This window comes from Callithrix jacchus, chromosome 10, assembly GCF_049354715.1.
Source record: "Callithrix jacchus isolate 240 chromosome 10, calJac240_pri, whole genome shotgun sequence".
In the NCBI taxonomy this organism is placed as follows: Eukaryota; Metazoa; Chordata; class Mammalia; order Primates; family Cebidae; genus Callithrix; species Callithrix jacchus.
In genome coordinates this window covers 46,587,311-46,730,332 of record NC_133511.1, presented here as the reverse complement: position 1 = coordinate 46,730,332, position 143,022 = coordinate 46,587,311, and the positions used below count along the sequence as shown (strand labels likewise).

The window sequence follows — 143,022 nt, the reverse complement described above, 5'->3', positions numbered from 1 at the left end:
AACCAAACTGTGCCCTGACCACCTTGGGCACATGTTGTCAGGACCTCCTGAGGCTGTGTCACAGGGGCGTGTCCTCAACCTTGGCAGAATAAACTTTCTGAATTAATTGAGACCTGTGGCAGACATGTCAGGTTCACCCCTTTAGGACTCATTCAGTTATTACCCATTTCCTCTGAGAACGTTTCACTTACCCTCCCTTGGGCCTCAGCTCCCACAGCCGCCTGTGATTACAGCTGTGCGGTAATTAGTTGTTTACTTTTCTGACAGCCTCCCCAGACTCCAAGAGGGAGAAATTTCATCTTACTCATTTTCATGTCTCTCAAACTTAGCACAGTGCCTGGCATGCATTCTGTGCTTAGTTAACGTGTGGAATGAACTGAGTAAACTGCCCATAGCTACACAGTTAGCTCCCGTTTCCATTAGGTCTGTTTGGCCTCAAAGCCTTATCACCAAAGCTTTTATTCAAGACTTTTTATTAAGTAGACATAGTATTCAGAACATTGTTTCAGAAAAAAAAAAAGTGGGGGAGAAGAAAACTCATTATCCAAGTTTAAATTGATGTTAGAGGTCAAGGGGAATCTCCTGGCATTCTCCAAGAAAAGACATTGACTGATATGTTGCCGGTGAGCATGAAGGTTAGTGCCGCAGCACTATGTAGAATGTATTAGCTGTTCGTAAATACTGGAGTAATTCTGTCTCCTTTCCAATCCTTCTGTGACCCACGGGGTCACTAGGAGCAGAGATAATAGCATCTTCGACTGCCTTTCCGCAGAGTATGACTTCGGAGTATCTAGAAGAATACCCAGCTGAAGAATTTAATTTTGTCCCCCAAAGTAAAAACTAAACAAATAACTTTAATTTTCAAGCTTTGGCAAGGTATTCCAAGTATCCAACTGGTAGCCTTTAATTGATAGATGGCCAAAATTAACACTTTCTTTTTTCACTAAGGCGGAACTGGAAAAGAAACATTTTAAAGAGATTGACAAAACTCTGAATAATAATATATTATTCTACTTTCATTATGGGCAAGAGCATTTTAGTGGACCATATTGTAATCATAAAAATGTTTCATTTCATCAATATGGATTTAGACTATAGTGTGTGTGTGTGTGTGTGTGTGTGTGTGTGTGGTGTATTGTGAGGGTGTTCCAATGAACTAATAGCTATACCGAAGATCACCAAGAAGAGTGAGGAGGCCTATATGCACTTCATCCCAGCTAAAAGATCATGAAGGAAATAGTTAAAGCCCATCCTACACTATTCCGCTAAAATCTGGACTGCAGTGGATAGAGGCATACCTGATAAATATTGCATGTACAGATCCAGATCATTGCAAAAAAGCAATCATCATGATAAAGTGAGTCACATGGATTTTTTTGTTTCCCAGTATATATAGAAGATATGTTTATACTACACCGTACTCTTGTGTAATTGTGTAATATCATTATGCCTATAAAAACAATGTGCATACCTTAATTATAAAATACTTTATTGCTAAAAAGTGCTAAGGATCATCTGAGCCATCAGTGAGTTGTAATCTTTTTTCTGGTAGAGGGTCTTGCCTGGATGTTGCTGGCTGCTGACTGATCAGGGTGGTAGTTGCTGAAGGTTGGGGAGGCTGTGGCAATTTCTTAACATACAATGATATTTGCCACATCAATTGATCTTCCTTTCATGAAAGATTTCTCTGTAACATGTGATGCTGTTAGATAGCCCTGTACCCACAGTGGCAGTGCTTTCCAAATTCAGTGAATTCTCTCAAATCCTGCCACTGCTTTAGCAACTAAGTTTACATAATATTCTAAATCCTTTGTTGTCATTTCAACAGCGTTCACAGCATCTTCACCAAGGATAGATTCTATTTCAATAAACTACTTTCTTTATCTATAAAAAACAATTTCTGGCCAGGTGCCGTGGCTCACACCTGTAATCCCAGCACTTTGGGAAGCCAAGGTGGGCACATCACGACATCAAGAGATCAAGGCCATCCTGGCCAACATGGTGAAACTCTGTCTCTACTAAAAATACAAAAATTAGCTGGGCATGGTGGTACGTGCCTGCAGTCCCAGCTTATTGGGAGGCTGAGGCAAGTGAATCGCTTGAACCAGGGAGGCAGAGGTTGCAGGGAGCTGAGATTGTGCCACTGCACTCTAGCCTTATGACAGAGCGAGACTCCATCTCAAAAAATAAATAAATAAAAAGCAGCAATTCTTCATCAGGTCAAGTTTCATCACGAGAGGGCCGCAATCCAGTCACATCTTCGGGCTCCACTTTTAACTCTAGTTTTCTTGCTATTTCCATCACGTGTGCAGTTACTTCCTGCAGTAAAGTCTTGAGCCCCTCCAAATCATTCATGGGGATCTGGGTTATCAGTAAAATAATTTTACTTATTTATTTATCGTATTCCTTTTTCGGGACAGGATCTCGTTCTGTTTCCCGGGCTGGAGTGCCATGGTGCAGTCATGGCTCACTGCAGTGCTGACCTTTCAGACTCAAGTGATCCTTTCACCTCAGCTTCCTGAGTAGTTGGGACTACAGGTGCAACATCACACACCTGGCTAATTATTGCATTTTTCTTTTCTAGAGACAGGTTCTCACCATGTTGCTCAGGCTGGTCTTGAGCTCCTGAGCTAAAGCAATCCTCCTGTCTTAGCCTCCAAAAGTGCGGGGATTACAGGAGTGAGCCACCATGCGCCACCAGTAAAATAATTTGTAAAAAAGTCATCTATGAAGTTTGGAATCAACTTCTTCCTAAGTCCTATTAATGTTAATATTTCGACCTCCTCCTATGAACCATGAATATTCTGAATGGAGAATCGTTTCCAGAAAGTTTTCAATCTATTTTGCCCCAATCCATCAGAGGAATCACTATCTATGGCAGCTATATAGCCTTTCAAATGTATTTCTGAAATGATAAACTTAAATGTTAAAATTACTCTTTGATCCATGGATATTGTGTTAGCAAGCATGAAAACAACATTAATCTTCTTGTACATCTTCATTAGAGCTCTTGGGTGACTGGGCGCATTATCAATAAGCACTAATATTTTGAAAAGAATCTTTTTCTCTGAGCAGTAGGTATCATCAACACTGAACTTAAAATATTCAGTAAACCGTGCTGTACACAAATATGTTGTCACCAGGGTTTATTGTTCCATTTATAGAGCACAGACAGTTGATTTAGCATAATTCTTAAGGGCCCTAGGATTTCTAGAATGATAAATGAGCACTGGCTTCGACTTAGAGTCCCCAGGTGCATTAGCCCCCTAACAAGAGAGTCAGCCTGTCCTTTGAGAGGCGTTGACATCCTTTCTAGCTAAGAAAGTTCTAGGAGGCATCTTCTTTCAATGGAGAGGTGTTTCATCTACATTGAAAATTTGTTGATGGCATAGGAAAGAGAAACAATGCTGACTATTAGTGACTCCTGGGTTTTGGAAATCTGTGCTATTCATAGGATGTAGAGGTTGACCTTGAGTCTGTGAAAAGAAAATAAATCTTGGGACCCCAAAATCACTCAGCCAAAGGGAAAAGTCAAGTTGGGAACTGCGGGCAAACCTACCTCACATTCTATTCTTAAATAAGATAGCTACAAAGATTAAAAAGCTACACACCTCCATCACATTTTGCCTACAAGGAAATGACTCATGGACAAAGGACAGGCAGAACTAAAAGTCATCCTTGTGCTCATGTGAGACAAATTCATCTCTGATTGCTACCTTTGCCCTATTTCACTAAGCCAGACTAAGGCCCCTCTGGCAAATTAATCTAACCTAGAGAGGGGGTCCTGGGAACCCCAACTTGAAGATCTTTGGTCAGAAGGTTCCCAAGGCCTGGAGTTGTGATTTGTGGGAAGGGGGGGCAGTCCTATGGGACTAAGCCCTTAACATAGGGTTTTCGAGGCTGTCTCCCAGGTGGATCACATCAGGATTGAACTGGAGGATACTCAGTAGGTGTCCACTGCAAAATTAATATCTTGTTTAAGTATGTGAGGAAAAACCCCCATATATTTGGTCACAGGGGTCTTCTGTATTGATTGTTGTTGGCAGTGTGAGAGCAGAGGAAAACACTTTGAGTTTGAGTATGTTTCTTATCAGAAGTAGCCACTAGCCATAGGTGGATATGGAGCACTTAAAATGTGGCTAGTATGACTGAGAAACCAAAATTTTCAACTTAATGTTTATTACTTTAAATTTAAATTTAAATAACCACATGTGGCTAGTGGCTGCCATATTGGTTAGCACAGGATTCTAGATTATCAAGTCAGGCCAACTTGAATTTAAATCCCAACTCCACATGACCTCACTTCTCTGAGCCCCAGTACCCTAAAATGGACATAACAAGATTTACTTCTAACTATACCAAAATGGAAGTTTCTGGAAGAAATAACATCACCCAACACTGAGAACTGTCTCTCTTTCAGGAGAGAGAATCTGATTTGCTATGTTCAGCCACTGCTTTCCCCACCCCATGCCCCCAATTCCTGGTGCAATCTACGTTGACATCAGAAATGGCCTCACCACAGTGGAAACGTGGCCACACAGCAGGGAGAAAGGGAAGACGTGGCTGATACTGATTTATCCTTAAGTAACGTCTCCCACATTCTTTATATTTTAGGAGTCCTTGTAAGCTGTCTTAAATGTTTCTGGAAAAAGATGGAGAGAGGGAGGAGGTGGCAGGAGAGGCTAGGGATCTCAAGGAGCAAGGATCCAATTATCAAACAAACATTTCTCGAGTACTTGTAGCACAAAACTATGTAAGACGCGATTATAATATAGTAAGCCCAAAGAAACTTTAGCCTCAGTGTCAACTTTGGCTCAAGTTGTCAACACCTGCTCTTCAGCTTTTAGATTCTCAGGCCTGTGTGATGAAAGCCAGTGTTAAGAGCAATGACCCAGACACTCCAAGAGCTTCCATCACCACTGAAACATGAACTTACATGTTTCTGGAACTGTCTGAGGACAGGAAAATAGCCTTGCTTATTTGGGAATATTTTCAACAAGATATGGACAAAAGAGGCCTCATAGCTAATTTTAAGTTAATCTTTATCTTTCAGTAAACAGAACACTCCATTCCCCATTAAAGCCCTTACTGTAAATAATTTGTGTCAGCGAGAGTCGATAAGTAAAAAGAGATCAGAGAGAAAACAAACAACCCTGGAGAAGTATCATTTGGTGGTAGACGATCTGATAATTTCTGGCTTACATGATCTGCATGTACCTGCAAAACTTTGCAAAAGACATGTCAAACACAAAACTAAGGGAAACACGAAACCAAGTCTACTATTTTTACATATGTGAGTGAGGAATGTTAGGAAAATTCTAGAGGGGCCACTGCAGAGTAATTATAATGATAGTTAACACAGCAGGCACCACTGTTAGGCAATTAATATATAGTAATTTATTTAAATAAGACACAAATACATATATATGTATATACATATATATATACACACACACATATATGTGTATGTGTCTTGTTTGTAATTCTGAAATGTAGAGATTATCATCACTCCCACTTTACAGATGAGAAAATCGAGTCAATGAGTGAATAAAGCCTTTGGTTTACATGACCCTATCTGTTTTTAAGAAATTTCTGGTGGCCTAATAAGTCAATGTCTAAAGACCCAAATATAAAGTTGAAAATAAATTAACATTCATTCGTTGTCCAGACACCCAACTCAGATAGTTCTGGCTCATAAATGGATTTTGGAGGGTCCAAATTAGTCATCCATCCAAGCAGGTGTTAATTCTGCAAGTTTTAGAATTGGGGGTGTCTCTATGAAATCTACAATTTAGAGTAGCACCAATCTTCACCCCAGATCATGCATAAAGGTGACAACCACTTATAAAAGTCACTAAGGAGTCCAACTCTTCAACTCTTGAGTTCAATTCTGGAACTCAGCCAAGAGGCTTTTTAGCTCAAGCACAGACGTAGTGGGATGGCATAATCGCATTGAGTCAAGATCAAATTTGACAACAGAGAAGTCATCTATTAAAGAAAATCATTCAAAGAGCACACAGAATTGCTTGTTAAAAGTGATCCTAAGCCATGATACAAATATTGATGTTTATTAACATTTTTATTATAGCCATTTTAAATGGATAGCTTAACAGACTAATCATTTATCTGTTCTGTGGGCCCCTAACTTGTTTCTAATGAGTTTGTCTTATAAAATTACTGAAATCAGACCATGTTGTAAAAGCTGGGGCTGAGCAGCCCCATGTGGGCTTCTGAGCAAAATCAACAGTGAACATATACTGTGTTATCAGAAAGGGACAGTGCCATGTAGAATGGCAGAAGGAATGAAGTCACCATTGGCAAGAATATAAAATTAGGTAGTTTTGGAACAAGAGGAGAGGAAAAAGCATTTACATCTTCTGTTTTGCAGTCACCCACTCTGCAGACAGAGTAGGTGACACTGTCCTCTGCATTCCTTTTTCTTTCTAGTTTTACTTTTCCTCCTCTTGACCCTATAGGACTGTTCTCCAGGCTCTTTTAACAGAATAAAACATCCTTTCTATTCCTCTGCCCACTAACCTCTGGGAATAGATGCACTTCTCTCCTCCTCCTTTCTCCTCACCACACTGCATCTGTCTATTTCACCATTCTCCTGCTTCATTATGATCTGGGCCACAAGAGGAGACAGGCAATGTCTCTGGTGGAAGAGCAGGTGGGCAGGGCTCTCCCACCAGAAACCAAGAGAGCTTGGCTGCTGCCAGCCCCCACCTGCACATGCTGTGTGTTCTTGCCTATCCATGTTCCCGTTCTGGATGCTCCAGTGCTCAGTATACTCCCCTTGGGATCAGCTGGCAGGATCATCATCAGACCAGCTGTCACAGTCACAGAAGTTCTCAAGTAGTATAAAAGGGAACATTTAAAGTTAGATTTTAATGAATGCATAAAGGACAATGGGATATTCTGAAAAGAGGTTTTGGAGACTAGAACATTTAAAATACAGTTAAAAATAAAAGAAACTAGTTACAGTGGTTGCTTCTTGGGAGAGGGACCCGAAAATTAGGACAGAGTGGAAGGATGGCTTCTTTTTAATTGTACTTATTCCTTTTGAAGGTTTTAGATTTTGTATCATGTGTATGTTTTTTTAATTAGGCTTTAATAGACTTCGGGGGTCATCTAGTTGACAATGAGATGTAAGGCATGATTTTTTTAAAAAACAGAATCCCTGATAACTGCTCATCTGCCTGAAGTCCTCTCAGATGCAGGCAACTCATTCACCCAGTCCCCATGTTTGCCCAGAGAATTGGCACAGGGATGGGCGGCGGGTGGAACTTGTACTCTCCATGCTGTGTCCAACTCATTTCTCACGCACCTTCATATAAAAACTACTCCTTCAATGCTTTGCCCTCCAGTATTTCACACTTAATAGTATCTACATTTATTGAGTTTTAACTAAATATATAGCATTGCTAAATGCTCTAAATACATAGTCTAATTTACTCCCATTCATAGATGTGAAAACTGAGACTAAGAGAAGTTAAGTGATTCAATGGCTGCTGTGTCCTAACCCTAAGATTCAAATCCAGGTGTGTCCAAAACCTACATTCTTAATGCCAACACAATACTACCTTTCCTTCCACTCTCTGTTGCTTGCTTCTGTAACCTCCTGTCACCCCTACATCCACTCAAGAGCTTTCCATTGGACATGGAATTTGTATCCTCTCCTTACCTCACTGTCATCCTAGGGTTAGGAAAGTGATTAGGGTGTCCTGTCTAATCGTCTTTGTGAAGAAAAAAAGAAAGAGAAAAGGAAGAGTGGAAAAAGGAGAAAATATGAGTGTGCAACAAGGGAGAAAAAAGAAATAGAAAGAAGGCTGAGGGAAAATAAGAAAATGCAACAGCACCTGGATAACTTTTAGAGAAGTCCTTTCTATGAGTTTGAGAATTCACACGGAAACTCTGAAAGGATGGTAAAGAAGGGCAAGTAGGAAAGGTAGAGGAAGCAGAATTAAAGCTATCAGGAAAAAAATAACCGTCAGGAACATCCAAACATTACCTCTTTCTTACTCTCTATCACCACCTCCTCCCCCAACACACACACACACACACACACACACACACACACACACACACACACACTCACACAGAGTAAAGCCCTGATTCCATTGTAGAGGATTCTGCTTCTCTTCTTCTCTTCTTCCTAGTACCTTGTACTTTGGCTTTTCATTTCATCTTTTTTTTTTTTGAGATGCAGTCTCAGTTCTTTGCCCACGCTAGAGTGCAGTGGCACAATCTCAGCTCACTGCAACCTCTGCCTCTAAGGTTCAAGCAATTCTCCTGCCTCAGCCTCCCTAGTAGCTGGGATTATAGGCACCTGCCACCATGCCTCGCTAATTTTTGTATTTTTAGTAGAGATGGGGTTTCACCATTTGGCTGGTTTCCTAAAACATAAGTTCTAATCTTGTGGCTCATGTTAGTCCTACAAAGGCAATCTAGTCCCCAAGCAAGAAGGAAGTCTCCTTTGGGAAAGAGCTGTTACTGTCTTTGTTTGAACTATGAGGTATAAGCAAAGTTTCTCCCAAAGTTAGTTCAGCCTATGCCCAGGAATAAACAAGGACAGCTTGAAGATTAAAAGAAAGATGGAGTCACTGTCAATCTTTCACTGTCTGTCATAATTTTGCAAAGTTGGTTTCACTGGGATCAGGGAAGCTCAGGAGGACAGAGGGAGAAAGAGACATGTCTAGTCCTCTTGGGCTGCCATAAAAAATTGCCATAGACTGGGTGGCTTAAGCAATACATACTCCTTTCTCACAGTCCTGAAGGCTGGGAAGTCAAAGATAAGACACTAGCAGATTGGGTATCTGCTGAGAACCTGCTTCTCGGTTTGTGGATGGTGGCCTTCTCGTTCTGTGTTCACATGGCAGAGAGCAGAGAGAGGAAGGAAGTTTCCTGGTGTCTCTTGTTCCAAGGGCATTAACCTAACTCACGAGAGCTCTACCTTCATGATTTTATCTAACCCTAATTAACCCCCAAAGGCTCTATCTTCCAATACTATGACACTGGGAGTTAGGATTTTAACATACACATTTGGAGGGAAGAGGGGAGACACAAACATTCAGTCCATAGCTGAACTTTTTTTTTTTGGAGACAAAGTCTGCTCTGTTGCCCAGGATGGGGTGCGGTGGTGAAATCTCAGCTCACTGCAACCTCTGCCTCCTGAGCTCAAGCCATTCTCCTGCCTCAGTTTCCCAAGTAGCTGGGACTACAGGCAAGTGCCACCATGCCTGGCTAGTTTTTGTACTTTAGTAGAGACAGAGTTTCACCATGTTGGCCAAGCTGGTCTCAAACTCCTGACCTCAAGTGATCTGCCTGCCTAGGCCTCCCAAAGTGCTGGCTTTACAGGCATGAGCCACCATGCCCAGCAGGACTTCTTTTTAATTCAAAATTTACAAAGCAATTCTAGAACTAAAAAAGTTAATTATCTCTCTTCCCCTACTCTCTGGCTAATCTATGGCCTGAAAATTAATAACAATTATTGTCCTCCTCTCAGTTATCCCAATAAGCCATCCTACAGTGGAAAAAAAAACCACCAAACTACAGTGAGAGTTTGTGTACTGGGAACAAATAAGTAGAGAGCTCGTGTTTAGTTTCAGCTCCAAAGTGCTTGCCATACCCTTAGGAAGGGACATGGGCGAGCCCTCACACATTCACAGATACGCGCACACACACACACACACACACACACACACACATAAAAGTGGGAAAATTATCTAGGTAAGCAGACATCTTTGTATCTCTTAAGTTTCCTACAGCATGTGTCCTGAGCAGAAAAGATGTTTCAAGTTCAGACAGGGAACTGATTTAAACAGTTTTCTGAACAAGGCAAAACTCAAACTGTCAGGAAGATTCATTTTACTTTTCTTATTTTCTCTCAGCTTTCTTTCTATTTCTCTTTTTTCTTCCTTCTTACATACTCGAATTATCTTCTTTTTCTACTCCTCCTTTTTTTCTTCTTCACAAATGTGATTAGACAGGATAGCCGAAAAATGTTGTTCTGACTGTATCACTGTGTTTGTGGAATTGGAAAAATAAACGCCATACCTCGTTAGAAGACGGTTAGCCTAGGGAAAAAAAATCCAAGTAAGAGGCATGGGAGCAGAAGATTTGAAGTTCTCAGAGAGCTCTTGGCTCATAGGAAGATGCCACTTATGGGGTGGCTTAAGCAATAAAGATTCATTTCTCATGGTTCTGAGTTCTGAATCTCTCAGCTCATAGGGAGATGAGAAGAGCTGCCTCTTCGGGGAATGGTTTTACTTAAATAGCTGAGTTGATAGTAACAGGTATTCAAATATTTTTACTGACATTTGCACCATAGCATGGGGCCAAGCCTGTGCCGCAGTTCCCAGTAAATATTATCTCATTAGCATATTTTGGCAGAACATAAACGCAAGAGCTAAAACATTATGTCACTGGCTCCCAAGCCACCGTGAACCTTTTTGTCAGAGTAACAAGCACTTGAATAATTTTTAGAGATGTCCTTTCTAAGAGTTTGAGCATCCAAATGGAAACCCCAGGGGGATGGTAAAGAACCCTAAATTAGACATCAAGCAAAACAGACAACACCTACTGTGTGCCACACCTGTGCTGAGCAAGCTTGCAAATTCTGCCCTGGAAGCTTTGAAGTCGGCTGATGAGCTTTTGTCTTTACTTTTTAGTAAAGAAAAAAACAATACACTGGGATAAATGCAACAATAAAATTGAGAATATGTATGAAAGAATGTACCCTTCTTTGATGAGCAGAAACCTAGAAAGCTACAACCTGTAGCCTCCTACACTTCATTCTGCCCTAACCAGCTGCATTCTCTTCTCACCTCTTGGCTGCCTTCTGTGGCCCTGGGCCCACCGAAATGCTGACATGACTCCTGCCAAGACAGCTTCGTAACAAAGAGTCTTCACCTCTGAGAACTCCCAGTCTGCTGCTGACTCTGGTAGCCAGTAGCCCTTTGTAGTTCCCCATGCTCCTCACTTTTAGCTATTTCAGACCAGAAATGCCCATTTACATCTTAGCCCTTATCTAGACTTTTGGACACCTGACTTCTGTCTGTTCCTGTCCACTAATATCTCACTCTCACAGGTCCTTGGCATCCCCACATCTGGTAATCTGCCTCATGACTGGACCCCAGTGCTTCCTACTTTCCCATCCCTCTCCTTGGCCTAGTAGAGTCCTAATCTATATCTTGTTGGGTAGAAGGTGAAGACCCAGTATTCTTGCCCCAGTTAAGTGAGTTACCTTATAATAATAAAATGATGGAAAATAGTAGAATTTCCTCTTGCTATGATTTGTCATCCTTGTCTAGGTGAAATTACCCAATCAGTCCCTGTGATGTGGTTTGGCTCTGTGTCCCCACCCAAATCTCATCTCGAATTTTAGCTCCCATGAGTCCCATGTGCTGTGGGAGGGACCCAGTGGGAGATAACTGAATCGTGGGGTAGTTTCCCCATACTGTTCTCACACAGTAGTGAATAAGTCTCACAAGATCTAATTATTTTATAAGGGGTTTTCCCGTTCTCTTGGCTTTCATTTTCTCTTGTCTGCTGCCATGTAAGACGTGCCTTTTGCCTTCCACCATGATTGTGAGGCCTCCCCAGCCACATGGAACTGTGAGTCCATTAAACCTCTTTTCCTTTATAAATTACCCAATCTTGGGTCTTTGTTAGCAGCATGAAAATGGACTAATACACTTTATAAGGTTTGGAATCTAGAAAGAGGTCTCTATAGCCTTAAGAGACCAACCAAGTGGTCACCACCATATCAGAGTTGTTCTCTTCCTCCTCTTAGTTATAAAATGAATTAGGAAGTCAGCAAGTATAATCACTACCTTCGAGAGCTCCAAAAAGTATGGCCGCTAAACCTTTTAATTGTTCAGAAAATGGTGATGGACTGGGTATAGTAAGGTCTGGTTCCTTGTGTGGCTCAAGTCCACATGAGGAAGGAGCAAGGGAGAGCTCACCAAGAGGACCGCCATACCAACTGCCTTCTCTCTCTTTCTCCCAATCTGTACACCAGATGTGAAAATACTGCTTCTACTTTGCAATAGGGTGTTGAGGAAATATTGTGGGTCTCCCCATTGCACTAGAAACCCCTAGGATGGAGGTAGCAACTTGCTTATCTATATACCCCTATGCATAGGTCAGTGTCTGGCACATAGTAACAGCATGATTAATGCTTAGTGAGCAAATGAATAGGTCTGTGTTTCACTCCATTTTGAATCTACCAATTAAATATTCTTTCAGTTAATACTTCTTTAATTGAATTCAGTTATTAACAGAGATTAGGAGGTGTTTTCTGAAATGTCGGCTTAGGAGACCCAAAATGTTTAATTAAAGTACCAAGACTGCTTCTCTTTAGGCAGCACATAGTCTTTGGGAAAAAAAAATTAATTCAGATCCAACCTAATTTAGATTGTAAGGATTCCTTTCTTAAGGTTGGTGTCATTGAACTGCGACCTTCAGAGATTAGTCTGGCATTTTGAATTTGGAGTCTCAGGTTCAACTAAGGTTCAGAGCGATCCAGTGAATGGAATTGACTAATAATCTTTCATTTGGACAAATTTCAAAATTCATGTAAAAATTATATGGTGTTTTCTTCAAACAAGGCAGGAATACTAATGGAAAAGAAGATCAAGCGTCTCTCTCTCTCTCTCTCTCTCTCTCTCTCTCTCTCTCTCTCTCTCTCAGGAGTAATTCTGAAGCACTTAATTGGAATCTTGAATAACAATGATGACTTGGATATGGCTTTTGGAACAGAGACAGTGCCTAAGAATTGCTTCACCTGAACCTAAAATGCATCCGCATATCTACTACCTCAGACAGTTTTGCATATGTGCATGGGATCTACTGAAGAGTAGTGGAGCCAGGACCCAATCCAATGGGAAATCTGTTCTATTTTCCTCAAAATACTAATGCATTCTCCCAGAGTTATACTAATGCATAATTTCCAGGGAGTTAATAAGGCATTCTCTAAACCTCTTAATGATCTCCCAGTCATAAGGTCACTCTCTACACTGTTTGGTCTAAATTATCACATCATCTTGCCAAGACGTGGCTGCTTCCTAGTGCAGACTGGCTCGGGGTGGAACTGGAAAGATGTCGTGTTTGTGTTCATGGCCCAATTCGATGTTCTGCATCTTCCCCTACCCACTCTGTGCCATGTCCCAAGGCCGAGTCACTCTTCAGAAACCTTAGGCCCACAGAAGATAGTTCTTCCCTTCTCTCTGCTTTCAGGAAAAGCTTGACATGTGAGTTCACATGATTGAGTTTTCTGTTCTAAAACGTGTTCTTGTGGAATGAAAGTCTTTGTTCTCTCTAACTCGGAGTGGAGGGATGGAAAGAGATGTGTGTAGGTTGTGTGTACATGCATATATACATATCTACATGGCTAAGGATGCCCTTGTCCCATACCCTTCAAGCTCAACAAGTATACTCTAAGCACTTTGCAAAGATAAAACCTTGTAGGGCAGTGACCTTCAACCTTTGCTATACATTAGAATCACGGGGAGGCTTTTGAAACATAGCAATGCCTGGGCCTTACTCCAGCCCAGGTAACCAGACTCTTAGTCAAGGTTTAGAACCACTAGCACAACGGAACATACCTGAGTGTTAGCATTAGCAGATGTGGGTTCAAATCTTAGCCCTGATATTTACAAATGGCACAAACAAGGTGGTGATACTAATTGCACTGCAGTGTAGAGCAGTAAAATGATCAGCAGGGCACATTTCTCATAGCAGAGGCTCAGTAATTTTGGTTCCTTTTCCCCAGTCTGTCAAACATTTGAGCTAGGTGCCAGAAATTACTCACAGAAAACACCAAGTACCATGTCAATATCTGGCCCTACAAACAGATACTTACTTTTAAACAAACAAAAAATATTCACTAAAACTTCTTCCGAAGTAGTGATTTCTCACCTCTGGATATACATCAGAATCACTCTCAAAGGAAAGAAAGAAAGAAAGAAAGAGAGAGAGAGAGAGAGAGAAAGAGAGAAAGAAAGAAAGAGAGAAAGAGAGAAAGAGAGAAAGAAAGAAAGAAAGAAAGAAAGAAAGAAAGAAAGAAAGAAAGAAAGAAAGGAGAAACAATCCAGATGGATATTGGCTCCACCCCAAACATTCTGATTTAATTTAAGTGACCTGAAACAGGACCTGGGCATCAATATTTTAAAAAGCTTCTAATGTGGGTCCAGGATTGAAAAAATACTATTCTAGATCAAGGATACACACACTATTGTGGAAAAAAAAACAACAATAAATAAGTGTTCAAAAGATGGGTTTGCCTCCAGCTCTGCCACTGACAATATGACCTTAGACATATCACATAAATTCTCCAGAACTGAAAATGGAGATAATAGTGTTTGGTTTAAAGAATAGTCGTGAGGTTGAAAAGAGATAACATAAGTGAAAGTGCTTTTTTAACCACAAAGCACTGCACAATTCTAGCTCTTATCATTCTGGAGATGATGATGTCTTGGGTTAGCTGCCTGATTAGTCCACAATCCTTTCGAGATTGTCCAGTACCTAGGGCTAGAAAGGAGGGTTTGGATATGGGAATATATAAGGACTTGTTAACTGTCACATGACTTTGACCACTTTCTCCAAATGGCAAAAAAGAAGATGAATTGGGGAAGTTTTCCAAAAGATACTATGATTTCTCCCTCTCCCTCAGTGTTCAGATCCTCATCGCAGGCTGTAGCCAGGTGTCATTCCAGGATTTCTTTAAACAGTGGTTCTCAAAGTTTGCTGCATCATTTGGGAATCTAGGAGAAATCAGAATCTCAGGCCCCACCTCAGATTTGCCGATTTAGAATCTGCATTTTGTTTTTCATTTTTCTTTTTTTTTGAGACAGAGTCTCACTCTGTTGCCCAGACTGGAGTACAGTGGCACTATCTTGGCTCACCGTAACTCTACCTATTGGAGTCAAGCAATTCTCATGCCTCAGCCTCCCAAGTAGCTGGGATTACAGGCATGCACCACCACACCCTGCTAAATACTTTTGTATGTTTAGTAGAGACAACATTTTGCCATGTTGGCCAGGCTGGTCTGGAAACCCGGACCTCAAGTGATCTACCCGCCTTGGCCTCCGAAAGTCCTGAGATTACAGGTGTGAGCCACAGTGCCGGGCCTAGAATCTGAATTTTAACCTTGATTTCTCAGAGGTAATTCCAAAGCCCATTAAAGTTTGAGACGCCCTGTCTGACAAAATCATCTCATCAAAGCCTCCTAAACCAATATAGCAGTTCCTTTAACCGAGACTCAGCCATAAGCCATTACAGGACTAGGTCAGGACCACACAGTTAGTTACTGACACACTGATGAGTCCCACAGGCCCCAGATCTGCTGGTTCCAAGAGCAGAGCACTTTCTACCTCACAACATTGGCCCTGATATAGGGTTGTTTGGGTTTTGTTTAAATAATCATTAAGGACGGTGTCTATAATTTATTTTACATCTTCTGCACCAAGCAGCTTCTTGGGGATTATTCTTGACAGATTAACTGCAAACAGAAGTAAAAGGGAAAAGTTGTAAGAGACACCCATCCAGAAAATGAAGATGATGAAAAAAATTCTATGGTTAAGGACCTTCACAAGAAAGCTGGAGAAAGGCTTTAATCTATGGATTTCTCGTAACCCTGGAAACTGGCACCTCTGTAGCACTGGGATAAAAATCCTCAAAGGACTGGGATGAAGATTAGTAACATAATTGGATAGAAGGCAGACAGAACCCTTTGAGAAGTAAATCAATACTCACACAGATGCAGAATATCAATATAGGAACCTTCCCCCACCAGGTGATGCCCTGTGGCAAAACACTGTGGCCATGTCCCAGGTCTACCAAACATCAGTGGCTCTGACTGATGGTGTGGACCCATCATCTTGCACTTTTGCCTGCCTGATCCAAACTCTAAGCCCAATGGTCCAGGCTGTGCCCGAGGCTGAAGGATCAGCACTACATAAAGAAAAATCGTTGGATTAGATGTGGAGAAACTAATTAGCTGTGTGTGACCTTAGGCAAATCACTTAATCTGTCCGTTTTCACATCGATAAAATGGAAAATAATAAACCGGCACTGTCTCCATCATAGACTTTTTGAGTATTAACTAGGTTAATCCATGCAAAAGTGCCTGGGAAATCATGAAGGCTGATGATAAATTATAACTAGTGTTACAATGACTAGTTTTTTCCTGACTGTGCAAGCATAGACACCCGAGACCTAGATTCACAACTATCTTGCTCAAAAGTGGTACAGGGGCTGGGCACAGTGGCTCACACCTGTAATCCCAGCACTTTGGGACGCCTAGGCTGGCAGATCACTTGAGGTCAGGAGTTCAAGACCAGCCTGGTCAACATGGCAAAATCCCATCTCTACTAAAATAAAAAAATTAGCCAGGCGTGGTGGCAGGTGCCTATAATCTCAGCTACTCAGGAGGCTGACGTATGAGAATAGCTTGAACCTGGGAAGCCGAGGTTGCAGTGAGCCAAGCTTGTGCCACTGCACTCTAGCCTGGGGGATATTGCATGACACTGTCTCAAAAAAAAAAAAAAAGGAAAAAAGAAACAAAGAAAGGAAAGGAAAGGAGGAGAAAGGAAAGGAGAGGAGGGGAGGGGAGGGGAAGGGAGGGGAGGGGAGGGGAGGGGAGGGGAGGGGAGGGGAGGGGAGGGGAGGGGAGAGGAGAGGAGAGGAGAGGAGAGGAGAGGAGAGGAGAGGAGAGGAGAGGAGAGGAGAGGAGAGGAGAGGAGAGGAGTACAGTACAGTACTATGCAGAAGCCATCAGCAGCTGGGCTGATGATTTGTTTGTCAATCTGGGTGCTCAGAAATACAGGTTATTTAGAAGAGACAAGGAATAAACCAGGGAAGGCCCCCTAACAAAACAGCTCCCCTACTGGCAAGCTGCATTGCCTCATATTCCACCGTTATGGCAGTATTTGCTTAGTTGAAGCACTGTCCTTAGGAAGATTTTAAATGCAAATTTTCCTAGGAAAAGTAACATATTGACTGGTTACCAGTCATTTATACTATATTTCGAGTATTCTACTCACAGATGCCTCAGACAGTGCTCTTAAACCAGGAAATTAAATGGTAATTTCAATAGTGGAAAAAGAAGATTTGGGAGACTGAGACAGGCCTTGAGAGGCAAATTTGGGTAGGGTGTTGCAGTGGAATGCAAGAGGGCAAAGGAGGTACAGTTTCCAAACTTGTGAGATGAACACTAAATAAAGGAGTGGTAGAGACTGCTGAGGCAAACTCACTCATACTTTTTCTCAAGGTCTAAAAGGGGAAAGAATTAGAACTTGTGCACCTTTGCCTAAGCCAAGTTCCTGTTTGCACTGATTCTTTGTCTTTTCCTCTAGGTAGCAGAGTTTGCTTGATATTGCTCCAAGTAATAGAAAAACAAAGCTAATTTAACATTCTTGATTAGTTCTCCTCATTTATCATCATTGATCCCAGACAAGTAGCCATCTGCAGGGCTCTCTTAATTGTACTATTTTTTAAATCAAAAGTCCTTCAAAGTGGGTTGGAAGGCTTTTGTCCAATATAAATTACCTATTTTAAGAAAGAAATACTTGAGATCCAGAAATGATCTTCTTAAGGCCATAGACATGGGAAATGTTCTAGAACCCTCACTGGTATAACATGCTGCCTCAACTTCCCCAGGGTGATCAGTGATCAGGGTGGAGAGCAGAAACAAGGCAGTGAGGTTCAGCAGACACAAGATGGACAGCTCACTACTCAGATGAACCCTAACAAGTTCTGTTCCCAAAGTCTGCAGATTTGTGAACCTTTAAGCCAGCCAGCTCATCCATGTCCCAGCTAGCACTGATCAGGGAACATAAACTGCCCGGGGTGTCCATGCCGTCCCACTTCATCCCACCCTTGCTCTGAATCTCTGTGTTCCCCAGTTGTGGAGGATTCTAGCCTTACTGCTCTTCCCTTTCATTTCTGGCCCTACTCTCATGCATTGTACTTGATCCCTAAATTTAGATCCCAAATGTGTTCCTCAAAACCCTTGAATGATTGCAGCAAGTTGGATTTACTTGCCGCCAAATATTCTGATTCTCCTTTCTGTGAGGATTATAGAAGCTAGAAGCCTTCCTTGTTGAACTCCAGAATAGCTAAGGCTCACATGGCCAATAATAAGTGAAAAGTGCCACTAAGAACCAGAGCATGGTTTGCTATCTCTTTTCCCCAGGTCTCAATGACAGGGAATACTTCAGGAAGAGACTGGCCCATCAGCGTGGACTCAGCACAGAGATGTGGAACGCAGTTGCAGCTGGTCCATGCTGGAAACAGGAGTGAGAAATAAACATTTGTTGTTATAAACATTGAGATTTAGGAGTTATTGTAGCGTAACTGATTCATACATCCTTGAATTCCTACCACATACGGCAACTTCAGACACACAGACTGCCAGGTTTGATGCCAGCCCCAACACTGAATCTTCAGAGAGGAAGGACAGGCCCATCAGTCAGGGAAAAGCTTTGTAATTTTTGATGATTTCAGCACCTCGGTAGTGGTATGTCATGTTCTAAGACCCTTGATTTCATCTTTCTGAATTAAAACCTTTAACAAAATCTCATCTCAGAATCTGTAATCCTATGTGATACTGGGGTCACCTTTGAGTAAACTAAGCATTATCATATGTGAAGCTGGGGTGGACTCTCACTACGTGGATCTCTTTCAGACCTTATAAAAGGAAATCAACCACTTGGCCTTACCCAGGCCATCCATTTACTCGTTTAGTAAATTACCATAGTCGATCCAATACTACAAAATTGAATTTCCAAAAACCCAGCTGTAATCATTAGCGATGTTACTTTTCTATGTCAAATTTTCTTCATGTATGGATTTTCACTTCTTCTTTTTATTGCCTTCTCAACCATGGAAATAAGGTTGCAAGGTCGGAAGAATGCTGCTCTAGAGTCTGACAAGGTAGGTTTAATTATACCACATTCCCCCCTTGTAATGGTGGGCATGTTTTTAACCCTCCTGGGGCTTCCTCTCCTCATCTGCAAGTCTGGGATGACTACTCAGAGACTGCCATTTGTTGTGGGACGTGCCTGGCAGAGAGTAAGTACGCATTCCAAAACTGCTGGCTGCTCACTATGTCATGTATTCCAAGCCCTGGATTTCTTCCTTATTGATAACAGATAAATTCCAGGGAGATCTATTTTCAGGCATCACTGCCCTCATTAAGCTAATGTGTTAAAATTGTGTACATGTGTGTTTTTCCTCCTGATCCTACCCTAGTGCTCCAGGGTGAACATGGTATCTTGAGGGTGGAGATTGTGATATACTCCCATTTGCCACTTAAGTATCTACCAAATGGCCTGGAGTGTATTAAATGTTTTATATATATATATACACACACACACATATATATGGAGATATATATATATATATATATACACAAATGAGTGGACTCAAAATGGTGAGTCTTAGCAAGTAATTTACCACTATTGATCCTTTCCACTTTTTTTTTTTTAGACAGAATCTCACTCTTTGCCCCCAGGCTGGAGTGCAGTGGTGCAATCTCAGCTTATTGCAACCTTCACCTCCTGAGTTTAAGTGATTCTCATGCTTCAGCCTCCTGAGTAACTGGGATTACAGGCATGTGCCACCATGCCCAGCTAGTTTTTGTATTTTCAGCACAGATGAGGTTTCACCATGTTGGCCAGGCTGGTCTGGAACTCCTGATGTCAAGTGATCTGACCATCTTGGCCTCCCAACATGCTGGGATTACAGGTGTGAACCACCGCACCTAGCCGTCATTCTATTTCTTTCACTTCAGTTCTTCTCCTGTTTGTACATCCTCGTGGCAAGCATCAGATGAAGGGAATGGGAATGTGTGTATGTGTGTGCATGCATGGGAGTGTGTGTGTGTGTGTGTGTGTGTGTGTGTGTGTGTACAGAGCACCGAGGTCTTCAGAAGAAGAGTATTATGTCAAACAAAACATGTTTTTAAAATGTATTTTGTTGAAATAAAATTGAAGAGAAGAGATCCTGCACTTCTGTGTCCAGTTATCATTCATCCCTTTTTAACTCTGTCATGCCCTGAGGGGTTCAGCACTGAACAGACCCATTCTGCTGTGCAGGCTGATTTTTATTGTGTTCAGCGTGTACACAATTTATTAGCAGGAGTTATAGCCACCCAGCGATTTAAATTATACATGAAATCTAATAAAAATTTTAAAAGGTAACCAACATCCCTGCCTGTGTTGAGTTTTGGAAAGTGTGAATAATAACAAGCTTTTGGGTTTATTCTCGAACAGATCCTGGGTCTTTACCTTACCTGGTCTCCTCCACACTTCCTTCCAAAGCTTGAGATTGGCTCCAGAGGTGCCTAGGGGATCTCATTCCAGGACTTGGCAAAAAAAAAAAACCTTTATTACTGTCAGTCCAGCTCTCATTTTGAGGTGCTTAAAATATAGGGTAGTTCTCTCCCCAAGAGCACTTTCAGTAAATATAACAAAGTGCCAGTGCTTTGCGAATTGTGTTCTGTGGTCACCTCACTCGAAGTCCCTGAGATGGAGGGGTTAAAGTGATGATTTATGGGTTCTGCTTCAGATGGGTTAGATCAGAATTTCAGGGAGAAAGTTTAGGAATCAATATTGTTAATAGGCTCCCTAGGTAAATCTTCTTTATAGTAGATTTTGAGAATCACTGGTATATTTGTTAAGAACATGGGTTCTAGAATCAGGTGGAGCCAAGTTTGAATTCTTACTAGCAGATTACTTAACTTCCCTAGACCTCAACACCCAGGCATCTGAAAAATTACTTTGTAATGTGTTGGAAAGAAAAAATGAAATGTGATTATGCATGTAAAGCAGTGCTTCGCAAACTCCATGTGCATAGAAATCACCTGGGGATCTTGGTAAAATGCACATTTGGATGCAGTGGATGTGAGTTGGGGCCTGAGAGTCTTCTTGTAGCAAGCTCCCTAGTAAAGCCAATGCTGCTGGTCCTCTGTTCACACTTTGAGTAATTAGCAGGCCTTCAGTGAGTTTTTAATAATTACTAGCTCTTCCACTATTCAGCTTGGTGAGGATGGAAAGAGAGAGTACAGTGATTTTTATAAAACCTTCATCACCATTAGAATCACATGTGGTGCTTTAAAAAATGCAAATGCCAAGCCAGATGTGAGGGCACATCTGAGGTGGGAGGATCACTTAAACCCAGAAGCTCAAGACCAGGCTGGGCAACATAGCAAGACCCCATCTCTTAAAAACATTTAAATTTAAAAAATGCAGATGCCTGGACGCCTGTCTCTGAAGATGCTGATTTGGTATCTTCACAGTGGAGCCCAGGAACCTATGTTTTTAAAGTGCTACAAGTGATCCAGGATGGTGAACCAATAGATCTAAATAATAAGTATCTTCAGTGAAACTTATTTTGTAGCCACTGAGAGAGTGTCCAAATGTCCCCCTGGCACAAACTCTTATTCACCATGATGCCAGTCTAAAACACACTCTTTGAGTCATGGCCATCCAAAGAGGAGATAAAAAATTTTGGCCTTAGACCCCAGGCTGCTCTGGAGCCTCTAGCAATTCTGGGGCCAGTCTCCATTGTCCTTCTATCCTTTACTGTGCAAAGAAAGAACAGAGTATAAGAGATAAGCATCATGGGAGATCCAGCTCCATCACTTACTAGCTATGGGATCTTGGGCATGAATTTAACTTCCTGTTTCTCAGGTACCTCATCTATAAAATGGGAATGATATCAAACTCACCTACCTCATAAACACATTGTGAGAGCAAAATGAATATCCTATAACCTTGCTGCTCAAAGTGTGGTCTGTGAACCATCAGTATCCACATTGCCTGAGAGCTTGCTTGATATGCCAAACGTCAGATCCACTGAATATGAATCTGCATTTTAATAAGAGACCCTCCCCACAGTGATTCCTATGCAAAGTTTGCAAAACACTGCTTTATGGTATTAAAAAATATGAGGAAGTGTTATAAGATAAACCAGTCCTTGTTCTTTAAGGTCTCAGAGTCTCATTAAAAAGGAGCAAGCTTTACATTGCATGTGAAAAATCAGAGAGGGCTACAGAGCCCACAAAATCAAGTGCTAAACAGTGTCCATACTTTTCCAGAAAACAGAGCAATTTAACAATAGCAGCAACCACATTATTTGATCATCTTTCTAGGTCTGATTATAATCATCAGTGCTCTCCAAATGTTCTCACAATCAAGAAACAAATAAAGAATGATAATACATATACATCGAAGTGGAATTAAAGGATGTCATTGTTCAAAACCAGAGTTAATTTTTTTGGGCACAGCTTCTGAACTTCCTGGCAAATCACCTGGGCATTGGTGACAATGCAGATTCTGAGATAAGGACTGAGATTCTGCATTTCTAACAAACTCCAAGAAGATGTCCATGCTGCTAGTCCACAAATAGTACTTTGAGGAGTAAGAGTTGGGGATTCAGGCCACCCAGGGCCCACACCAGCAGCCATATTTACCAGGAATAAATATGTCAGTATACCTTAACCCATCTGTGGACAATGGATGGAAAGCACTACCCTAACTCATCCCATTTATGCTGGGACCAGAAAGTGTTGTTTCTGCACCTGAGGACATCTTTAGTGCCTGATATACAGGGAGATGAGGGAGAGACAGCTGCCTTAGTGGTGCTTATGTATAGCACCACTTAGTGGTGATATATGTCAGCCAATACTGCTGAGGAAAGAAGGGAAATAGCTGTTGGATATATGGTTCTGTAGCCCGAGAAGCCTGTCAATGTAAACTTTTCTGTTTTTCCAGAGCTGTGTAGTTGTGTTCATATGTGTCTCTCCTCAGAGCAGAACCTTGTGAATGCACAGTTTCCAGGAGCTACACGATGTTTTCCTTCTGGCACCTGCTTTACACATAGACGTTTAGCAACCGTGTCAGCTCACCCTTCCCTGAACACCCCAAGTAATTGGCTTCATGTCACTTTGCCTTGGTATAGCATTCTTACTCCCCAGATTCATGGGACTATATGTTTGATGGGGCAAGTAATGCTGTACTACTTCCTTCTACCTGAACTCATGTTATGAAACTTTATCAAGACATTTATCTCCAAGGAAAGAATATGCTTAATAAACATTACCAAGAAAGCCTGAGCAGGCTCCATATTTAAATATTCATTCCATAACTATGTTCTTTTTGAAGAAATCAAAAACTACAAGGGAAAAATGAATAATAATTTTACATTTAAAATTACCCTTCTTTTTGGCAAAAACAACAAAAATAAGATAAAAAGACAAATGTTAAACTGAAAATAAAAAAGACAATTTAAGCAAAGATTTAATACAGAAAGAACAAGTTAGTACAAGAAATGATTGCAATAAGAAAGTGGACAAAGAATATAATCTGGAATTCACATAAATTATATATATATATAAATGGTCAAGAAATATATAGAGAAAAACATTCAAATAATCCCAAAATGTAAATTAAAAGAAAATATTTGCCTATCGGATTACAAAAGATGAAAAACTATTGACAAAGTTGACAGGTTTTGTCAATACTTTTTCATCTTTAGTAATCCGATAGGCAAATATTTTGGGTTGGGCCAATGGTACTCTGTTGATAGGAACATAAATGGTCGAAGTGCCAAATATGTCTTTAATATTCATACCCTTGGTGTCAGTAATCTCACTCCTAAAAATCTATCCTAAAAACATAATTACACTAGAAGATAACTATTCATTATTTCATCCAACAGACATTTATTGAGCTCTTACAAGGCATTAGATTAGGAGTTAGGGATATTCTTTACTGGGCCAAGAACAAAATAAGCAAATGTCTCTGCCTTCAAGAAGCATTCATTATAGTCAAGGGAGACAAATGACAAAAAGTGTGTGTGTGTGGTCGGGGGCTGTGTGTGTGGGTGGGTGGGTAGGTAGTAGTGACGGTGATGGTGGTGAGAATGGTCAGAGTGAGAGAAGATGGAATATGCTGCTCCTACATATTAGGGTGATTAGAAAAGCCCTCTCTTATAAGGACACATTTGAGAAGAGACTTGAAGGAACCAGGGAAACAAGGCATAGAGATACCCATGAAGAGATGATTCCAAGTGAGGGAAGAGCAGGTGCAGAGGTGGGAGCATGTTGGTGTGTGGAAGGATCAGCAAGGAGGCCGCTGAGGCTGGAGCAGAGTGAGAGAGGGTGGAAACTGAAGCAGGGTGGGTGGGGCTGAGGGACGGTGCTCTGAGATCACGCAGGGCATTGTCACCCATAGTAAGACCAGTGAGGGTTTACTTTCAATGAGGCGGGCAGAACTGGAGAGCCGTGAGCAGAGCAGTGATGAGCTATGACTTGGATTTGTAAAGACTTACCTTTTTTTTTTTTTTTTGAGATGGAGTTTCGCTCTTGTTACCCAGGCTGGAGTGCAATGGCGCGATCTCGGCTCACCGCAACCTCCGCCTCCTGGGTTCAGGCAATTCTCCTGCCTCAGCCTCCTGAGTAGCTGGGATTACAGGCATGCGCCACCATGCCCAGCTAATTTTTTGTATTTTTAGTAGAGACGGGGTTTCACCATGTTGACCAAAATGGTCTCGATTTGCTGACCTCGTGATCCACCCGCCTCGGCCTCCCAAAGTGCTGGGATTACAGGCTTGAGCCACTGCGCCAGGCCCTGAATTTGTAAAGACTCTCTGGCTTCTTAGTAAACAGTAAAGCCACTTGGGAAGCCACGATAATACAGGTAAGATACAATGGGGAAGAAGACAGTGGCGGTGGCTGAAAGTGTTTGAGTTCATTGCCAGGCATGGTGGCCCACACCTGTAATCCCAGCACTTTGGGAGGCTGAGGCTAGTGGATCACAAGGTCAAGAAATGGAGACCATCCTGGCCAACATGGTGAAACCGCATCTCTACTAAAAATACAAAATTTAGCTGGGTGTGGTGGTGCACGCCTGTAGTCCTAGCTACTTGGGAGGCTGAGGCAGGAGAATCACTTGAACCCAGGAAGTGGAGAGTGCAGTGAGCCGAGATTGTGTCACTGCACTCCAGCCTGGGTGACAGAGCAAGACTCCGTCTCAAAAAAAAAAAAAAAAAAAAATGGTTGAGTCCTAGATACATTTTGAAGATAGAGCCATCAGGATTTCCTCATGATACAGATGTGAGTTGTGAAAGGAAGGAGTCAAGGATGAGTCTGAGATGCAGCTGGGTAGTATTATATGTATTGAGATGGGGCTGCCCAAGGAAGAGAATTTGGGTGAGGTAGACTCAGAAAAATGAAAAGCTTTCAACGTGTCAAGTTTGAGAAGTGTCTTAGATGTCTAAGCAGAGATGTTAGGCAAGCAATTGGGCTATGAATCTGGAGTTCAGGGAAAGGTCTAGGCTGGAGATATATATGTGGTAGTAGAGGCTGGGATTTAGTTCTGAGTCCAGAAGAGATCACCTAAGGAACGAATGCAGTTAAGAAAGAGAAACGTTCTGAGAATGGAACCCCAGATTGTCCAAGATTTGGAGGTCAGGAAGATGAGAAGAAACAAGCAAAAGGGAGTGAAGAGCAGTAGCGGATAAAATAGGAGAGCCTCCTAGAGAGTGCAGTCCTGGAAGGCAAATGAAGAATTCCAACAAGTAATGATCAAAGTGTCAAGTGCTGTTCACAGGTCAAGGAAGATGAAGTTGGAGGACAGACTGAGGGCTTGATGACATGGGGGTCATGGTGACCTTGGCAAGAACTATACATGGAGGAATGTGGACAAAACCTGAGGGAGTGGGTTCAGGAGAAGCAAGAAAAGATGATGCACAGCTGGAAAGAATCAACAACTATTTCAGGTGCTCCAGGTGTCTAAGTAAATAAGAAAACAGGCTGGAGTTGGAGGTGGAGTGAAATCAAAAAGGTTTTGTTTTTGTTTTGTGGTCTGTTTTTTTTTTAGACGTCGTCTGGTTCTCTGGCCCAGGCTGGAGTACAGTGATGTGACCTCAGCTCACTGCAACCTCCAACTCCTGGGTTCAAGTGATTCTCCTGCCTCAGCCTCCTGAGTATCTGGAATTACAGGTGCCCACCACCATGCCCGGCTGATTTTTGTGTTTTTTTTTTTAGTAGAGACGGGATTTCACCATGTTGGTCAGGCTGGTCTCAACTCCTGGCCTCAAGTGATTTGCTCACCTCAGCCTCCCAAAGTGCAGGGATTACAGGTGTGAGCCACCGTGCCCGGCCCAAAGAAAAATTTTCTTAAAGAGATGGGATCTATTATCTCATATTTGTTTGAAAAAGAAATAGTATGGCAGAGAGAGGAAAAATGGCAAAGGAATATCAAGGACAACTGTTTGATTAAGAGAGATAGGATGGGACTCAATAAATAAAAGAGGAGATACCTTGGAAAGAAGCAAACACAAAGAATTTATTATACAATTGTTTACAGTGGTAAAAACCTGAAAATTAATAAAAAGTTTATCAGTATGTACTGGGTAAGTAATTTAAGGGGTCTGAGTACAATAGAACAAAACAATCATTAAAATTGTTAGTGAAGATCCTATATTTATGTACATGGTAATACATGCACAATAAAAAGCAAAATGGAACGAAACAAAACAAAAGCCAGCATAGTCAGATCCTGACTTAAAACGATTAAAAGTGCTTTATCTACATAAGATTTGAAGATAGACTCTGCTTTCTTCTTTACGATGTTCTGCTTGCTTTCAAGCAATGTATTTAACTTTTACAAGCCTGTTCCTTCACCTGTAAAATAATGATTTGAAAAATCTGCCTCAGAAGGCTATTGTGTGGATCAAGGCAGACAATGTAGGTAAAGTGCCTAGCGCAGTGTCTGGCACTTAACAGGTACTGAATACCAGGCTGTTGCTACCTGAGTGTGCTACCCTCATATACTAACATTTCGAGAAGATGACTGTGGGGGACCCTGCTCTTACCAGTAGCAATGGTGCTGCCTTTGATTTTTCCTATTTCTGGTGATGCTGGTCTCCTCTTGTCTGATGCAGAGGAATTTGTGAGAATAGGAAAAGAAATTTGTTTTCTCACTCGCCCACAGATATTCCAAAATTTGGCTAATCCTCCCCCTAGTGGCAGACATCAAATTTTCTGTCACTTTTTTTTTCAACTGGAGTTGCAAGAAAATGCCCATGAAGGATTCAATGTGAAGTATTTGCTGCATCTCCTACTACTGGTCTTGTCACTACCATGTAAAGGCAGGACAGTGCTTACACTGGCCCACGGCTTGCTTCCTTATGTTAAGGCTTGAATGTCTATCTTAAAATGCAAACATGCGTCTAGGAGAAGTCCAGCTGGATCCTTTAGCCTGAATTAGCTAGCCTGAGGGATGAGACACAGAATAGATGAGGGTCAGGAGAGGCCAGGAGAGGCTAGCCATAAAGGTGAGTCATCAAGGAGGCCTGTGGCTATCTCAGGGGTGAGAAGCAGAAGGCACAGGTGCCAAACATGCTTCCTCTGCTCTCACAAAAAATCATAATTGTGTATCTAGGAGTCATACCTTAGGACAGAGATGGATGTCATAAAACTGGAACATAGCATTTTTTTGAGACAGGGTCTCAAAAAGTTGGAGTACAGTGGTGTGATCACAGCTCACTGTAGTCTCTACTTCCTGGGCTCCAGTGATCCTCCCATCTCAACCTCTGGAGTAATTGGGACCACAGGCACATGCCACCACACCCAGTAATTTTTTTTTTTTTTTTAGTAGAGATAAGGTTTCACTACGTTGCCCAGGCTGGTCTCAAACTCCTGAGCTCAAGTGATCTGCCTGCCTTGGCCTCCCAATGTGCTGGGATTACAGGTGAGCCACTGGGCCTGGCCTGGAACATATTGTCCTTAAAGGAAAGGAATGCAAAACTTCCTTGCCCAAAAGGTGACCCTTTTTAACATGTTAGTATGCATTTGTGCTGGCAAAAGGGCCCTAAGATTTTTGAGTCAAAAGACCAGGGATTGAGTGCTCCTCTTGTGGTTGACAAGATGAGCAATAACAAGCAAGCCATTAAGGCTTTCTGAGTGTGAGTCTTTTCATCCACAGAATGGGCATGATGGTGACAATTCTGCTGTCAGTGATGTGTTTATGATTTTGTTTGTTATTTAGGTCTTCCTGAGAATGGCATGCTGTAACGGGCGTTGAAGGTGAAAGAGGGACATTTACTGAAAAGATACACTCCTCCTTTGACCTGGGCCTAGTGGCTTGATGACATGAGAGTAAACTGTGAAGTTTAGCTCTTTAGCAAAGCTGAGGAGAGAACGTGCAGGATGCAGAGATCCCTATCAGAGAGCTTGGGGGAAATCTCAAAAGTGAAATCCCAGTAGTGAAGTCTTAGGAGCAAAGATGGGAGGAGAGAGAAAAAGAAAGTGTGGGGAGGAGGCAAGGGCAGAATAGAAGCTTGAAACTTAATAAGTATTACTGGAGATGAGATTTCAACTCACAGAAGTAGGATAAGGGCTTTATCTAACAGAGAAATGTCAACATGAACCCAAATGTGGAACCCACAGAGATGGTCTGAGAGAGATGAAACATGCTGGAGGGGCCTTCGGTAGCTCCAGAAAAGGTAGTTCTGTAATGGGTGGTGCATGACTAAAATGGTGATAAGACCATATGCAACTGACCTGACTACAAAATTGGGTCGAGTGCCATTCAATAGGCAAGTCAAGTAAAAGAGGGTACACTAGGCACACTCTTCTAGCCAAAGTTTAATCACAGCAGACAAACTAGCCAACAAATTAAAGCCCAGAAGTTTGTTTTGTTTTGTTTGTTTGCTAGATCATACTGTAATAACCAGAACACGGATCTGAAAAAGTCTATTACTTGTGAGTATACACCTTCTTTCATTTGTTCATTAGGTATTTACTGAGGACTACCTATTGTCCTAGCCCCACAGAGATGCGGTTTCCTTCAAGGTAGAAGGTGTGATTAAAGTTTAGCAGAGAAAGTTTAGGATACAGACAGATCACAGCTAGCTAAAAGAGAAACACATATAGCATAGAGCACTGTTCACACAAGAACTCAGCAAATATTTATTGAGTGATGTTTTGGCTCTGCATCCCCACCCAAATCTCAACTCGAATTGTAATCCCCCATGTCAAGGGAGGGTCCTGTAATCCCCATGTGCCAAAGGAGGGACTGGATCATGGGGGTGGTTTTCCCCAAGCTGTGCTCATGATAGTGAGTGAGTTACCACGAGATCAGATGGTTTTATAAGTGTTTGGAAGTTCCTCCTTCGTGCTTCTCTCTCTCTTCTGCCGCCAGGTAAGACTTGCCTGCTTTCCCTTCCACCATAAGTTTCCTGCGGCATCCCCAACCATGCAGAACTGTGAATCAATTAAACCTCTTTTCTCTATAAATTACCCGGTCTTGGGTATTTCTTTAGAGCAGTGCGAAAAAAGGAATAATACATTGAGTGATTGGGGTAGAGTCAAATACAGTGGGATGAGCAGAAAGGAATGGGAAGAGTATGGACTTTACTGTTAGAAATGTCTGAGTAAAAACCCCAGCTCTGTCCCTTGAGCCATGTAATACCAGGCAACTTACGGGCTCAGCAAAATGGTAGACATTAGAATTCATAAGACTACATTAGCCTTGAAAGATGGGTAGGTTTTAGATTTGTGGAACTAAAGGGAAGGGCATTTATATCTCACTACTTATCAGTGCATACTTAGCTTGATGCTCTCAGAAATCATCCTTTTCATCTAGAAGCTCACATTATAAGCCAGCAGCACAGCAGGCATGCTAGGAAGGTGCAGGCAATGCTTGGAGTCACACAACAATAATTTCACACTAATAAGAAGCAAAGATTCCCACCTACTTTGCCCATGCAAAATATTATGATTTTATACTGCGAAGTCCTGAGTTGGGAGTTATATGAACAAATGGAGTTGTCTCAAGTACTTCAGAATCCTTGCAGTAGCTTCAAGAAGAAATGTTAGGAGTTAACTGTGTTCTCCAGGAAACTCTATGTTGAAATCTCAGGCCCCAACACCTCTGCATGTGACTTTGTATGGAAATGGGATCAATGCAGATGTAATTAGTCAATGAGACTATACTAGAGTGGGCCCCTAACCCAATATGACTGGTGTCCTTAGAAAAAGGAAGATTTGGACACACACAGAGACACACGCGTGCACACACACACACACACACACAGAGAATGCCATCTGAAGCTGATGGCAGAGATTGGGATGATGCATCTACAAGTCAAGGAACTACCAGAAGCTAGGAGTCTTAGAACAGACCCTTCCCTAACATCTTCAGAGGGAATATGGTCCTGCCAAGAGACACTTTAATCTCATACTTCTAGCCTCCAGAACTGTAAGACAATAAATATCTGTTGCTTAAGTCACTCAGTTTGTGGGACTTTGTTATGGCAGCCATAGCAAACTATTAAATGAAGTCTTTATGGTTTTTAAGAAAGGAGAGAGAGAATATTTGAGGTAAAAATAAGATACACTGCCCGAGGAGGGAAAAGCAAAAACACAAGGAGCCAGCTGAAGAGAACTGTTCCCAGAGATGAGTGTCTGATACCGGAGCAGATGTGTAGGTAATACTGAATGGAAGGAAGTTGATCAGACAAAATTTCCTTTGAACAATACATCATAGTGACTCTAACAGATAAGATCTGTGCATAAGAGACTGATATTGAGGGGTCCCCTATAATACAATCAGAAAACTAAGCTTGTGGTTAGGAAATATCACCAATTCACCTGTTGGTTCCAAAATGTCTGGTATAGCATAGAGTTTATTTACCTCACATAGGGCTTTGCATAGAACAGTGTTTCTCAAACTTAAATGTGTGTACAAACTGCCTACAGATCTAGTTAAAACACAGATTCTGACTCAGCAGAGTCTGCATTCCTAACAAGCTCCCAGGTGATGCCAGTTCTGCTGGTCCTTGGGCCACCCTTTGGGTAGCAAGGGTGTGGATTACAGTTGTGTTCACAGGCAAATGAAAATAATTTTGGACAAAGAGAATGCTAAGTAAACAGAACTGATTGATGTTCTTGTTCTCTATAAGCTGGATCAGTTCAACTGAGTCAGTAATAAAGAAATAGTGGTGTGGCAGCGACCCACTCTGAGTCTGGACTGGTGGCCAAATCATAGGAGAATCTTTTATAGCTATTTATATGTTTCTATGTAGGATATTTACAAATTTTCTATTTGATCTTTACAATGCAAAATTTTAAAATGTAATCTTTATAACTTCTCTGTAAGATAGGATAGATATTAATATTTCTGGTACACACTTAGCCTAATAAATATTTGGTATTTTTAACCCTATTTTATACATAGAGATTGAGCTTCAGAGGTTAACTGTTGGTCAAACAGATGTTCAAACACACATCTTCAAAACTCTTACCACCCTACCCAAGCCCCCTCCTATGTACCTTTTTGTGTTTGATATGATTTCCTTTTTATCTAGACTTCTCTGTCTCTTTAAGCATGAAACTCAAACCTTACACACTTATGTCTTAACAGGATTAGTATTTTTGTACACATCCTATTAGCAATGTGCCAAGAAAGATTTTAATTTCCCTATTCTCTCTTATTTCTTACTGTCTTTAAGCAAGTGGCTCAATTCCTTGGCTTGAGTGTCACACTCAATTCCTTGGCTTAACCCTACTCCATACCTTTAAAAAATATTTACAGCTTTTAAAAGTTTTTCTCAGCCCATCTTTCCTCCCCTGCCTGGCACTCTTAATCTCACTCCTGGTAGCAGCTCTAACTTATTCTATGAAGACACTGCCATTTGTTAAGCTCCTGTGATGTGTATGTTAGGGAGAAAGAGGGCATTTAGCAGGTGGTCAGATGGAAGTTCTTTGAGTACTCTTGTTCTTGCAGAGATCTTTTTTTCTGGCTTTTATACATAAGAATTATTGAGGGTTCCTCCCAACTTCAATGTCATTTTCTTATATTGGATGTAGATAAAGATGAAACAGTGAAATCCTTGCCATCAAAACTGTTCCAACCCTAAATGACTTTAGTTGCATTTTGAAGAGTGGCAGCATTACACAGAAACCGGTGACACCAATGTCATTACTGCTGAGGACAATTCTTCCTCTTGATCAATAGTTATTGATGTTCATTCCCAAAGGGTTAACAACACTAGAAACTAAATATACATAACTCTTTGTAGGCCTAAACTCTACAAAAAGACTGAATTAAAAATCAGACCAGTCTGGTCATAGTGGCTTAGGTCTGCAATCACAGCACTTTGGGAGGCCAAGGTGGGAGGATCACTTGAGTCCACAAGTTTGAAACTAACGTGGGTAACAAAGCAACAGCCCATCTCTACAAAAAAAAAAAAAAAAAAATCAAACCCAAAACATCAATAAACACATTTAAAGAGAGTTTGGGGATTCCCCCCCCGCCCCCCATCTCTGGTAGTCTAAAATGAATGTATTAAAATAAAAGCAAAAAAAAAGATAACATTTATTGCACATGTTGTGCCAGGAATTGTTTTAAGAGCTTTAAACCTCACAAGAACCTTTTGAGTACTTTTACTACATCTCTTTAAGAGATGAGAAAACTGACTTTTAAAGAAATCCAGTAACTAGCTCAAAGTCACAGAGTTAGCCAGAAATTTAAATCCAAGTAGAAGAACTCTATATAAGATTTTTATTTTTCAGACAGAGTCCCACTCTGTTGCCCAAACTGTGCTACAGCGGCACAATCACAGCTCACTGCAGCCTTGACCTCCTGAGCTCAAACTATCCTCCCTCCTGAGTTTCCCAAGTAGCTGGGACTACAGGTGCACATCACCATACCTGGCTAATTTTAAAATATTTTTGTAGAGATTGAGTCTCCCTATGTTGCCCAGGTTGGTCTCAAATTCCTGGGCTCAAGAAATCCTCCTGCCTCAGCCTTACAAAGTGCTGGTATTATAGGTGTGAGCCACTGCGCTCAGCCAAGATCTTAAACATTATTCTATACTATCTCCCAAGACATGAGATTTGTTTGTCTATGAGAATTTAAATAAAAATCTACAGCCCTTTTTAATTTGCAAAAAATAGAAATTCCCATTCAAAAAAGCTTCAGTAAAAGGTTGAGTGGCTCCTACCAGTTTGCTGCAGAATGGGCAGGCATATTAACCTCAGGGCTGGTTAGATCCATGGACTTGACTACTGTCTGAATTCTCTCTCTGTGCTCCTTGCTGTCACACTCATTCTTTCAGACCAGCTTGTGGGGGACTACCTGGGAAAGCTCCAGGTTTACATGCTAACATAAGCCTAGAGAGGAAAATATTTGTCTCTCTTGTCTTTAGTACAAATTCCTGTGAAAGACTCCGATTGCCCCAATTAGGTCATGTACCCCTACCTCAGTTGGTCACAATGGCAATGGAGATAAGAACTGCGATTTGTCCAGTCTGGGTCACATGCCAACCCCTGTAGCTTAGAGGTCTGGGTCTGTACCAGAAGAGAGAAAGGTGCTGGACAGAAAAAAATAAAATAACTGCTAAGCTACCTAGTATGTGTATACCCCTCTAGAGTTTACACAGTGCTCTCATGATTCATGCTTTTGAGTCTCACAACCACCATGTAGAGAAGGCAGATAAAGTATTACTATGAAACAGTGGTGGCTTAAGATGGCTGCAAATTCTGTCACTGCCTCCATCGATAGACAGAGTTCATTTCCCTTTCACTTGAATCTTGGCTGGCTCCATGTTACTCAACCAATAAAATGTGGTAAAACCTAAGACACCTCGTTCTGTGCCTCACCATTAAAAGGATTTGCAGCTTCTACCTTCTTTCTCTGTGAATGCTCACTCTTAAGATGCTTCCTCTCCAAACCAGCCACCAAGGAGTGAGATATCCAATCCACATGGACTGCTTATGGTGGACACTCCAGTCAACAGTTCCAGCTCAGCTCTCAGCTGCCAACCAGCATCAGCTGCCAGCCATAATAACTCACCCATGTTGGACATTCCAGGGCGGTTTGGTTGGCAGCAATTGAGAGCCAAAACAGAAAGGAGGACTCACTGGTTTAAGGTCCCACGGCTAGAAAGTATCCATGGGAATGCTAAGCCAGATGCTCTGACTCTAAGCCCACTGGGCATTGATTTCTCATTGCCATCTATTAAAAACAGAACAAGCCTCAATTCAAAATCTCCAAATGTAGAATTTCTGCCCAGGATGAAGGTTGAGGAAGTGGAGCATATAATTTGTTCATTTACTCAGCTCTGTTAATTTATACTGGGCAACTGAACAAAGTAATCTCCTGATTCTCAAGGAACTTAGAGTTTAATCAATAGAAAGCCCCATAAACAGCTCATCTCAATAAGAACTCATAAGTGCCATGAGGCAGCATGCCAAGGGGGATTTTGGAACCCATGTCCAGGCACTAAACCTAGCCCAAGCCATGAAATAATACACACATATTTTATTGGGTGTGGAAGAGTATCTGCATCTGTATGGAGGATGCTGAAAAATGTTTAAAATGAATACAGTTATTCTTAAAGAACCCTAACATTTGAGGGGGAAACATGAATTCTAGTTCTGGTTCAGCCTTGACTTAAATGTGCCCTTGGCCAAGTTGCTGAACCTCTCGGTAACTGAGTTTCCTGATCTGTAAATCCAAGGTGAAATTACACTACACTGCTTCTTCATGTACTTGACAATTCCTTTCTCCAACTCCATCCCTTTAAGTTTTGGTGTTCCTTGGAGGGTGGTTCTTTGCTTGTTGCTCTTCTCACTCTTCAAAGTCTCCCTAAGTGATTTCATCCATTCCTCTGGCTTTTGTTATTACTCATGTAACAAGGAAATCCCTTTATGATTAGGCTATTTCTTTCTGTGAGCTATCTACCAATGTATTCATCTGCTTATAGTACATCACTGAATGTTTTACAGGCACATGAAGTTCAATATACACAGTGCTTGGCTCATCTCCTTGCCCACTTAACTCCCATTTTTGATTTCTCCCTTTACCGTCAAGAATCAACACTGCTACCCAAGCTAGTAGCCTATGAAATTAAATTCACTTTTACTTTTCTCTCAATCTCACATGCAATGGCTTGTCAAGGACTGCTAATTTTGTGTCCTAAGTTTCTGAAATTCATCCCTTTGTCTGGGTATCTCATAAACAGCTCAAATTCGAAATATTCAAAGCTTACTTCATTACTTCTCCCTCCTGGTTATCTTCCTGTGTGTTCCAGGAGGATGCTATCACTATCCACCCACTTGCTAAATCTGGAACTTGGGCATCACCCTTGTTTTCTCCTCTTTTGCCTCCCATCACCAGGTAACCACCAATTCCTGATGTTTGGCTTCCTAGTCAATCTACCCACTTCTCTCCATTCTCGTCGCTATTATCTTTCACTTCCTGCAGTAGTATCTGGCCTTCTGTCTTCACTCTCTCTGAGCTTTCTCCACAGCGCAGCCAAATTTGATCCTGTCAATCTTTGATTCCTGATATGTTTAACCCCCACGCTCCCAGGCTGCAAAATCTAGTACAGGCATCATAATCCACTCACCCTTGTCTCCCCTTCACCTAATATAATGTACTCGGCATATAACAGATACTCAATAAATATTAACCTGTGCTCACCACCTGATTATTGGTTATTTACAGTAGATAAATCCGTGAGGTGCTCTCCATGCGCTGGACCTCTGGAGGCATAAGGTAACTTACGGCTCACTGTTGTTATGAGCTGGAGGCCTTAAATGAAAGCTATATAAATTACATGCACCTAATAGTACCAATGAATTCCGTAGTCAGTACAGAAAGGATGCATATCTCAAGATATATATCTCCATGATGGGGCCTTAAAAAGAAAGTCACCCTCGTGGCTCTGTGCAATTTTTTTTTTTTTTTTTGAGACAGGTTCTGGCTCTGTCACCCAGGCTGGAGTACAGTGGCACGATCTCGGCTCACTGCAACCTCCGCCTCCCGGGTTCAAGCGATTCTCCTGCCCCAGCCTCCCGAGTAGCTGGAATTATAGGCGCCCACCACCACGCCCAGCTTATTTTTGTTGTTGTATTTTTTGTAACTATGAGGTTTCACCATGTTGTCAAGGGTGGTCTCGAACTCTTGGGCTCAACTGATCGGCCCACCTCGGCCTCCCAAAGTGCTGGGATTAAAGGCACGAGCCAGGCCGGGTGCGGTGGCTCACGCCTGTAATCCCAGCACTTTGGGAGGCCAAGGTGGGTGGATCACGAGGTCAAGAAATCGAGACCATCCTGGTCAACATGGTGAAACCTCGTCTCTACTAAAAATACAAAAAATAGCTGGGCATGGTGTAGTGCGCCTGTAGTCCCAGCTGCTCGGGAGGCTGAGGCAGGAGAATTGCTTGAACCCTGGAGGCAGAGGTTGCTGTGAGCCGAGATCGCGCCATTGCACTCCAGCTTGGGCAACGAGCGAAACTCCGACTCAAAAAACAAAAAACAAACAAACAAAGGCGCGAGCCACAGAGCGCGGCCCAAAGCCGTAAGCTTCAAAGCCCGACAGGTGTGACAAATAATGGGCCTCTACGCAGGTTGGCGCTTGCCTGTGCGCGTGCGCGTGGCGCGGGGCTTGAACGCAGCGCGGCCTTCCCGGCGGCCCCGGGGGAGGCGGGATCGGACCTGTTCCCGCGGTTTCGTCCCGCCATTGGCAGGCGGTTTGAATGACGGAAGTGACGGCGGCTCAGCGATGGCTCTCCCGCAGGCGCAGAGACGGCTGCTGGGCAGCTGATGGGCAGGAGCTTCCCAGGCTGGCTTGCTGAGTTGCGGCTACCGTGTCCAGGTTCCGGGTTCTCAGGTGAGTGATGGACGCACCGGCTTCTTAGTCGCCCTGCATGAGCACGACTCCCTGAGGCCTGGGAGCTGGGATTGTGCTCCGGAGGAAGAGGATCCTGGGAAGGCGCCGTGTCGCGAACGCAACACGGCCGGTGTTTCTCAGGCTCCGCAGTCCGTAGACCCTGCCCTCGGTCGGGCTGGCGGCTCTAATTAAGGAGCGTTCGACCCAGACCCGGCACCTCTGTACGAGAGGCTTTTTTTGCGCACTCCCCTGTGGTAGGTTCGCGCGAGCTTACCCCGCAGCCTCCCCAGGCCCGGAGCTTCAGTGACGGGGGAAGGGGCGCTTCCCCCAAGTCACTCGTGCGGACATGGCCTGCCACCTGGTAGCTGTTAAAAGAGCATTGCCTGGAATCGTGTCATGCAAAGAGCGGGCTCTCTTTTGGTATCTGCCATCTTAATCCCACAGTTGTTCAATCCTGTCACAAACTCAGCTTTTAAAACAGTGGTGAACTTTTGAGTCTTTAATAGCGTATTTGGCGACTTCACGCTAAGTCACGTAGTCGTCAGAGCAAACTTCTGACCTCCTAATTCGCCCGCCTCGGCCTCCCAAATTGCGTGGATTATAGGCGTGAGCCACGCGCCCGGCCGCTTGTAACCTTTTTTTTTTTTTTTTTTGAGACGGAGTTTCGCTCTTGTTACCCAGACTAGGGTGCAATGGCGCGATCTCGGCTCACCGCAACCTCCGCCTCCTGGGTTCAGGCAATTCTCCTGCCTCAGCCTCCTGAGTAGCTGGGATTACAGGCACGCGCCACCGTGCCCAGCTAATTTTTTGTATTTTTTAGTAGAGACGGGGTTTCACCATGTTGACCAGGATGGTCTATTTGTTGACCTCGTGATCCACCCACCTCGGCCTCCCAAAGTGCTGGGATTACAGGCTTGAGCCACCGCACCCGGCCCGCTTGTAACTTTTATCAGCTCCTTCCCCATTTTCCCTCACACACGCATTTCTCCTAATAAAATATTTGCAGGTTAAATCCCATCGTAGCATCTGCTTTTTAGGTGACCCACAGTTGCATAACAACAAATGTAATGTGTTATCCTTGGATTGGATCCTGGTCCAGAAAATATACATTAGTGTGATAATTGACAAAAATTGAATAGTCTGTAGATTAGTAAAAACTACTGTACCAGCGTTAATATTCACATTTTGATCATTGTACAGTGGTTACGTACAAGACGTTGACGTTTGGAGAAGCTGGGGAAAGGGCAAATGGGAATTCTAAGCCTGAAATTTTCAAATAAGAAGTTTAAAAAATTTAAAAATTATACACAAGAGGAAACAGTTATTTTATCACATTTTAGGAGCTTCAAAATAATATGTGTATATGTTTTTCTGTAATCCTCTGAGATGAAGTGATGGATACTTAAATCTGAAATATTAGTGTTTTTTCCTCTTATATTGAAATAAAAGTTAGAATCAAACACAAATACAGGTGTACCATTTGAGAAATTTTTACATATGGGTACACCTGTTAAACCGTCATACGGGTCAAAATATAGACTCTTTTCAGTATCCCAGTAAGCTTCTTTGTGCCATCTCCGTGTCAGTAACCTCTAGTAAGATAACTTTATTTTTACCTCTCATAGATTAGTTCTGCTTGGTTTTGAACTTCATATAAATGAATTTTATTGTACTCTTTTGTGTCTGGCTTTTTTGAAATTCAGTGATATTATGTCTATGAGATTTATCAGGAATTAGTCTTAATTATTTAAATATGAGTGAATTCTTAGACCTTCAGACAAAATAATAAAGATACATTGTGAAGATTAATCTTGTTCTTTCTTCTTTGTTAAATTCTTCCCTGTTTTTTTTTTTAAATTCTAACTCGCAAAAAACAACAGCTTAAATAAAATTTTTACCACTCCACATGTCTTTGTGTGTTCGAAAGTTAGTAGCCATTTGGAATAAGGAAACCAGATCCCTCCGCTCCTCCACTAGATGTCATCACTTAGGAAAAGTCCTTTAACCCAAGAGGCCTTGTTTTTTCATGAATAACATGAAAAATATAATCAGTACTTCAGTTACCATTACCAAAACCTTGTGAGTATCAGATGAGTAGGATGCATTAAAAAATTTTTTTAATGTAAGCAGTTACTCCTTTTTGGCATTAGAGTCTTACTGAAGATAGTAATGATGATTGCATATATCTCTGTAGAACTTTACATGAATTAACTCACTGAATCATTCGTTCAGTCACCACACATACTGAAGTAGCTACCTATGGGTGAGATGCTGTTTTTAGGCTATGGACATAAAATGGTGAGGAAGTCCATTCCGCCTTATGAGCTTACATTCTGATGGAGAAGTCAGTGGAAAGGTATTAGTCCCTGTTAGGTAACCCCACAGTCTCCTAGCCCCTATTCTGTTTACACCTAATTGACAACAGTGTCAATCCATGTGAAATATTACCCGGTAGTTATTTATTATATTTAATTGAATATTAAATTTTAATTTAAAAACCCATAGCCACTGTCCTTCAACTGTCAGTAATCTAACTAGAAAGAGCAAACTATGGTTGATGAAAAACTACAGGAGGTAATACCAAGACAACATAAAATTAGTCCCTATCTGAATGTATTGGTAATAATGCATTAGAGGTGGACAAGTCAGGAGTGGGAGAGTAAATGGAACAGGAATTATCAGAGGACAGCTTCATAAAGGAAGGAGGGTTTAAGCTAGCTTCAAAAAGATGTAAACACTCAGCAACTGAGAATGCCTGCCTGGTCATTGTGAGAGAGACCTGAGAAATGTTGACTTGTCTCAGTTAAAATGGTTGCATACTGATATTAAGTGTCCAATTTTTTGGAAATGACAGTAATAGGAACCAGTTAATATCAGAATTACCTGAGGAGGGTATTCAAATTATAGAACTATAGATTCTTATATTTATTCCATTTCTCTCTGCCTCGTTCCCCCAAATAGTAGCATGTTATAATCCAGGGAGTAGAGAGAGAATACCAAGTATGAACAGTAGCAATAGAAGAATAGGTCTGGGCTGTGCATGGTGACTCACTTCTGAAATCCCAGCACTTTGGAAGGCCAAGGCAGGTGGATCCCTTGAGGTCAGGAATTTGAGGCCAGCCTGGCCAACATGGTGAAACCCTGTCTCTACTAAAAATGCAAAAATTAGCCAGGCATGCTAGCATGTGCCTGTAATCCCAGCTACTCTGGAGGCTGAGGCAGGAGAATCACTTGAACACGAGAGACAGAGGTTGCCGTAAGGCGAGATCGTGCCATTGCACTCCAGCCTGGGCGACAGAGCAATACCCCATCTCAAAAAAGAAAAAAGGAAAAAAAAAAAGAATAGATCTGGAAACCTAGACACTTGACACAGCTGAACAGAATTATTCTAAAGGGATTTTTAATGATCATTCATATAAAAAGAACATCACTATAATTATTGAAGAACTGTTTACTGTAGAGTATAGAACATGGGATTGATGTGATTTCATGGGATAACAATGACACTTGGTGATCAAGTTATATAGAGTAGACTGAGAGTTTAATCTAGGAACGAAGAGCCCTTGAAATTACAGCAAACTTGCTGGTTATGAACAAGTTATTAAAGTTCTAGAGTGTCAAATTGTAATTGTGAAAAGATTTATTTCGTGCTAATATCTTTTTAGGTCTTTGTGCTTTTTTACATTTAAGCTCAGTAAACTCGGGAAATGCTAACCAGGAATAAGTCAGGTCCAGATACTCAAGGTAGACAATCTGCTACAGATGGGAGAAAACTTTTCTGAGTAATTCTGATTCAGTCTTCACTTCTCCATTGCCACCCTTCTGAGTATCATCGATCTAAATGTGATTTTGTAATTCTTATTTGTCTATAAGTTGGACTTCGTTTACTCATTTTCCTTGCATGTATATAGCCTTCTAAATATCAAAAGTATTAAGACGAATTTTAAAAATTATTCTAGCCAGGCATGATGGCTCATGCCTATGTTTCCAGCACTTTGGAAAGTCGAGGCAGGTGGATCACTTGAGGCCAGGAGTTAGAGACCAATCTGGCCAACATGGTGAAGCCTGGTCTTTACTAAAAATACAAAAATTAGCCGGGCATGGTGGCTTATACTTATCCCAGCTACTCTGGAGGCTGAGGCTTGAGAATTGCTTGAACGTGGGAGGCAGAGGTTGCAGTGAGCTGAGATCATGCCAGTGTACTCCAACCTGGCTGACAGAGGGAGACTCTGTCTCAAGAAAAAAAAATTCTAATCTTTGCTGCCCTATTTTAATGTCACATTATTTTTATAGACATTTTCCCTTTTTTTAAATTCAGAACTGTCATACATAAAGTACATAGAAATGAAAAGAAAAGTAGTGAATGCTCGGAAGCTGAGATTGAGTCCTAATGAGGAAGCCTTCATTTTGAAAGAAGATTATGAAAGAAGACGAAAACTAAGATTGCTACAGGTATGACTTATTTGGAATAAGGTTTTAAATACCTTTGTTCCTCAAAGTACTTGTATCTTTTACATTAGAATGTTCAAAATGTTGTATTTTAAAACCCTTTGTGGGTATACAAGAACCCTGGTTCTTCAGTATTAACTAGTTTTGGAACATTTGAAAAATAGTCCTTTCAGGAGTGGGCACCAAATAAAAGCTAATCAGTTAGGAGACATTAGATACAATCTTGAGATTTTTACTTTTTATACATCACTCAGATTTTCTGCTTTAAATAGTTCTTATCTAATACAAGATGAATATCCAGGAGAACTGATAGACTTAAGGGAATTCATTTGAGTTCCTGTTTCCAAATAGCTTTTCAAAAAAGTTTAAGTAAAATCTCCTTTCATGTAAACTGTTAAATATGCATTCTTTAGGTTCGAGAGCAGGAAAGAGATATCGCCTTACAGATAAGAGAAGACGTAAAACAGAGGAGAAATCAGCAATTTACACGTTTGGCAGAGGAGCTAAGGGCAGAATGGGAAGAATCACAAACTCAGAAAATAAAGAACTTGGAAAAACTATATTTGGCAAGTTTAAGAAGTATGGGAGAGGGACATCGACAGGCCAAAGAAAATGTGAGTGAGATCTTATTTGACTACTCAGTGTGGCAGTAATATTGGTCAGAGGTAAATTATAGTTGTTGAATGCTTTTATTATGATAAAAATGTTTCCATGCATTGAATTTCTTTGGGGAAGGCTGAGCTTTTTTATAAATTTAATGTAATTTGTGAGTGATAGTAGGCTCATTTCTTAGTAAGAGTCGTGTCAAGTAAAATCCATGTGAAATAAAATTGTTCTTCCTATGATGTTTAAATTAGCATTATTCTCTTCCAGTACTCCTCTATCTGGGGAAGTAATAATCTTCTGATTCAGAAGTTGTTCATCTCAGGCATTTTAGACAGATTCAGTGGGGTGAATTCAGATTTCCCATTTCAGTATATTTCCCTTAAACATGTGGTTGAATGTATATGTTTGTATTTCTTTTACAAATAGCAAACATTTTCTGATGACTTTCAGAAAACCATTGTAAGTCTGCCCCATTATTTTGATTTATTATGATTTGTGATGTCGAAATATTACCGTCCTAGAATCAGTCACATACAATAAGCAAGCTAGTAACAAAGAATCTTTGATAAAAACTAGTGAGGAAGAAAATACTTTAAAGAATGTGGCAATCTGTTTCTTGGTCCTTGGTTTTAGTCTGGTTTTATGTGTGCCACATTAACTTTGTGCATTAGTGCAGTGTTTCCCAAACCTCTGTCATTTGAATATCACATTCACAATTTTTGCACTGACTGGGAAACTACCCATATTACTATACATTTGACATTTTAATTTAGATGAACTCTTTTATTACTTACTTTAACCATGTCCTAAGTTGTTCAATATCCTATTTATATTTTTGTAATAATATGTGAATTGATTGCATTAACTTTACATTAAAATGTTTGCATTTGTCCCCCTTAATATGGCATATCATCAGCGGTGCTGTTATCATGCTCTGGGAAACACTGCTATATAAGGTGTAGAAAGAAGATGACAAAATTGATAAATTACTTCTGATATTATGTGAGATACATTTCTATTATTCTTGTTTAGTATGACATTTTAAGTAATAAATATTTTTAGGAACCTGATTTGGATGCTCTGGCACAGCGGGCAGCAGAAAGGAAAAGAAAAGCAGATTTGAGGCATAAAGAAGCCCTGAAAGTACAGAAAAAGCAAAAAGAAATATTAATGAAACAAAAAACCTGGTAAAGTAATAATTTTTACTATAATCTCAATTGGAACTAACATGGTTGAAAGTAGAGGATACGTAGGATACTGTGTAAGCAAATACTAAATAAATGTCATATAGTAGCATATTCATTGTATTTGTTAAACTTGGTTTAAAAATAATGCTGGGGACGGGAAGTGATTTGCTTAGGTGAACATAATAACTAATGAGCTTTCTTTCCTAGTTGTAGTTTGAATGTTGAGTGTTACTAAGTTTCTGGAGAAATGTGTGACTAGTTCAGAATGCATGTCAATCAGTGTCTATCTCTGATACAACATGAAATAAAAATTGATGCGATTAAGAACATTAAAAAAGATTTTAGACTCTGAAAGTCATTAGTAATTTTTTCATGTTGTAAAACTTAAGGGCCATTCACAGGAAACATGAGTGAAGGAAATTAAAAAATTAAGGGCTCTGTTACTATTGAGCAATGGTTATTTTAGATAATGGCCCATTTTAATCAACATTTCTGGTTTTTTTACTCTAAAGAACATTGGAAGTTTCTTGGGTTTGTCCCCACTGTAGAGCTTTTTGTCTTTAGATATGCCTGTCTTAATTTGTAAATGTTTTCTTACATGTGTATAGAGTCTTTACTCATGTAAAGCATACTGAGCCTGTGGGATCAGACTGGAGGATTTCTTGAGCCTATGACTTATATTTTTAACCCTGAGCATTGTACTGTAATATTACCACTAAGAGATTAATTGATGACATCTCTTGTTTCTTAAGGCATATAAAAGCTCGAAAGGAAGCACTGCTTGTGGAAAAAGAAAGATCAGCCAAAATTACAAGTTTGCCACCTCCTCCTCCAACTCGTTTTGAGGTGAGTTTGTTTGAGTATAAAGAGGAACTAGGTCATAATTCTTCTTTAGTATTATAATTCAGTGAAAGTCAAAATGACTATCACTTACTTAAACTTAATTAATTGTATAAGAAAACTTACGTTAAGCAAATCACTTCCCGTCCCCAGCATTATTTTTAAACCAAGTTTAACAAATACAATGAATATGCTACTATATGACATTTATTTAGTATTTGCTTACACACTATTCTACATATCCTCTACTTTCAACCATGTTAGTTCCAATTGAGATTATAGTAAAAATTATTACTTTACCAGGTTTTTTGTTTCATTAATATTTCTTTTTGCTTTTTCTGTACTTTCAGGGCTTCTTTATGCCTCAAATCTGCTTTTCTTTCCTTTCTGCTGCCCTCTGTGCCAGAGTATTTTAAAATAATTCTAGATATCATTTCACCTGTAAATACTTCAGTGTGTATCTCTGATGTATAAGGACTTTTTTTTTTTTTGAGTTGGAGTCTCGCTCTGTCACCAGGCTGGAGTGTAGTGGTATGATCTTGGCTTACTGCAACCTTGGCCTCCCGGATTCAAGCAATTCTCCTGCCTCAGCCTCCCAAGTAGCTGGGATTACAGCCACCACACCCAGCTAATTTTTGTATTTTTAGTAGAGACGAGGTTTCATCCCGTTGGCCAGGTTGGTCTTGATCTCTTGACTTCGTAATCCAACTGCTTCGGCCTCCCAAAGTGCTGGGATTACAGGCATGAGCCACTGTACCCAGCTCTTTTTTCTTATATAAAACTAATACTGTTTCTAATATCATTTAATACCTAGTATTTGTTCAGCCTTCCTCAGTGATGTAAAGTTTTGTCGTTTGGAAAACTATAATGGTTTTGGTTTTTAAGAAACTTAAGAATTCTGCTTTTTGAAAAAATACCCTATATTTATTGGGAAAAAAAAACTAGGCTATTTGTCCTATAGATTTTCCCACACTCTGAATTTAGCTTATTTTAAATGGTCACCATGTTACAGATAAACTGAGTTTCAGTTAAGTTAATAAATTTGCGTAAGATTATAAAATATCCAGGTGTGATTTAAAAAAAGAAAAAAGGTAAAAAAGACTATACCAAGAGGGATCTATTTTTTATGAGAGTAAAATGTGTGCTTTTGTGTTTTGAAGCTCATTTTTAAAAAAAAATCTAAAGCAGAAATTTTAAAAAATATTCTCCACATTAGCTTGTTATAGTTATTGAAATGGCTTTTTGGATGATTGTCAAAATTACCTAGTCATTTTTATCTGAAAAATTAAGTAGAAGTAAACCCACAAGTATAGGGATGTCTAATTGAGTTGTACGTACAAGTATATTCTGTATAAGCATAAGTACCAGATACTCACTTCTTAGGCCTTTCATTTGGTCGCCTTCCTGCTTTTATGTTGAGCCATCTACCATGTCACATTTGATCCAACAAGATTCAGATGGAAGAGTCATGTTTCAGTCACTTCCTCAGTACAAAGTGAGATGATTAAAGTCAGGCAGTATATTATCCATGATGAATTTTGATTATCTTTGTCTTAATTCTTAATATTTATAACAAGCCGAAGTAAAAAATGTATAAAAAGCAAATAAAACTGTATTAGTGCTTTGAGAAGCGTGAGTTGTATCAGTGAACATGAACAATTTAGTTCCTTTTCTTTTTTTTTTTTTTTTTTTGAGACAGAGTCTTACTCTGTCACCCAGGCTAGAGTGCAATGGCACAATCTTGGCTCACTGCAGCCTCTGCCTCTTGAGTTCCAGTGATTATCCTCAGACTCCTGGGTAGCTGGGATTATAGGTGCCTGCCACTACTCTCAGCTAATTTTTGTATTTTTAGTAAAGATGGGGTTTCACCATGTTGGCCAGGCTGGTCTCAAACTTCTGACCTCACATGATCCACCCACCTCGGGCTCCCAAACTGGTAGTGTTACAGGCGTGAGCCACCATACCTGGCCTAGTTCCTTTTAAGAAAACAGGATATATTCTTCATTTTTTCCTCTGCCAGTTTTCAGAGTAAAGGGTTGGTGTAATAATCGATGCCACTGATAGTAAATGGGTTTTTTTTTTTTTCTTTCTCTTTTGTGAATATCACTGCTAACTTGTGGGGGGTTCTTTTTTTACTCAGTATTACATAGTCAATTATAGTCATTCTTTTTCTTCTTAAAGACGTTCGTAGTATCTGAAATTTGGTCAGCAGGAGACTCTTGAAGTTGTCTCTGCGTCCCTGTGACTCCATGAGCATTTCCTTGCTCTGTGGCCTAGGCAAATGACCTAGGCTTGTTTACCCTGTCCCACATCTGGTATCTCTAAAGACCCCTGGTTCTTTTTAGTGGAGAAATGTTACTTATAAACTAAGATCTGGGTGATTATATTCTTGTTTAACTAAAAGGCATTATTTTAGAAAAATTCATTACCCAAGCCAGTAAAGGTATTTGGGATAAGGCAGTGTTTCTGAATGTCTTAAGATGGTTGTGAATGCATGGCATGGAAGGGAGGGACAGGATTTTGGTTTGAGAAAAGCTAGTTTTTAGGGTATTTTGGGGCCAGGGAAATGTACCATGTAAGAACATTGTGTCCCACACACAGGATATAGATGCATCTGTATCACTGTTTCTCCCAGCAGATAAAAATATAAATGCTGAAAAGCCTGGGGAAATAAACCTAGACTATTTAGTCTTCTCAAACCAAGATTTTTCCTTAATTAATTTAAGAAAATATTATTTTTTGAGGCAGCTGTTTACATGGTGAAGAGAATGGATACTTGTTGTAATACCTAAGAATTTAGTTATGTCAGATTTTTTTATTCATATCTAGTTTAATCACTTTAGCCCTGCATGGTAGATATTTCCACTTAACAAATGAAGGAAATTGAAGGTCAGAGGTTAAGTAATGTGTCCAAAGTCCTATAATAGTTAAGTGCGAGAACCAGAATTTATCTCAAGGTCAATTCTGTGAAGCTCATGATCTTTTGAGTTTGACACTTAGCTTCCCACGAATATACTTCTTCAGATTCAGGCTAACTTTTCCTGTTAACTGTTTAAACACTAATGTCTACAAATGTAAACAACCACAATCTTTTCATAGGGCTGTTAAAGAATGAAGTTTGTATGGAAAACCCTGAGATGCTATGAAGACATCTCATGTATCTATACTAGATGCAAGAGAAACTGAGCCTTCTTTTACTTCTTCCCTTGCTTATACCCTTCTTTTTGTATTTGAGATGGGATCTCACTATGTTACCCAGGCTAGAGTGCAGTGGTTCTTCACCAGCACCATCATAGCTCACTGCAGCCTTGAACTCCTGGGCTAAAGCAATCCTCCTGCTTCTGCTTCCTGAGTAGCTGTGACTACAGGCATGGGCCACAGTGCCTGGCATTTTTTTCTTCTTTTCCTTTGCTGCATGAGCCAGTGTTGGGTACTCCAGAGTAGAAAGCTGGTTTTGTCCTGTACATGGCTAGATAAGGCAAGAAATAGTCACTGTGGAACAAAACTAAGGCTAGAAGATAGAACACAGGAAGTAAATTGAGTGATTTTAAATTATTAACAGGTTATCCTAATCCTGCCAGGCTAAAGAGTGATTTCAGTAAACACTTAGGTATAATTCACTGGAAATCTTGTTATATTCAACAAGGATTCATAGTAATTGAAATCTCAAATTGTGATCCCAATTTTGGGAGGATTCCAAATTCTATACATAATTGCCTTTACTCTGGAAGTACTGGTACTTTAAAGTGTGTAAATTGAATCACATTTTTATATCAAGTTACATAATTTTAGAGATTTGTTTTCTTCAGAGTTCTTCCTTGTCAAGAAGCTAATGGTTAATTTTTTTCAAGACATTGATTGATTCATTCATTTTTTTATTTTTTGAGATGGAGTTTTGCTATGTCATCCAGGCTAGAGTGCAGTGGAGCAGTCTGGACTCATTGCAACCTACACCTCCCAGGTTTAAGCGATTCTCCTGCCTCAGCCTCCTAAGTAACTGGGATTATAGGTACCTACCACTACACCTGGCTAATTTTTGTACTTTTTTGTAGGGATGGGGTTTCACCAAGTTGGCCAGGATGGTCTCGAACTCCTGACCTCATGATCCGCCTGCCTCAGCCTCCCAAGGCATTGATTTAAAAGCTACTAAGATTCTTTGAAACATTCTAATGTGTATTACCATCTCTGAATTTTTGTTTAGTGACTTAAGTTTCTTACTGAACTTTAATAGTAACTGGATAAAGCTGGGTACGGTGGCACCTTCCTTTGATCTCAGCTACTTAGAAGGCTGAGGTGGGAGGATTGCTTGAACCCAGGAGTTGAAGAACAGGCTGGGCAACATAGCAAGACCCTGTCTCAAATATATTTATGCTAGTTAATGTTTTCGTTAGTTGTCAGTTTAATCTTTTACCTAAATGATAAGATCCTGAATAAGGTCTCTCTATTGTACATATCTGGATGTATTTCAGGTACTTGCCAATTAGTTATCTTCTGACTGATCTAGGTAATTCTCCACTTTGGCTGTATATTGTTTACCTGTGGAGTTTTTTTTTTTTTTTTTTTGAGACAGAGTCTCACTCTGTCACCCAGGCTGGAGTGCAGTGGCGTGATCTCGGCTCACTGCAACCTTCACCTCCTGGGTTCAAGCGATTATCCTGCCTCAGCCTCCAAAGTAGCTGGGATTACAAGTGTGTGCCACCATGGCCGGCTAATTTTTGTATTTTTAGTAGAGAAGGGGTTTCTACATGTTGGCCAGCCTGGTCTCAAACTCCTGAACTCAAGTGATCTACCTGCCTCGGCCTCCCAAAGTGCTGGGAATACAGGCATGAGCCATTGCGCCCAGGCCCTTCTTGTCTTTTATATTGTTTGTTTTCTTTCCACTTGAGTCCTCCTCATCATTCCACATTCATATAGCTAAAACTTTGGTTAATTCTCAACCTATTCTTATTTAAACTTGTCTCTCTTCCAACCTGTGTTGCATTCATGATGTCATTGAATAATCCAGGCACGGTCCTACATACCTGTAGTCCTAGCCATGGTAGGCTGAAGCATATGGATCGCTTGACCCCAGGAGTTGCAATGAGCTATGATCATGCCACTGTACTCTGGCCTCGTCAACAGGCCTTAAAAAAATTAAAAGTGCTTTTTATTAATTCTTACAGTAACTGTCACAATGATCATATGGTATATTGATAGCTGTAAACCCACTTTTCTTGAGAAAGCTGAGGGACAGAAAAGCTGAGGGACTTTGCTAAGTTTTCACTACTAGGATGTAATACAGGAAGAGATCCAGTAGAAGTGTTAACCATTTCTTTGTGAATTTTTTTATGTTACCTGTAAAATGCATGGTTATTATTTATGTCTAATTGTTAGAACTTCTAGTTGTTAAGAACTGTTACTCTGAGTTCTTTGAAGCCAGGGGCCTTTATTTTATTTTACTTCTCGTTGCTGTTCACAATGCTTTGTATAATGTTTAACACATAGTAGGCACTTAATATTCTTTGTCAGTTTAGTTGATTAGTTAAACATCAACGTGTGATAGGTTGTGATGGACTGAATCTGCTTTTACTACAAAATACAGGAAGGGTAAGGGGGAAGGTAGTTTATTTTCATTCTTGAGAGTTGTTTTGTTCTGGAATAAGGGTAATTTAAATATTGGCAAGTGTTTCAGGACCAAAACTCAAATACATCATTAAACATTGAGAAAATAAGACTAGTATGAACTACAGTAGAATTTTTGTGATTAGATATGGAAGAGGACATAATGGTACAGGTTGTTTTCTTATAAATACAATGAAGTGCTTTTCATTTCATTTGATCTGGCCTGTAAGTCTTTCTATATTCAGGAAATTTAAAGATGAAATGTCTCTATAAATAACTTAAAAATTGAGATGAATACAACACATTGATTAGTTAGCCACACCTTGAAGATGATTTGAAATACTGATGAATCTGATACTTGTATTAAAATTTGAAGTAATTTGACTCTGTAAAAATTTGATTTCATTATGAGCAGATTTTTAGCTTGTTTTGGATGAAAACTCATTAAAATACAAAATCACTTTTTTTGCATTGGATTCGGCTTTAAATAAAAATACTTTTAACCCATTTTTTTATGTTCTCTTTTCCAGAACATTGAAATAAAAAGAATTTCTGCAGTCAAAACCAATAGTTCTACCTACCATCATCTTCATACTTTTGTGAATAGAGAGATAGACACAAAACAGGTGATTGACTTATTGTTTGTTCATGCCCTCGCTTTATTATTTCTGTGTACATTGCATTGAATTATACCTTAGTTATATGTATGGTGTTCCCAGACTTCAAAACTTGGGCAATTGGTAATTATAAAAATCTTTTAGTTATGCTTTGAATTTTCATGTTGCTTTAATATGGATTAAACTAGTTGGCTATTTAAATGGTTATATTTTAAAATAGCATATTTTAGGACTTTTTTGTCATAAAATATTACATGCTGTTTGTGAAAATATTGGAACTATACACATAAGCATAAACAATTGGAAAACCACCAATTCTGTCACCAAAATGGAATATGGGTAATGTTTTAATAAATTCATTATAAGTTTTATTTAAATATAAACATATACACAAACTTTTCAAAGCATTATTTTTAGTATCAACTTAATATTTTGCATAGCATTTATTTAACCATTGTTTTATTTTTTGCTTCTGTAAGTAATGTTAGCATAAAGAGAAAGTTTTTGGCTCCAAACTGTGTTAACATTTGATTCAGATCATTAAATTGCTTTTTAAAAAGCATCAGCAACATGAGAATGGCCAGCTTACCATAACCTTGTCTGCACAGAATATTATTTTTAAAAAATTATTGCCAGTCTTAAGAGTAACAAATACATTGTTATTATAATTGCTGTTTCTCCGCTTCAGTGGGTTTTAATTTTTCTCTTATTGAATATATTTGGCTACTAAGAAAATAAACTTTATAGCATTCCTGTGGCATTTAGAATGCAACAAATATACATTTTGGTTGACTGCTTAATAGCAGGTATTAAAAGCAATATTCAGTTAAGAACTAAAGTGAATATCATCACAGAATGAACTTCTAAGATGTGAGTGTAAATCTGACATTTATTTTAAATTGTCAAGTATTACCATTTCAGTATTATAATGTAGGAACAATAACTTAATTTGTTGCTAACTACTTTACTGTTTACTGCATTTTTGTGATATTAAAAAGATGTTACCTTTTAACTAAGAGTGATGATGAATTTTTTTTCCTGGAACTCCATCAGCATATGGTGCTGCTGATGGTATTAAATTAACATTCATAAGCTTTCTTTTTTGATAGTAACTAGAAGACCTAACTCCTTTTCAATTTTTGGGCTAAAATATTAGATTAGTAGTTACAATGTTAAAGGGTTAGAAAAAAGCTAGGGACCACAGACAGATTTTGTTTCTAGCAGTTTTATGAGCTTTGTGTACTGATTGAAGATATGATTTCTGAATATTTTCAGAAATAGATTTATTACTGTAAACATTTTTATTCGTTTTTTTTTTTTTTTTTTTTTCTATTTGCTGCTTTACTCCATTACTTAGGAAAAATCTGTCCTTAAATCTTGGATTTAAAACGTGATGATCAATGTGCTTGGCTTTCAAGATAAAATTACCTCTGAATTTTCATCTGCACTCAACTTATAGCACATGCACAATAATTTTAGCACCTTCCCTGGAGAAAAGCGATATTACCTTTACAGCAGGTATCTTATGAAAAATACTTGCACCCTTGACATATATGTTTGGGTATTTTTCTTTAGCAGCTTTCTGCAAATAAACTACTTTCATTTGTTCAGTCAGCCTTTTTAGCACATAAGAGCTGTTATTGTGTGTGTGTGTTTTTAATATCCTGATGAAGTCATTCCAAAAATCTCTTGTATGTCATAATATTTGTCTTTGGCTGAAGAAGAATTATGTAGTTGTACTTAGAGCCAGTAAGTCTCTACATTATGATTTGCTACATTCACTACCTCTATACAGAACTGAACAAAATACCATATGCTTGAAAGTCCTACATTACTTACTCATAGCCTTCATCATGTGTATTCCTTGTCAGTGACAGTTACATAGCACTTTTTTCAAATGAATTTATAAACAACTTTTTTCTTGAAAACCTCATGGTTGAAATCAATTGAAATGTTGTTCTTAGAGGTTATTTTATTTAATATCATACATACTGATATACTAAATCTACATATTATAATTTTGATTTAATCTGTTTTTGTCTTGCCTGATGTTATTTAGTTTTACATGAATATTTAGTGGCTCAAAGCGGGTATATTTTTAATAAATTTGTTTGGCCAGTATACTCTTTATTAATTTATTAACCATCAATCTCTTTACCTATTTTTCTCACTATTTGACATTTTTAATAATTTTACACATGAAGTTAATAGCTGTCTTCTTGGTCATCATTAATTGTTTCAACTGGCTGGCAGAATTTCTACATGCAAAAGACAGAAAATGACTTTTACTGCTGGTTACATTTAGAATATTTACCTGTACTTGAAAGCGAATATTCAGATAATAAACGTAAATCCAGGCTGGGTATGGTAGCTCACGCCTGTAATCCCAGCACTTCTGGAGGCTTAGGTGGGAGGATTGCTTGAGACTAGCCTGCTCAACAAAGACCTGATCTCTTAAAAAAAAAAAAAAAAAAGTAAATCCAGACTGTGTGCCTCTTACTTTTTGTGTGTTATGTTAATGAGCTTTGTGGGTGTTTAGTTTTCAATACTGTCATTTTAATGAGGTTTCTTTTTATTTTTTTTTTTTGAAACAGAGTCTTTCTCTGTTCCCCAGGCTAGAGTGCAGTGGTACAATCTTAGCTTACTGCAACCTCCTCCTCCTGGACTCAAGCAATTCTCCTGCCTCAGTCTCTCAAGTAGCTGAGGTTATAGGTGCCCACCACCACACCTGGCTAATTTTTGTATTTTTAGTAGAGATGGAGTTTTACTATGTTGGCCAGGGTGACCTTGGGTGATCCGCCTGCCTTGGCTTCCCAGAAAAAGCAAAGATTTCTTTACTTACAAAGTGATGGAGAAATGTGTTTGAAGGAGTATAACCTAATCTGTTTTAAAATGAGTAACTCATAAAAATTTATACAATCAATTTGATCCCTTTCATAGATACATGCTGTTGATAATTATGGGCATTTAAAAATATAACTCCTTATATTTAATTTTATATATGTAGAAAATATGACTTTAAGGTTGTTTTGTTTTTTAGTTATTGCTTGTCTCACACTTTAAAAATTATGCCTAAAATGTTACTGATTGACTGCTAGCCAGATGCTCATTTGGCTGCTGAAGAAGAAGCTAAACGATTGGAAGAGCTACAAAAACAGGCAGCACAAGAGAGAATGCAACAGTTTGAAAAGGCACATGTACGGGGATTCCAAGCAATGAAGAAGATCCATTTGGCTCAAGTAAGACTTAAATTCCACTTGTGACCATTACTGATAGACTTACTAACAGCATTGCGGGACTGATTAGTGAATGAGCTCAAGAAAGGTAGGAAGGGTGGAGTTCAGTATAATCTGATTCATATGATTTCAAGTTTCCTAACTTTCTTTGCCCTCCCATTTTAAGTTCTGATTGGGTTATGCTATTCTCCTGGTGTATTGCTCTTTTAGAAATTTTACTAATGAATTTATTAAAAGTTTAACATTTTAATGAGTCCAAAACAGCTTAAAGAAAAATCACTTTTCTAATTCAATTTTTTCAGTAACATGTGCTCTATAAAGTTGAGGATTTAGTTTATTAAATATGTATTGAGCAAAGCACTTTTTGGCTTTGCAGAATGTGGTTTCAAAAGTAAAATCATCATCCATGCTATTGGAGCTTTTAAAAAGTTACCATCAATAGGTCGATCACAGTGGCTCATGCATGCCATCCCAGCACTCTGGGAGGCCGAGGCAGGCAGATCGCCTGGGCCCAGGAGTTCAAGCCTAGCTACATGGAGAAACCCCGTCTCGACTAAAAGCAGAAAAAGTAACCAGGCATGGTGTTATGTGCCTGTAGTCCCAGCTATTTGGTAGGCTGAGGTGGGAGGATCACCTGAGCCTGGGACAAGGAGGTTGCAGTAAGCTGAGATCATACCACACCACTGCCTGCCAGCCTGGGCCACAGAGCAAAACCCTGTCTCAAAAAATAAAATTAAAAGTTACTGTCAAGACCAGTCAAGATGGCTTATGCCTATAATCCCAACACTTTGGGAGGTCAACGTGGGCAGATTGCTTTGAGCCCAGGAGTTCAAGACCAGGCTGGGCAACATGCAGAAACTCTCTCTACCAAAAATCCAAAAATTAGCCAGGCCTGGTGGCAATACAGCCAATTCCAATTTGGGACTGTACTGTAGCCTGGGACCTCATTTCCCAAGAAGGCTGAGCTGGGAGGATTGCTTGAGCCTGGGAGGCAGAAGCTGCGGTGAGTCGAGATTGCACTACTACACTTTACTGTGGTAACAGAGTGAGATTTTGTCAATCAGTAGTGACTGTCATAAATGTGCAAAATATTATATTGAAAGCTGACTTTATAGTTTTAGCTTCACTTCTGTCATGGTTATTCATTTAGTGCTTAGCCTTGAAATGTGGCATAAAAATGATTCATCTTATTAGAAGTCTGATTTTTTATTTTCTGAATTTGACTAATACATTTGGATGTTTTAAACACCCATCTTAGGAATTAGTTTTTAAGTACTTCTTAAAAATACATTGGGAATTAATTTTTTTTATATAAGTTTATTTTTATAGTTTGAACTAAATCATGAGCTTCTCCTTTAAATTTTTAGCTTTTATAAGCTAGGAGTGAACTATGACTAAAATAGCTGAATGTCTGAATTATTATCAGTAATTCTCCCCATCTTAGGTTTAAACTTACAATAAAACAGACACAAAAAACAGTCATAAATTGAACAGATTCTTCTATAAAAGCTGTGGTGTTTAATAGTTTAAGCAGGTGGGCTCCACAGCCATTCTGCCAGGATTTCTCTCTCTTCTTGGCCAGTCAGCTGTTTGATCTCAGGCAAATTAGTTAACCTCTCTGTGTTCGTTTCATGTGTGTGTTTTTTGTTGTTTTTTTTTTCTCACAGTCTCACTCTGTCGCCTATGCTGGAATGCAGTGGTGGGATCTTGGCCCACTGCAACCTCCGCCTCCTGGATTCTAGCAATCCTGCCTCAGCCTCCTGAGTAGCTGGGAGTATAGGCATGTGACACCACACCCAGCTAATTTTATTTAAGGCAGTCTTGCTCTGTCGCCCAGGCTGGAGTGCACTGGCATTATCTCGGCTCACTGCAACCTCCACCTCCTGGGTTCAACCAATTTTACTACTTTGTTCTCCCGAGTAGCTGGGACTGCAGGCATGCACCATCACACCTGGCTAATTTTTTTATTTTTAGAAGAGTTGGGGTTTCACCATGTTCACCAGGATCTCCTGACCTCATGATCCACCTGCCTTGGCATCGTAAAGTGCTGAGATTACAGGTGTGAGCCACTGTGCCCTGCTCAATTTTTTTGTGTTTTTATTAAAGACAGGGTTTCACCATGTTGGTCAGGCTGGTCATGAACTCCTGACATCAAACGTTCTGCCCACCTCAGCCCCCCAAAGTGCTGGTATTATATGCATGAGCCACTGTGCCTGGCCCGTTACCATTTTTAATGCAGGATTTCTCTACCATGCAATCTCACTGCTAATAGAGGATTTCATTTTTCCTGTCTGAACCTTTTTGCTGCAGACCATATTATGGCCTGGGACCCTTTTTCCTTCCAGTGTTTATATTAACTAATATTTGACTTCTACCTGCTTCTCCAGTTTTAATCTTCTTTCCTTAATCATCCTTGCCTTCCATGCACTAGCTGTGATGAACAGTGTGCTATTTTCTGACTATCCCGTGCCTCTATCTCCATACCTTTGTGTTGCAGGTTTTTTCTTACATGTACTTGTTCTCTTTCACCAACTTTTGTCTGGTTAAATCCTTATCCCAAGGAATGGAAAGTTTTTCCTTGTTCTTCCTCCTTACCTCCCACCACCAAAATTCCATTAGATAACCTCCGTAAAACACTGATTGAACTTTCATGATAGCCACACTCTTTAAGCTTAAAGAAATACATTCAGATCTCTTTTAATCATGGAAATTCATAAGAGTATGAAAGAAGTAAGAAGGAATATTCTGGGTACAGCCACAGTCACTGTGGGTCTTGGTGCTTACCTGAGACGGGTACATGAAGAACTGGAACAAAGTACATTACAGGAGCCATGCCAACTTATATAGAAATTAACTTCATGACTTTCCTCTGAAAGTAAAACTGTAACTGGCAGACACTTTTTGAAGCTTTATGGCCTAACTCATGGTACTTACTAACATAATGCTAATTGTTTGTTGGTCTTATACTACTAGGGTAGGGTTGAGATTGTGTCCCTAGCACTTAATGTGGTAACTGGTACTCAGCAAATAATTGTTGAATGAATAAATGTCTGTCTTTTGACTGAACAAATGATAGAAGAGAAGAGAGAAGCTTATGCCCTGATCCTCATTTCCCCTACCCACAACACTGTTAATATTACCATACAAAGTTTGTGACTCGGTTTTTGTTCTCTTTATTCTTGAAGAATCAGGAGAAACTAATGAAAGAACTCAAACAGCTACAGCAAGAGGACCTGGCACGTAGGAGACAGACTGTAGCACAAATGCCACCACAACTAGTTGAACTTCCATACAAACGCAGTGAAATGAAGGAAGACTGGCAGAGAGAATTGGAATTTGCCTTTGAAGATATGTACAATGCAGACAGGAGTAAGTTATTTTCAGTGGGGTTTTCAGTAGTGGTTTTAAACATTTTGGTGGGAAAATATGTCTAATGATAAAGCAGTTTTTATTTTGAAATGGGGTCTCAGTTTGAAGGAGACCTCCATATTTTAGATTAAGGCATTACAGTGGCCTTTGCATTTTTGTGATACAGTTATTTTTAATCATTTTGGAATGGAAACATGTCTCTATATTTCTTTTTTAAGAGGTAAAAGGGAATCTGATTTTGCACCTTGAACCAGAGCCTTTGCCCACTGTGACTGATCACATCCAAGATGAAGAGCTGGACCTATCAATGGAACAAGAAAATTTGGGTACAGCTGAAGACCTTCCAGTGACAGAAGCTGAAATAATATGTTCTAGTGAAACAGATGGTAAAAACCTTTCTGTTCTAAATATTACAATATTTCACAGAAATAAATGCTAATCCTTAGCCAACAGTTAGGAAAATCTGATTTGATTTAAGTGCAAGCAATGAATAATACTGATGGGAACGGTAGCTAAAGGAAACAATGTTTTCATATTTCCATCATGGATAATCCTTTTTCATATGTGCAGGAGGAAATTTTATTGATACGTACAGATGATCTGAAGATTTTTAAGTTATTTGAGTTAGGTGCTCAATTCTGAATTCATTTAAAATATTGCATGGTAGACATACCTGATAGCAATAACTTAAGCATATCCTGAGAATGACCCTGTGTGGCACACACACCTGAATGTGGTTCTGAGCTAGGGAATCTAGGAGATGCCAACCTGGAGATTTGTTTCTTGTCTGTGAGGAACATCTGAGCCCCTGTCTCATCATGTGAAACATGAGCCATACAGAGGATCAAGGCATCAAGTTTTGGGTTCAGTAAAGGTTGTCAGTTGGAGGTCATAAGGAAAAGAGTACTAAGTGACAATGCTATTTAAACTGCATGGATTTTGCAGTTCTTCAGTCCAGCCTGCTGCCACTGGACTCTCCCTTGTATATATTCCCTCAGTGAAACTGCATAGCTCATTGGCTAGGTTTGGATCTCTTATTTGGCCTCTTGAACTTGGTGCCATCTCCATTTGAGTCAGTAGAGGTTCAGCACAACAAAGGTAAGCACAGACTTGTCAGATCATCAGAGATCCTACTGGTATTCAGTTATTTCTAGATACTTTGTGTGTAATGCTGGGTAGCACAAATTTTGATCTTTCAAACATCTCTGCTCCAGCATTCTGAAATTTTTCACTTGGCTTTCCCATAGTTACTTAAAACTCCATGTCTAGCAATAAATTTATAATCTTCTCTTCTCTACTGAAACCTTCTCTACCTAGTTTTGCTATCTTAGTGAATGATATCACAGTCCCTTTTTTTTCTTTATTTCTTTTAGTTCCCTTGGCAATGAAGACCCAAAAGATTCCTTCAAAAGTTCTTTTTAAAAAATTGTTAAATAAGATCCGAAGCCAAAAATCTCTCTGGACAATTCAATCCATGTCTGAGGATGAAAATGAAATGATTACGACTGTTAGTGAAATTGAGAGTAAAGCACCAACGATTGAGTCAGGAACACTTGCCAGCGAAGAGAGAATGCTATCCTCTGGGCAGGAACAAGGTATTTCTCTCCAAGAGTCTCATTTTCTATAAACCCCTTTTAAATTGTTCAAAAGTAGGTTCGTTCCTGAAAATCCGAAGAATAGAGGTTACAGAACACTTTTAATGTAGTATTATTTATGTATATTTATTCCAATGTAATCAATGAATCAAAATTAACCAGTTCCTTAATGACATGTTTAGGCTGTTTTCTAATTTTTCTTGGTATTTTTTTGTGCTATAGTGGGCATCCTTTTAGTGAAGTCTTTGCCCACATCTTGACTTCCAGAGGAAGAACTCTTGAAAGAATAACTCCTGATCAAAGGATATATGAGCGTGTTAATGGGTTTTGAGTGTATTGTATTCCCACCAGATATTTGGTTTCTTATTTGCTGATTTTAAATAATTTTTTGATTGGAAAAATAGGCTCTTAAATATATTTCCAGAAGTTATAAAGTATCTGTTCACACACAATTCAAGTATCTCCTTAATGGAGATTCTTTTAAAAATGTGATTAGATTTGTATGGAAATGTTTTGCTTCTGTGCTTTTGAGCAAAGTGACTTATGTATTTGGGTTTTGGATTTTTCCTGAGTCCCACAGGAAGCCTTGAAGTATTTTCTTCCCTTGGCCTCTTGACAGTCCCTTCCTTTAGTTTTCCCACTTTACTGTTTCCTCTTTCATTTTCTTTGCTGTTTATCCACATCTCCACAGTGATTAACCATTGCCCCTGGAGCTTGTTCTGCAAGTCCCTTCTCTTTGTGCCAAAACTCCCTAGATGATCTCAAATGTCACACTTTACATTATCATCTATAAACTGATGTCTCCCAAGGGTGTATGTCTAGTTTAGGCCTTCTCTTTGAACTCAACTTATTTATTTAACTGTTTATCATCTCTTGTATGTCTAACAATATCTTAAGTGTGTTCAGAAGTGAACTGTTGATATCCCCTCCCACCACACATCTGCTTTTCCTACAGTATTTCACATTTGAGCATCTGGCAATATTTTAATTCCCTTACTCAAGCCAAAAAGCTTATAATCATTCTGGTTGCCTCTTTTCATATCTTACATCCAAACTATTAGCTGATCCAGTTAATCCTACCCTCGAAATATATCAATAGTCCAACCATTTCTTACCATCTACATCCTAGTTTAAGCCACATTCATTTTCTAGGTAGATTCTTGTAGTAGCCTGCTGTCATCAGCCTTTGCACCTACCTATTATGGTCTATTAACACGCCTCTTAAAAACAAATAATCTCATGTAATTCCTCTGAGTGAAGCCCTCCAATAACTGTCAGTTTCACTCAGTAAAAGCCAGAGAGTGTATAGTGGTTTCAAAGCCTTATGTGACCTGCATATATACACCCCCACCACTGCTCCTCTAATACCCACTACCCTTCTGACTTCATTTTCCTGCCACACCTCCCTTCTCATCTTCTGCACTGTAGATGCCAGCTTCCTCACTATTTCTCAAATAGCAAACATAGGGCTCCTGGTCTTAGCAATTGCTGGTCTTTTTGGCTAGACTTCTCTTTTTCTTGGGTATTGACTCACTTCCTCACTTCTTTCACATGTTTACTCAGCTATCACTTTCTCAAATGGCACGCTTCTACGCCTCCCCACCTCTACTCCAACCTCCACACCTTTCACTTCCTATCCCCTTTACCCTGCTTTCCCCCCATAGCACTTATCAATACCTGATGGGCAATAAAATGACTTTGGTACTTACTTTGCTTATTGTCTTAATGCCTACCCCACCTATGCATAAGGATAGGAGCTTTGATTTTCTACATTGCTGTGTCCCCAAAGCCTGGAGTACTGCCTTATACAAAATAGGTGCTCAGTTAACATTTGTTGAATTAATTGAATAGTTTAAAGGAAGAGAGGTAAATTTGGAATCTAGACATATATATGATGTTTAATGCCATGAACATAGAAAACCACTTGGAGGGGAAAGAATTCAGTGAAAAGAGGGCATATAAGACCATGTGAGGGATTCCAGCATCTAGAAGATGGCTAGAGAAAGGGCAGATAGCAAAGTCAGTGAAAGGAGTGACCAGAGAAGTTGGGGAGAATATGGTATTGGAATCCAAAAAAGGGGACTCTCATATCTTTTGATAAAGGGCCTATAATGAGGAGGCTTTCTCCATTCTCATCTTGCTTTATTCTCCCCCTTGCCTGACTATAGCCCATGCACACTGATCTTTCAGTTCCTTGAATGGGCCAAGGTTTGTTTCTTTATCCTTATGGGGAGTTTTGTACCTGTTGGTCTGTCTGGAAAGTCTCCTATACATCTTCACATAGTTAACCTGGCTGGTTCTTCTTTACCTTTCAGGTGTCTGCTTAAATGTAATTTCCTCAGAGAAATTTCATCTTGCCCAGCAAGTTATTATTTATTATACTCTATTGTATAACCCTTCACTTCTCTTGTATAGTACTTGTCACGATTTCTACTATTATAATTTTTTGGGGGATAATTATATGATGGTTCTGCTATCTATTCTGTAAGCCTCCTTGAAGCCTTTTCTCATTCACTGTGGTATCCCCAGTATGTACCACATAAGTAGGTGCCAAATGAATAAATAAGTGAACAGAAACGGCTGCTCCATGCAGAGTATCTGGCTACCCAAATATGATCAGAACAAATTGCTTTAACTTCCTTCTCTGCTCTGGTTTCACAAATTACTTTAAAAAAAAAAAATTCTAGCATCTAGATATATCAAAGATACGTTGACATTTCGTTAGCGTCTCTTTTAACTTTGATTCCTTGTTATTTTCACTCTTGTTATGCTTTTCCACTGTGTTTGAAACCTTATCAGCGTATCTTTTAAATCAGTTCTTCACGTTTTCACAATTTCAGTCTTTCATGTCGTATTATTAGGCTTGGGTTTAATGAGAAATATATTTGATCATCAGGAAGGTGACTGGATCTTAACTAAATGAGATATTCAGGTGGCCCTAGATTGAATTTGTTAATACCAGAATTTTGTTATTTTGCTTTGATTTAAGCTTGACAATGAGATATTCTTAATAACAGTGGTATTATCTATTACAGTTGTTGAAAGTGATACACTAACAATAGAGTCTGGACCACTTACTAGTGAGGATAAATCACTTTCGTGTGGTACAAACTCTGGAAAAGAACAAGGTATTTCTTTTTATCACATCCTCAAATTAAATTTGACTCCTCACATCATTTTTTTTTTTAATAAAATTACATGTGATATATTAAGAAAGGGCATTATAATGGTGTCATAATTCTAAATTATTTAAACTAATTTTTGTTTGGGGCATTCCCCTAGAAATAAAAGAGACTCTGCCTATCACAACTGTAGCTCAGAGTTCAGTTCTACTTCATCCTCAAGAAGAAGCAGCCAGGATTAGAAAGTCAGCAAGGCAGAAACAGGTAATTTGAATTTTTATTTTTAAAGATTTATTCCCCCCACCGCCCCACTCGGTACTATTATATAATTTCGTTTGACTAATGACATTTGTTTTAATGTCTGGCTACTTTTGATATAATGTTTTTGACATTGTCTTACACAGACATTCAGCTGATAGAATGCATGTTGTCTTTGCTCATACTACTCATTCAATCCTTTCTGTGTCTGCTTTATATTTTATATATTTGTATGTGTCTTACCTTCCCTATAAAACTTATTAGCTTTTAAAAAGCGGAAACTATCTTTAAAAGATTGAGTTTATCCTACATAGTTTCTGATACAATGCTTTGTACATAGTAAGTATACAATAAATGTTGAATTAACAAGTCCTTATCATAGTATTAGACACTCAGATGGGCTTTGTAATCCCACAAGTTTTTTTGAAAAATATATTTCAGAGGGGGAAAAAAAATGTTTTTTTTTTGAGACAGAGTTTCACTCTCGTTGCCCAGGCTGGAGTACAATGGCTTGATCTCGGCTCACTGCCCCCTCTACCTCCTGAGTTCAAGCAATACTCCTGCTTCAGCCTCCTGAGTAGCTGGGACTACAGGCGTGCACCACCACGCCCCACTAATTTTTGTATTTTTAGTAGAGATGGGGTTTCACCATGTTGACCAGGATGGTCTCAATCTCTTGACCTCGTGATCCACCCACCTCAGCCTCCCAAAGTGCTGGGATTATGGGCGTGAGCCACCGCGCCAGAGGAAAAATTTTTCATATACAACCCCCTGTTTTTGCTCTGTCGCCCAGGCTGGAGTACAGTGGCATGATCATGGCTCACTGCAGCCTTGACCTCTTCAGTTCAGTCCTCTGACCTCAGCCTCCTGAGTAGCTGGGACTACAGGCATGGGCCACCATATCCAGCTGTTTTTTTTTTTTTTTTTTCATAGTAGAGATGAGGTCTTACCATATTGCCCAAGCTAAACTTTAACCTCTTTAGGCCAGCCGTGGTAGCTCATGCTTGAAATTCTAGCACTTTGGGAGCCCGAGGTGGGCAGATCTCTGGAGCCGAGGAGTTTGAGACCAACCTGGCCAACATGGTGAAACCCGATCTCTACTAAAAATTAGGTGGGTAAGGTGATACACACCTGTAATCCCAGCCATCCTGGAGGCTAAGGTGGGAAGATTGCTTGAATCCAGGAGGCGAAGGTTGCAGTGAGTCAAGATCATGCCACTGCACTCCAGGCTGGGTGACAGAGTAAGACCCATCTGAAAAAAAAAAAAAAAATTCTCCTTAACTTACAATTTTGGTCTCATCTACTATTAATAAAAGATTTTTCAACCCAACTTACCTAAAAGGAGGCTAATTATTACTAAGCAAGTCAGGTTGTAGTCCTAGTTTGTTTTTTCAAAAATACAGCTGGGGAGTGAGAATTCCATGTGCCAGTATTTCTTCTCAGATAAATATTTTCTCAGGCTGGGCACGGTGGCTTATGCTTATAATCCCAGCACTTTGGGAGGTCTAGGTGGGTGGATCACCAGAAGTCAGGAGTTCAAGACCAGCCTGGCCAGCATGGCAAAACCCCGTCTCTACTAAAAATACAAAAATTAGCTGCACGTGGTGGTATGCGCCTATAATTCCAGCTACTCAGAAGGCTGAGGCATGAGAATCACTTGAATCCAGGAGGTGGAGGTTGCAGTGAGCCGAGGTTGCACCACTGTATTCCAGCCTAGGCGACAAGAGTAAAACTCATCTCAAAAAAAAGAAAAAATATTTTCTTATCAATAGTCTAGAACAATATTGTTCATTAGCACTTTCTATGATGATGGAAATGTTCTGTATCTATGTCTAGCATGTATCTATTAGCCACATAGGCTGTTGAATTCTTAAAATGTTAGTGTAACTGAGGAACTGAATTTTAAGTTTTATTTAATTTTAATTAAATTTAAGTAGTCACATACAGCTACTAACCACTGTATGGATAGTATGGTTCTAGATGTACTACAGAACTGTAAACAGTCTAAATTCAGGGCTTCCTATGAGTGAGGGAAAGTAAGGAAGAGGAAGACAGGAACTCAGTTGAAGCCACTGTTGCCTAATTAGGAATAGGCAAAGAATCTGGTCGAGACTTTGTTTTTATCTTGAAAAGAAGATCATTGTTCATTATCTCTAGTAGAAGTGCTATTCTTTATATAATAAAACTGAATGTGCATTCCTTTTTTTACTTAGTAAATATTTTATCTATCAAGGACTGTATAGTAGTCTCTGCTTATCCACAGGGTATATGTTCCTAGACCCCTAATGGATGCCTGATAGTACTGAACTGCAGATAGTATTGATTCCTGTATATAGTATGGGTGAAATTTTTTCCTTCTTTATAATTCCACTGATAGAAAATTTACTCTTCCCATAGATGTTAGCAATCAGTGTACAATTTTTTTTTTCTTTCCTTATTGAGAACTTTCAACTTTTCACTAAAAGGAAGCACTTTACAGCCTCTCTTTGATACATCTGAATTGCCAGTATTACTGCTCTTATGCTTTGGAGCCATAGTGAAGTAAAACAAGGGTTATTTGAACACGAGTACTGTGATGCTGCAACAGGCAAGTTTTTGTAACCAAGATGGCTACCAAGTAACAAGTGGCCTGATTGAGTTTATAGCATGATATGCTGGACAACGGGATTATTCTTGTTTCAACCGGACAGTGCAAGATTTAATTGCACTACTTAGAACAGTGCATAATTTAAAACTTATGAATTATTTCTGGAATTTTCCATTTAATATTTTCTGGCTGCTGTTGACCTGAGTAATTAAACCACAAAAGCTAAATTGCAGATAGGAAGGGACTAAGGTGGTAGATTTGGCAGGCTAGTTTTGTCCTCATGAAACTCATAGTTACTCAAACATGTTCATATTACTTAGAATGTAAGTATGCTTATATAATATTAGAGTTTGTGTTATCTTTCTGCTATTTTCTTCTGTTCCATGCCTGACAAAACAGACACAGAATGTTGTTCTTTGCTTCTAGATAACTATACCTCTTAATGGGTATAGCTAAGAAATTAAAGTATTTTAGGAGGCCTTGATATTTAATTTCTGTACTCATTATTTATACTATTAAGTGTGTGAAGATAGAATTTGGCTGTACATCATTTGCTGCTTCAAAGTAGTTCTTCAGTGGTGATCAGGGTTTCCCTGTGCTCTTAGAAAGCAGAAATAGTTAATGTATTTATGCTTTTGTTTCCTTCTGCCTTTTTTTACTTCTCTCCCTTTTTCTCTTTTCCCATCTTTTACTCCCATCCTCAGTCTGTCAGTGATAATAACAGAGATAAAGCATCACTACTTATTTCTTTGAAATTGGTACACTTCGTGAAGAAACTTCTTTCTTTTAAATGGAATGTGTATTAGCTTTCCCTTCGTATGAGTTTGTTGTTAATAGATCAATAGTATTTTTGTTACCTAGATAATGGAAATAGAAGAGCAGAAGCAAAAGCAGTTGGAATTACTTGAACAAATTGAACAGCAGAAATTGAGATTAGAAACTGACTGCTTCAAGGCTCAGCTGGAAGAAGAAAACAGAAAAAAAACTACTCAACAGACTGGGGTAGGATGCAGAAAAATCTCACCACTATATAAATCTTTTGGTGACGGGGGCAAGAAAATATGAGCACTTGTTGCGTTTAGAAAAGTGAAATGGTTGGCTGGGTGCAGTGGCTCACACCTGTTAACCCCAGCATTTTGAGAGGCCGAGACAGATCACTTCAGGTCAAAAGTTTAAACCAGCTTGGCCACTATGGTGAAACTCCATTTCTACTAAAAATAAAAAATTAGTTGGGCATGGTGGCACATGCCTGTAATCCCAGCTACTCAGGAGGCTGATGCAGGAGAATCACGTCAACGCAGTAGGTGGAAGTTGCAGAGTGAGACTCCATTTCAAAAAAAACAAAAGTAAAATGCATTTGTAATTTATATTTGGTCTTTTTTTAATGTAATGTATGTATATATAGTAAATTTGCCCAGTTACGGCTTTTGTCTTTTAGTTTCTATAGGATATTAGTAGATATGACCATGGTTTGTAGGTAATGAGTACATTGAGCTTTTGGATGGGCACTAAAGGAGAATGACAGATTAGTTTATTTCTTACTAATGGAAGCTGTATAGAAGTTTACAATTATAGAACTGTATGTAAAAATACTTTAGTATTTATTTCTAAATATCTCTTTTAATTAGTAACTTTGTCTTTTATTAGGTTGGCATTGTTCCAGCATCTTGCACTGTAATTTCTGATGAAGATAGTCATAGGCAATTGATTCGTAACTATCAACATCAGCTTTTACAACAAAACAGGTATTAGCTAGGGTATAATTTATATGAGATTGTATGTGGCTACATTTTTAAGATTCATTATTTTGTTTATATGATGATCTAATTTGGATTTCCTTAGAACTATGGCATGTAGAACTGCCATTCTTAAAGGACAACATGAGTGTAATTTCTTTTCACCATGAGTATTGCCAACCCTAGATTACTGTTTGTTAAATTTAATGTACAGATATGGGGCTTTTATTTTTTATTAAAAAAGAGTAATTGTTTTCTTTTGTTTTTGTTAGGTTACACAGGCAGTCTGTTGAAACAGCCAGGAAACGATTACTTGAATATCAAACCGTGTTAAAAGGAAGGTGCCCATGGATGTCAGCTCCATCATTGATAACTGATTCCACTGTATCAGTGCCATCATGGAAATCTGAGAGACCAAGGGCTGTATCAGAGCATTGGGATCAAGGTCAGAGACTCAAGTTGAGTCCTAACAAATACCAACCCATACAGCCTATACAGACCTCCAAATTAGAACAAGGTCATTTTCAGGAAGCCAGACAAAATCACTTTCCACAAAGACAAGTGGAAACAACAGAAACATTAGGTGTTTCAAATATTTTAACCAATCAGTCTTTAAAATCACAAGAACATTTAATGCAGTTCTCTCAGACTGAAACACAACAGAGAGACTATAAATTGATCTCTGAAGATTCTGAGACACTTTCAAGGGCTTTGTCACATGATAGGCAGCTAGTATCACAGGATGCTAGAAAAATATCTGAAACATTTAGGGTAACAACTTTTCAAAGTTTAGATTCCCAACAGATGTTCTCAGAGAATAGTGAAAATACGTCTTCCAAGCCAACTGAACCTTCTTCATTTGTACCACTATTACTTCAGCATTCTTTTAGTTCTCCACCTGTTAAAGTTGAATCAGGAAAAATGCAAGAACCGTTTTCAACCATGAGGAAAAGTACAGTTTCCACAAGCCATGCTATCGTCAGCCAGATGCATGATAGGCATTTGCTACCCTCAGAGAATATCATAGCCCAACAAGGTAATATGAAAGCCCTCCAAGAACAGTTAGACCTACAGAAGAAAGTTCTTCAGGCAAGACAGGAAGCTCAGGAGCAGTTGCTTTTGTGCAAACAGAAAGAATTGGAACAGCAAACTGGCCTCTCAGTATTCCTTCCCTTGGTAACTCCCAATTCATCTGCTTTATTGCCTTCTGCCAAAGCTGATTTGGGGAGCATCCAGGAATCTTCACCAGCCAAGAATAATACTGCAATTTCCTCAGACCATCATGTGATCTCACAACTTCAGGATAGGCTTTTGAATTTTTCACAGCCTATCTTATCACAGCAAAATAATCTTAAATTTCTCCAAGAGCAGTTGAATATTCAGAAGGATAGCCTTCAGGCTAGGCGAGAAGCCCAGGAAGTATTGTGTGTACATAAACAGAGTGAATTGGATGGAAGAGCATGTTCTGAACAGTCTGAGCCCTCTTCTCTCCCTTTTCAGATAGCTCAGCATATATTTACTTCACTACCTTCTGCTGATAGAAAACCTGGAAAAATCCAGGAGCAATATTCATCTAAGAGCGAGAAAGGACTTGTTTTTTGCCAATCTGACATCCCCAAAACTCAGGATGGATCTTCGAGTTTCCTACAGCAGTTCCTACCTCTACATGATAGTTTGAAGTTGCTCCAAGAACAATTGACTAAGCAGAGGGATACTCTTCAGGCTCAGCCTGAAGCTCAGGTGGCATTACTCTTACATAGACAAAGAGATTCAGGAGACAGTAAGTCTGGGCTGGTGAGCTCTTCATCCTTACCAATGGTGGTTAAACATTCAGTTGCTTCACAAGCTTCTGCTAAAGCTGAGCCTAGGAGAATTTCACAACATATACTACCTCTACAAGATAATTTGGAGGAACACCAAGCATGGCTAGACACTGAGAAATTCAGCCGGAAAACCCAAGAAAATACATCTTCTGAACAAACCGGTTCATCTTCATTTGTACCTCAGTTGGTACAGCTTTCATTTACTTCATTAGCTTCAGCTGAGTCTGGCACAATCCTGGAACCTCTTTCAATAGAAAGTGAAAGTAAAATTTCTTCAACCCATCTTCAGATCCCACAGTTGCAGAATAGACTTTTGAGGATATCACAACTTATCCAACCTCAACAAGATAATTTGAAGGCACTTCAAGAAAAGTTAGCTACACAGAGAGAAGCCATCATTCTAGCTAGACAAGAAGCTCGGGAAGAATTACTTTTACATAAATGGAGTGAATGGGAGGGAAGAATATCTCCCAAGCAGGTTGACACCTCTTCCTTACCCCTAATACCACAGCATTCATTTGCCTCATTACCTCTTACTGAATCTGAAAGAAACCAAGAACCATGTTCAATTAATGGTGATAATATGCTCTCCTCAGGTCACGCTGAGATATCAAGATTGCCTGATGGGCTTTTGGGTTTATCACATGTTGTTTTACCTCAACAAGATAATTTGATTGCACTTGAAGAAAACTTGCATACCCAGACAGATTTCTTTCCTTCTATTGAGAAAACCCAGAAAGAATTGATTTTGTCAAAACCATGTACATTTGAGGAAAAGGTATCTCCTGAGCATTTTATCCATTCTCACCATAGTGATTTGCAAGCACTTCAACAGCAGTTAGATGCACAGAAGAAAGCCATTCGATCTAGTCAAGAAGTCCAAGAAGAATTGCTTTTGCAAACATTAAGGGAATTGGAGAAAAGAGTATCATCTGAACAAATTAGCTCCTCTTCATATCTATCCCAGATAGTACTGCCTGTTGCTGACTCTGAAAGAACCCAGAAGTCTCTCCCAACCAAAAGTAATGATACTGTTCCCTCAGGTTATCCTGAGATCCCAAGGTTACAGGATAGACTTTTGAGTTTATCACAGTCTATTCTGCCTCAGGAAGATAATTTGACAGCTCAATTGGATGTACAAAGGGAAGTGATGTATTCTTACGAGAAATCCCAGGGAGAACTGCCTTTAAATAAACAAACAAAGTTGAACAAAAGTGAATCTGCTGAGCATACTATCCCCTCTCTGTTGCTACCCAAGGAAACAGAGCATTCATTTATTCCACTACCTTTTGCAGAAACTAAACCTAAAAGCACTTGTGAATTATACTCATCCCATAATGAACATGCAGCTCCCCAAAGTGATCCAGTGATCCCAGCATTTCAAGATAGACTCTTGAGTTTTTCACAGCCTGTCTTAGCCCAGCAAGATAACTTGGGACTTCAGAAGCAGTTGGAACTACAAAGAGAAGTTCTGCATTATAGCCAGAAAACCCAAGAAAAATTGCTTGTACAGAGACAAACAGCATTGCAGCAGCAGATACAGAAACATGATGAGACATTGAAGGATTTCCTTAAAGACAGTCAGGTATGTTTTAAACCTGAATAATAATGAAACAATAGAAGCTTAAATCCAAATTAGTTTTTAATAATAGGATTACAAGTTTTTAGTTGAGAATAAGTAGTTTGACCTCAACTGTGCTTTGATTTTCTACCCTAAATAATGTGGAAATTAAAACAAAAATTGATCCACCCACACAGTGTTTATGGGGTGAATAGTTACATGAAGCCCTATTAATTTCATTTTTTTTAGTTTTACTTTTTTTTTTTTTTGGAGACAAGGTCTTGCTCTATCATCCAGGCTGAAGTGCAATGGCACCATGTCAGCTCACTACAACATCTGTCTCCTGGGTTTAAGTGATTCTTATGCCTTACCCTCCTGAGTAGCTCAGATTACAGCTGTGTGCCACCATGCCCAGCTAAATTTTGTAATTTTTTTTTTTAAGTAGAGACTGGGTTTTGCCTTGTTAGCCAGGTTAGTCCCTAACCAACCTCAGCCTCTCAAAGTGCTAGGATTACAGGTGTGAGCCACCACACATGGCCCAAAGCTCAATTAATTTCAAATGCAAACACACTACAAAACAGTATAGATTCTCATTTTGGAGTTTTGTTTTAATGGATTTTAAGCTTACTATAAGATTAAAATTATAAAAATAACTGGTTAACAGGATTTCTCTTACATAGCTGTAGACATTGTGCTCTTTGCTGACATTTATATGCAAATTTACATCAATGCTATCTTTTTTCTCAAGTGACACTATTATTACTTGTTGCAAAACTAGCATGATTTTAGGCTGACGTACAGCAGGACCTGCTGCTTGTATCTGAATTGTTCGTAAGACTCTGACCCAGTGACTCATTCATAGTTGCTCTACCTGGGAGACGAGTATGTTCTAAATTTGAATGTATCTTTTATTTTAAAAGGCCACTTCTGCTGGGAGTGGTGATCCAGACCTGTAATCTCAACACTTTGGAGGCCATGCCAGGGGGATCCCCTGTGCCCAGGAGTTCGAGACCAGCCTGGGCAACATGGCAAAACCCTGTCTTGACAGAAAATACAAAAATTAGCCAGGTGTGGGGTAGCGTGTACATCTAGTCCCAGCTACTCTGGAAGCTTAGGTGGGAGGATATCTTGAGCCCAGGTGGTTGAGGCTGCAGTTGGCCATATTATGCCACTGTACTTCTGCCTGGGCAATGAGGGAGACCCTATCTCAAAAAAATAAATAAAAGGCCACTTCCTAAATTTATTATTTAGTCTAAATAGAATTCTACAAAACCTTTGATATCAAGAAGAAGCCTGAGTTGGGTTCAGGAAGAGTTGATGTCTAGAGATTTACTGGTCATTTAAAGGGAAAGTAATGACAAAAGCAGAATGAGATACTCAAATGTAATCTCTTATGGAAAGATGCAATGGAGGCTAAGTTGTTGTTGTTTGCTTGTTGTCTCACTCTGTTGCCAGGCTGGAGTGCAGTGGTGCTGTGGCTTACTGTAGCCTCCAACTGCCTGGTTGAAGCAATTCTCCTGCCTCAGCCTCCTGAGTAGCTGGGAATACAGGCATGTGCCACCACATCCAGCTAATTTTTGTATTTTTAGTAGAGACGCTGTGTCATCATGTTGGCCAGGATAGTCTGCATCTCCTGACCTCTTGATCCACCTGCCTCAGCCTCCCAAAGTGCTGGGATTACAGGTGTGATCCACTATGCCTGGTCAGAGGCTAAGTTTTTAAGTCCAAGGCTGTGAGTGGTTCTATTTTCTTTCTTTTTTTCTCTTTTCCTTTTTTATTTGAGGCAGAATTTTGCTGTGTTGCCCAGGCTGGAGTACATTGGTGCAATCTCAGCTCACTGTAACTTCCGCCTCCCAGTTCAAGTGATTGTCCTGCCTCAGCCTCCTGAGTAGCTGGTATTATAGGCACGCACTACCATGTCCAGCTAATTATTATATTTTTAGTAGAGACCGGATTTCACCACGTTGGCCAGGCTTTTCTCAAACTCCTTACTTCAGGTGACCCACCCGCCTCAGCCTCCCAAAGTGCTGGGATTACAGGCATAAGTGACTGTGTCCGGCCAAATGGTTTTATTTTCAATGGAAATATTATCCTTTTGGCATTAGAAGCACATCTTATTTTTTATATATAGATAAAATTTTAAAGTGTGATTGATGGAACTATTTATTTGGTTGACATTCTAATTTAAGAAGGGAGATATAAATCTTTTTTATAAATAAAGACGGGGGGTTTTTTATAAATAAAGATGGGGTTTCACCATGTTGGTCAGGCTGGTCTTGAACTCCCGACCTCAGGTGATTCGCCCGCCTTGGCCTCCAAAGTGCTTGGATTACAGGCATGAGCCATCATGCCTGGCCAGGAGATAAAAATCTAATGAAGAACTCGTCACATGATCCCCCAATTTGTGTTTCCCCACCCTCATCTCCACTTTTTCAGATAAGTAAGCCCACAGTTGGAAATGATTTAAAAACTCAGAAGATGGGGCAGCTCAAAGAGTGGTTTTCTAATATACAAGATCTAGCAGGAAATGATCAGGAAGACATTAGGCATGCAGATAGGAACAACACTGATGATAATCAGCTGGTTTCAGAAGATTCTAGTGCCAAGCAAAGTGGTAAGATAATTGTGTTTTATTGTTATTATTCCACTTGTTAGTCCTTGTTTACGTCCCCTGTAGCTTGCTAGTTGAAGAAAAGTTAAAAGTATGTTAATAGATTTTTTTTATTGTACCCAACTTTGTCATTGACTTAATAGGTGAGCATCTGGAAAAAGAACTGGGTATAAGATCCTCAAAGCCACCTGTAGCAAAAGTCAAATATGGTTTGGACTTAAACCAGCATGAACTTAGTGCTATACAAGAAGCAGAGTCACCAGCAAGTGGCAGAACTTCTATACTAGGTAAATAGGTGGTTTGATAAAACAATAATTTTAAATAATTTGCCAGATTTCTACCTTTTTTTTTTTTGAGATGGAGTCTTGCTCTGTTGCGCAGGCTGGAATGCAGTGGCGTGATCTCGGCTCACTGCAACCTCCGCCTTCTGGGTTCAAGTGAGTCTCCTGTCTTAGCCTCCCAAATAGCTGGAATTGAAGATGCCCACCACCACACCCAGCTAATATTTGTGTTTTTAGTAGAAACAGGGTTTCACCATGTTGGCCAGGCTGGTCTTGAACTCCTGACTTCAGGTGATCTGTCCTCAGCCTCCCAAAGTGCTGTGATTACAGGTGTGAGCCACCGTACCTGGCCTACATTTTTTCAGAGTGCTAAACGTTTTTTGTTAAGTTATAGCAGAAAAGGAAGATGGAAAAAAAAGAAAAAGAAACCTAGACTGACTTCTAGGTTAGTCTAAAGAAAAGGGAAAAATGTTTTTTGTAAACTGTATTTAAAAGTTGGACTTAAATGTGGCATTGGTAATAACTATGACTATGTAGTTTCTTTATCTTGTATATGGCGAAACCAACTTATTGTAGACAAAAATTTTTTTATTTTCCATGTTCTGGCACTGTTATTCCCTCTTCTTCCTTTAATGTCTGTATTCTAAATGTGTTTCTTTAGGATACACTCGGGTTTTTTTTTTTCTCTTTCCGTTTGTCACCTACTTTCCTACCTTCACTGCTCTTTTATTGTATTTTTATAGGATTATTATGCTTATATCCTGGCTTTATGGTCAGTATCAACAGATACGTTTCTTCACTGTACTACTTTCTACATCCAGGTGTCAGGAAAAAAAAAAACCCATCCCTGCAATTTTTAATAAAAAGTCTTATGTGAATTTCATAATTATTTTTAGAATTCAGATTCACTAATTTTCTCAATCAAATTTATCAAAATAAATTATTTTTTAAAGGGGAAAATTAGCTTTGTCAATAGAAAGGTACATAGAAGTTATATTCTCATTAGTATAGTAGTTGAACAAGAAAGTTGTAATGTTAATATTGTTTTGTTCTTTAGCTATAAAATACTGTACTTGTGTTTCTAAGCATTTGAAAGAATTAAGGGAGGCATGCCAGGTGCAGTGAGTCATACCTGTAATCCCAGCACTTTGGGAGGCTGAGATGAGAGGATCGAGACCAGCCTCGTGTAACACAGCGAAACCCCAGCTGGTGGCACTTACCTGTGTAGTCCCAGCTACTTGGGAGACTGAGGTGGGAGGATCGCTTGAGCCCAGGAGGTTGAGGCTGCACTGAGCTGTGGTCCTACCAGTGCACTCCAACATGGGCAACAGAGCAAGACTGTGTCTTAAAAACAAAAAATTATTTTATAGGAATGAAACGATTTAGAAAAAATTTAAAAATGAAAGAATTAAGGAAGGTAGAAATATCCCCTTTATTACTAGGCTTTGGAAGCTGTTCTCCTGTCGCACTGTTCAACAAATCACAACTGATAAGGAATTGATTAATACTCTCCCTAATTCAGAATGAGCATTGGGAAATTCTCATCATTAGTTACTGTAATTTAATGATTCATGTTTGAGATTGCAATAATGTCACTTTGTCTAAAAGGGAAATCCATATATTCCCTTACATTTACCTCTTTAGCCTTTAGCCTTCTTTTTTCAGTGTATAGTACCCAGATGTCAAGTTTTGGCCCTTCCCTTATCATTACTTCCTTAATACCAAATAAATCACCAAATCTTCTACTTTTTGAACTCCTGAATATGTCCACATCTTTCCATTCCCAATACCATTTATTTAATTTAGGCTATTTTTTTTCTTGGATAGTTGCTACAACTCCCATTGTCTCCCAGTTTCCAGTCTTGCTTTACTGCAATCCATTTTTCAGTGGTGTATTCAGAGTAATCTCCCTCTGTTTTTCCCTGTTTAAAACTCTGCAATCGTTTAAGTCTAGGAATAAGTCTAAATAAGTCAAAATCCCTAGGTAGGTGAACTAAAATCCCTACCAAAACCCCTGGTAGGTGAACTACCAGGCCCTCATGATCTTTCTCTTCCTCCCTTCAAGACTTACTAAGTGCCATTTGTTTGGTAAACTCTTTTAAGTTTCTGTCTCATGAAGTCTTGGGAGTTCTCATCATAGCCTTTAGTATACTTCTTAGGGTAATACTTTTTTTCATCACATTACACAAAAGTAATTTAAAAAGGGAAATAGTGCTCAAAGGTATAACATGAAACAGCAGTTCTTCCTGCCCCCTACAACATCCTTTAATACCACTCACTCGAGGCAGTTACTTTTCAAGTCTTTTTAAGTATTTCTTCTTGTATTTACTTTCCTAGTTGCAGTGTGTTTAAGCAAAAAGTAAGCTAAATTGTCATCATGGTAATACGTAGATTTTTTTCGCTGCTGAGTCCATTAGTATTTTATGTGATTATATTTTCTTTGTGTACGCCTTTTTTTGTGTAGTAAATGATCCTCTTTATTTCATTTGCTTAAAGTTACTTAAAGTGTCTGTCTTCTTTCACTTCAGTTAAATACCTCTAAATATAGTTTTCCAGGTAGTTTGCACTATTTTCTCTTTTTGTGGAACACCTTTTAGTTGGAAGTTGTATGGACTGTGCTATGCATTCTTAACAAGGGTGTTACTTCCCGCAAGGGGATAAAAATTGGTTCTTGGGGAGGTGAAAAAAACTATTTTTATGTACAAAGCACAAATATACATAAATATATAGTGTATTTGTGGTTATTAAAACTGAATGAAGGTAGGGGCAATTTGAAAAGTCTAAAAAGACTCCTTAAGGGATGATTAAAATAATGTTGAGAAATACTGATCTACATTAATCTTCAATTTTTTTCTTCTCTTCCTTTTAGTTCATTTATTTTTCTTTTGGTTTCATGTTCTGGACAAATTTTCTTAACTGTGTCTTCTAACTTTTATTTTGAGCTTTTGATTGTCAGAAGATTGTAGTTTCTAAAAGGTTGTTCTTTTTCTCTGATTATTTTCCTTTTTTTATAGCATCCTGCTATTGTTTCATGGATGCAGAATATTATCTACTTTAAATGTTTATAGTGGGTTTTTTGGTTTGGGTTTTTGTATTTTCTATTTGAGTTCTTTTGTTTCATTCTTTATTGTCTCTGTCTTATACTTTAGAAACTTTCTTCTAATATCTTCGTATTTGAACAGGATGCTAAAAGGCCAATTGGAGGTTCTGTGGGAGTGAGGGGCCATATGTGCTGTTGGACTTCATTGGAAAAAGTTTGGCTTTGTAGTGAGGACTATCACCTTAGTATCTTTAGTTTCGTTCCTTGAAGGGAGCTTACTAGTTTCTCTAAAGAAATACCTTCTAAGCTTTATTATATAAGCCTGGCTGTTGATATTAGGAGCCAGACCTAGGAGATCTGGATTGAGGTTGCAGACTTTGTTTTAATACCCTCTGATTTCCTTATGGCATTCTGTTGCCCTTCCACTCTTGCCTCCTTTCTGTGCCTGATCTCCTGGAATCCAGAGTATATCAGATTCACTTTCTCCAGAGAATAAACCTTTAATCACTTTGAGGGATGATGTTGATGGACAGGGATCTCAGGAGAGGGAGGTAACTCTTCCAAGTACATAGTCTTAAATATTCTGTTTTTAGTTTCCTGCTGCATGTATTCCTTTTGTAGTGACGGTGCCCTTAGTTACCAAGTTTTTCTTGGATGCTTTATCAAAATATAACTTTCAAAGAGGGGGACAAATCACGTTTGTTTCAGTGGTTTATCACTGTAATAATCACACCCATGTAAACACCACCAAGTCAAGAAGTGACACATTAGAGAACCCAGTAAACACTTCTATTGTACCCTCCCAATTATTGTCCCCTCTCTTCTACACCATATCTTGATTCTTATACCACAAATTGTGGTTATTTTTGAACTTTATATAGAAATTTTGAATACATGTTATAATGACTGGTAAATTCTCCAGGAATTTTATTTTTGTGATTAGTCAATACTGAGGCATAATCTGATATGGGGAGGTAGCAGCATCATTAAAAACTTAGACCAAGCTTGGTGGCTCACACCTGTAATTCCAGCACTTTGGGAGGTCAAAGCAGGTGGATCTCAAGGTCAGGAGATCGAGACCGTCCTTTCCAACATGGTGAAACACCGTCTCTACTAAAAGTACAAAAATTAGCTGGACATGGTGGCACATGCCTGTAATCCCAGCTACTCGGGAGGCTGAGGCAGGAGAATCACTTGAACCAGGGAGTAGGAGGTTGCAGTGAGCTGAGATCATGCTATTGTACTCCAGTCTGGTAACAGAGTGAGACTCCATCTCAAAAAGAAAAAAAACTTAGTAAGATTAAATACAGATAAAGTAAAAGCTTGACTGTGGAAGATAAGTAATTATTACTTTCTTGCTACATACCTTAAGTCTTTAAGAGTTTAGATTTCTACCCATAATCTAAATTGCCATTTTAATTTTAGCTATTAATAGTTCCAGAAACTGAAGTGGAAATCTTTTTTCCATTTTTCCCCCCCCAGGTAAACCGGGTGTTTATCAAGAAAGAGACCCCCTGAGAGTCTCAATAAGCCGAGAACAAAATTTCTTTGCCAGCCCAATGGCCTGTTATTCATTTGGTTGTCTTCAACCAGTTGGCGAGAATGTCTGTGGTGATGACCATGATGAAACAGGTGAGAAATAAATGGAAAGTGGAGTTTTATGCACAAGGGTATGTGGACAAAAGATATTTATCGCTTTGTTATTTGTAATGGTGAAAAATGGTAAATAACCTTAATTATTGCTGTTAGTGGCATCTTTATGAGGCACCCATACTGTGTTGTTCTGTGCAGTTGTTAAATGAGTAATTTTGCTTTTAAATTGTTTTATTAAATAAATACCAGTAAGAAGTTTATCAAGGCATAATTTTTATGCAGTTGGCAGCATGTATAAAGTTATGTTTAAGCCTATTTGTAACAATCCACATCTAATTAAATACTGTTAAATATTTTAAAAGTTCTATCTGTGGGCATTCTAAATAAGCTGTTTTATGTTTATCTTTAAATATTTGGAAATAAAGATAATTGCAAGAAGAAATCTTTAAATTACTTAATCCCAACACCGAAAGACAGCCAATGTTAATCTTCTCACTTCTGAATTTATATATATAGCACAAAATATTTTATATGTATTGATAACTTGTATCTGCAGTTGAGTGGAATTAGAGATGAAAGATATTCTTTTGAGGGTTTATAAAAAAGATTGACTTTAACATCTCTTTGAATTGTGGATTAAAATAACTTGAAAGGGTATAATTTTCAGTGAACCATAATTTTTGACTTTTTAAAATAAAACAGATTGTTCTTTTGTTTCAAGTTTTAATTTTTGGGGGTACATAATAGGTATATATATTTATGGGTATATGGGACAGTTTGATACTGGTATACAATGTGTAATATTCACATCATGGTAAATGTGGTATTTATCACCTCAAGCATTTATACTTTTTTATAAACAATTCAATTAAGTTTTAGTTAATGCAAAATGTACAATGAAGTTATTCACTCTAATCACCCTGTTGTGCTATCAAATACTAAAATTCTATCTAACTGCTTATTTGTTCCCATTAACCATCCCCAATCCCCCCACAACCCTCGACTAAGCATTCCAGCCTCTAATAACCATTGTTCTACTCTCTATCTCCTTCAGTTCTGTTGTCTTAATTTTGAGTTCCCACAACTAAGTGAGAATATGTGAAGTTTCTGTCCCTGGCTTATTTCACTTAACATAATAACCTCCAGTTCCATCGAAGGCATTGCAAACAACATGATCTTGTTCCTTTTTATGGCTGAATAGTACTCCATTGTGGTGATATATGCCACATTTTCTTTATCCATTTGTTTGTTGATGGACACAGGCTGCTTCCAGATCCTGGCTATTATGAACAGTGCTGCAGTCCACATGGGAGTGTAGATATCTCCTCAATATACTGATTTCCTTTCTTTTGGGTATATACCTAGCAGCAGGATTGCTGGATTATATGGTAACAATATTTTTACTTTGAGAAACCTCCAAATTGTTCTTCATGGTGGTTGTACTAATTTACATTACCACCAATGGTGTTCCCTCTCACCACATCTTTGCAAAACCTGTCTTGGATAAAAGCCATTTTAACTGGACTGGGAGGATATCTCAAAGTAGCTTTGATTTGCATTTCTCTAGTGATTTCAGTGGTGTTGAGCACCTTTTCATATGGCTGTTTGCCATTTGTATTTCTTCTTCTAAGAAATACCTGGATATTTTTGTCCATTTTTTAAACCAGATAATTAGGTTATTTTCTGCAGAGTTGTTTGAGCTCCTTATATATAATCTGGCTATGAATCCCTTGTCAGATGGGTGGTTTACAAATATTTTCTCCCATCCTATGGGTTATCTCTTCACTTTGTTGATTGTTTCCTTTGCTGTGCAGAAGCTTTTAAATTTGATGTGATTCCATTTGTCCATTTTTGCTTTGGTTTCCTATGCTTATGGGGTATCATTCAAGAAATCTTTGCCCAGACCGATGACCTGGAGAGTTTTCCCAATGTTTTCTTTTAGTAGTTTCATAGTTTGTGGTCTTAGATTTAAGTCTTTAATCCATTTTGGTTTGATTCTTGCATATGGTGAGAGATAGAGGTCTAGTTTCATTCTTATGTATATGGATATCCAGTTTTCCCAGCACCATTTACTGAAAAGACTCTCTTTTCCCCTTGTATGTTCTTGGCACCTTTCTCAAAACTGAGTACACAGTCAATGTATGAAATTGTTCCTGGGTTTTCTGTTCTGTTCCATTGGTCTGTGTGTCTATTTTTACGCTAGTACCATATTACTTTGATTACTACAGCTCTGTAGTATAATTTGAAGTTAGGTAGATTCCTCCAGTTTTGTTCTTTTTGCTCAGGATAGCTTTGGCTATTCTGGGTCTTTTGTGGTTCCATATAAATTGTAAGATTTTTTTTTTTCTATTTCAGTGAAGAATGTCATTGGTATTTTGATAGGGATTGCATTGAATCTGTAGATTGCTTTGGGTAGTATGGACAATTTAATACTGTTGAGATTTTTCTAATCCAGGAACATGGTATATCTTTCCATTTTTTGTGTGTCCTCTTTAATTTCCTGCATCAACCTTTTATAGTTTTTGTTGTAGAAATTTTTCACTTCTTTGGTTATTTCCTATTTAATTTTCTTTGTAGCTATAGTAAATGGGATTACTTTCTTGGTTTCTTTTTCCAGTCATTTGCTATTGGCATATAGAAATGGTACTGATTTTCATATGTTGATTTTTGTATCCTGCAACTATACTGAATTTATCAGTTCTAATAGTTTTCTTGTGGAGTCTTGTGGAGATGTGATATAAACTCCGATCATCTGCAAATAAAGATAACTTGATTTCTTCCTTTCCAACTTGGATGCCCTTTATTTCCTTCTCTTGTGTGATTGCCCTAGCTAGGACTTCCAGTACCAACAATATGTTGAGTAACGGTGAAAGTGGGCATTCTTTTTTTTATTTTTTATTTTCACTCTTGTTACCCAGCTGGAGTGCAATGGCGTGATCTCCGCTCACCGCAACCTCCGCCTCCTGGGTTCAGGCAATTCTCTTGCCTCAACCTCCTGAGTAGCTGGGATTACAGGCACGCGCCACTATGCCCAGCTAATTTTTTGTGTTTTTAGTAGAGACGGGGTTTCACCATGTTGACCTGGATGGTCTTGATCTCTTGACCTCGTGATCCATCCGCCTCGGCCTCCTAAAGTGCTGGGATTACAGGCTTGAGCCACCGCGCCCGGCCAAAAGTGGGCCTTCTTGTGTTTCAGATCTTAGAGGAAAGACTTTCAGGTTTTCCCCCATTTGGTATGATACTGGCTATGGGTCTTTCATATATGGTTTTTATTGTGTTGAGATATTTCCTTCTGTACCCAGTTTTTTAAGGGTTTTATCATGAAGTGATGTTGAATTTTATCAAATGCTTTTACAGCAACAGTTGAAATGATTATATGGTTTTTGTCCTTCATTCTGTTGATACGATGTATCACATTGTTTTGCATAGTTGAACTATCCTTGCATCCCTGGGATAAATTCCACTTGGTCAGACTGAATGATCTTTTTAATGTGTTGTTGAATTCGATTTGCTAGTATTTTATTGAAGATTTTTGCATCAGTATTTATCAGAGATACTGGTGTGTAAACTTTCTTTCTTTCACTGCGTCTTTGTCTGGTTTTAGGATTAGGGTAATACTGGCCTTGTGGAATGAGTTTGGAAGTACTCCTTTCTCTTCTGTTTTTCGGAGTAGTACCAGTGGGATTGATATTAGTTTGTCTAATATCAATTGATATTAGTTTGTCTAATATCAATCCCACTGTATCACTATAGTTATTGCAGGCTCATAGAGGTACTGCCTTGGTGGTCTTGCATAAGATCCAGAAGAATTTTCGGGACTACCTAGCAGAGACACTTATTCTTTACCTTCCTGTCTTCCAAACAAATAGTTTCTCTCTCTCTCTGCTTAGCTGTCTGTAGCTGGGGGTGGGGTGACACAAGCACCACTGTGGCCATCATCTCTGGGACTGTGCTGGGCCAGACCTGAGCCAGCACAGTACTGGGTCTTGCCAAAGGCCCACTGTAACCACTACCCGGCTCCCACCTTTGTTCATTCAAGCCCCAAGAGCTCTACAGTCAGCAAGGGGCGAAGCCAGTTGTCCTTCCCTTTAGAGTGGCAGTTGGCTCTGGGTAAATCCAGAGATTATGTCCAGGAGCCAGGGCCTGGAATTGGAATCTTTAGAACTCTACCTGGTACTCTATTTGGCTAAGTTGGCACCAAAACCATGAAGTCCTTTCCACTTACCTAGGCAAAGGAATCTCTCCCCTTGTCTACCACCGCCACAGGCCTATGGAGAGTACTGGCATGGTACCACTGATAATCACTTAAGGCCCAGCAGTTCTTCAATTAGCTTTTGGTGAATGCTGTCAGGCATGGGACTCTTCCTTCAGGGCAGTGGGCTTCCTCCTCCTCTCTGACCCAGGGTAGATCCAGAGATGCCATGCAAAAGCCAAGGCCTGGAATTGGGGATCCCAAGATCCCACTTGGTGCTATTCCCCACTGTGGCCAAGCTGGTACCTAAGCTGCAAGGCAGAGTTCTCTTTGTTCTTTCCTCTGCTTCTCTCAAGCAGGAGTCTCTTCTCATAGCCACCACAGCTGTGAATATGCTGGGTCACACATGAAGCCATGAAGCCATCATGTCTCAGAACCTCACCCAAGGCCGGTGGCATATACTACCTGGCTACCACTGCTAGGACCCAAGGGCTCTTTAGTCAGCAGGTGATGAATCCTTCCAGGACTGGGTCCTTCCCTTCAAGGCAGCAGGTTCCCTTCTAGCCCAGGGTGTGTCTATAAATGTCATCTAACAGCTAGGTCCTAGTATGGGGACCTCACAGATCTGCCCAGTGCCTTAGTCTGTAACTGAGTGGATATTCAAGTTGCAAAACAAAGTCCTCTTTATTCTTCCCTCTTCTCTCCTCAAGCAGAAGGAAAGGGTCTCTTTTAGAACTGGGAGCTGTGCTGCCTGGGGTTGGGGGAGGAGTGGCACAAGCACTCCCTTCGCTACCTTAGCTGGTTTTCACTAGGTCATATTACCCCCCAAGTCTATAAGCGCTGAGCCCAGCATACACTAGGACTTGCCTAGGAGTTGTAGTCTTTGTGGCCTAAATAGCCCTTCAAGTTTATTTAGGACTCCAGAGCACAAATTTAGCCCACAATGGCAAGACTTGCCAGAACTCAGCTTCCAATTGCCAAGGTGGGCACTTCCTCTCTGGCTAGGGCTGGTCTTAATGCTCTCTCCATGGGCATTGGCTGAGTTCTGCCTGGTGCTGGCCAAACTGAGTTCCAATGCCAAGTCCCAGAATGGCTGTGCTCTCCTTCCCCAAGCATACAGATTCTCTCTCTGCACCATTTGGCCACTGCCTAGAGATGAGGGAAGGGTGGTATTGGCATTTCAAGACTGTCTTTGCTGTCCTTTCAGTGCCATTGTCAGTGATAAGAAGTTAAAACCAGGTACTGTGATTGCTCCCCTGATTTTTGGTTCTTATGAAGGTACTTTTTTGTTTAGATAGTTGCCAAGTTTGAAATTCTTATGGTGAGGACAAGTCAGTGGAAGTTTGTATTCATCTGTCTTGCTCCACCTCCCCACTACATCATTCTTTATTATTTACACAATGGATATTTGTGATTTCTTTTTATTCTACTTGTTGATATCTTCTAGCTAAAGACTATGAGGAACACACCTATAGTTGAACAAAGCTGAGTGTCTCACCTGTTGCAGGGTCGGGGAATGCGTACCATGGGCAACCAGGAGGCATCTCAGTAAATGGCTATTTAGAAAGTACTTAAAGGATTTGGGCTTGTTTTAGGGGATTGGGAGAAAGGTTCAAGGAAACAGAGCTTTGGTTATTAGTATCGGATGTTGTCAGGAAGCAGGAGTAATTCTGTTTCAGTACCTGAAAAGTTCTTATCTAGGAAGTGGTATGAATGAAGTGAAGCCAAAGTTGCAACTGGTAAAACAGGAGTAGTCACTCCTGTTAGCCAGGATGAGGGAATGCTTGGCCATTTTTGTGGTTTAGAAAATATTCATGGTTTTGTCTGTGTACAGATGTTACAAGGTGTCTCATTTTTTTTCTTTATCATGGTCACAGAATGGCCTTTTCTGATATTGGCATTCCATGGAATTGTTGTTGTTTAACAGAACACCAGGACCGACCTGATAGTGCCGGGTCAGCTTCTGGATCCCAGCTTTCTCAGAATCATTCCCAGATTCAGCTTGTTTCAATTTTATTTTATTCTATTTTGAGACAGGGTCTTGCTCTATCACCTCGGCTATGCAGTGGTGCAACCACAGCTCATTGCAGCGTTGACCTCCCAGGCTTAGTTGATCCTTCCACCTTAGCCACCCTGGTAGCTAGTACTACAGGCATACACCACACTGCCCGGCTAATTTTAAAATTTATTTGTAGAAACAGGGTCTTACTATGTTGTCCAAGCTGGTATTGAACTCCTGGGCTTGAGCAATCCTCTTACCTTGGCTTCCCAAAGTGTTGGGATTTTAGGTGTGAGCCACCACACCTGGCCCGGATTGTTTCTATTTTAGAAAGGTCTGTTTTGTTACAACTACTCCATTGTTTCTGTGCAACACCTTGATTTAACGGATTTTTAAGATGGAGTCACTAACTGCAAGCTTTGTACTCTCAGCCTCTGTAGAAAAACAGGAAATGGTGCCTTCCTGCATGGCATGAAAAGATAACAGTAAGGTGTTACTTTCATGGTGTCAGTTCCCCTTTTTAGGAACTGTTGTCAGTGAACCACATCCCAAATGATGAGGACAGTTATTTCTCTTCCAACTTTCAGGGACCTATCCATGGAATTTTTCAGCATCTTCAAGGACTCTGATCTTGCTCCTTTCCCTCACTTTTATTTTTAGTACTACCCAAATCCTGCCTTCTTCATTCATACCTCGGCTGAGGGAGTCTTCTAGGTATATTACAGGTAACAGTAAATAATTGTAATTAGTATTATTGAATTGAACAACCCAGATTAACTTCTCATTTCCCAATTAGCTTTTAAAATGAGCTGCTTAAGAGTAGAAGAAAAAAATAAAAACTCACTATAAAATTTCACCAGCCACCCTGGGTGATAGAGCAAGACCTTGACATGTAAAAATTATATTGTATTTAAAGACAAATATTTGGTATTAGCTTTGTTTCATTTTCTGATTTTTTTTTTTAAGACACCGTTTCTCGCCGGGCATAGTGGCTCACGCCTATAATTCCAGCACTTTGGGAGGCTGAGGCGGGCAGATCACCTGAGGTCAGGAGTTCGAGACCAGCCTGGCCAACATGGTGAAACCCCGTCTCTAAAAAAAATAATAATAAATAAATAAATAAAAAGACACCATTTCTCACACTGTTACCCAGGCTGAAGTGCGGTGGTGCCATCATAGCTCACCCAAAATCCTGGGCTCAAGCCATCTACTTACCTCAGCCTCCCAGGTAGCTAGGACTACAGGAGTGTCCCACCATGCCCAGCTAATTTTTTAATTTTTTTGTAGAGATGAGGTCTTGCTAGGTTGCACAGACTGGTCTGAAACTACTGGCCTTAAGCAGTCCTTCCACCTCAACACCTTTAATGTGCATACCTTTTAATATAAAGATTATGAAGCAGTTTTAATTGTATTTTTCAGAGCCACAGACTACAATATGCCTTGGTGAGTTTTCTCACAAGTGTCGGTCACTTGGAATAAGAAGGAAAATAGGCTCAAAATACATGAGTTTTTAATATGAGACAGAAAGTATAATATATATAATTAGGAATGATAATTCATAAATATATGCTCATTGTGAATTTAGAAAGCTGTAAAAAACAAAACAAAACAAAAAAAAACCTGGGCATAGTGGCTTATGCCTGTAATCCCAGCTACTCAGGAGGCTAAAGGCAGGAGGATCACTTGAGCCTAGCAGTTCAAGACCAGACTGGGAAATATAGCTAGACTCTGTCTCTAAAAAAATGAAATAATAGTATTAAAAGTAACAGTACAAGTAAAATTACTCCTTGTGCAACCATTCATTAACAACCACTGGCTACATTTTGGTCTGGTTTTTTTTTGAGACAGGATCTGGGTCTGTTGAAGAGGCTGGAGTACAGTGGCGTGTTCTCAGCTCACTACAACCTCCGCCTCCCAGGCACAAGCCATTATCCCACCTCAGTCTCCTGAGTAGCCAGGACTACCACTGTGCCAGGCTAACTTTGTACTTTTTTAAGAGACGAGGTTTCACTGTGTTGCCCAGGCTGGTCTCAAGCTCCTGAGCTCAAGTGATCTGCCTGCCTCGGCCTCCCAAAATGCTGGGATTATAGGTGTAAGCCACCGTGCCTGGTCCTTGCTTACTTATTGTCTCTTTTATATGCATTTTTTTCTCATCTTTGAGATCATACGGTGTTTATGATTTAATATTCTTGCTTTTCCACTTAAAATAGTGATGATCGGGTGCAGTGGCTCCCAGCACTTTGGGAGGCCAAGGTGAGTGGATCATGAGGTTAGGAGTTCGAAACCAGCCTGGCCAACAAGGTGAAACCCCATCTCTCTACTAAAAATACAAAAAATTAGCCAGGCGTGGTTGCGCACGCCTGTAATCCCAGCTACTCTGGAGGCTAATGCAAGAGGATCACTTGAACCTAGGAGGCAGAGGTTGTGGTGAGCGGAGATCACACCACTGCACTCCAGTCTGGGCGACAGAGTAACTTGACTCTCTCAAAAAAAAAAAAAAAAAAAAAAAGACAAAAGCATTTCTTATCACACTGGTTCTTTTCTAGCTTTTAGACCTAATATTCAAATATTTTTAAAGCATTTTATTCATAAAATAACAATAGCTACAGTTTTCCAGGAAAAAGTGTATTTTGCTGACTAGTGAATGTTTTAAACAAATAAGTTGAATTTTTTCTTAGCTCTAAGACAACTTTAAGAAGCAAAGAAAGAAATAGATTGTAGGAAATCAGGGAATGGTGTCCTGTGGTACTAAGAATTTGATTTGTTCTATCCCATCTATATTTTTTTCCCATCTTGAACTCCAAAATCTATTTTTCAGTTAAGGTCAAGGAATCTGTTACTGAAAATCATGCAGTGTTAAGTTATGCTGTGGAGGAAGAACATACATATTTGGGTCCATCTGTGAAGCCAGATGATAAGGTTAGTAATGTCTTATGTTCACTCAATTTTTAGAGCTGTTTGGGTTCATATTCTCTTTAGTTTCCAGAAGCTATATTATAACAGTAAAGTCTGTGTTCTCTGAGATCTGCTTTTACCGAAGTGGATCAATGATGAAACTAGCCAAATCTGAACATCAGAAGGCTTTCCAGTCTATCTCATGCATGATCTCTACAGTTCTGAGAAGCAAAACTATAAAATATTGTAAAACAATAAGGGCATATGTCTGGCGTGTGAAGGGGGTGTGTGGGGGTGTGTGTGGGGGGTGCATGCACATATGTTTATGGATAACAGTTGTAGGAATGAATGAGATTGGGGGTTGGGGATACGTATGTATATATATGAAAGCTTAATCATTTCTGGGCAATGATGAAAAGGTTTTACTACTGACCTTTGTAACTATGAAGGTTTCTACACTTGACCTGAGCTCGGAAATGACCACTGCTGAGGTTTGTGATTTGGGGTTTTCCTAGATACCACTTGCTACATCATGGTCTAATATTATTCTTAATTTCTAGACTAAAACACTTTCTCATGAGCCATTATCTTCAGCAACTGTTTCCACTGGGAGCCTTTTAAGTTATGAAAACACAGATTTGAGCCTTATAGATCCAGGTAATGTGCAAATGTTTATAAATAAGTTGAAAGATCAGCACCAGTTGAGTTGCAATACAGTGGTGGAAGGAAGCATTGGTTTCTCATGATACACGGTGGGGGATTGTTTCTCTAAATCTCAAAAGTAAAATATGGCCAGGTGTGGTGGCTCATGCCTATAATCCCAGCACCTTGAGGTGAGAGGATCACTTGAGCCCAGAAGTTTGAGACCATCCTGGGCAACATGGTAGAACTCCCATCTTGACAAAAAAAATTAAAAAGTTAGCTAGTTGTGGTGGTACATGCCTGTAATCCCAGCTACTCAGGAGGGCATTGCTTGAGCCTGGGAGGTCGAGGCTGCAACGAGCCATGATTGTGCCACTGAACTCCAGCCTGGGCAACATAGTAAAACCCTGTCTAAAAAAAAAAAGTAAAATATTCACACCCAGTAAACATTGAAGTGTATGGTATATCCCAAACGTTACTGGAAGTAACAGGGATGCTCTGTGGATACCCAACGACACTTCAAGAAGCAGTTGCCCGAATATATTTGTCCATTCAGTGGAAATGTATCTGAGCAAATTTCATGGTTGTACTGATCTCTTAGCAATATGTATTGCCATGCTTCTTCACTAAAATATGTCTGTAACCCAGTACAGTATGTCTGTAAGGAATAGTCTCTTAAAAGGGATATAGTGTCACTGTGAATTACATAATTTTCATTAAACTCAATTTTCAGAGTCATTTTCAGAGCACATGGATGATAGCGAGCAAGAATATACCACTGGTAAAGAAGAGGAAACAAATATTTTAAGTTCCATAGTTCCTTCAACACAAGATACTTATCCATGGCAGAACTCTTCAGATGGTCATAAATCTCTGTTAACTGAAGTGGACAAAACTACATGTGGTCACACACACTTTCAGGAAATGATAGACAAGTACATTAATGAAGCAAAGATGACACCTGAAAAAACAGATTTGCAGGGTAAAATGTTAAAGCAATACTTTTATGTAAATCAAGTGTTAAATTTTCGCCTTTCATCATTTTTAATTTTATGCAGTGATTGAGCTTTATGTTCTTATGGCCTGCTACAACACAGTTACACCATTAAAAAATATTGAGGGCATTTAGTGAGAAAGGGGATCTGGAATCAATTAGACAACTGAGGCACATGTATAGGAGATTAATTAGCAAATCTTCCTTTACCATTGCAAAGTTAGTTATTAGGGCTGAGGCAGTATTGCTGATAAGTAAGAGCAGGATCTCAGAAATCAGACAGATCTGGATTTGAGTCAGAGTCTAACCATTTCCTAGCTGTAAAACCATGGGCAGGTTACTTTTTCATCTTTATAAAAGAGGAATGTTAGAGATTAAATGAGATAATGCACATAAAGCACAATGTCTGACCCACACTAATACTGAATACAGTGAGCCTTTTTCCTTTAAGCTTAGACTGAAGTGGTGGTTACATATGTCCTATTGATCCTAATTAGCCTTATAAGGCTGTAGAAATGAAAATTTATATTTGTCAAAAGTTTGTTCATGCCTGTAATCCTAACACTTTGGGAGGCTGAGGCAGAAGGATTGCTTGAGCCCAGGATTTCAAGACCTTGCTTCTATTTAAAAAAAAAAAGTATAATTAAATTTTTCTAAAAATAAAACTTGAAAAGTCACTGAGAGGATCCATATTTTTGGATCTTTGAAATAATCATGATAAAACTTAAAGCATGTGCTGATCATGGGGGGAAAACTGAAGTTTTGTTACACTGGAATGACCTGAAAATAAGCATTTATGAGTATGTTCTTACTACTCCTTTTCTAATCTTTATGGTTTTTTTCCCTCAAAAATTCCAACAGTTGACCTTGACTTTCCAGAATTGGAACACATTTTTCCTAATCTGCATCATCAGCTGTTTAAACCCTTAGAACCACATCCAGATTTTGACTTATCATCATCCTCTGGTATTTCTCCAGACAACAGAGACTTTTACCAGGTATATTAAAGTAAATGTCGCATTGCAGTGAATATCTAAAAATAGTTTTAAGCCATTTCTTCTACTGGAACAAGAGTTCTTCTAAACTTTAGCCTAAAATCACATGTAAGGCCAGGCACAGTGGCTGTTAGGGAGGCCAAGGCGGGCAGATCACTTGAAGCCAAGAGTTTGAGACCAGCCTGGCCAACATGGCAAAACCTTGTCTCTACTAAAAATACAAAAAGTAGCCAGGTGTGGTGGTGCACACCTGTAGTCCCATCTCCTAGGGAGACTGCGATGGAGGGATCACTTCAGCCCAGGAGGCGGAGGTTGCAGTGAGCTGAGATCATACCACTGTACTCCAGTCTGGGTGACAGAGCCAGACCCTGTCTTTAAAAAAAGAAAAATGAATCACATGGAAAACTTTAAAAAAGGAGAAAATCCTGTTACCCAGACTACACCCTAAACCAATTAAAGCAAGGTCTCTGGGAGTGTTCAGATAGTATATATATTTTTAAGCTCCCCAGGTGATTTTAATGTGGAACAAAGATTGAAAACAGCTGCATTGGGCCAGGCATGGCTCATACCTGTAATCCCAGCACTTTGGGAGGCTGAGGCGGGTAGATTGCTTAAGGCCAGGAGTTTGAGATCAGCTTGGCCAACATGGCAAAACCCATCTTTACTAAAAAACACAAAAATTAGCAGGGTATGGTGGCATTCCTGTATTCCCAGCTACTCGGGAGGCTAAGAATCGCTTGAAACTGGAAGGCAGAGGTTGCAGTGAGTTGAGATCACACTGCACTCCAGTTTGGACAACAGAGTGAAATTCTTCCCAAAAAAGAGAAAGCACATGCATTAGAATTGTTTGTCCTATCTATCTTATCTCCAGCTAGGGAGTATGATGCCATAAAAGGCTTGACAACTTTTAATTGTGTAACATATTTAAACAGGTAAATAGAATTTTGCAAGACTAAATATCTTCCTACGCAGTCAAAGAAGCTGAGATTTAAACCTGGGTCTTTTTGCTTCCATGGCCTCATAGCCTTACATTTTAAAGTCTCTTTCATATTGATTGAAAAGAACTGGATTTGAAAAAGCAAATCATTACTGTCATAGTTAAGTGGTAATTAAGGAAGAGTAATAACAAAGGAACAGTGATTATTGATTCAGTTGGTAATAACTAATCAGTATTTCAGTCTCTTCCTTTTGTTTCCTGTCAGAGATCAGATTCTTCATTTGAAAGCCACTGTGCTACTGGATCATCCAAAAGTACAATTTATTTCACAGCGTTGAGGACCGGCATGCATTTTCTGAATCAACAACCTGACATTAACTTGGCTCATGTTGGAGCTCACAGTTTTGCTACAGAAAATATTATGGAGGGTATGTATGACTACCTTAGAAAGAGTTACATTTTTATTCGTGATTTACATCGTTTCCTTAGAAATTATGCCTAGCACCTCTTTGTCTTTGCTCCTGTCCTCACCCCTATTCTGAGTGTTAAAAAGTATTTAAATTACAGAATACCTGCATTTTTTAAAACAATACTGAAGATTATTATAAGTGTTGCCTCTGTTCCTCAATTTCCCTACTTCAAGCATTGTATGATAGTTAACACTTTAAGTATTCTTTTTTTTTTTTTCTTGAGATGGAGTTTCATTCATTGCCCAGGCTGGAGTACAATGGCAGGATCTTGGCTTACTGCAACCTCTGCCTCCTGGGTTTAAGCAATTCTCCTTCCTCAGCCTCCCAAATCGCTTGAATTACATGCATGCACTACCACACCCAGCTAATTTTGTATTTTTAGTAGAGACAGCTTTCATCATGTTCGTCAGGCTGGTCTTGAACTCCTGACTTCAGGTGATCTGTCCTCCTCAGCCTCCCCAAGTGCTGGGATTACAGGTATGAGCCACCACGCCCAGCCAGTTTAACTATTCTTCTTAGGCCAAACATAGTGCCTGACGCCTGTAATCCTAACACTTTGGGAGGCTGAGGCAGGAGGATCCCTGGAGCCCAGGAGTTCAAGACCAACCTGGGCAACATAGAAAGACCCTTTCTTTGCCGGGCATGGTGGCTCATGCCTGTAATCCCAGCACTTTGGGAAACTGATGCCAATGGATGACCTGAGGTCAGGAGTCCGAGACCAGCCTGACCAATAAGGTGAAACCCCATCTCTACTAAAAATACAAAAATTAGCTGGCCATGGCACCTGTAGTCCCAGCTACTCGGGAAGCTGAGACAGGAAAATTGCCTGAACCTAGGAGGTGGAAGTTGCAGTGAGCTAAGATTGTGCCAATACACTCCAGCCTGGGTGATGGAGTCTGTCTCAAAAAAAAAAAAAAAAAGGAAAAGACCTCATCTCTAAAAATGCAGGTATTCCTCTTGAGCCTTTTGCACAATGTTGCCCAGGCTGTACTGCAGTGGCCAGATCTCGGCTCACTGCAACCTCCACAACCCAGGTTCAAGCGATACTCATGCCTCAGCCTCCCAAGTAGCTAGGACTAAAGGCGTGTGCCACCACGCCCGGCTAATTTTTTATTTTTAGTAAAGACAGGGTTTTTCTACATTGGCTAGGCTGGCCTTGAACTCCTGACTTCAGGTGATCTGCCTGCCTCGGCTTCCCAAAATGCTGGGATTACAGGCATAAACCACCTTGCCTGGCTTGTACAATTATATATACATACATAATTGAGATACACATGGATGTACAAATTATCCACACATATAGTTGAGATACGTCTTTATTAAACTCATACTCAATTCTTATGGAAGAAAAACAGTTTGTAGCCGTAGTCTTTTTAATAGAAAAAAGAAAAGATACTTGGTGTAAGCTGTAGTTTGAGAAATCACATCATCTTTTATGCCTAAAATTGTAGGTAACTTACAATTGGATGATAAACTATTAGACTGTCAGTATCCAAGTATTACAACATGTAACAGTGATTAACTGATCTTTAAATTTCTAATACAGGGGCTGAACAATCTTTTGAACAGCTTCTGCCAGAATGTTCTTCACAGGAGGGGAGCCAGCATGCTGATCTACCAAGTATTTTTAGCACTGAAGCAAGAGATTCTTCCCAAGACATAAAAAATCAGAACTATCCCTCTGAAGAACATACTGAAGTAGTACAAAACAAGAAAAAAAGTGTTCATTTCCAGCTTTCTATAGGAAATTTAAGTTCAGTCTGCAGTTCATCTGATGAAGCTAATGTATTTCATCAGTTAAATGTTCAGCATAGCACTCCATGTGGTTCTAACTGTAGTGAGTGCTCAATAAAACACCAACTAGAAAGCAGAAAGGAAAGGATGGGCTTTGAAGAACTACCAAAAAGAGGGGTTGTTACGTTACAAAGTCAAGGACTCACTGAAGATAATAAAAATGAAAGCTGTAGGGTTTTAGACATATATCCACAGGGAGAGGAAACTGATTCTCAATTCTGTGTAAGAACAGTGGAGATGGGAACTTCAGTTCAGGCACCACATTCCCTAACTACTCAAAAATATTCTGAGAATTCACCTGAAACAGACATTCCAAAAATCACCAATCAACTATCTGAAAAAGAACATTCGGAGCTTTTTGCAAGTTCTGGATCACTTTCATTGCAGAGCTCTATACCAGTCTGGGTAAGTGAAATCAGTGTTGTATAACATTAAAGTTCCTTTTGGGGGAAATTATTTTTTCTTTTAATATTAGAGGATCTCACTGTGTTACCCGGGCTGAATTAAAATTCCTGGGATCAAGGGGTCCTCCTGCCTCAACTTCCTAAGTAGCTTGGACACACCACATGCCTGGCAAGAAAAACCTGAAATACAAGCAGCACTTAAATATTCCCATCAAGCTTGTGATTACTGCAAATACCTAGCAAATTGAAGAAACCTAAAATTTTGAAAGCTGTCTTCTGAGAGTATTTTTAAAAAGATCATTTCTCCAGCACCCCTGAAAAATGGTGGCTTTGCCTATGATTCAGCACTTTTTCAGTGTTGAGCCTCATTGCAGTGCACTGAATTCATCCATTGTTGAAGTACTGTTATTAACACTATTCCACATACCAACCAACTTATAACCAGTCAACTGTTTTCTCATCATCTAGCAGTTTGCTTCCACAAATAAATGTAACACATCTGTTTGGCTGCTTTTGTTCTTGTTCAGTGTTTAGCACTCAGTGGCCCACATTTGGTAGCCACCCAGGGATATCCACTCCATTTCTGCACTGCCCAAATACTACAAGCATTTAGGTTTGTAATCATTGTGTCATACTATTTCACCCCACTACCTAAGGTTGGCTCCAGTATTTCTACAACTGAATGCTGGAGTTAGGGAAGCCTGACGAAATCTGTCGGTCTTTCCCAACTATTGTTGTCTTCCTCCATTTATGTACATTTTCACATATGAATTTTTTTTTTTTTTTTTTTTTTTACTGTTTTAAGGCTACTTTAACATGGTTTTCCTTTTAATTGTGCTTCACAGGAAACAGAATCTGGCCATGGTATAATGGAAGAACCAGAACTTACTTTAGTAAGCACCAGTGATATCAGTATTGCTGAAATAGATTTTACAAATTTAACCTTAGAAGAAAAGGGAGAGGATGAAGCAAAAAGCTGTTTAAAGGTAAATTTAATCATTCCATTATGAGCGAACCAGTCAATTGTCTCTTACCTGATAACTTTAATTATCAGATGTTACTTATTGGAAGGGATTATGCTATGGACTTAAATTTAGTTCAGGGCTCCAGTTTAGTAGACACCTTAGGTCTACTAAACTGGAGCCCTGAACTAAATTTAAATTTAAGACCTGACACCCCCCACACCAGCTGTCATTTGTTTTAAGCCTTCATTCTGTCAATGACACTGCATTTTCTTTTAATCCTCACTCCAATTTGTACAAGACTCTGGCAGAACTAATTTTGTTATACAGCTAGTGTTATGGTGCCAAGCTGGAAATTTTATCTAAACATACTCTAAGATATTGTTAAATGGCTTTAGAATTGCTAATTTTACAAGGGTAGTTAGGGAGGCAATAAGAAAATCATTGAATTTCCTCATGCTACCTAAACAGAGGCCTAGAGGTGTGAGGGCAGTGGAGGGTGAATTGTGTGAGCCCAGGAGTGCAAGAACACCCTGGGCAACATGGCAAAACCCCATCCCTTAAAAAAAATAAAAAAACAAAAATTAGCTAGGTGTGGTTTAGCTGTGGACCCAGCTACTCAGAATATTGAAGCTGCAGTGAGCTGTGATAATGTGACTGCACTCTAGTCTGACAACAGAGCAGGCCCCCTTTTAAAAAAAAAATTTAAAAAATGTAATAAAACTTTCTTACCATTAGGTGAGTGAGTTTCTGCCTCTTGTATCAGAAACAGAAGCCTCAGATTATCCAGCTGTATCAGAACTTTCCATAGAAAACCCAAAGACAGCATCTACAGGTAAGCCTTTTACGGGCTCCACACTTCTAATATAAAGTAAACACTGCCTATTCCTGCTGTTAAGTTTCTTCTCCCAACAGAAAGTCCTCCAAGGTTTACACCTATATCCAGGAGCTTACAAGAAGCATTTATAAAGAGGAAAAAAACATTTATGGAGAGATCCCACCAGAGGCAAAAAGAAATAACAATCAAAGAGAAACCATCTATAGGTATGTTGAATGTTTTAAATCTTCACTGCCTCCCTGAAATGTTTAAAGCCTGATTACAACTTGATTTCACATTTCTTTCCTCAGGTTCATCTGTGAGTCGTTTAAAGGGTGTGAATAAAGTCAGAGCACTTCCTGAAGAAAGACAGACTACACAGGCTCTCAGGCACCAAAGGAGTCTAAGGTATTGTTGGTTTTTGTAGTAAGTCATGTTTTCTGCAATGTTTGTCTCTAACTCTAGAAATTCTTTACAGGTTATGTAATCAACTAGCTGAAGTGAAACAACAAAAGGAACAAAAAGCAAAACAAGAAGCTTATGCCCAAAACAGAGCAAGGGCAAAAGAATTCCATAAGGTGAGTGTAACTTAGGGGGAGAGACCTAATTTTAAGCCCGAAGTACACAACTAAAACTGTGAAATTTTTATTCCTTCCACAGAAAACATTAGAGAAACTTCGAGCCAAAAATACATGCTGACTTTTAGAAAGTGTAAACAGTTTTTTTTAAATTGTGTATATTTAAAGTCAATAAATTTTTATTCAAAGAATTCCATGTTGTGGTTTCTTCCACTGTCCATCAAAGTCACTTTAGATCCTCTAAAGAGCTGCAAGTTAGCCCTAAAGAAGAAAAATTTTGATTAAAACTCTTACATGGCAACATGGATTATTAAGTTTTATATCTCCTGGGGAAAACACAGCACCAAACATAAGAGTGCTATGGCATCCCATAGAGAACTTCTATCTTTGGTCACAGCGTGAAGAGCTCTGGGTTTCACAGCCTCATGAGCCCTCTTTGAAATGACCTATACAAAAATGTCTTTTCGAATGCATACGTACCTTTTTAATGAAGCTGATGCTTGCTTTAATCCAGTTGTCCTGTCAGCCCTAAATAGTAATAAAAGTGAATTTTACATTTCCAGAGATGATTGTACAGTGAATGAACATGAATGCGTCCTAGAACCAGCCTAAGCTAACTGCTACATACGAACTGCTTAATTATTAGCAACCCACAAGGGTTACAATACAGAGGGGCAAAGCACATTTGCATGATTCAAGAGATCTAGGCTGCACCGCCTAAAGAATTTTAAAATGTCATTGATATTAGGGGAAAAAAAAACAACAACACACATAGCTCACATTATACTTGTATTGCATTTCTATTACAGTTAATCAAATGTTCCCAAGAGGCTGATTGCTAGCAAGGTAGCAGATAGAAAACCTACTGGGAATTTTTTTTTATGGTCATGTCCACAGCAAATGAGAAACAGCATTCTAAAAGCCTTGGTAATGACCATTATGCCCTTGGCCAAATAGCTTATGGTTAAGATAAAAACCATTACTTGCCATTAATTTATTTTGGCTTCCGTCATCTCCTTTTAATACGGATATACTGATGAAGACTTCAAAATTCACCTATGGAAAAATGTTTATCTCAAATTCATACTTACTATTAAATACATAAATCTTTCAAAATGAAGTTGCCTAGGTTCCAAATTATCCTAAATCCCAGCACCTCAACTAATGTATTGAAAATTCCATGTTTCAAACAGCTATTTAAACTAATTATTTTTAAATTAAGGTCATTTTTAATCAATGATCCCATGCCCATTCACATCTGAATTTGCTCTGTGATCACACGTCTGGCAACTTCTCTTAGAGCTTTATAATCTTCTCAAATACAATGAATTATTTAATGTAAATGGATGTTCAGAAAGGCCATTTTCATTCAGCCCATTCAGAGCAGTTGAACATTTCGCCCATCATCATAACATCACTAGTAATGAAGTTTAAACACATAATAACATAAGCCTAGTCTTTTTTTTACTCCTAAGTGGTGATAAGTTGACCACCAGATTTGGTTGCAAGCATTACTAGATAAATTAATAACCTAAAATAACATTCGTAGAAAAGCTACTCTTCAACAAAATAACCTGCATGGCCTTTTAAGTAATGAATTAACTTACCAAGAATCTTTGGGATCTACTTTCTTCAACCAATTTACTTTAGGGTCCTAGAAGTTGAACTGTACAAAGAATAATTATATTTTGACACATGATCTAAGACAGTCATGTACCATATTACAATGTTTCAGTCAATATATAACCTAAAAACAGTGGTCCTATGAGATAAAAGCTGAAAATTCCTTATTTAAGTGTTTAACACTTTCCTCCTATGTATTTTACTCATAAGCATAGCAAAATGTTACAGGTCTCATTGTCACCACTGCAATATGCATACAGTGGTGGAAGCATGACCTGTCTCAATTTAGCCACATTAACTATTTTTGGACACCATGATCAGCAGTGCCCATTCTCATCTAGAATGAGGCTTTGTAAAAGTTCATTTCAAGCTTGGTAGTGTATTTGTAGGAAGTTCTTGTTATGCTGGCAATGCTACATATCAATAGGGGGAAACAAGTAGAATCTATATAAACAGAGAATCCTACCTTTTTATTGTAGGTGGTGGATCTGCCTGGTTCTCAATTTGACACCCTGGAAAAAGAAAAGCGCTGCTTACTGTTTTAGAGTATATCAAAATTAACACTCTGAGAAACCTATACAAATACTGTATCAATAGAAATACCAGGTTTAACAAGCACAAAGCCAAGAAAACCAACGATGCCAGATACTGAATTTCTATAGCACTGACCTTTGAACACCCTAGCAGGAATAAACTGCTGAGTGCAGATACCATGCAGTGCAATTATAACTGAACTGTACAACTTTTGTAGCCCCAACTTTGCAGTGTTGCTGCTGAGAAACACTTTCCAAACTTCTCAATTTCAGATTCCCCTAACAGGTTCAATATTTTGACCTTTATTCCTAATTGTCACTGTAATACAGAAAACTACATTAACTGCATTTTAAAGCTACAACTCTAATCTTTGCCCAGTCTCTCTATATAACTTACAGATGGAATATATACATGTAACTTAACAGATACTACAAACGTCAAGCTCACTTAGTGACAAGGTTTCATCATGATAGCAAGGATGGTCTCAAAATCCTGATCTGCCCGCCTGTCTCCCAAAGTGCTGGGGTTACAGGTGTCAGCCACTGTGCCCGGCCACATCAAGCTCATTGTTGCTCAAACTGCAAATTAGGCAAAATTCCTTTAATGTAATTCATATCCCTCTAGATTCAACATATCCACCCAGGTTTACATGACTTTAGGATGAAATACGTGTAACTGCCAGTTGAATAACGATGCAAAGAACAGTTTCATTTGGTAGTCTAGACAATGCAGTCTTTTATTTCCTTCTCTATATAAATTTATAAATAAGGAGATCTATCTGCCCATTTCTGTTATACTAAATTTTGCATTAAACCATAACATCCTCTACACCTCATTTTAGATTATGTACTGATTCAAAATAATGCTGTATGCTTCAAGTAGGAAATCCATATATATAAATTTATAGTAGATATATAGTGATAAATATTTTTGCCAGTATATAATTCTGTGTTATACCTGAAATATTGGGATGGGGTACTTAATTTCTATTTTTCATTTTCAGTCCTTGACCATTTTAAGTTAAATATTTTACTTACCTTTCAACATGAATGAGTTCAAATCATATTCATTCCTATAGAAAGTACCAATTAAAGATTTAGAAAAGATACCACATTTCTAGTTACTGAAACTAAAATCCAAATAAAAATTTAAGATCTAGGTTTATAATATAACCATATCCAGCTCTATCAGAATTAAGTTTTAGTTCATGCCTGTATCATTCAGCAGTTGAACAGTTAAATTCATCATCTGAACTGTAATCATATTTCCCAAGATGATACTGTCTCCAATTAAAACTTACCTAAGCAGTCACACTCAAGAATAGTACAGGCGTGGAAATACGCCAATACCTAAGGTAAAAAAGTAGACTATCAGGTCTTTCATACATGTAGTAACTAAAACTTGTAGGAGCTGTCTTGCCATTCCTTTCCACAGATCTAACAATAGTCCTGTGAGTAAGGTCACCACAGAGTTACTCTATGAGGCGTTTCCAACGACGTGCAGGCTACATGCAAAGCCCCATCGGGATAGACCTCAACCACTATACAAAGTTTTTTTAAAGACACAATATCTGCCATGTCTTTTAAAAAAATCATCTGATTCTTGCTGAATCATTTGAGCCCAGGTTTGAGGCTACAGTGAGATCTACAGGATCACATCTCACTGTAGTCTCAAACTCCTGGACTCAGTGATTCTGCCTTAGCCTCCAGAGTAGCTGGAGACCATAGGCACCATGTGCCCAGCTAATATGTATATATATATATATGTATAAATAACGGAAGTCTAACACTACTCCATAGGTATGAGCAGAAACTGCAATATGCCCCAGTCTCTTACAATACTGCAAACTGCAAAAACTTCCTACCACGTTTATCAGAAAAGCAATCATTTCACAATCACATTGTAAGGATTTTCACCAAGCTGCATAGGACAGAGTACAGAATGATAAATAAAAATATAATTCTTGGCTCAGAATTAGTTGTCATCCATTATAAAATACAATATAATGTGTACACATTATGACTTTGGCATTATAACTTTTAATCAAACTACATCATTCAAATTTATGAATTCTTATGACCTGTGTAATTATTTTTTTGAGACAGATTCTTGCTTTGTCACTCAGGCTACAGTGCAATGGCAGGATCTTGGCTCACTGCAACCTCCACCTCCCAAGTTCAAGTGATTCTCCTGCCTCAGCCATCTTGAGTAGCTGGAATTACAGGCCCATGCCACCACACCTGGCTAATTTTTGTATTTTTAGTAGAGACGGGGTTTCATCTTTTTGGTCAGGCTGGTCTCAAACTCCTGACCTTGTGATCCAATCACCTTGGCCTCCCAGAGTGCTAGGATTACAGGCATGAGCCACTGAGCCCAGCCAATTTCTATTATACTAAATCTTGCATTAAACTATAACATCTTCTACCTCATTTTAGATTATGCATTAATTCAGAATAATGCTGTATGCCTCAAGTAGGAAATCCAAAGTTCTGATTACTGCTACAAACTAACAAATTCAGGACCCTCTAATGCTTGCAACTAAAATGAATCTGACACATCACTATAAAATGTGTGAATCTAAGATTCCTTTCTTTTCAGAAACCAGTATCTGGGAATTAGAAGCATGCTACAGTTTTCTCTGAATAAAATGAAACTTGATTGCCCTGACAACATACTATTGATTTCCTACACATAAACGAATACAATCTGAAAAACTAAAATTGAGACGTACCTTTAACTCCAGACATCATGTTCTCAAGATAAAAGCCTTTAAAACAAAAAGCCATCTTATATATCAACATGAAATTGGAATGTAAAAGTAATACTGCTGAGGATTTCCTTCATATCCCCTCCTGTTTAACTATTCTACAGTCCTAGAATCAATCTTCTTAAATTAAGAGACAGGGTCTGTCTTTGTTACCAAGGCTGGAGTATACTCAAAGCTCAGTGCAGCCTCCAACTCCTGAGCTCAATCCTTGTGCCTAAGCCTCCCCTTCCTGAATAGCTCTCCAAGTACAGATACGTGCCCCAATACCCAGCTAATTTTTACATTTTTGTGGATATGAGGTGTTTGTTACTTTCTTGCTCAGGCTGGTCTTGTAACTCCTGGCTTTAAGCAATACTCCCACCTCAGTGTGGGGATTCCAAACTTGAGCCACTGCACCTGGCTTGGAACCAACCTTTATGGCTATCAATACTCCCATCAGTTAACTGTCTCAGGTATAGTATCCCTTCTAATATGTATCAGAACTCATACTGAACAATGAGTTCTGGGTTGCAAAAGAGGATTTATTTTTTGCACCTATCCATAAGTCTTTGTCCACAAGTTAAACAAAAACATACGTAAGTGCAGTCCTAAGATGCGCTACATAGCATAAAGTAGTTAATTCTACCATCATGGTGATCAAAATAATGAACATCAGGGTAATCATTGTGGTTCTCCCCACATATACATGTTAAATAAATGTGTATGCTTTTTCTTGAATTAATAATTTAAAATGGTAGCAGAAAGTAATATTACTTTGGGCATGGTAGCTCACAAAAAAAAGTAGCATTAATGATATTCTAAATTTGGGAAGGGAAATGAGGTTATTACAATACTAAGGATCTGACAGGTCACTTTCCTCTGAATAAAGCTGGGATAAAATTAGAGTATTTCAAATACCCTCTTCAAGATGGTTGGGTGTCAAGTTCTTTTATCTTTGTCTAAGATTTCCTTTGCAAAGTTAAAATCACTGTACTTCATTGTTTCAGTGCTTACAGGACACCTGTAAGCTCTTACACTCAGAAATCGACTGATAATTTCTCAGCTTTTTCTATGTATTTTCCCTGGTGGGTTTTTTTTTCTTCTAACTGTTACTCTTCTTCACAAGTTTGTTTCACAAACTTCTATAAGGGGTTAAAAATTTTTTTGTTATAAAGTTGGTTTCAGAATTTCTTCACCACCAGACTGGTACATATATCCACATTTATCATCTTTATTCATTTCTATAAAGTCACTTTTTTTCTATAAGCTTCACCTTTGACATTAATGATTCTGTCACATTTTCAGGCCTCTCTGTCCAGTATTTTTGGCTTTTGTAGCTCTCTTTTTAGACAAAGCAGCTTCTTCAATAGTATCTTCTTCTTCTAAGTATACACTCAGTCTTACAGGGAATTCAGAACTTACTATGAAACTATCCCCCTGTATAAAACAAACAAAACAAAAATTACGGATTAAGCAATAACTCCATTGGTTTAGTAATTACATATAGCTAAGTGCACTGGATTACTTCAGATTAATAGAGACTACAACATGTAGATATCAAAAAGCCAAATATCTCCCTTGTTTTTTCATTTGATATCCTAACTAGCAATATCACATATTAAAATGTTATTAAAAATAGCACTGAAAACCCCGTATTTTTATCAAGTTTCTAAAAAATTAGTATTTTCCTTCTTGTATTTCCTGCGGTAAACTTACTCAGCTTTTCAAAAAGGTTAATGAAGTGTAAGACAAAAACTAAATACAATTCCTCCTGTACCTACCAACTCCTGCCTTCCCAAAATGAAACAGGAAAAAAATGAGTCACTTACTGCCAATTTGATATCACATTCATCATCTTCAAGGTGTGTTGTATCCTCATCCTCTGCTCTGTAATATTAAGATTTATCATCATTGAGATGACAGAATCTTCTATGACCTAATTAGTTCTTATAGTCCACTCTGAAATACAACTAAAACTGCAATACTAGTCAAAAGAAACAAAATATAGAATTTCTAGATGTCTTGTGTGCCAAGTTTGGCTCAAATGTAACAATCCCAACAGTCCTACTCTGTACTTTTATTCATTATTGAAGTATAACTATATTAAAGGCAAAATATGAAGCTTATTAACATGAAAATTTTAATAATTTATAACCCATTACCAAAGTATTTCACAGGATTCCACTTACGTTGACTCTTCAATAGGAGAAATGGATCCCTCATCATCCAAATATTTGTATCTACGACTATCAAAATCTTCATTTTCTAAATCTTCACCAACATTCATTTGTTTCAAGGATTCTTTCAGATGGTGTTCATACTTCAGTTTTTCAATGTAGTTAAAAAATCCTCTTGCAACAGCTTGCTATATATATTAGAAACATCATATTGTATGTCATGACTTAAGGTTTTTCTTTCATGACCCACCAGGTGCCTATGTTCTAAAAGGGGAACAACCCCCTTACCAAAGACTATCTTAATTTTACTCCCTTCTTGCAGATATATAAAGTGCTGATCATTAAAATTCACATTGTAATTATAAACTATATACCTAAGGTGGTACCAAGGAAAAGTGAAGTACATATCTTGTCACGCCTGGGACTTACAAACACAGGAACAAAGATTTTTTTTTAAGAGAGTGTTGCTCTAAGTGTAGTAGCACAATCTTGGCTCACTGCAACCTCCACCTCAAGGGTTCAAGCAATTCTTCTGCCTCAGCCTGGGACTACAGGTGTGTGCCACCACACCTGGCTAATTTTTCATATTTTTAGTGGAGAAGGGATTTCACCATGTTAGTCAGGATGGTCTCCATCACCTGACCTGGTCATCTGCCTGCCCTGGCCTCCCTCCCAAAGTGTTGGGATTTACAGGTGTGAGCCACCTCACCTAGCCAGGAACAAGATTTGTAATGTTTACTATAACCACTTTAAACTTAAGAGATTAATATGTATTAATCCTCCCAAATAAAATTTCAGATTCTCAAAAGGGATCATAAATTAACTCTGCATTCATTCAACATACAACTCTCAAATATTTAAAAAATCTACTCCTAAGTATTAGGTTAGATTTATCTAGGTTTAGATAAATCTAGGCCCTAAGAATATAACCACTGAACATGAGGCATGTGTGGGTTTAGTTTAGGCTACTGCAAAAACATTTTCAAGTTATGTGAGCTTTTATTATCCCCACTGAGATCCTAGGAAACCATTTGAGTTTTAGGATTGTGTTTAAAGACCTGAGATGGGATGAGATCAAAGGATTTTATACAAAAAGCCTTGGAGCACTATCTTTTAAATTCGGCAAAAATGTAGTCACTGAAGAGTTACACGTCAAGTTTCAGTTGAAGGATGGGGTGGATTTTAGGGGGAAGTCAGTATAAGAGTATCAAAATTGCAGACAGTGCGTTGCCAGTACATCTTAAACAATTCTAAAATTGGCCAACAAATCATTTTGGGCATTTATGTGTATTCATATATATGTAAAATGATGACTCACCTCAAATGTTAAAATTTTTTTCCAAGGTGCCTTTTTTTCATTCTCTGATTCTAAAAATGGGAAGCCAGGTCCTCTGCTTCTAAACTCTTTCTTCTTGTCTATCAGTGAGCATAAAGGATTTCTCCTTCCTTCTGGTCTTCCCCTTGGTCTTCCTGTTGGCTGGTACCTCTTTTTCTTTTTTTTGTACTTCTTTTTCCTGTTCTTGAATCTTTCAAAAATAGCTTTCATAGTCAATGGTATTGGTTCAAAAGATGAGTCACTTGATGAATCACTTGCTTGAACATTTCCAGGTGTACGAACACATTTTCTAATGGGGTTTCTTTGCCCCTGTTTAGGCGAGTAAGGGACACACTGGGTTTTAAATAAGCTGCTATCAGAAGAGTTATCACTGGAAAAATGGAAAAATAATTTCATTTCCTTTCTTACTGATACCAGTAATTACTTACCAGTAATACCCAGTTCCAAATGTACATTTCTTCCAAGACCAACTCAGGAAAACATGACCAGAATTAAATTTTTTTTAAAAGGATGGACTCAGAACCAGCCAGCCATTAAACTCCTGACCACCCTTTTTAAATAGCCCATAAAGCCACAGCTCTTATTAAGAAGAATTTTGCGGACATCGTTTTGCTATCACCCAGGCTAGAGTGCAGTGGTACAATTATAGCTCACTGCAACCTCAAACTCCTGGAACCCAAGGCATGCTCCTGTCTCAGCCTCCCAAGTAGCTAGCTAGGACTACTGTCAAGCACCACCATGCTCAACTTATTAAAAAATCATGTATCTAGGCCGGGCGCGGTGGCTCAAGCCTGTAATCCCAGCACTTCGGGAGGCCGAGGTGGGTGGATCACGAGGTCAAGATATCGAGACCATCCTGGTCAACATGGTGAAACCCCGTCTCTACTAAAGATACAAAAAATTAGCTGGGCATGGTGGCACGTGCCTGTAATCCCAGATACTCAGGAGGCTGAGGCAGGAGAATTGCCTAAACCCAGGAGATGGAGGTTGCGGTGAGCCGAGATCGCACCATTGCACTCCAGCCTGGGTAACAAGAACGAAGCTCCATCTCAAAAAAAAATCATGTATCTTTCAAGATAATGTATGAGCTCAACCAAGACTGTATGATTCACTGCTAAAAACGCCTGAGTAAAAGAGAGCCTGCCAAAAATGAAAAAAAAAAAAAGATAAAACGAAAATAAAAAACAAAAAAAATACAAAAAAACACAGCCTGCCATACAAAAACAGGATGATGTAGTCCAGAAGAGACCCAAAGAATAAACTTTTTCTCTAAGAATGTGTCCCATTAGAATATATTCATTTTTTAAATTAAAATTATTTGCAATAGTATTATATCAATCTATATAAACTAGATAAACATGGAAGGTCAGTGAAATCTGGTTTTCCTTCTTTCCCAATTCCCGAAAATTATCTTCACTGTCATTCATTATATATAATAATTTAGTTTCTCAAAGTAATTCAGATATAATAAATATGACTGGATCTACTCAGTTCTCCAGTAAAAACCCACTTACCTTTGATTTGCAGGTTCCATAGCATCAGATGTCACATAGTCAAGAGAATCGATTCCTGATTTATCCATCAGTTGTTCTTTGTTTTAAAGTTTTCTGAAATTGTGAAATTTAGTAAATGTGACAAAGCTTCCCTAAATATTGACACGGTATCTACTATAATGTTCAACACAGTCAGACTATGCCATTCATTTTGGACAAAATCATTTACCAGGCTTAAGCTGCTTATCCACTTCAGATCAATTTCTATATAAAAAAAAAATCCAGAAATTCTATTTCCAGATTTTCAGTTTTTACCCTCTAAATCTATTCAATGAAACAAGATTCCAAAAAAGACAAGGTGGACAAAAGCCTCTTTCAATATGAAGTTTTATCATTAGCCACATATTAACATATAATTACCAACACAGTATTAATGTACAATTAAAAGCCATTTTCCTACATCGAAGGGGAATTGCTAAGGCAAAATGTGCCCTATATAATAAACCAGGAAAACGATCTCCATTCAATAGACCATTTTAAACTCCTGATCAAATTCAATAGACCATTTTAAATTCTAAGATTCCTCATTCATTCCTAGATTCATTTAAGTAACTTAATTTCGTCATACTGTATCTTTGCCATTATTGGTGGAAACTGACAAATTCTGAATTCTCAACCTTTTTCGATAAACTATCATAATTCTGTCTCTTCATCTCCATAGTAGAGTATACAACATACAAAAAAAAAAAAAGGCAACATACAAAAAAAAGAAAACGATTCCTTCTTGTAAGAAAAACAGGCTGGTCAGGATGGCTCATGCCTGTGTAACCCAGCACTTTGGGAAGTCGAGGCGGGCGGATCACTTGAACCCAGGAGCTCAAGACCAACAAGACCCAGTCTCTACAAAAAATACAAAAATTAGCCATGTTGATGGTACGCGCCTATGGTCCCAATAAGGAGGCTGAGGTATTGAGGTAGGTCGATTACCTGAGCCTGGGAGATGGAGGTTGTTTGTAGTGGGCCTCAGCAACACAAGGAGCCCCTGTCTCTATAAAAAAAAAAAATTCTTAAAATACTGGCCTGGTGTGGTGGCCTGTGGCTGTGCTCCCAGCCATGCCGGAGGATCGCTTTGCAGTGAGCCGAGATTGCACCAGTGCACTCCAGCCTGGACGACAGAGCAAGACCCTATCTCAAAAAAAAAAAAAAAAAAAATGGGGGAAAAAAATAGGCTTGGCAACAAAAATAAACAATAAAGGTAACTACTTATTTCACTACTGTCTTAGCCTTAGTCATTCTCTTGTTTCATTCCGTAGTTTCTTAGGACCCGACATGAGTCACTACATATAAATCCTAGGATAAACTAGCAAAATATTTCAAATATAGGAAAACGATAAGGTCACCAAGAGCTCAGATTTCTTAAATGCCCAACGGACCCCTGTGGTAATTTCCTGTTAGAACATCTTGTAGTTTTAGTTTCTTAAGCACAAGATTCTACGAAGTCATTAAGTATCGAATGCTCAAAAACCGAATTCAATAATTTGGTCCCATGCATTAATGGTATACCTGCTTTTTTTTTTTTTTAAATAGGGATTATCAAAAGAAAGCTAGCTCAATAATCACTTTCTCTAAGTTTTTCGGAACACATCCTACTTAGGTGTCGATGCCTCTGCCGGGATTTAGCGATTCCTAAGAGGTCTCGTGGTCAGAGAGCGGCGCTTTACCCGGAGCTATCACCGTTATCACCAGCGCGTCTCTCCCCGCAGCGCCTTACCTCAAGGAAACCGGCACTAGTAATGGCTGTCTCCCATATATGAAGGTTAAATCATTTAAACCACGTAAGGAAGTTAAACTCGTTCACAACACATTTTAACACCTCCATCTCAAGATATAATGAAGGCCGCCCACACTACAGTTGCGTTTGTGTGGGCCTCCAGCCGCTTGGCGCTGAGGGGCCTGAGCTGCGAACCCTTCACCCTCTCCGCCCTACCTCCGAGACTCGATCCTCCGGACCAACGCTGGGGCCCCGAAAAAACCCATATCTGTAACGCCTCACCCGGCTGCCAGGGCCGGACGGCCTTGCCCACGTCTACCTACCCAAAACCGCCTCACGCCGGCCCTAACTGCGCACTTGGTGACTGTAACCCAGGCTTCTGGCCAAAAACCCGCGACTGGCCTGCTGCGTGAGTCCTGAAGACCTGCACTCACCAATATCCCGACCTCAGTTCTCCAACTCCCGAGAACCACCTTGCGTCTTCCAACCGCGCAGAAAAAAAGGGTGAGCAATCCCCGCGGCCCAGGTAATAGCGAGGCCGAAATCTCGCGATACAACTTAGCACCCGGGAAGAAGGCGAGCGACGGAAGGAGGACAGGAAGCAGGATAGCCATTTTTCTCGCCGCGCGGGGAGGAGCGGCTAACGTAGGCGGAGCTTCAGCTCGCGTTATCTGAGGAGGCGGGGTTGGCCGAAGCGAAGATCAGGACTCTGCTCTGTTGTGGGTTTCCGTGACCGATTCGGTGAGTGGAAGAGCCAAGAACATTTCGGCAAATAACAAAAAGAAAACATGAGGACAATTAGGAGTGGGTAAGAACTGCGAGAAGCCCGGTTTGTTTCCGGTGGCTCGCATTTGCTGAGCTGTCGCCTGGCTTTCTAAACCTGGTCCCGGGTGTGTGGCGAGGGTGGCGGGTGGGATATGTGCGTGTTTGGGTCTGCTTTTGCCTTCAGACACCTTTGTGTGTTAAAATACTGGGAAGGCTCATCCTTTGACCATGACTCCAGGTGTGTAACTTTTGGGCTGGACGCCAGTGTTACTCCATAGCACGCCCACTTTTGCACCTGTTTCGTGACCTCCCCTTTCTGCCTCCCGGAAGTTGGCTAACAAGTCACAAACGAGACCAGTAGAGGATTTCTTTTTCCTGAGGTTCCTTCTGCTCCCGCTCACCCCTAGTTCCTAAACCGGTTCCTGAGTAGTTTCGTGGGTTTTTTTTCCCTCCCAAAGTAATTTTAATGAACTGGTTTGATTTTTCTGCTTTCAAATCTTTTTTTCCTATGATAAACCAGTAAAGCCATTAGAGCTGTCTAGTCTTAATTTACAGTGCACGTCATTTTAGGATTGGACGGGCCTTAAAAGTAATCTGGTCTCTTTACCCTACTTTGTGCCATAAGTTGGACAATTCCAGGTATAAAAAGTCCAATCCCTTAGGGAGTCCTCTGCATTTGATCCACAGGGTCTGTGCCGTGACTAAGCTCCAGGACTGGTATGACATGTCACTCACTGCTGTACTCAACCAAGCCTAGCTGTAACATTTAACTCACAATGCAGAATCACTGAAATGTTTCACATTTTGTCTTTCTTTCTTTCCTTTTCTCCTTCCCTCCCTTCCTCCCTCCCTCCCACGCGCGCTCTCTCTCTCTTTCTTTCTTTCCCTTTTTTTTGAGACAGAGTCTAGCTCTGTGGCCTAGGCTTGAGGGCAGTGGCGGGCTCTCAGTTCACTGCAACCCGCCTCCCCAGGTCAAGAGGTCCATCCACCTCAGCCTCCCAAGTAGCTGTGACTGCAGGCATCCACCACCACACACGGCTAATTTTTGTACTTTTAGTAGAGACCAGGTTTCACCGTGTTGGCCAGGCTGGTCTTGAACTCCTGACCTCAAGTGATCCACCCGCCTCAACCTCCCAAAGAGCTGGGAATACAGGCATGAGCCACCGTGCCCGACCACATTTTGTATTTGTTTGTTTTACAAAGATAGAGTCTTGCCGCCTGTAATCCCAGCACTTTGGGAGGCCGAGGCGGGTGGATCACGAGGTCAAGATATCGAGACCATCCTGGTCAACATGGTGAAACCCGTCTCTACTAAAAATACAAAAATTAGCTGGGCATGGTGGCGCGTGCCTGTAATCCCAGCTACTCAGGAGGCTGAGGCAGGAGAATTGCCTGAACCCCGTAGGCGGAGGTTGTGGTGAGCCGAGATCGCACCATTGCACTCCAGCCTGGGTAACAAGAGCGAAACTCCGTCACAAAAAAAAAAAAAAAAGAGTTTTACTCTGTCATCCAGGCTGGAGTGCAGATGAAGCAGGATATTTCCCAGACCTCTCTTCGGGACTTGCGGCAGGGGTGCCTGGCTTACTCAGCCCGAAGCTCTCAACCCCTCGCGGGAGGGGTCGCGCAAGTGAATGGGGCTGGAAGCCAGGAACTCCTCTCACTCAGGCCAGCTGCGCTGCACCCCTCTTGCGGGGATCCTGGGGGTAAGCAGATGCTACAGCCAGAGCAAGCGCTTTTGGGCACCAGCAGTAACGAACTGCATGCAGGTCCCTCAGCAGCGTCTGTGGGATGCCCATGACCCCTGAAGATCCGCAACCTGTCTCACAACCTGTCATGCTTGTGAAGTTTTGAGAGAATGTCTGCATAGTGTCTGCTGGTGTCTGGTATATAGTGTGCACTCAAATGCTAATCAGTTTAGTTGGGATAGTTGGTCTACCCCTCCAGGTGTTACCTCTGCAGCTCCATGTCCCTTCTAGACCCTATTTTTGGGCCATGGACTCCCACCAATTAGGCAGGAAAGTGTTGTTTGCCTCCATCTGGCTCCAGGCTGTGCTCCTGGAGTTTATGTGAGAACCTAACTCCTTTCCCAGCTCCAACTCTAATGTTCTCCACACCTTCAACCCTTCAACACACATAAACACACACATACACATGCTACCACACTGCCTGCTGTGCTATCAGCCTGCCTGAAGTTCACATCATTTTAGGATTGGACCAGCCTTCATAATTTAAATTTTGGATGGGTCTTCATAATTTAAATTTTATTATGAAAAAGTGATAATCTAAGGAACTCATTTAATTTTTGGCCTAAATGTCAAATATAGAGTAGGAAGCACAAATATCTGTTATAGAAATACTTAAGTCCTGTATACATTTAGACACTTATCCACAAACCCCTAATAAGTACATTTCTTTTTTCTTTTTTTAATCAAGTTATCTTGGTCAGAAAGTATCTCTAGTAAGTACATTTCTAAACCAGTTACTCAAGCTACATCCTCCCAGGATTGGACTTTGTTTCTATTTTGATAGGGACATAAACAAGTGACCTACTTTTTTACTAAAGTAAAGAGATAGTAAAGGGAATAAAATTAAGATTACATTTGAATTTTAACCTGTGTTTTTGTCCCTACTGCCAGCAAAAGTGTTTTATTATCATTATAAATGAATATACTATTCATTGTGCAGATATTAACATATTCATAAATAAGTTATTACCCAATGGTTATCTGATAAATAATGTGAGAAAATGTTAACATTTGGGAAATATGGGTGAAGAATATACAGGAATTATTCGTATGTAGTGTTTGTCAATCTGAAATTATTTAAAAGAATAAAACTGTCTCATTTCTGATCAATTATAAATTATTCAACCCAAAACTATGTTTAAGATATTTAAGTATGATTATATAAAATTTGAGATCCTTTATAAACAGTTATATATATTTTATTTGGGAGATCAGATTACATCTATTAAATGACGAACGGTAACAGCTGGTATTTGATAAAGTACTAAGGCAAATATAACATCATAAATGTATGCAATAGAATGGTTATAGAGGATATGTTGTTGGAAAGTACCAGAACTAGAATCCCAGTTTCTAAGCAACCTATAAATTGCTGGAAAATTAGAAAAAAATTTTTGAAAGAATATTTCAAATGGCTGAGAATCACCTTTCACTTGCTAAATAAGCATGTTAAGGGCAGAGTCCATTGAGATTACTGAAGTGTTCTATTAACAATTTTAACGAGAACTCCAGCAGTACTCTTAGAAGCACCCTTAAGAGTCTTGTCTGTGTTCCCTGTTGTGAGTGGCCTGGAGTGGGATACCTGCCTACCTCATATTACTTATATTTTTCCCTGACTTCATTTTATCTCCTCCTGCTTCCATACTTCATCACTGAACACTTGAGGTAAGATACTAATCTCTGTATATGTGTACCTATTTGTTATAAAGTAAACTTAGCATATACTTTTATTTATTCTTTAGTTGCAATGATAGAAAAGCATACTTTTAAATATCAAATCATAGTTGGTTAGATTATCAGATTGAACCAAGAAAATATGTTTATTTGTAAATGAAAATAAAAATTTGAATTTCAAAGGCTAATCATTCCATAAAAGTTTCCATTTCTATTCATAATTTAAATTTTATTTTGAAAAAGTGATAGTCCGAGGAACTCATTTAATTTTTGGCCTAAATGTCAAATATAGAACACAAATACCTATTATAGAAATACTTGAGAGTCCTATATTTACTGTTATCTGCAACTGTTTAAACACTTATCCACAAACCCCTAATAAGTATCTTTTGCTTCAAGACCTATATTCCTTTGACCAACCATTAGAAAATTGGATGTTCACTCCAGATATATGCTTTAAAAAAAAAGTGAATCGACTGGGAGTGGTGGCTCACACTTGTAATCACAGCATTTTGGGAGGTGGAGGTGGGAGGATCGCTTGAGGCCAGGAATTCAAGACCAGCCTGGGCAACATAGCAAGACCCTGTTGCTATTAAAAAAATTCGTTTTAGGCTGGGCGCAGTGCCTCACACCTGTAATTCTAGCACTTTGAGAGGCTGAGGTGGGCAGATCACAAGGTCAGGAGATCAAGACCATCCTGGCTAACATGGTGAAGCCCTGTCTCTACTAAAAAATATAAAAAATTATCAGGGCATAGTGGCATGGGCCTGTAGTCCCAGCTACTCAGGAGGCTGAGGCAGGAGAATTGCTTGAACCCGGGAGGCAGAGGTTGCAGTGAGCCAGGATCTCACCATTGCACTCCAGCCTGGACAACAAAACAAGACTCCATCTCAAGAAAAAAGAAAAATTATTGAGACTTAGAAGTTCTCTAATAATAATAAAAAAAGAAGAAAGAAAAATTAGTTTTAAATTTTAAATTAAAATGAAGTATAAGTATTAAAAAGGTCACTTGTCTGTTTCACACTTCAAATATTAAATGCTAGAAGCTACTTTTGCCTTTTTGTGAAGATAGAACCTAAGTGCCGTTTTGTTCTGCTTATATGTTTGAATGCTTAATGTTCATTTCCAGAACAGAAGCTGTTCATACTTGGTGCACTGTGGACTCTTGTGATAATTAACCAAGAGTAGCTCTATTTGTCCAACCAAATACCTAAAGAAGAAAGAAAAATGGCTTGTGTTGAGTTTTCTTTTCATGTGCCAAGTCTAGAAGAGCTTGCTGGAGGTAAAAACAATATTAACTGGATTTTTAAAAATTATCTCAAGAGAAAATTCTTTTAAAAAGATTCCAACATCAGGCTGGGTGTGGTGGCTCATGTCTATAATCCCAGCACTTTGGGAGGCCGAGGTGGGTGGATTACCTGAGGTCACAATTTCAAGACCAGCATGACCAACATAGTGAAACCCCGTCTCTATTTAAAAAAAAAAAAAAAGATTCTAAGATCTATCTATATCTTACTCCTTACCTATATCTATCAAAATAATACTTTTGGTACAGAATTCATTTTCCATTTCAGCATCTTTTCTGCCCCATTTTTATTGAGAAAGTCCAAAATTCTGTTCCTCCAAAAAAACTAAATTTAAAATTTATGAATTCTTTTTTCTTTCACTTATAGATTATTGATACCAACTTTACAAGATGAAAATGACTAGTAATCCAAGACTTAAGTACATATGATGCCCATAATCGCACAATTTTGCTTTAACTTTTTTCACTTACATTATTCTTTAAATATATAATCTACTCTTGTATGTTAATCATGTTCCCAATGTACTTCCCCTCCCCCACTGATAATGGCAGACTGCCAGTGAACTTGCTTTGATTGCTTATATTTCACCTTGTTCAAACAAGTATTTAAGGCAGTTTCCCAAGATAAATTAGGAGGGAAGATAGGTTAAAAAAAAAAAAAAAAAAGGAAAATAGAAACAGTACACAAAATGAAGCCAGGAATATTACTAATCCAAAGCTGTAAAGTCTGTCAGAATACCAACCTTTATTTGACAACCTATAGGTTCTGTTCAAATGGAAGCTATGGAACCTTCCCTTGTTTATCAAAATGTCGTGTTCTGGTAGTTCATTTGTCATTCTATTACGATTGAAATCAAGAAGTAGACTCATTTTTGCTTTCTTGTGACTTTTCTTCTTATAACCTTTTTCTTATCCTGATTGAATGGTAGCTAGTAAACAATCTGTATTGTTTGGCCTATATTTCTTCATTAGTCTGTCTTTCCTGAGATGACAGGACAGCTAGGAATTTTTTCTTTTTTGTAGACACAGGATCTTGCTATACTGCCCAGGATGCTCTTGAACTCCTGGCCTCACTTGATCTTCCTGCCTTGGCCACCATAGTGTTGAGAGTACAGGCATGAGCCACCATGCTTGGCCAGATTTTTTCTTTGATTGCTTTTCTAGAACCTGTTTTCACTTTTGTGTTTGTTTCTATTTTCCTTCTATATGTACAAGATATGTTTAGTAAAAATAGAAATTTTGTGGCTGGGCGCAGTGACTCATGCCTGTAATCTCAGCACTTTGGGAGGCTGAGTTGGACAGATCACTTGAGGTCAGGAGTTCAAGACCAGCCTGGCCAACATGGTGAAACCCCATCTCTACTAAAAATACAAAAATTAGCTGGGCATGGTGGTGCGTGCCTGTAATTCCAGCTACTCAGGAGTCTGAGGCACAAGAATTGCTTGAACCTGGGAGGCAGAGGTTACAGTGAGCCAAGATCGCGCCACTGCAGTTCAGCCTAGGCAACGGTGCAAGATTCAGTCTCAAAAAAAAAAAAAAGAAAAAAGAAATTTTGTCAGAACTTTTAATCCTTAAAAGTACACTGGCCAAAGCAGTGGCTCACACCTGTAATGCCAGCACTTTGGGAGGTCAAGGTGGGCAGATCTCTTAAGCCCAGGAGTTTGATAACGGCCTGGGAAACAAACCAAAATCCCATTTTTACAAAAAAACACAGAAATTTGCCAAGCCTGGTGGCACCCACCTGTCGTCCCAGCTACCAGGGAAGTTGATGTGGGAGGATTTCTTGAGTCTGGATATTAAGGCTGAGTGAGCCAAGATCATGCTGGGTATCAGTGCACTCCAGTCTGGGTGACAGGATGAGGCTATGAGTGGAACTCTGTCTCAAAAAAAAAAAAAAAAAAAAAAAAAAAATGCATTGAGGCTGGGTGTGATGGCTCATTGTAATCCCCCTGCACTTTGGGAGACCCAAGACAGGAAGATCACTGAGCCCAGGAGTTCGAGAATGGCCGGGCAATATAGCAAGACCTGGTCTCTACAAATAATAGAGAGAGAGGGGGAAATATATTGGTCTTACGTTAATAACTTTGAGACACCTATGCTTTTTTACATTGTTATTGAGATATAACTATCTACAGTAAAATACCCTAATTTTGAGTGTACAGCTTGATGAATGTTATCAGTGTTTACACCTATGTAACTACTATCTAGAGCAAAATGTAAATTATTTCCAACATCCCAGAAGACTCCTTTGCCCACCTTCCCAATCAGCCTTGATCCATTGCCTATTTTTGAGATGCCTAAGGTAAAGTAATACTGTATATTGTCTTTTGTGCCTGGCTGCTTTGCTCAACATTTTGTCTGTTACCTTCATTGAAGTTGTTACGTGTCATTGCTTACTTTTTAAAAAGTTTAAGTGTTTTTATTTCAGTTGGTTTTTGGAATCTTTTTTTCAAAAATGAATGTAATCCTCACCTTCACACAAGGTGCAGTCTGTTTATCTTCAACAATTGGAAATCACCGTAGATGAAGTATTCATGTATCTTAATCTACATTATACCTTGTGATTATGTCTGACGTCTAATTATATTCATTAATAAGACCGTTTCCCCCTTCTTTTTTATTATACAAGTTGAGGTGGGAAGTGTGTTGAGGGCACTTTAGGTAGGTGGTAGCCAAGTTTTTACATGAGGTTAAATAATCTTATTCCTTGTCTTTATTAGTTATGCAGATGGGGTTAAAAGATAACTTTGCTGATGTCCAGGTCTCTGTAGTTGAGTGCCCTGATTTGACTAAGGAACCCTTTACCTTTCCTGTAAAAGGTAAGCAATTTTTGCATTTAGCTTTTGTTTTTTAGTTGTAATCCTTTTTTGAAACTATTTTTAAGGACCTCTTAAATTATGTACTAATAAAGGATATTGTCACAATATTTAGGCTAAATTGTGCTAAATTTCTGTGTTCACTCTTCTGATATTGATTAAATTTCATTTCATACTCTTATGGAAAAAGATTGTGTTTTATGCACTTATATAATCTTCACAGAATATAGAATACATATCCAACAGGTTAAAATTCTTTATATCACATGAGAGTTTTGCTTTTAATTGCTCATACTATTATGGAAACTGATTTTAATTTTTATGATTTTATTTATTTAACACCAGAAGGGATCCTAAAAGCCTTGTATTTGAATAATCTATTAAAACTAACCCTTCAACAAATTTGCCAAGTGAGCATCCACTGTTTGAAGTGAGAAGGAAGGGAAATTAGTATTAGAATAAAATAATGTGTCCGTGCAATAGATAATTATTTGATGTTTTAGTTTTTACAATAACACTGCAAGATGAGTAGTAACCCTGGTTTATAGATGAGAAAACTGAAGCTTGGAGAGGGTAGGTAAGCTCAGTGTACATCATAATCAGGATTCAAATGCAAGTCTGTCTGTTTCCAAAGTCTAACCTTCTCCCATTATACCCTACTATGATGAGGAATTTGAGGATAAACACTCAAAGTGTTCTTTTTATTATGTAATTGATGTATTTGCTAAAAAGGAGTTTGCATAGAAATTCTGGTCTCTAGTTCTGTCTTAACATAGCTGACTTTGAGATACCTGAGGAGATTTGAATTGAATGTTCTTTGGAGGTCTTTCCAGCTTAAACAATCTTTGATTTTAAGTAGAGCTGTAAATTCTAGAAGGCTTGTGTACCATATGGCAATTTAACTTCTTGAAAGCATTTAGCATAATACTTTTTTTTTTTTTTTAATTTTTTATTGGATTATAGGTTTTGGGGTACATGAGCAGAGCATGCAAGACAGTTGCGTAGGTACACACATGGCAGTGTGCTTTGCTTTTCCTCTCCCCTTCACCCACATTTGGCATTTCTCCCCAGGCTATCCCTCCCCACCTCCCCCTCCCACTGGCCCTCCCCTTTTCCCCCCAATAGACCCCAGTGTTTAGTACTCCCCTTTCTGTGTCCATGTGTTCTCATTTTTCATCACCCACCTATGAGTGAGAATATGCGGTGTTTCGTTTTCTGTTCTTGTGTCAGTTTGCTGAGGATGATGTTCTCCAGATTCATCCATGTCCCTACAAACGACACGAACTCATCATTTCTGATTGCTGCATAATATTCCATGGTGTATATGTGCCACATTTTTCCAATCCAGTCTATTATCAATGGGCATTTGGGTTGATTCCAGGTCTTTGCTATTGTAAACAGTGCTGCAATGAACATTCGTGTACATGTGTCCTTATAGTAGAACGATTTATAGTCTTTTGGATATATACCCAGTAATGGGATTGCTGGGTCAAATGGAATTTCTATTTCTAAGGCCTTGAGGAATCGCCACACTGTCTTCCACAATGGTTGAACTAATTTACACTCCCACCAACAGTGTAAAAGTGTTCCTTTTTCTCCACATCCTCTCCAGCATCTGTTGTCTCCAGATTTTTTAATGATCGCCATTCTAACTGGCGTGAGATGGTATCTCAATGTGGTTTTGATTTGCATCTCTCTGATGACCAGTGACGATGAGCATTTTTTCATATGATTGTTGGCCTCATATATGTCTTCTTTCGTAAAGTATCTGTTCATATCCTTTGCCCACTTTTGAATGGGCTTGTTTGTTTTTTTCCTGTAAATCTGCTTGAGTTGTTTGTAAATTCTGGATATCAGCCCTTTGTCAGATGGGTAGACTGCGAAAATTTTTTCCCATTCTGTTGGTTGCCGATCCACTCTAGTGACTGTTTCTTTTGCCGTGCAGAAGCTGTGGAGTTTGATTAGGTCCCATTTGTCTATTTTGGCTTTTGTTGCCAATGCTCTTGGTGTTTTTTTCATGAAGTCCTTGCCTACTCCTATGTCCTGGATAGTTTTGCCTAGATTTCCTTCTAGGGTTTTTATGGTGCCAGGTCTTATGTTTAAGTCTTTAATCCATCTGGAGTTAATTTTAGTGTAAGGTGTCAGGAAGGGGTCCAGTTTCTGCTTTCTGCACATGGCTAGCCAGTTTTCCCAACACCATTTGTTAAACATGGAATCCTTGCCCCATTGCTTGTTTTTGCCAGGTTTATCAAAGATTGTATAGTTGTATGTATGTTGTGTTGCCTCCGGTGCCTCTGTTTTGTTCCATTGGTCTATATCTCTGTTTTGGTACCAGTACCATGCTGTTTTGATTACTGTAGCCTTGTAGTATAGTTTGAAATCCGGTAGTGTGATGCCCCCCGCTGTGTTCTTTTTGCTTAGAATTGACTTGGCTATGCGGGCTCTCTTTTGGTTCCATATGAAGTTCATGGTGGTTTTTTCCAGTTCTGTGAAGAAAGTCAATGGTAGCGTGATGGGGATAGCGTTGATTCTGTAAATTACTTTGGGCAGTATAGCCATTTTCACAATATTAATTCTTCCTAACCATGAACATGGAATGTTTCTCCATCTGTTTGTGTCCTCTCTGATTTCGTTGAGCAGTGGTTTGTAGTTCTCCTTGAAGAGGTCCCTTACATTCCTTGTGAGTTGTATTCCAAGGTATTTTATTCTTTTTGTAGCAATTGCGAATGGCAGTTCGCTCTTGATTTGGCTTTCTTTAAGTCTGTTATTGGTGTAGATGAATGCTTGTGATTTTTGCACATTGATTTTATATCCTGAGACTTTGCTGAAGTTGTTTATCAGTTTCAGGAGTTTTTGGGCTGAGGCAATGGGGTCTTCTAGGTATACTATCATGTCGTCTGCAAATAGAGACAATTTGGCTTCCACCTTTCCTATTTGAATACCCTTTATTTCTTTTTCTTGCCTGATTGCTCTGGCTAGAACTTCCAGTACTATATTGAATAGGAGTGGTGAGAGAGGGCATCCTTGTCTAGTGCCAGATTTCAAAGGGAATGCTTCCAGTTTTTGCCCATTCAGTATGATATTGGCTGTTGGTTTGTCATAAATAGCTTTTATTACTTTGAGATACGTTCCATCGATACCGAGTTTATTGAGGGTTTTTAGCATAAAGGGCTGTTGAATTTTGTCAAATGCCTTCTCTGCGTCAATTGAGATAATCATGTGGTTTTTGTTTTTGGTTCTGTTTATGTGGTGAATTACGTTTATAGACTTGCGTATGTTGAACCAGCCTTGCATCCCCGGGATGAATCCTACTTGATCATGATGAATAAGTTTTTTGATTTGCTGTTGCAATCGGCTTGCCAATATTTTATTGAAGATTTTTGCATCTATGTTCATCATGGATATTGGCCTGAAGTTTTCTTTTCTCGTTGGGTCTCTGCCGGGTTTTGGTATCAGGATGATGTTGGTCTCATAAAATGATTTGGGAAGGATTCCCTCTTTTTGGATTGTTTGAAATAGTTTTAGAAGGAATGGTACCAGCTCCTCCTTGTGTGTCTGGTAGAATTCGGCGGTGAACCCGTCTGGACCTGGGCTTTTTTTGTGAGGTAGGCTCTTAATTGCTGCCTCGACTTCAGACCTTGTTATTGGTCTATTCATAGTTTCAGCTTCCTCCTGGTTTAGGCTTGGGAGGACACAGGAGTCCAGGAATTTATCCATTTCTTCCAGGTTTACTAGTTTATGCGCATATAGTTGTTTGTAATATTCTCTGATGATGGTTTGAATTTCTGTGGAATCTGTGGTGATTTCCCCTTTATCATTTTTTATTGCATCTATTTGGTTGTTCTCTCTTTTCTTTTTAATCAATCTGGCTAGTGGTCTGTCTATTTTGTTGATCTTTTCAAAAAACCAGCTCTTGGGTTTATTGATTTTTTGAAGGGTTTTTCGTGTCTCAATCTCCTTCAGCTCAGCTCTGATCTTAGTAATTTCTTGTCTTCTGCTGGGTTTTGAGTTTTTTTGATCTTTCTCCTCTAGCTCTTTCAATTTTGACGATAGGGTGTCAATTTTGGATCTCTCCATTCTCCTCATATGGGCACTTATTGCTATATACTTTCCTCTAGAGACTGCTTTAAATGTGTCCCAGAGGTTCTGGCACGTTGTGTCTTCGTTCTCATTGGTTTTGAAGAACTTCTTTATTTCTGCCTTCATTTCGTTGTTTACCCAGTCAACATTCAAGAGCCAGTTGTTCAGTTTCCATGAAGCTGTGCGGTTCTGGGTCGGTTTCTGAATTCTGAGTTCTAACTTGATTGCACTATGGTCTGAGAGGCTGTTTGTTATGATTTCAGTTGTTTTGCATTTGTTGAGCAGTGCTTTACTTCCAATTATGTGGTCAATTTTAGAGTAGGTGTGATGTGGTGCTGAGAAGAATGTGTATTCTGTGGATTTGGGGTGGAGAGTTCTGTAAATGTCTACCAGGTTTGCTTGCTCCAGGTCTGAGTTCAAGCCCTGGATATCCTTGTTGATTTTCTGTCTGGTTGATCTGTCTAGTATTGACAGTGGAGTGTTAAAATCTCCCACTATTATTGTGTGGGAGTCTAAGTCCTTTTGTAAGTCATTAAGAACTTGCCTTATGTATCTGGGTGCTCCTGTGTTGGGTCCATATATGTTTAGGATCGTTAGCTCTTCTTGTTGTATCGATCCTTTTACCGTTATGTAATGGCCTTCTTTGTCTCTTTTGATCTTTGTTGCTTTAAAGTCTATTTTATCAGAGATGAGAATTGCAACTCCTGCTTTTTTTTGCTTTCCATTAGCTTGGTAAATCTTCCTCCATCCCTTTATTTTGAGCCTTTGTGTATCCTTGCATGTGAGATGGGTTTCCTGGATACAGCACACTGATGGGTTTTGGATTTTTATCCAATTTGCCAGTCTGTGTCTTTTGATTGGTGCATTTAGTCCATTTACATTTAGGGTTAATATTGTTACGTGTGAATTTGATACTGCCATTTTGATGCTAAGTGGCTGTTTTGCCTGTTAGTTGTTGTAGATTCTTCATTATGTTGAAGCTCTTTACCATTCAGTGTGATTTTGGAATGGCTGGTACAGATTGATCCTTTCTATGTGTAGTGCCTCTTTTAGGAGCTCTTGTAAAGCAGGCCTGGTGGTGACAAAATCTCTGAGTACTTGCTTGTTCGCAAAGGATTTTATTCTTCCTTCACTTCTGAAGCTCAGTTTGGCTGGATATGAAATTCTGGGTTGAAAGTTCTTTTCTTTAAGAATGTTGAATATTGGCCCCCACTCTTTTCTGGCTTGTGGTGTTTCTGCCGAGAGATCTGCTGTGAGTCTGATGGGCTTCCCTTTGTGGGTGACCCGACCTTTCTCTCTGGCTGCCCTTAGTATTCTCTCCTTTATTTCAACCCTGTTGAATCTGACGATTATGTGCCTTGGGGTTGCTCTTCTTGCGGAATATCTTTGTGGTGTTCTCTGTATTTCCTGCAATTGAGTGTTGGCCTGTCTTGCTAGGTGGGGGAAATTTTCCTGGATGATGTCCTGAAGAGTATTTTCCAGCTTGGATTCATTCTCTTCGTCCACTTCTGGTACACCTATCAAACGTAGGTTAGGTCTTTTCACATAGTCCCACATTTCTTGGAGACTTTGTTCATTCCTTTTTGCGCTTTTTTCTCTGATCTTGGTTTCTCGTTTTATTTCATTGAGTTGGTCTTCGACTTCAGATATTCTTTCTTCTGCTTGGTCAATTCGGCTATTGAAACTTGTGTTTGCTTCGCGAAGTTCTCGTATTGTGTTTTTCAGCTCCTTTAATTCATTCATATTCCTCTCTAAGGTATCCATTCTTGTTATCATTTCCTCGAATCTTTTTTCAAATCTTTTTTCAAGGTTCTTAGTTTCTTTGCATTGATTTAATACATGATCTTTTAGCTCACAAGAGTTTCTCATTATCCATCTTCTGAAGTCTAATTCCGTCATTTCGTCACAGTCATTCTCCGTCCAGCTTTGCTCCCTTGCTGGTGAGGAGTTTTGGTCCTTTCTAGGAGGCGAGGTGTTCTGGTTTCGGGTGTTTTCCTCCTTTTTGCGCTGGTTTCTTCCCATCTTTGTGGATTTGTCCGCTGGTCGTCTGCGTAGTTGCTGACTTTTCGTTTGGGTCTCTGAGTAGACACCCAGAATGTTGATGATGAAGTATTTCTGTTGCTTGGTTTTCCTTCTACCAGTCTAGCCCCTTTGCTGTACGACTACTGAGGTCCGCTCCAGACCCTGCTTGTCTGGGGTGCACCTCTAGTAGCTGTGGCACAGTGAGGGATGCTACCAGTTTCTTTTTCTGCTCTCTTTGTCCCAGGATGATGCCTGCCTAATGTCAGTCTTTTCGATATAGAGGGGTCAGGGAGCTGCTTGAGGAGACAGTTTGTACTTTATAGGGGTTTAATTGCTGAGCTGTGCAGTCTGTTGTTCATTCAGGGCTGTTAGGCTGCTATGTTTTATTCTGCTGCAACAGAGCTCATTAAAAAACCCCTTTTTTTTTTTTTTTTTCTCAAATGCTCTGTGTTGAGGGGTTTGGGCTTTATTTTTGGATGTCCGATCAGGTGTCCTGCCCAGCTAGAAGGCAGACTAGCCACTGTTTGGCTGTCGAGGCTCCGCCCTGCTGTTGTGTGATTCGCGCTGTTCCTGCCGGCTCTGCTGTGGTCTCCGCCACGCCCTGCGGCAGAGTCTCTTCATTGTAGCGTGTTGCCTCAGCAACGGCAGGCTGCGTCAGCAGTGGGCGTGTATCTCAGTAGTGACGGTTTGCCTCGGCAACGGCTGGCTGCGTCAGCAATGGGCGTGTATCTCAGTTGGGGCGGGTTGCCTCGGCAACGGCTGGCTGCCTCAGCAGTGGGCGTGTATCTCAGTTGGGGCGGGTTGCCTCGGTAGTGGTGGACGCCCCTCCCCCACAGAGCGTCTCGGACAGTCTGCTCGGGATAGTTTGAAATCCCGGTTTTGTTCCTCCCACTGGGTATCCCAATCCCCGCAATCCCCTGGGCTGGCCTACTGTCCAAGTCTCGTTCAGTCTCAAGTCCAGCCCTCTCAAGTCTCAGGTTGCCGGTTCAACAGGGCACCCGGACAAGCGCGCCCTGTGGGGATTGCTGGGTAGGGCCGGCCGCTGCCGCCCCGGCTGCCGGCTTTGCCAGGCAGACCTACTGCCTGGCCTCCCATGTCTTTTTTATACTTGGGAGTTTCCCCGTTCTGTGGGCAACAAAGATCAGTCTGGAAATGCCACTCTGACTCACCGTTTGCAGATTCAACGAGAAGAGCTCCAGTCCTGGGTTGTTCTCACAGCGCCATCTTGAGTCCTCCAGCTAGCATAATACTTTTTATAGTTTTTTTTTAAAATATGAGACTAATATATTTCCCCTGCATTAAGTAATTAATTAAAATTCAATCAAGGTCTGGAAACAGAAGAATACAAGAAAGAAGAAAAAAAATCATTAATCTTTTTTCTTTTTTTTTTGAGATGGATTCTTGCTCTGTCGCCCAGGCTAGATTGTGGAGTACAGCGGCGTGATCTTGGCTCACTGCAACCTCTGCCTCCTGGGTTCAAGCAATTCTCATACATCAGCCTCCCAAGTAGCTGGGATTACAGGCATGCACCATGACACCTGGCTAATTTTTGTATTTTTAGTAGAGACGGGGTTTCATCATGTTGGTCAGGCTGGTCTTGAACTCCCGACCTCAAGTGATCCACCCGCCTCAGCCTCCCAAAGTGCTGGGTTGACAGGCATTAGCCACCATGCCCAGCTTGTTTTGTTTTTTAAGACCGTCTCAATCTGTTGCCCATGCTGGAGTGCAGTGGTACGATCTTGCCCCCGCCCACCACCTCCACCTCCCAGGTTTAAGCAATTCTCCTGCCTCAGCCTCCGAAGTAGCTGGAACTACAAGTGCACACCACCACACCCAGCTAATTTTTGTGTTCTTGGGAGAGCCTGGGTTTCACCATGTTGACCAGGCTCGTCTCAAACTCCTGACCTCAAGTGATACTCCCTCCTCAGCCTCCGAAAGTGCTGGGAGTACAGGTATGAGCCACTGTGCCTGGCCTAAGAATTTACATTCTATCAGAGCAAAATATTTTAAATTAAAAAACAAAAAACAATTTTAACCAAAAAAAAAAATACATTTTTTAAAGAAATAAGGCATTAAAGACATTGTTCAAATCTCACCCAATGCAGACTTTTAGCCCCAGTTCTAACCCTTGCCCTTGCCTTGTATTGCCTTTATTCCACCAACTATATAAGCCATGCTTGGTTATGATGATATTAGAGACACAGGTAGTTAAAACAGGACAGGGGTTCTAGCTACTTATATTTTCCAGTCCCTGAATATGAGACTGGAAATGAAACTCTATGAGAATGGAGAAGTTATGTACTGTTAATAAATTCATGTCTTCTCACATTTTATTATTAAATTAGATGTTTGCCTATTTTTAAGATGGCTTGTGCTTTTTCTTTTTTAAGGCATCTGTGGGAAAACTAGAATTGCAGAAGTAGGAGGTGTGCCTTACTTATTGCCTCTTGTAAACCAAAAAAAAGTAAGTACTTTTACTCTGCATGTTCACTTGAAGATTGTGAAGTTGCATTGATTACCCTGTTTATTATTAGAAGACCTGTTGCTCAATTGGCAAGGAAGTTGCCAATTGGACCAGTAATAAAAGATAAACCAGGGACTTTGTCAAGTTATGATTAAAATAATATTTTTTCCTCTTCTATAGGTTTATGATCTGAATAAAATTGCAAAAGAAATCAAGCTACCTGGAGCTTTTATTCTTGGAGCAGGAGCAGGTCCATTTCAAACTCTGGGGTTCAATTCTGAGGTCAGCATATGTAAGATAATTGTTTTACTTTTTGCTTTGATATTTGATTTGTCTTTTTGCTTTTAGTGCCAAAAATCCTACTTTCTGACTGAATTATAAATCTCTCTGCAGATTTAATACTACTTGATATAGATTTGTGGTATAGCACACACTCCAACTGGTCTAACTGTAATGAGTATTAACTTATAGTTTTAGATTTTCTTAGGTTATAGGTTCAGCCTTAAATAAATGCAGGGTCCTAGGGTATTCTGCTGAAGGTTTGGATTATAAATACTTAGATTATTACAGGATTGCTAGCTTCTCTATAAATCTTTGCTTTGGGTATGCAGGCAGCTTTGGATCAGAAGATGAATGGAATAATAGTGATCTGGTCAACTCCCTCTTCCAGACCAAATAGTAGGAAACTATCAGAATAGTATTATGGTTATTTATAAAAGTTAATAGCGATTACTAGTATATATTATTAGCATATGAAAATATTACTCTTTCTAGCTGGGCACGGTGGTTCATGCCTGTAATCTCAGCACTTTGGGATGCTGAAGTGGGTGAATCTCCTGAGGTCAGGAGTTCGAAACCAACCTGACCAACATGGAGAAACCCTGTCTCTTAAAAAAAAAAAAAAAAAAACAAAAGCAGAAAAAGAAAAGAAAATACTTTGAATCTCATTAATAGAAGACTTCAGTCTGTTCATTGTCTTATAACTTCTTCAGATATGGCTATTGGTAGTCATACAAGTTCTTTGCAGAAACAATACAATTTGCCTAGTGTTCAAGTTAGGAAAAAAAGTTTAAAAGTTAAAAAGAAAAAATAAATTAATTAATTAAATTTAATTTTAAAAAAAAGTTTAAAAGTTAAAATAAGATATTTAATGCAAGTTATAGATACACTGTAGGAAATACTATAAATTTCTTTTTTTTTTTTTTGAGACAGAGTCTTACTCTGTCTCCAGGCTAGAGTGCAGATGCATGATCTCAGCTCACTGCAGCCTCCACCTACTGGGTTCAAGCAATTCTCCTGCCTCAGCCTCCCGAATAGGTAGGACTACAGGTGTACATCACCATGCCCAGCTAATTTTTGTGTTTTTTTTTTTTTTTTGAGACGGAGTTTCACTCTTGTTACCCAGGCTGGAGTGCAATGGCACGATCTTGGCTCACCACAACCTCCGCCTCCTGGGTTCAGGCAATTCTCCTGCCTCAGCCTCCCGAGTAGCTGGGATTACAGGCACACGCCACCATGCCCAGCTAATTTTTTTGTGTTTTTAGTAGAGACAGGGTTTCACCATGTTGACCAGGATGGTCTCGATCTCTTGACCTCATGATCCACCCGCCTCGGCCTCCCAAAGTGCTGGGATTATAGGCATGGGCCACCGCGCCCGGCCAATTTTTGTGTTTTTTGTAGCGATGGGGTTTCAACATGTTGGCCTCTTGATCTGCCCACCTTGGCCTCCCAAAGTGCTGGGATGACAGGTATGAGTCACTGCACCCTGCCTATAAATATCTTATAAAATATTTTTCAAGTTTTTTATGTCTAAAATTAAATATTATGTATTTTATGTTCTCTTATTAGGACTTGAACTAAGATGTCTTAAAAGGATTAAATGTTTTGTGACATTATTCAATATATTCTTATTGCAGAGATGTAAAGATTGACTAATTACCTTACTTTCTTTTCAGTTTATGCCAGTTATTCAGACAGAAAGTGAATACAAGCCTCCTGTGAATGGAAGTTACTTTGCCCATGTGAACTCTGCAGATGGAGGGTGCCTACTGGAGAAATACAGTGAGAAACGTCATGATTTTGAGTGTGCATTACTGGCTAATCTTTTTGCCAGTGAGGGGCAACCTGGCAAGGTGATTTTGTCCATAAAAATACAATACTCCCTAAATGTTCTCAGATAGCTAAAAATTTGAACTGTTACTACCCTAAATATGGTTTTGCTAAGAAAATTAGAGCTTCACTTTGGGAGGCCAAGGTAGATGGGTAACTTGAGGTCAGGAGTTCAAGACCAGCCTGGCCAACATGGTGAAACCCCATCTGTACCAAAAAATACAAAAATTAATAGGGTGTGGTGGTGTGTGCCTGTATTTCCAGGTACTCAAGAGGCTGAGGTGAGAGAATCACTCAGACCCAGAAGGCGGAGGTTGTGGTGAGCCGAGATCGCGCCACTGCACTCCAGTCTGGGCCTCTGAGTGAGACTCTATCTCAAAAAAAAAAAAAAGAAAAGAAAAAATTAGAGCTTCCTAAGTCAAAGCTCTTTAACCCAGTAATGAAAGATTGAGAGAGTACTACACGCAGAGAAAAAGTTATCTTTAAAACTAATGTTAAGGATAATACAGCTGGAGGCTGGACACAGTGGCTCACGCCTGTAATCCCAGCACTTTGGGAGGTCGAGACGGATGGATCCCCTGAGGTTAAGAGTTTGAGACCAGTCTGGCCAATATGGCAAAAACCCATCTCTTCTAAAAATACATAAATTGGTGGGCATGGTGGCACACTCCTATAGTCCCAGCTACTTGGGAGGCTGAGGCAGAAGAATCGCTTGAACCTGGGAGATGGAGGTTGCAGTGAGCCAAGATCACACCATTGCATTCCAGTCTGGACAACAGAGCAAGATTCTATCTCAAAAAAAAAAAGAAAAGAATGATACAGCTGGTACAGTGGCTCATGCCTATAATTCCAGGGCTTTGAGAGGCCAAAGCTGGAGGATCACTTAAGGCTAGCAGCTTCAGACCACCCTGGGCAGCATAGCAAGACCCTGTCTCTAAACAATTTTTTTTTTTAATTAGCCAGGTGTGGTGATACATGCCTGTAGTCCTAGCTACTCAAAAGGCTGAGGCAAAAGGATCCCTTGTGCCCAGGTGTTTGAGGCTGCAATGAGCTATGATCATGCCACTGCACTCCTACCTGGGTGACAGCAAGACCTGTCTCAAAAAAAAAAAGAATAATACTTAGTAAGCAAGACCTTTTTCTGAGAACCAAAAAATAATAGAATATTAATTTGGGGAGTGAGTTAGTCATCTACATGAACCACACAGCTAAAATAAATAATTCGTACTTATAGATAGTAAATAGGTTATTTGCTCCTTTCTGCAAATCACACATGCTCTAGATAGAAATGGTGGTACCAAAAACTTACAGCAAGAAGAAAGTAAGGAAAATTAATGCCTTACTTCATATTTACTTCCTGTTAGTACACAAAAGATGATTTCAGTGTTCGCTTTTGTGAAGGCTCTCCTATTTTGTAAGTGGAGGTTGCCTCTTCAGCTACTTTGAGATATGAGATTGGGAAGCGAAAATACTTAACTTCCTAGTTGGGGAGATAACACAGTACAGAATTTTAAGGGAAGTGAGAAAATGTAATCGTTTTCTCCTCACCCCCACTTACCAAAGGTTAATTCCTTTAAAGCAGGTAATTCTCCACCTTTTACTGCCTTGACATGTAGGTTAAGAGTCTCTAGAGTTCAGTGTAGGACTTGTCTATAATTCTCAGTTTCTCAGTTGAAGAAAGCATGCTTAAGACTTATCAGTAAATTACATATAACTGATACATATGCATGTGTGTGTTTGCATGTGTGTATATGTTTATATACATATATTTATGATTGATCAAGACTCACAGGGTTGCGACATCTAAACTCAGATCTGGGGGCTCTAAGCAAAGAACAGAATATTTGCTTGATAGCATTAAATTATATAATGTTTTACTTAGGTAGTTATTTTGCAGCATAATCAATGGTATGCATCTTTATTTCCTCTGTAGGTAATTGAGGTGAAAGCCAAAAGAAGAACTGGACCACTTAACTTTGTGACTTGTATGAGACAGACCCTGGAAAAACATTATGGAAATAAGCCTATAGGAATGGGAGGTACTTTCATAATTCAGAAGGGAAAAGTGAAGTCTCACATTATGGTAAGAGCCACGTGTGAATACATGCATGAAGGAGTTTGAGTATGTACACATGCTCAAGATCTTAGGATTGTTTTTTTCAAACGGAGCCTCAATAAATGAATGAACGTATGAATGTTGCCCAGGCTGGAGTGCAGTGGCACGATCTTGGCTCACTGCAGCCTCTGCCTCCCAGATTCAAGGAATTCTCCTGCCTCAGCCTTCCAAGTGGCTGAGTTTATAGGCATACACCACCACACCAGGCTCATTTTGTAGTTTTAGTAGAGACATGGTTTCACCATGTTGGCCAGTCTCCAACTGCTGACCTCAGGTGATCCACCCGCCTCGACCTCCCAAGGTGCTGGGATTACAGATGTTAAGACACGGTGCCCAGTCAGATCTTAGGATTGTAAAGTATATGTTAGGAATTCTACATTAAAAGACACTGTAAACAAATCCTTTTTACTATGATTGTATTCCTTTAAAATTTAAATGATAATATTGTAAATCAGATTGTGAGATAGTGTGTTTTTCTTTTTTTTTTTTTTTTGAGATGGAGTTTTGCTATTGTTGCCCAAGCTGGAGTGCAATGGCGTGATCTCGGCTCACTGCAACCTCCACCTCCTGGGTTCAAGTGATTTTCCTGCTCAGCCCCCAAAGTAGCTGGGATTACAGTCATTCACCACCGTGCCCAGCTAATCTAGTATTTTTTAGTAGAGATGGGGTTTCACCATGTTGATCAGGCTGGTCTCAAAATCCTGACCTCAGGTGATCCACCCGCCTCAGCCTCCCAAAGTGCTGGGATTACAGGTGTGAGCCACCACACCTGCCAAAATAATGTCTTTGTCCATGTTAATATATTAAAACTTTATTTTGAATACATTTGTTTTTAAGATAAAGATAAATTCCAGGCCCACACAGCAACTCATACCTGTAATTCCAGTACTTTGAGAGGCCCAGGTGGGAGGACCACTGGAGGCTAGGAATTCAAAACAGCCTGGTCAACATAGTGATGTTGGCAGCAGCAGGCAGACTGAAGCGGCTGCAGCAGGGAGACACGACTGCGGCTGCACACTCCACGGAGCCAGTGGAAGCTGGGGACAAGTGGGAGTCCCATCCCTTCTGATTTGGCATGGGTGCTCCCTTGGTGCTGCTGCAGCTGTCCAAGCCATGGCTGTGGTCCCTGGCATCCCTGTGCTGTCAGGCTCCAGAGCAGGCAGGAGCCCTACCTTCCCAAGCGCAGCTGTAGCTGCTCAAACCCGCAGCTATAGACCTGGGTCTCCTGCTCCACGGAGCAGGCAGAAGCCCTACGTTCTCCACGAAGCTGTAGCTGCACAAACTGTGGCTACAGACCCAGGCATTCCTGTACTCTTGAGGGTCTGGGAAGACTCCCACTGCTCTTGCAGGCTTGGAAATGCCTGCTCCCACTGCCTGGCTTCTCCCTGCTGTCAGCGCCTGCTCCAATCCAGGAGCAAAGTCAGGCAGAGCCCTGATGTTGTCACAGCCCAGCCAAGTGTGCACACGCTCACGGAAGTGCTGATACACCAGCCCCCTGCCGCCCCAGCCCCCTCTGGATTTTGGGTGCTGACACAGCATAGAATGGAAACAGCCAGGGCTGAGGGCAGCTCGGCACTGACCTTCAGGCACCCTTTGGCACCTACAGCCTGGATTCTGTGAGTGGCAGCAGGAGGCAGACAGATTCCTGGACAGAAGGGGGCGGGTTTCCGGTAAGGCCCCACCTTCAGGGCAGGGAGGGCCTGAAGGCTGGGGCCCAGCGGCCAATCCCACAGACCAGACTGGAAACTTGTGGTGTCTTTTCCAGGCCCACCGTGATCATCCCACTGCACTCCAGCCTGAGTAATCAGAGCCAGACCCTATCTCACAAATAAATAAATAAATAAATAAGTGAATAAAATATATTTTAAAAAATTTTTAATTCTTAGTAACATTCAGTATGTTTACCTATGTAATTATCTTTTGTTGTAGCCTGCAGAATTTTCTTCCTGCCCCTTGAACTCTGATGAAGACGTCAATAAATGGTTGCATTTTTATGAGATGAAGGCTCCTTTGGTTTGTCTACCAGTTTTTGTCTCCAGAGACCCAGTAAGTCTGTGTCTGTTTTTTATATTATACTGCAATGATAATGCTTGATTTTTAGGCTAATCTTTTAAGAACGACGCACTTTTTGTGTTGTTTTCTCATCTTTTGAGACAGAGTTTGACTCTTACTGCCCAGGCTGGAGTACAACGGTGCTATCTCAGCTCACTGCAACCTCCACCTCTCAGGTTCAAACGATTCTTCTGCCTCAGCCTTATGAGTAACTGAGATTACAGGCATGTGCCACTGCGCCTGGCTAATTTTTGTATTTTTAGTAGAAACTGGTTTTCACCATGTTGATCAGGCTAGTCTCAAACTCCTGACCTCAGATGACCTGCCCACCTCCTCCCAAAGTGCTGGGATTACAAGCTGAGCCACCTTGCCCAGCCATGTGTTGTTATTTAAGAATTAGGGGGCCGGGTGTGGTGGCTCACGCCTGTAATCCAGGCAGTTTGGAGGCCACGGCAGGCGGATCCCCTGAGGTCAGGAGTTCAAGATAAGCCTGACCAACATGGTGAAACCCGATCTTAAAAAAAAAAAAAAAAAAAAGAATTAGGATAGCCTCTAGAATTATTTTGGAAGATAAGGGAGCTCTTCACCAGCCTTAGTTAGGCAGAACAGATTTTACCTTTGAGGAAATGAAGGCACAAGCATTTTATTTTATTTTTATTTATTTATTTATTATTATTTTTTTTTGAGACGGAGTTTCACTCTTGTTACCTGGGCTGGAGTGCAATGGCGTGATCTCGGATCACCGCAACCTCCGCCTCCTGGGTTCAGGCAATTCTCCTGCCTCAGCCTCCTGAGTAGCTGGGATTACAGGCACGCACCACCATGCCCAGCTCATTTTTTTGTATTTTTAGTAGAGACAGGGTTTCACCATGTAGACCAGGATGGTCTCGATCTCTTGACCTCGTGATCCACCCGCCTTGGCCTCCCAAAGTGCTGGGATTACAGGCTTGAGCTGCCGTGCCTGGCCTGGCACAAGCATTTTAAATAACATCCAAAATTATTTTATTAAATAGCAGGTGTAGCTGGTCATGGTGGCATACCACAGTATTCCCAGCTACTGAGGAGGCTGACTTTAACCCAGAAGTTTCAGACCAGCCTGAGTAACAGTGTAACCACCATCTCAAAACAAACAAACAATAGTAGAGTCACAACTAGGATTCAGGTCTCCTATCATCTTGTTTGGTGTTCATTATGTTACAATACTATATACTAGGGAAAGAAAATTATAGACCAGTTCCAAGCAAATGTCTACTATATTATTGGTGGTTTTTTTGTTTTGTTTTGTTTTGTTTTTGTGACAGAGCCTTGCTCTGTTGCCCAGACTGGAGTGTAGTGGTGCCATTTCATCTCACTGCAACCTCTGCCTCCTGGGTTGGAGCAATTCTTCTGCCTCAGCCTCCTGATTAGCTGGGATTACAGGTGCTCACCATCACATCTGGCTAATTTTTGTATTTTTGATAGAGACAGGGTTTTGCCATGTTGGCCAGGCTGGTCTGGAGCTCCAAACCTCAAGTGATCTGTCCACTTCAGCCTCCCAAAGTGGTGGGATACAGGTGTGAGCTACTGTACCCAGCCTGATCATATCTTTTGATTGAGTGATTACATTCAGTTGAGAAGTATATAAACAATGGAATACCATGTAGGTATAAAAGAATGAGGAAGCTCTTTTATGATTTGATATACAAATTTCTCAAAATTAAATTGTTAAGTGAAAAAAGTTATATGCAGAAAAGTGTGTACAAAATAATATATTTGAGTAAAAATAAATATTTCTGGAAGGGTATACAAGAAACTGCTTACATTGGTTATCTGCTAGGAAAGGTAGTGAGTGGTGAGGGCAAGAGAGAAGAAGATACATTTTACTGAATGTATCTTTTTGCACTCTTTGAATTTAGAACATGTGAATGTATTACCTATATAAAAATAAAAACTGCCACAGGAAAAGTTCTCCTTCCCCCTTAAACTCTAATCAGAATAATTTGAGTACTAACATGTTGTTTGTCTGTTGTCCTAGGGGTTTGATTTGCGACTGGAGCATACTCATTTTTTTAGTCATCATGGAGAAGGTGGACACTACCATTATGACACTACTCCAGATATAGTGGAATATCTTGGATACTTCTTACCTGCAGAGTTTCTCTATCGCATTGATCAACCAAAGGAGACTCATTCAGTTGGGCGAGATTAAATCAGCTGATACTTATTTAGAAAAAGAAATAATTACAGTTAATTAATTGTTGACTCATTAATTGATACATCTATAAAACCAACAGAAATGATCCCGCAGGCCAGGCACAATGGCTCATGCCTATAATCGCAGCCCTTTGGGAGGCTGAGGCAGGAGGCTCACTAGAGCCTAGGAGTTTGAGACCAGCTTAGACCAGCTTGGGCATCACAGCCAGACCCTGGCTCTATTTTTTTAAAAAGTCAAAAATAGAAATGATCTCACTACTTAAATCCCTTTTTTTTTAACTTCATATGAAAGGATATATTGACATTATATTCTATATTATTTCATAGATCTGTCTGAAAGAAATTGGGAACAAAAATATCTAATTGAGATATTCTTTAATTTTTCACATACCAGCTTCATTGTTTTTTTATTCTATACTTTTAGCAAAATCAGTCATGTTTATACCTTGAATATAAACATCAGGAATCATGCAATTATTTCTACTATGTATTAGTAGTAACTTATATTTGTATAACATTATTAAATTTTGCAAATTAGTATCACACACCTGCTAAGTAGATGTTTCTGAGCATGAGAAAAATCAGTGTTATTACCTGCATGACATTAAAAAAATTTGAAAAAGAGAAAAAGAAAAATCTGTGTTTAGAAATGTTGATTGTTATTGAATCTTTGTATTGAATTTTAAACATTCATTCTAGTAATCAGAGTATACTCTTTTCATGGAACACGGTGGCAGGTAGGGAGCCCTTTACCCTTCTGCTGAAGTTAAACCATAGAAGTTTGCAATTTGCCTTTCACCAACATTAACAGGCTGGGCATGGTGGCCGAAGCCTGTGATCCCAGCATATTGGGAGGCCGAGTGGGAGGATTTCCTGAGCCTAGGAGTTCAAGACCAGCCTAGGCACCATGGTGAGACTCTATCTCTATTATTTAAATCTTTTCTTAAATAAAAAATAAAAGCACAAGTATTAGCAACTAGTTGGTTAGCCGTAATTCCTCCCTTGTTTGGATTGCCCCTTAGAAGCAATTTGTATTTCGCTGGTATTTGCAAGAGAAGGGGGAAAAACGGCATCAAAATGCAACACTGGAGTGAGCTTACTTTAATTTGTAATTGAGGCTGTTGCTGAACATGACCACTGTACTTGCTGAAATATAAAATTATACTCACTGATTGTAATGGCTGAAATTTTCCTGGATGTTCTTTGAATAATCATGAGCCAAAGATCAACTCTCTAATGGTGCTAATGCCAATCTTGCTAATGTGCAAATTTAGGAAGCCTTTAGTACTAAGTAAATAATTTTCAAATAATATCTTTAATTGTCTACTTTGGATGTTAGCTATGTCTTATGAGTATAAATTCCTATTATTTTAAGTGTGATTTTGATGCAAAAAATGAATTTAAAAATTTATGAAATATATTTTTAATATCTTACCTTCAGAGAAAAACAATATTAATAGTCTTTTATTTAACAAATATTTATTGAACACCTACCCTGTTCTCTGGAGTGTACACTTTATGCGGGTAATGACCTTGTTCATGACTGTAGCACTAGTGGCTTTAACAGTGCTAGCTCCATCAAGTCATTTATTTAAAATAAAATAAAATAACATAAAAAAACAGTGCTAGCAAAGTATTGCTTGGATGATTATGCCAAATACTTTACTAAAGCTGGGGATCTGTCTAGTGGGGAAACAATAAATATATAATATGTTAGATGGTATTAAGTGCTATGAAAAGAAATAAAGCAGTAGATGGATTGTAAAGGAGGATGCTATTTTTTTGTGGCCATCCCACAATGAGACAGGATACATTCCACATCCAAAATTTGGTTCAGATATCCAGACTGACAGCCAGGTTCAGCAGCTCACACCTGTAATCCCAGTACTTAGGGAAGCCAAAGTAGGAGGATCACTTGAGTCCAGGAGTTCAAAGCCAGCCTGGGCAACATAGAGAGGCCCCATCTCTGCAAAAAAAAAAAAAAAATTAATTATCTGGGCACGGCTGTGCACACCTGTTGTCCCAGCTGCCCAGAAGGCTGAGGCATAAGGATCATTTGAGCCCAGAAGTTGAGGCTGCAGTGAACTATGATTGCACTGTTGCACTGTACCCTGGACAACACAGTGAGACCCTGTCTCAAGAAAAAAAAAATGACTGATGAAGCCACACACACACCAACAGAATATAAAAGGGTTGTGACTCACATAATGAAGCTTTCTGGGGAAAGCAGGGAAGCTCCTAAGCAAATCCAAAAATGACTTGACAACAGGGAAGGAGACTGACTTGGGGGTTTTATGGTGGTTAGGAATTAGGGCAAGAGTGATGTTTCTTGCATGTGGTTTGAATTTCCCACTGATATCAAAGAAGGGAACATCCAGGCTTTACTTTTTTTTTTTTTTTAAGAGATGGGGGTTCTCACTATGTTGTCCAGGCTGGGCTCAAGTGATCCTCCTGCCTTGGCTTCCCAAAGTGCTTGGATTACAGGCCTGGGCCACCACATCTCGCCAGTACCCAGGCTTTTTTAGCTTGCCAGAGGTGTGGGGCAGAAGGGGAAGTGGGGTGGGGTAAGGCTTAAAAGCCATCAGCAGTCAAACATATATTAAGTTAGATTCTTAATTTCAGATTTCAGATCTGATTTCAGATCAGATTCCAGGTGTGGAGATTATCTGAAGTAGTCCTGGGCCTCTTCTCACTATAAACACTTCCTTTACTCTTCTATTAGTGTTCTCCAAAATGGGGTACATGGACAGCAGGTGTACATGACCTTCCAAGGGGTGTGTGGATATTAGGAGATCCACTTATATATTTTATTTCATCCTTTTAAGTTTCTAGCTTTGTGTACGTTTCTTGTATTAGGGATTTCAATTCAAAATTATATTGCTAATAGACACAATTCAAGAAGCTTGGAGACTAGGTACATTTACAGCATCTAATAGAGATCGGGGCGGCGGGGTAAATCAAAATCCTTTTAAATTTTTTCTTAGTTTTATTTTTTTATAGAGACAGGATTTCACCATGTTGGCTACGCTGGTCTCCAACTCCTGGCCTCAAATGATCTGCCCGTCTCAGCCTCCCAAAGTGCTAGGATTACAGACAAGAGGCACTGTAGTGCTCTTCTTACTCTTACTCTTAAAGACCCTTACCCAAAGTGCTCTTCTTACTCTTACATTCACTCAGTACAACACAGAATGCGTCTGTGACCAAATGCATGGGGTTTTTCCCACATACCACGCAATTCTCCAGCGGACGTCAGCAGGGGGTCCTATAATTTAATTCATTTCCAACACTATTTACTTGGAGATAGCATCAGATCCCTCAGTTTAATGGTTCAGTCCTCAAAGACTGCCTCCTGATTTCTGATGCCAATCACAAGCTTCAGGTTGTCACCTATATTTCTGACTAACCCACTGTAAATTGAGGTCTCTATGCCCACCTCTTCAGGTTTGATTAATTTGCTTAGAGCAAATCACTGAACTCAAGGAAACATTATACTTATATTTTTCAATTTATTAATAAAATATATAATAAAGTATACAGATGAACAGCCAGATGGAAGAAATGCATAAGGAAAGGCCAGCAGAAGTCTAGAGCTTCCACACTATCTCTGGGTGCCCCACCTTCTAGGCACCTCCACATGTTCAGCAATTTGGAAGCTATCCAACCCTTTTCTTTTGGATTTTGTTTTGTTTTTGTTTTTGAGACAGGGTCTCACTCTGTCACCCAGGCTGGAGTGAGCAGTGGCATGATCTCTGCTCACTGAAACCTTTGCCTCCCAGGCTCATGCAATCCTCCTATCTCAGCCTCCTGAGTAATTGGGACTAACAGGTGCATGCCACGGCATCCAGCCAATTTTTGTATTTTTTGTAGAGATGGGGTCTCACCATGTTACCCGGGCTTGTCTTGAACTCCTGGGCTCAAGTGATCTACCTGCCTCTTCCTTTCTTTGGGGATTTTATGGAGGCTTCCTTATGTGGCAGAATTCATTAAATCATTGACTATTGGTGATTAGCTCACCCTTCAGCCTCTCTTTCGAGGTTGGGGTTGGGATTGAAGGTCATAACTCTTTAATCACAAACTTGGCTCCTAGGCAAGAAGCCCCCATCCTGAAGCTATCCGGGAGCTTCTAGCATGCAGAAACCCATTTATCATTGTCATTTCATTAGCATACAAAAAAGCCACTAATCACTTTGGGGGTTCCCAGGGTTTTAGGAGCTGTGTGTCAGACTACTGGGATGAAGACTATTTATACATACTACATAATCTTATACATCACAGTGTCATACCATCTTTCCAAACCTAAAATAAGAACACAGATAAACCTAAAGAACTTTGATCCAGCCAGGTGCAATGGCTCATGCCTGTAATCCCAGCACTTTGGAAGGCTGAGGTGGGAGGATCACTTGAGCCCAGTCTGGGCAACATAGTGAGACCTTATCTCTACAAAAACTAAAAAAATTTTGCTGGGCATGGTGGCACATACCTGTAGTCCCAGCTACTTGGGAGGCTGAAGTGGGAGGATCACTTGAGACCTGGAGGCTGCGCCTACAGCAAACCGAGATGGCACCACCTCACTCCAACCTCGGCAACAGAATCAGATAGATCATGTTTCTTTAAAGAAAAAGAAAATGTTATCCAAAAGACCACCAGGATGGCTAAGCAATAGAAAGGAGAGCTTTATTGGTGATTTCAGCTTGCAAAGCTGGAAGAAACAGTCTCCAGCTTATGCCACAGGTACTCTCTCTTCCCAGAGGGAAGGGAGCAGGTTGGTTTTTATGCCTCACATGGCCTGTATCACACAATAGAGTAAAACATTAAGCATGTTTGGGAGAAAAGTTATGTATATATGAGGGGAGTTGAACACATGTGCAATGGATAAACATATATGTAACACATCCCATGTTCACTTTGGGGTAAGGTTCTAACATTAAAATAAGGTGGAACTTGGCTCTTCATGTCAAAAGGTGAACTGCTGGACACAAAGTTTGCATGTAGTCTCTATAAACTGGCTGAAACTGGCTTGAAGACTTCAGTTGCTTATCAGGAAAGAATGTTTGTAAAACTGGTTCTTTGTCCAATCAGAGCTATAGTGGTTTGGATTGTAAATCAGGGTTAGTAAGGTTCTGGCAATTTTCCCAATATTTTTAGCGAATTTAGCAAGAGTGGTTTTTCTTGTAGCCTTAGGAGTTTGCAAAGTTGGCATGCCAGCCAAGCCCTGAACCTTCCACCCATAGGTAACTTTCATTTCCTTAACTTTAGGGTTCTTCTTAGTTGATAAAGGAGCATCTATTTTGGTCTTTCATATCATAGAACACAATCTGACAGGGCAATTTGTGTGACTAAATTAGTGAAATATTAAAATCTGAATTTTCCATAGAAAATCTGGTATATTCAGCCAGGTGCAGTGGCTCACGCCTGTAATCCCAGCACTTTGGGAGGCTGAGGCGGGCAGATCATGAGGTACAGAGTTCAAAACCAACCTGGCTGATATGGTGAAACCCTGTTTCTACTAAAAGTACAAAAATTAGCCAGGTGTGGTGGTGCATGCCTGTGTAGTCCCAGCTACTCAGGAGGCTGAGGCAGAAGAATCGATTGAACCCAGAATGTGGAGGTTGCAATGAGCTGAGATCATGCCACCATACTCCAGCCTGGGCAACAGAGCAAGACTCTATCTCAAAAAAAAGAAAGAAAAAAAAAATCTGGTATATTCATTGGCCAAATCTATGATTGCTGTTCCTAGAACTCCTACCTTTAGCCTCATTTCTCTGATATGCTCTGTTTTTCTGACTCTAACTGACCACAACGAGGATTAACTTCTTCAAATTTATACTAACACTTGATATTATTTGCATTGGCAACCTGATATTTGTCACTACAGTAGATACCTGATATGGTTTGGCTCTGTGTCCCCACTTAAATCTCATGTTGAATTGTAATCCCCAGGGTTGGAGGTGGGGCCTGGTGGAAGGTGATTGGTTCACAGGGGTGAGGGGGGGTGGTGGTTTCTAATGGTTTAGCACCATCCCCCTAGTGCCATCTTGTGATAGAATTCTCCCAAGATTTGCTTGTTTGAAAGTGTGTAGCATCTCCCCCTTCACTCTTTTTTTATCTCATGCTGGCCATGTGAAGATGTGCCTGCCTCCCCTTTAAAAAAATTTTTTTTTCCTTTCTGTTTTTGGACAGGGTATGGCTCTGTCTCAAAACAATGGCGTGATCTCAGCTCACTGCAACCTCTGCCTCCCAGGCTCAAACCATCCTCCCACCTTAGCCTCCAGAGTAGCTGGGACTACAGGCGCATGCCACCACACCCAGCTAATTTTTATTTGATTTTAATTTTTTAAAATTTTATTTTAGAGGCAGGGGTTCATCATATTGCCCAGCCTGGTCTCGAACTCCTGGGCTCAAGCAATCCTGCCTCAGCCTACCAAAATTCTCGTACAGGCATGAGCCACTGTTCCCAGCCTGCCCGCTTCCCCTTTGCCTTTGCCCCATTACTGTAAGTTTTGTGAGGCCTCCCTGGAAGCAGAAGCCTATACAAACCACAGAAACACGAGCCCATTAAACCTCTCTTTTTTATAAATTACTCGGTCTCGAGTATGTCTTTACAGCAATGCAAGAACAGACTAATGAAACACCTAAATGCAGATTTCCACTTGCTTTTGGTTTTAAAGCTCAGCTTCCTTTTAGTTTATCTGAAGCCTCTGTGTGGCCTAATCTTTCAGTAGCAATTCACTATTCTGTACTGGTACTAGTATATACTTATACGTACTCTACTGATATATATGGTACATAATTTCCTGGTACATACTGTGCCAGGTACTAGGAATACAAAGATGAATAAGACATGGTCCCATGACCTGAAAGAGCTCGGTCTAGTGGGGACACTGACATGCACAGGGGAGAAGACCAAGCATCCCTTCACTTTTTCTGAAGGCTTATTGAAAATAAACTGACAAAAAGCAGACTAATAGGAGAAAACAGCATGCAAACTTTATTTAATATGCATAAACATGAGGGAATTTCAGGAAAATGATTACTCAATCCAATGAGGTCCAGATGTTTATATACCCTTCTTCATAGAGGAAGGGGAAATGGTGGGTGGAGGGGTATAGGAGTAAAAGATTTTTAGGGGAAATGAATGAGCTCCAAGAACAATGGCCTGGAACAAAGTTATTTTGATCTCTGCAGGAGGTGCCAGGAAGATGAGGGGAAGAACTTTACTCTGAGCAAAGGTTATCTTATTATATAGATAATGTCTCCCAGGTAATCCTCTTGGAACTGCACTCAGAAGAATAAATGAAAAGCCAGGCCGGGCATGATGGCTCATGTCTATAATCCCAGTACTTTGGGAGGCCAGGGCAGGCAGATCACCAGAGGTCAGGAGTTCGAGACCAGCCTGGCCAACATGGAGAGGCAGGAGAATCACTTGAACCCAGGAAGTGGAACCGAGATCCCGCCACTATATTCCAGCCTAGGTAAAAGAGTGAGACTCTGTCTCAAAGAAAAAAAAAAGACTGTCTGGACATGGTGACAGGTCCCAGTCTGTTTTTGGTGATTAACCTTTTCTGGTTATTTGGTGAGATTCCTAGGGAGGGGAATCACTGCATTTTTGGGGGGCGGAAGAAGCTTCCCTACTCACAAAAGGAAATTCCAGAGTCCTTCCCGATGTTACAGCGAAGGAAGAAGATCAGAGAGATCCCTTGGTTCTGAGGCTTATTTCTGAGACTTTTTTTTTTCTATATTTTTTGTTCATATTTTTTTGTTTTTGTTTTTTTAATTTTTAATTTTTTAATTTTTTTCTGACACTTTTTTTAATTGCATTTTAGGTTTTGGGGTACATTCAAAGAACATGCAACATTGTTGAATAGGTACACACATGGCAGTGTGATTTGCTGCCTTCCTCCCCATCACCTATATCTGGCATTTCTCCCAATGTTATCCCTCCCCAACTCCCCACCCCCCACTGTCCCTCCCCTATTTCCTCCCGACAGACCTCAGTGTGTGATGCTCCCCTCCCTGTGTCCATGTGTTCTCATTGTTCAACACTCACCTATGAGTGAGAACATGCGGTGTTTGATTTTCTGTTCTTGTGTCAGTTTGTTGAGAGTGATGGTTTCCAGGTTCATCCACGTCCATACAAAGGACATGAACTCATCATTTTTTATGGCTGCATAGTATTCCATGGTGTATATGTGCCACATTTTCCCTGTCCAGTCTATCATCGATGGGCATTTGGGTTGGTTCCAAGTCTTTGCTATTGTAAACAGTGCTGTAATACATTTGTGTGCATGTGTCCTTATAGTAGAACGATTTATAGTCCTTTGGATATATACCCAGTAATGAGATTGCTGGGTCAAATGAAATTTCTATGTCTAGGTCCTTGAGGAATTGCCACACTGTCTTCCACAATGGTTGAACTAATTTATACTCCTACCAACAGTGTAAAAGTGTTCCTATTTCTCTACATCCTCTCCAGCATCTGTTGTCTCCAGATATTTTAATGATTGCCATTCTAACTGGCATGAGATAGTATCACAATGTAGTTTTGCTTTGCATTTCTCTCTCTCTTTTTTTTTTTTTTTTTATAAAGACAGGGTTTTACCATGTTGGTCAGGCTGGTCTTGAACTCCCAACCTCAGGTGATCTGCCTGCCTTGGCCTCCAAAGTGCTTGGATTACAGGCATAAGCCACCATGCCCGACCTTGATTTACATTTCTCTAATGACCAGTGATGATGAGCATTTTTTCATATGTTTGTTAGCCTCATATATGTCTTCCTTTGTAAAGTGTCTGTTCACATCCTTTGTCCACTTTTGAATGAGCTTGTTTGTTTTTTTCTTGTAAATCTGTTTTAGTTCTTTGTAGATTCTGGATAGTAGCCCTTTGTCAGATGAGTAAGCTGCAAAAATTTTTTCCCATTCTGTTGGTTGCTGATTCACTCTAATGACTGTTTCTTTTGCTCTGCAGAAACTGTGGAGTTTGATTAGGTCCCATTTGTCTATTTTGGCTTTTGTTGCCAATGCTTTTGGTGTTTTGGTCATGAAGTCCTTGCCTACTCCTATGTCCTGAATGGTTTTGCCTAGATTTTCTTCTTGGGTTTTTATGGTGTTAGGTCTTATGTTTAAGTCTTTAATCCATCTGGAGTTAATTTTAGTGTAAGGTGTCAGGAATGGGTCCAGTTTCTGTTTTCTGCACATGGCTAGCCAGTTTTCCCAACACCATTTATTAAACAGGGAATCCTTTCCCCATTGCTTGTTTTTGTCAGGTTTGTCAAAGATCAGATGGTTATAGATGTGTGGTGTTGCCTCTGAGGCCTCTGTTCTGTTCCATTGGTCTATATCTCTGTTTTGGTACCAGTACCATGCTGTTTTGATTACTGTAGCCTTGTAGTATAGTTTGAAGTCCAGTAGTATGATGCCTCCAGCTTTGTTCTTTTTGCTTAGAATTGACTTGGCTATGTGGGCTGTCTTTTGGTTTCAGATAAAGTTTAATTTGTTTTTTTTCCAGTTCTATGAAGAAGGTCATTGGTGGCTTGATGGGGGTAGCATTGAAACTGTAAATTTGGGCAGTATAGCCATTTTCACATTATTAATTCTTCCTAACCATGAGCATGGAATGTTTCTCCATCTGTTTGTGTCCTCTGTTATTTCATTAAGCAGTGGTTTGTAGTTCTCCTTGAAGAGGTCCTTTACGTTCTTTGTTAGTTGTATTCCTAGGCATTTTATTCTCTTTGTAGCAATTGTGAATGGCAGTCCATTCTTGATTTGACTCTCTGTAAGTCTGTTATTGGTCTGTTATTGGTGTATAGGAATGCTTGTGATTTCTGCACATTGATTTTGTATCCTGAGACTTTGCTGAAGTTACTTACCAGTTTCAAGAGATTTTGGGCTGAGACTGAGACCTTTTAATATTCCTTAATTCAAAGCACTCAGCATGCCAAAGTGCCATATATTAACAGTTTTGTTTTCTAAACCCTGACTCAGGTGAAAAAAGAAGTAAAATAAAAGAGAATAAATCCTATCAGTATTACCCTATATTGTTTTTGTTTGTTTGTTTGTTTGTTTTTTGTTTTTTTGAGATGGAGTCTTGCTTCGTCGCCCAAGCTGGATTGCAACAGTGCAATCTTGGCTCACTGCAACCTCTGCCTCCCAGGTTGAAGTGATTCTCCTGCTTTGGCCTCCGGGGTAGCTGGGACTAAACAAATGCTTAATATTAGCAATGTTAATAGATGGGGAAGACTTTCCTTTACAAGCTCCCACTAAACTTTAGTTTTCATGTCTTGGCACTACTATCATTAACTGTTGCCCATAAAGCATAGCTCTTTTTGCAATGGGCTTAGGACTACGCTAATAGATTATTAAAAAAAAAAAAAACTTGTTGAATATGTGGTCTCATGCCTCTTCCCAGTAGTTCTGGCTTTCCTGGTGGGTATCCTCTCTCCAAGGAGAGAAATATATTTCTCCAAGGAGAGAACATACTGCATAGAGTATCAGAAATATATTTGTGTTTCTCAAAAACAGTCATGGTGCTTGACGCTAGGAGGATGAAGGATTAAGCACATCACTAGCTTATTAATAATATTTTACAGGCCAGACACAAGTAGCTCATGCCTGTAATCCCAGCACTTTTGGAGGCCAAGGCGGGCAGATCAACTGAGCTCAGGAGTTTGAGACCAGTCTGGCCAACATGGTGAGACTCGACTAAAAATACAAAAATTAGTTGGGCATACTGGTGTGCACCTGTAGTCCTAGCTACTGGGGAGGCTGAGGCAGAAGCATCACTGGAACCTTGGAGGCAAAAGTTGCAGTAAGCCAAGATTGTACTACTGCACTCCAACCTGGGTGACACAGCAAGACTCCATCTCAAAAAAACAAAACAAAACAAAAGAGTAAACAGCATAGAAGCAGCTTCTTAGGAAAAAAAAAAAAAAAACTAGTTTGTTGACTTTAATCCTGGCACTGCCCCAACTAAGTAATCAAACAATGACACGCCCCAAGTAAGAAAGAAGACACCTTGATTTCAGAATGGTATAACATAAATTTGGGATGGTTTTATCTGACTTACCCCTCCTTCTCAGCTTAGTCACCTTGCCCCCACCCACCTTTTTTTATTTTGAAAGAGAGTCTCGCTTTGTTGCCCAGGCTGGAGTGCAATGGCATGATTTTGGCTCACTGAAATCTCTGCCTCCTGGGTTCAAGCAATTCTCCTGCCTCAGCCTTCCAAGTAGCTGGGATTACAGGCACGTGCCACCATGCCCACAAGGTTTTGCCATGTTGGCCAGGCTGGTCTTGAACTCCTGACCTCAGTTGATCTGCCCACCTCATTCTCCCAAAGTGCTAGGATTACAGGTGTGAGCCACTGTGCCCGGCCAGCTGGCCCTTTTATGTTGGAAACAGAGAAATCATACCAAAGATATCTGGTCCCAAAGCACTGGAGATATGGGATGGACACCCAAAGAACTGTGTATTCATGCCATTATATCACAAAGTACTGATTGGCATGCCATTGAATGTATTATTGA

General features: G+C 39.7%; 3 protein-coding genes, 1 long non-coding RNA gene and 10 other non-coding genes across 57 annotated transcripts; 5 read left to right on the top strand and 9 right to left on the bottom strand.

Annotated features, from left to right (window-relative positions):
* Positions 1-24,577: 24,577 nt before the first annotated feature.
* LOC118145758 (uncharacterized) lies at positions 24,578-29,298 on the top strand. Its single transcript, XR_013523164.1, has 4 exons — positions 24,578-24,704; positions 28,059-28,096; positions 28,728-28,774; positions 29,214-29,298. It is a non-coding gene; the product is annotated as an uncharacterized LOC118145758 (long non-coding RNA).
* Positions 29,299-36,583: 7,285 nt separating this feature from the next.
* Positions 36,584-94,674, top strand: CEP295 (centrosomal protein 295). 15 transcript variants are annotated; one of them, XM_078339941.1, is made up of 31 exons: positions 36,584-36,692; positions 41,011-41,144; positions 41,555-41,755; positions 42,810-42,934; positions 43,687-43,780; positions 49,906-50,001; positions 53,095-53,231; positions 56,414-56,597; positions 56,816-56,983; positions 57,971-58,192; positions 61,228-61,320; positions 61,475-61,578; positions 65,021-65,161; positions 65,807-65,904; positions 66,168-69,303; positions 71,716-71,893; positions 72,034-72,177; positions 76,694-76,843; positions 83,583-83,720; positions 85,814-85,914; positions 86,451-86,547; positions 87,266-87,514; positions 88,388-88,524; positions 89,724-89,886; positions 91,475-92,127; positions 92,972-93,112; positions 93,827-93,923; positions 94,004-94,132; positions 94,217-94,313; positions 94,384-94,483; positions 94,566-94,674. In XM_078339941.1, exons 7-31 carry the CDS (start codon positions 53,166-53,168, stop codon positions 94,602-94,604), a joined length of 6,825 nt encoding a protein of 2,274 aa, XP_078196067.1. In that variant the 5' UTR covers positions 36,584-36,692; positions 41,011-41,144; positions 41,555-41,755; positions 42,810-42,934; positions 43,687-43,780; positions 49,906-50,001; positions 53,095-53,165; the 3' UTR covers positions 94,605-94,674. The 15 variants fall into 15 exon arrangements, with proteins under 15 accessions (XP_078196067.1, XP_009005485.4, XP_078196068.1 ...); XM_009007237.4 differs by having other exon boundaries at positions 53,091-53,231; XM_078339942.1 differs by lacking the exon at positions 83,583-83,720.
* Positions 86,038-86,117, top strand: LOC118146017 (small nucleolar RNA U2-19). The gene has a single exon (XR_004731487.1). It is a non-coding gene; the product is annotated as a small nucleolar RNA U2-19 (small nucleolar RNA).
* LOC118146016 (small nucleolar RNA U2-30) lies at positions 86,294-86,363 on the top strand. The gene has a single exon (XR_004731486.1). It is a non-coding gene; the product is annotated as a small nucleolar RNA U2-30 (small nucleolar RNA).
* Positions 94,535-106,697, bottom strand: TAF1D (TATA-box binding protein associated factor, RNA polymerase I subunit D). Of its 10 annotated transcripts, none has more exons than XM_078339959.1 (14): positions 106,598-106,697; positions 105,473-105,577; positions 104,414-104,506; positions 102,882-103,269; positions 101,576-101,751; positions 101,216-101,273; positions 99,372-100,823; positions 97,941-97,989; positions 97,678-97,712; positions 96,573-96,618; positions 96,091-96,149; positions 95,471-95,539; positions 94,964-95,011; positions 94,535-94,744 (listed from the first exon to the last, which is right to left on the bottom strand). In XM_078339959.1, the coding sequence occupies exons 3-7, from the start codon at positions 104,479-104,481 to the stop codon at positions 100,680-100,682; spliced, it is 834 nt and encodes a 277-aa protein (XP_078196085.1). In that variant the 5' UTR covers positions 104,482-104,506; positions 105,473-105,577; positions 106,598-106,697; the 3' UTR covers positions 94,535-94,744; positions 94,964-95,011; positions 95,471-95,539; positions 96,091-96,149; positions 96,573-96,618; positions 97,678-97,712; positions 97,941-97,989; positions 99,372-100,679. The 10 variants fall into 10 exon arrangements, with proteins under 10 accessions (XP_078196085.1, XP_078196083.1, XP_078196080.1 ...); XM_078339957.1 differs by lacking the exon at positions 105,473-105,577 and having other exon boundaries at positions 99,372-99,407; positions 100,660-100,823; XM_078339954.1 differs by lacking the exon at positions 105,473-105,577.
* LOC118146005 (small nucleolar RNA SNORA25) lies at positions 94,799-94,931 on the bottom strand. Its single transcript, XR_004731475.1, has one exon. It is a non-coding gene; the product is annotated as a small nucleolar RNA SNORA25 (small nucleolar RNA).
* LOC118146011 (small nucleolar RNA SNORA32) lies at positions 95,299-95,420 on the bottom strand. Its single transcript, XR_004731481.1, has one exon. It is a non-coding gene; the product is annotated as a small nucleolar RNA SNORA32 (small nucleolar RNA).
* On the bottom strand, positions 95,828-95,900 carry LOC118146002 (small nucleolar RNA Z40). The gene has a single exon (XR_004731472.1). It is a non-coding gene; the product is annotated as a small nucleolar RNA Z40 (small nucleolar RNA).
* On the bottom strand, positions 96,324-96,456 carry LOC118146006 (small nucleolar RNA SNORA1). The gene has a single exon (XR_004731476.1). It is a non-coding gene; the product is annotated as a small nucleolar RNA SNORA1 (small nucleolar RNA).
* LOC118146003 (small nucleolar RNA SNORA8) lies at positions 96,690-96,828 on the bottom strand. The gene has a single exon (XR_004731473.1). It is a non-coding gene; the product is annotated as a small nucleolar RNA SNORA8 (small nucleolar RNA).
* On the bottom strand, positions 97,823-97,894 carry LOC118146027 (small nucleolar RNA SNORD5). Its single transcript, XR_004731496.1, has one exon. It is a non-coding gene; the product is annotated as a small nucleolar RNA SNORD5 (small nucleolar RNA).
* On the bottom strand, positions 98,049-98,178 carry LOC118146013 (small nucleolar RNA SNORA18). Its single transcript, XR_004731483.1, has one exon. It is a non-coding gene; the product is annotated as a small nucleolar RNA SNORA18 (small nucleolar RNA).
* On the bottom strand, positions 99,864-99,991 carry LOC118146019 (small nucleolar RNA SNORA40). Its single transcript, XR_004731489.1, has one exon. It is a non-coding gene; the product is annotated as a small nucleolar RNA SNORA40 (small nucleolar RNA).
* A 135-nt stretch (positions 106,698-106,832) lies between the features above and the next one.
* Positions 106,833-132,141, top strand: BKGD (beta-keto-L-gulonate decarboxylase). Of its 21 annotated transcripts, none has more exons than XM_078339947.1 (10): positions 106,833-106,904; positions 107,616-107,645; positions 111,482-111,629; positions 114,374-114,472; positions 122,962-123,035; positions 123,216-123,317; positions 124,991-125,167; positions 127,078-127,227; positions 129,190-129,306; positions 131,327-132,141. In XM_078339947.1, exons 3-10 carry the CDS (start codon positions 111,575-111,577, stop codon positions 131,498-131,500), a joined length of 948 nt encoding a protein of 315 aa, XP_078196073.1. In that variant the 5' UTR covers positions 106,833-106,904; positions 107,616-107,645; positions 111,482-111,574; the 3' UTR covers positions 131,501-132,141. The 21 variants fall into 21 exon arrangements, with proteins under 21 accessions (XP_078196073.1, XP_035121138.1, XP_035121140.1 ...); XM_035265247.3 differs by having other exon boundaries at positions 106,833-106,971; XM_035265249.3 differs by lacking the exon at positions 107,616-107,645 and having other exon boundaries at positions 111,485-111,629.
* Positions 132,142-143,022: the final 10,881 nt, after the last annotated feature.

Excerpts from the sequence above, each read along its gene's own strand:
- BKGD (XM_035265249.3), top strand. The coding sequence starts at position 111,575 with ATGGCTTGTGTTGAGTTTTCTTTTCATGTGCCAAGTCTAGAAGAGCTT. Across the intron at positions 127,228-129,189 it reads AAGTGAAGTCTCACATTATG|CCTGCAGAATTTTCTTCCTG; the intron begins GTAAGAGCCACG and ends CTTTTGTTGTAG. Across the intron at positions 129,307-131,326 it reads TTTTTGTCTCCAGAGACCCA|GGGTTTGATTTGCGACTGGA; the intron begins GTAAGTCTGTGT and ends CTGTTGTCCTAG.
- TAF1D (XM_054241797.2), bottom strand. The coding sequence starts at position 104,481 with ATGGATAAATCAGGAATCGATTCTCTTGACTATGTGACATCTGATGCT. Across the intron at positions 101,274-101,575 it reads TCTCCTATTGAAGAGTCAAC|AGCAGAGGATGAGGATACAA; the intron begins GTAAGTGGAATC and ends TTAATATTACAG. Across the intron at positions 100,824-101,215 it reads AATGTGATATCAAATTGGCA|GGGGATAGTTTCATAGTAAG; the intron begins GTAAGTGACTCA and ends TGTTTTATACAG.
- CEP295 (XM_009007237.4), top strand. The coding sequence starts at position 36,626 with ATGGGCAGGAGCTTCCCAGGCTGGCTTGCTGAGTTGCGGCTACCGTGT. Across the intron at positions 72,178-76,693 it reads TGGCAGAACTTCTATACTAG|GTAAACCGGGTGTTTATCAA; the intron begins GTAAATAGGTGG and ends TTCCCCCCCCAG. Across the intron at positions 87,515-88,387 it reads TGAAAAAACAGATTTGCAGG|TTGACCTTGACTTTCCAGAA; the intron begins GTAAAATGTTAA and ends AAATTCCAACAG.